The sequence below is a fragment of the Calliphora vicina genome, chromosome 3 (assembly GCF_958450345.1).
Source record: "Calliphora vicina chromosome 3, idCalVici1.1, whole genome shotgun sequence".
NCBI lineage: Eukaryota > Metazoa > Arthropoda > Insecta > Diptera > Calliphoridae > Calliphora > Calliphora vicina.
In genome coordinates, this window is record NC_088782.1 from 9,249,080 (window position 1) to 9,393,145 (window position 144,066).

General features: G+C 31.1%; 5 protein-coding genes across 11 annotated transcripts; 2 read left to right on the plus strand and 3 right to left on the minus strand.

Moving 5' to 3' along the window:
- Positions 1-2,058: 2,058 nt before the first annotated feature.
- Positions 2,059-12,179, plus strand: LOC135954024 (uncharacterized). The gene is made up of 4 exons (XM_065504071.1): positions 2,059-2,276; positions 2,370-2,482; positions 5,987-6,940; positions 9,706-12,179. Exons 1-4 carry the CDS (start codon positions 2,059-2,061, stop codon positions 12,117-12,119), a joined length of 3,699 nt encoding a protein of 1,232 aa, XP_065360143.1. The 3' UTR covers positions 12,120-12,179.
- A 6,752-nt stretch (positions 12,180-18,931) lies between these two features.
- drpr (draper) lies at positions 18,932-74,761 on the minus strand. 3 transcript variants are annotated; one of them, XM_065506568.1, is made up of 12 exons: positions 74,659-74,761; positions 32,267-32,750; positions 31,993-32,194; positions 29,725-29,888; positions 29,521-29,652; positions 26,736-26,982; positions 25,618-26,657; positions 23,091-23,630; positions 22,376-22,543; positions 21,017-21,319; positions 20,793-20,948; positions 18,932-19,244 (listed from the first exon to the last, which is right to left on the minus strand). In XM_065506568.1, exons 3-12 carry the CDS (start codon positions 32,118-32,120, stop codon positions 18,988-18,990), a joined length of 3,135 nt encoding a protein of 1,044 aa, XP_065362640.1. In that variant the 5' UTR covers positions 32,121-32,194; positions 32,267-32,750; positions 74,659-74,761; the 3' UTR covers positions 18,932-18,987. The 3 variants fall into 3 exon arrangements, with proteins under 3 accessions (XP_065362640.1, XP_065362639.1, XP_065362641.1); XM_065506567.1 differs by having other exon boundaries at positions 21,017-21,322; XM_065506569.1 differs by lacking the exons at positions 25,618-26,657; positions 26,736-26,982 and having other exon boundaries at positions 21,017-21,322.
- On the minus strand, positions 36,865-41,972 carry Gcna (Germ cell nuclear acidic peptidase). Its single transcript, XM_065505523.1, has 6 exons — positions 41,857-41,972; positions 39,341-41,770; positions 38,062-39,135; positions 37,786-37,978; positions 37,446-37,703; positions 36,865-37,379 (listed from the first exon to the last, which is right to left on the minus strand). Exons 1-6 carry the CDS (start codon positions 41,927-41,929, stop codon positions 37,127-37,129), a joined length of 4,281 nt encoding a protein of 1,426 aa, XP_065361595.1. The 5' UTR covers positions 41,930-41,972; the 3' UTR covers positions 36,865-37,126.
- A 5,717-nt stretch (positions 74,762-80,478) lies between the features above and the next one.
- On the plus strand, positions 80,479-101,119 carry Gk2 (Glycerol kinase 2). Of its 3 annotated transcripts, none has more exons than XM_065504793.1 (3): positions 80,479-80,815; positions 98,235-98,933; positions 99,125-101,119. In XM_065504793.1, exons 2-3 carry the CDS (start codon positions 98,291-98,293, stop codon positions 100,228-100,230), a joined length of 1,749 nt encoding a protein of 582 aa, XP_065360865.1. In that variant the 5' UTR covers positions 80,479-80,815; positions 98,235-98,290; the 3' UTR covers positions 100,231-101,119. The 3 variants fall into 3 exon arrangements, with proteins under 3 accessions (XP_065360865.1, XP_065360863.1, XP_065360864.1); XM_065504791.1 differs by lacking the exon at positions 80,479-80,815 and adding an exon at positions 84,570-84,759; XM_065504792.1 differs by lacking the exon at positions 80,479-80,815 and adding an exon at positions 93,715-93,824.
- A 4,921-nt stretch (positions 101,120-106,040) lies between these two features.
- melt (melted) lies at positions 106,041-115,865 on the minus strand. Of its 3 annotated transcripts, XM_065503951.1 has the most exons (11): positions 115,664-115,865; positions 115,350-115,601; positions 112,584-113,296; positions 112,165-112,511; positions 110,735-110,953; positions 110,256-110,680; positions 109,929-110,175; positions 109,511-109,680; positions 109,317-109,445; positions 106,404-106,685; positions 106,041-106,329 (listed from the first exon to the last, which is right to left on the minus strand). In XM_065503951.1, the coding sequence occupies exons 1-11, from the start codon at positions 115,766-115,768 to the stop codon at positions 106,072-106,074; spliced, it is 3,147 nt and encodes a 1,048-aa protein (XP_065360023.1). In that variant the 5' UTR covers positions 115,769-115,865; the 3' UTR covers positions 106,041-106,071. The 3 variants fall into 3 exon arrangements, with proteins under 3 accessions (XP_065360023.1, XP_065360021.1, XP_065360020.1); XM_065503949.1 differs by having other exon boundaries at positions 109,511-109,662; positions 110,256-110,953; XM_065503948.1 differs by having other exon boundaries at positions 110,256-110,953.
- Positions 115,866-144,066: the final 28,201 nt, after the last annotated feature.

Genomic DNA, 144,066 nt, shown 5'->3' on the forward strand with positions numbered 1-144,066 from the left:
GCGATTTAAATTTTGCGATTTTCAAGAAAAAATAATTTTTTGTCCATATTTAGGCGAATGAGCCCAATTTCCTTAATGTTATAAATTTTAAGTAAAACCTATTCATAATATTGTAATTTTAAATATGGTCTGAAAGTTTTACTAAAATCGGTAAACGATAACCTTAAATCGTGAAGGTCAAAGGTCACATTTTTCAATATTTGGAATTTCTAAGAAAAGATAGCGAAATTTTATATATTTTTGGGCCGATTTTAATGAAACTTGATCAAAATATACATTGGGGTATATTATTTACAACAACAGTGCAAAAATGGATTTAATACTTTAAAAGTGCTCTTAAAGTCAAAATGGCTGTGTTTTTCGTGATTATAAAAGTTGAGGGTAATTTGGACCCCAAGTGCTGCTAAGGGTTAATTTCCATTTTTGTGCTGTTATTTTAAATTCTGGACTTTATATTATACTTTCCTCAAGTTTCATTAAAATCGGCCCAAAAATATATAACATTTCGCTATCTTCTCATTAGAAATTCCACATATTGAAAAATTTGACCTTTGACCTTCACGATTTTAAAGTTATCGTTTTCCGATTTTAGTAAAACTTTCAGACCATAATTAAAATTACCAGGATTATAATATTATGAATAAGTTTTACTTATTATTATTATATATTTTTTCCTTTATTCAAATTTTTCAAGTTTACAATTTACAAATTATGAGATTTTACATAAGTATTTCAACAATTAATAACAAATTAGCTTAACCTTATATAATCTATAAAATATATCACAGTTTAAGGATGAAAAATTAGGTATGAAAAACCTTTGATAAAAATAAGTTTTACTTAAAATTTATAACAGTAAGGAAATTGGGCTCATTCGCCTAAATATGGGCAAAAAATTACTTTCCTCATATCTCAGCCATTTGTGGACCGATTTTGCTGATTTTAAATAGGAAACTTCTCGAAAGCATGTCTGACAGAATTATTGAAGATTTGGATCCCGAAGATATCTGGGGTCTTCAGAAAATTGATTTCAACAGATAGACGGACATGGCTTAATCGACTCCGCTATAAGGATCCAGAATATATATACTTTATAGGGTCGGAAAACTATATTTTGGAAATTACAAACGGAATGACAAACTTATATATACCCTTCTCACGAAGGTGAAGGGTATAAAAATGAAAGTTTGTATGTATGTATGTTCCGAATGGACTCAAAAACGGCTGGACCGATTTTGATGAAGGTAATCTTCAGAATTGCCTAGCGTGAAACACTGTAAAGTCAGATTTTTCGATCTGTGGGCGGATCGGCGTGGCAAAATCAATTTTACACTATACCGCCAATGACAAGATTATATGTATAATTGTTGATCGTCTTCAATTCTTATAGATAGTTTCTATAGTTTCCTTTCAAGGTCAATAATTGCTGCCAATAAAATTAATTTTGTCCACAAATATTTTTTCTCAACAAAATATTTTTATTGCGGAAACAGAAAGAAAATGCGAATCACGTCTTTAGGAAAATCGCGTCTAAAGCCGCAGAAACGGAAATCGAAAGAAAAGGAAATGGAAGCCAATCGCTCCCAAATGGCTCGATCAAGAGAAAGAATCGATTTAAAGTTGGCGTCAATTCATTATAATAAGGATGATAAGTACAGGAAGCACATGGAAGTACTGATTGGCGCAATGAACAAACTTTGCGTATATTGCAGCGTTTTGAAGTCCCCATATATTTGTTTACTGTAACAATATATATGGTTGATACAATCATGTTAATCGTAAATTAACCATATTATGGTTACCACAATCATGTAAATAGTTACTGTGACTATAATATCGTTAAAAAAAAACTTGTAACAATATTGAAATGGTTACAGTAACCATGCCCAACTATATTTTTTCTCTGCGTGCAAGCGCTTCCTTTCATGATTAATGTTCAAGGCCAAATATACCACAGAATTGGATTATTTTGCTCTCGCTTCCCAATGATGACGAGAAGTTCCGTCAAATTTATTTTACTGGAAATGAAGCTACAGTAGCCGTATGCCATCGACGAACATGTGTGTGCATTTGCTGCAAGAACCTTCTGCTGAAACATTCTCAAAACCAATTAATTCCGCCACAAATGAGATTTCGTTCCCGAACTTCTGCCAAATCCTAATGAATATTCAAGCCGTTGTCGACAAGGTATTTCCAAATCTTACAACCAACTACAAAAATTCGGATTGGCTGTGGGAACGTGCAATTCTGGCACCCAAAATTTATGATGTTAACAAGTTCAATGAGCAAATACAAATCGTTTGACACACTAATGACCGAAGAACAAGCCGTTAATTATCCTACTGAATTTTTGAATTTATTTAAACCAGCCGGATCACCGATAATGTTTCTCCGGAATTTAAACGCGCCAAAATTATGCAACGGATCAAGATTGATTCACCAAATTTAATTGAGGCAAAAATAATCGGTGGCAGATTCAAAGGTAAAGACGTATACCGATAATTTCCAACGACTTACCATTTGAATTCAAGCGGCTCCAGTTCCCGTTTCGCCTTGCCTTTGCTATAACCATTAACAAATCATAAGGCCAATAGTTAACCAAATAATTTATATATTTTTACTCCAAATAAAAAAACAAGAATCATTTTAAAGGTTAAAAAAATATTTTTTTAACCTTTAAAAAGGGGGACTCGCGATCTCTTTTGAAGATAGTGCTGAGGAAGCTACCTTTAAGATATAGAGCAATTTTTAGCCAATTAATCTGCCGTTGATCGAATTCATTTTAATTTATTAAGAAGCTATAGAAACTTTAAAAGCTTTTAATGCTAAATCGTTTGTTTTCATTACTGACAATCTTGAAGTAAATGATCAAAATAATTTGAAATAACATCTCTTTTCTAATAATCCTATATACACACATATAGCACATATTTTGTAAAAAAAAAAAAACAAAAAAAACTAACTATTAATCCCTGTTGTTGATCTCATCGTCATCATGGTGCAAATGATCGTTTTGTGGCACTATGTTGCATGCCTCCTCACAACAGCGGCAATAACCACTACAACACTAACAACAGCCATTAATGTTCAACAATATTCAACAAAACTATTCGTATAATACCAACCATTTTGTTGTTGTTTTTTTTTTCTCTCTCTCTTTGAAATATCGTCACGTTTTAGCCATTTTATTTGGCAAGAAAAAAGAAAGATGAAAATTATTGTATAAAAAAACGAGCTAAAATACTAAAACAGAGAACTAATAGATACGCAGGGCTTTGTTATCTTGAGGAATTTTATTGGACACGCTCAAGTTTAGAACGAGCATCACAACAATAACGCTGCACAATAACGAATCACATTTTGTTTTGTTGTTCTTTTCCAGCTGTAGACTTTTCTGTGGAGCTGATGGTGACTTAGTAGAGATGTTTTAGAGTTAAAAATCAATTTGACGGGATTAGTTAGACAATGGTTGGAAGAATGTTTATTATTATAGAAAACAACATTTTTTTTCGTTTGTTGGTTTGTTGATGAAACACAAGTATAAGTATCAACTAATATATAACTGCTAGTTTTTTTAGTTGTTTATTAAAAATAATTAGTTTATTCCATGTAACCGGTATCACAAGTATCAACAATTATTTTCCGGAGTTGCCAAGGATTATGATATGAATGAATGATTTGAAATTTATTGATCTTTTGTATCCTTGTATTAATTATAGGTTGCAACAGAAGAAACTTATACAGATAAAAAATAACTTTTAGTAAATAATAACTCCGTTATAATAGAATTTATCTCATATCAGGCGCTTAAACTGGGTTCATTGTCGAATAATCCGATTAATAAGTTGATCCCATTTTAGTTAGTCTTCGATATGATCATTGGGATCATGAAACAGGCTCTACTTAGAGATTACAACAGCATATCCTCAAGTTCCAATCAATAGATTAAATGATGTGGTTTTGTCGTCTGTATTCTAGCAACTTCTAGTATTAACGTCGATCATGCGGTATTCAATCATCAATATTACTTAACTGTTTTTCGTCGAGTGTATTTGCTCCATGTATTTTCGAGCTCCTTTTCTCAATTAAAAGCCTATTTAGAAAGTTACTGAGGATTTTAGATATTTTGAGTTTTTCATAGAAAATATTGATTTTTGGTTGGAAATGTGAGTGATCACAGATCGAGCTGCTTTTCTCAATTAAACGCTTATTTACAAAGTTATTGCAGATTTTAGATTTTTGAGTTTTTTCATATGAAAAATCGATTTTTGGTCAAAAATATGAATGATCACAGATGGAGCTCCTTTTCTCGATTAAAGGCTTATTTACAAAGTTATTAAGGATTTTAGATTTACGAAAAATCTAAATTTTTGATCAGAAATATGGATGATCACAGATCGAGCTCATTTTCTAAATTAAACGATTTTTGAGGATTTTAAATTTTTGAGTTTTTTCATATGAAAAATCGATTTTTGGTCAAAGATATGAGTGATCGAGTTCGTTTTCCAAATTAGTCTCTTATTTACAAAGATATTGAGGATTTTAGATATTTTGAGTTTTGCTGAGAAAATATCGATTTTGATCAGGAATATGTATGATCACAGATAGAGCTCCTTTTCTCAATTAAACGATTATTTGAAAAGTTATTAAGTATTTTAGATTTTTGAGTTTTTCATATGAGAAATCGAATGGTCGGAAAAAGGCTAAATTGGAATCCTTGTTCTGCATGCGTCTCATCACTATATTGAAAATGAAAGCAATGATATTCACTCGACTGTCTGTAGAAATAAGGATATATCCTATTCCGATGTCCTAAAGCATTTGAGCCAGATCTCTGCTCTTTTAAATTTGTATATTTCAAGTTTTCCCCTTGCATCTCGTAACCATCCAGAAAAAGAAATCAATTATTCTTGCAAAGAAGAGAATACCCAAAATAAGAGTGTATGTCATAATTGAATTCACCTTGCTTATTTATTATCTCCTTTGCAAGAGTTATGAACTTGTTAGCGCTTAAGTTTCTGATGTTCGTATGCCGTATACTTTAAAGATGGAAGTGATCTTATTTTCACTTCTCCATGAAGATTTGTTCGACAAGTCTGTTTCTCCTTTTTAAATCTCAAAATAGGAGAGAAAGTCATAATTGGATTGGAAAATGATTGAACATGATGAATCCATGTTAATCCATGTTTTTGGCATCCACCAAAGCAGCGGATAATGTGTGAACGCAAATATGGTTTCTTAGGTTCTTTGTTGATTTTTTTTATTTTATTTTTTTCGAAGCGTCCAAAGATCTTGTGGAGACAATATATCAGATAGTCTCGAAGAATTTTGTTATCGAGAATCAGTAAAATTTGACATACTTATGACTGATTCAGCTTTTTACACTATTTTTTACAAACAGCAACTAAGATAAATTGTGAATCTGGATGATTACCGATTTGTCAGAAACATATTCAAGTGGAGTTCGTTCGTATTTTCATTAATAAATGAAAAATCAATTATTGATTAGAAAACCGATTTATGATCGAAAATCAACTTTTCACTAACAAACAAAATGTTTTTAAATGAAGAAATTTTACAAAAGTAGTTTAAACTAACCACCCCCAAAGTATTTCATTAAATTTGCTACGAAATTCAACGTGCTACACAAAAAGATCTCATTAAAATGCAAAACAAAAAAAAAATATCAATTGCAACACGTTTCATTTTTAATCTAGTTATCCTTAACCCAAATCAATACACATAAAAAACCCTCAAGGCTTATGAAATTAATTGTCGTACTTTACTTTGTTACCCTTCAACATGCCACAAATGGATGCCTCACAGATTCCATTTAAATTTGCAAATATTAAATACAACCTTTATCACAATTTAACATAAAATATTTTTGCATATTCTGTCAATAGGCATTGTAGTACTTTTACATCCTTAATTTATTGCAATCTTTTTTTTAATTTCTTTCTTATTCTTCTTTTAATGATTTCAGAAAACAGTCGGATTAATACAACGTCCCTTAATAATACTGCACTTGAAGTAGCACCAAGTGGTTGTGGTGGTCGTAGTAATATTACTTTGGAAAATTCCACATCAGTGTCAGCCCCAGTTGTCATACAGCATAGACATCGTTTTGCAACATTGAGTTGCATTAGTGGCGGCAATGTCAATAATAATGGGGAAGATGGCGACATTAGCGTCGAGCAAAATAACCAATTTATTGTAAATCGACAGCAGCAGGAGCAAAATCAAAGACGACGACCCTTTTTGTGTCGCACACCACCACCAAATTATCACTCATTGCCTGCAACACCCCCACCATCGTATACGCCGCATCCGCAACAACTCCATCTGCAGCGAGCGTATCAAGAGCAACAACAAACTGTGCGATTACCGGAAAACTCAAGAGACGACAATGTGAACAATGACGAACAACAGGAACAACCGGCTCAGCAGCAACAGCAGAGTACTCATCATCATCATCAACAGCAGCAGCAATTGCAACCTTTAAGGGATTTTCAAGTACCGGAAGCACTTGCGCTACCCCATGAAGGGCATGGAGTATTAAATAGGCTAAATGTTGGAAGAAATGGCATAAATGAGCCAACGGTTGTAAATAGACAAGTAGGATTAGCTAATGGAAGATGTGCCACAAGAAATGTGGCAACAGTGTCACCAAATCATCATCAGCAGCAGCATCAACAACAGATACAACAAAGAAGACGGAAGCAACGCAGACGTAATCTTTATTTATTACAACAACAACAACAGCAGCAGCACCAACAACAACTGCAACAAATTAATCCAACCCTTGGCAATCATACCACAGATTCTGAAAGCTCTACAAGTTTAACGGACGCCAGTGAAAGTGACAATGACATCATTTGTATAGGCAGCACAAGAGATCAAAGAAGACGTCGCCGGCAACGTTTACTTAAATTAAGAGGTAAGTCTTTATGATAATATCACTTTTTAAAGATCAAAATATAAGTTGTCCTTAATTTTATTTGAAAATAAATGGAAGTTAAAGAATATGAGACCAACGATAGCACTGTGTGTAATTTTTTAAGTCATGGAAATATAAACATATACGGACACCAGTACATGAAAAAAGTCCCGTGTCTCCCAGTTTTGCCCAAAGTCATGCACTTTTTTTATGGGTGTCATTTTTGCAAAAAAGTGATCATTGTGAATATATAAAATCAAAACAACTTCATCTTCAAAATCAAAATCGCAAAAAACTTAAAACATTCGTTTTTTTTTATTTTTTCCCCTGTTCAGGTACATAGATACATAGGTAGCAAACCGTTCAAAATTCAAGGAAACAATCAACTACAAAAATGTACCTATGATCTCAATAAACAACTTTCTAGAACATATGAACTTCCTAGGAATGATTCTTAACAACGTTTAGGTAGGTCAATAGAAGTTAGTAAGAAAAAACTAAAGGAATTAATTGTTTTGGGCCATAAACTATTAAATTATTATAAAATAAAGCATACTTTTAGGCAGCTTTAAAAAAAATGTATTTCTACGTTTATTTCGAATTTTTTAAAGTTTTGTGCGATTTTGATCTTGAAGATTAAAAGGTCTTTTGATTTGATATGTTTGCAAGATATGAGCCTGAGAAAATTATCACTTTTTTGCAAAAATTACACCGAGGTCCCAAATCTTTGGGGGCCAATAAAAAAGTGCATTACTTTGGGCAAAACTGGGAGACATGGGTCTTTTTTTTTGGTCTTTTATCACGTAGTGGTGTCCGTATATGGTTATTTGTTTTCGTGTTGCACTGTGTAATTGGACATAATTTCGAAATATTTATTTTTCATAAAGAACTTTAATTCTGTATGGGAATATCTGGAAAAAGACTTGATTACGATTGAGAATAATAAAAGCGATAATTCGTAAATATAGCTATCGTGGAACTTACTCTCTGTTCTTTTTAAAGATTGCAGTTATTTCATTTGGTATTCCTAGATGAAAGGGAACTGACACATAGCAGGTTTTGTGAAGGCACTGGTTCTAGTTTTAAAAGTTTATGCCATATAAAGTCTTAATTTAATGTTAAACAAGTAAGAGTGCTATTTATATAAATTATACTTCAAAATTTTAAATATTTTTAGGTAAACAAAATTTAATTTTTTTTCCAGTTGTTTTTTCATTTTTTGGAAAAAAAATTTTTTCGATTGTTATTTTAAATTTTTTTTTTAAATTTTAAAATTTTTTTTGTTGTTTTTTAAATTTTTTTTTATGAAAAAAAAATTGGGTTTAAAATTTTTTTTTCCGATTTTGACCCATTGTAGGCCCAACTTACTATGGTCTTATATACGTCGTTGCAAATGTCTTTGAAATATATATCATTAGATATCCATATTGTCTATATTAATGTCTTAGTAATCCAGATATAGGTAAAAAATAGGTCAAAAATCGAGGTTGTCTTGGTTTTTTCCTCAGAAAATTGATTTCAACAGACAGACGGACAGACAGACAGACGAACATGGCTTAATCGACTCCGCTATCTATAAGGATCCAGATTATATATACTTTATAGGGTCGGAAATGAAAAATGTAGAAATTACAAACGGAATGACAAACTTATATATACCCTTCTCACGAAGGTGAAGGTTTTATACCCTTTGAAATCACCAGAATATGTGGACAAACAGATACAATTACCGACCGCGACTTAGTTGTGATGACAAGATGACAAAATTAGCCTTAATATGAGATCAGAAATTATAAACTCTGACTAACAGTTCTAAAGTTATTAACAGATTTACTTAAAAATTAACTTTGAAGCTATACATGATACAACAATATATGGTACACCCAGTAGAAAATAAATTCTCAATTATACAATTCTTGTAACGTCAAACAAAAGAAAATATAAAACAATATGAAAAAAATCAAAATCAAAGTTTGACATTATAGGGCTAAATATTGAAAACTCTCCCTAGTGATTCTACCTTCTACAATTATTGTATCATGAACCTATATAAAAACCAAAATAAAGAGAATTTGAAATTGTGAATGACTTAGGAAAACATGTAAACAAATATTATCGAATTCAGAAGTTTTTCGTTTCGTCCCAATTATCGTCAAACTTAAATTAAACAATTAAGAGAGCTATATTCGGATGTGCCAAATCTAATAACTACATACAAAATTTTAAATTTTTATTTTCAAAACCTTTTTGAATTTTTTTGAAATTTTTTTTTTGAAAAATTGTTTTTTGTTAAATTTTTATTTTTTTTTTAATTTATTAGTGAAAAAATTTATGTTTTTTTTTTTAAAAATGTCGACTTGAAAAATATTTTTCCCGATTTTGACCTATACTTACTATATATAGATCAAAAATAGGCCAAAAATCGATGTTGCCATTTGTGGCCCGATTTTCTCGATTTTAAATAACAACCGAACCGTGTCTATAGCGAATATATTGATGTATGAATCATGTATGTAAGTTATTTGGGAGCTACGGAAAGTTGAATTCGATTGAAGCGATCAATAACGATCCAGATATATATACCCTTGCCACTCATGGTGAAGGATATAATAAGTTTAACACTTTATTCATTTGACAGAGTTTGCATACATCCCTCAAAGCATTTTACATTTAAAACTATAACACCTACTTCTCATCCACACTTGCACATCTTTTTTTCCTCCCATTCTACTAAAACTCATCACAAATATCTCTCTTTATTACAGATGCATATTGTCCTGACTTGTTAAATGCCTGCTCATTAATTTTACTTCAACAACAGACAAGTGATTCAACAGTCGGTAGTTTTACTGATACACCACCACCGCCACCCGAAGAACATTTTAATGAGTCAACCGATTACGTGGAAATCGATGAATTTCAACAGTCAAACAGTCGACAAAATGGTGGACAAATTAAAACACAAAGTTTATCACAAATCTATGAACAAATCCATCAATGTGAAACAGATACGTATGCATCGCACAACAATAGACTGAATGGAGTGGGATTGGCGGGAGAAAGAGACGAGAGAGAAGACGAAGAAAACCAAAGATTATACTATAATAACAAACAGGAAATGGGTCAAAGTTTAAGTATACGAAGACCAAGAATATCACTAACCTGGGTATTGAGAGAACAATCACAAAACCAACAACAGCAGCAGCAACAAAACGAACAGCAACAACAACAAAATACCAAAAAGGAAGAGGAGAAACCGACTAAGGAAGAGAAAAAGGAGAATATTACCGATTTAAATAATGTTCTCAATAACAATCAAATTATAAACAATCGCGTTAATAAACTGGATCATCATTCATCAGGGGTAGAGAAGAAAAAATATCGTTTGAAGCATATACCCGGCAACAGTGAACCCCTAAACGGCTATGCTACCACACCCACAGGCTACACCAATACTCCCAATGCCCTGGGTTCTCAGAAATTCTTTAGCAATCAAAATTTATTGGAATATCACAAAGATGAAGGCCACTGTAAGCCCGCCTCAAAGGATTTACTATTTGTCTGTACGCCTCAAAGAGTTCCGGATAGTTTTGGTGGTTCCACCATGGATGTCTTGGCATTGGCTAAGAAACGTAATGAAATACGCAAGAAATTGGCCACGAAAATGGCCCACTTCCGTTCTGAATCACAAACACCCCGATTAGTCAATAATATTAGTAATGGTGTGCAATTGAAAAGGGACACAAAGTCCTCCTTAAAATCAGGATCCTATTCAGAACCTAGTCTTATAGCTGCCTCTGAGGGCAACTCCCGCAGACATCGTCATCGCAAGCGGCGAGAAAGAAATCGCAGCCAAAAATTCGGCTATGAAATCAAAAATGTCGATGAATTCTTAAACAAATGTTCGCTGGCCTCACCGGGCAATATACCCATGGTTTTATCTACCTCATGCATACTGTATCAAACAAGACCGGGCGGCTATCAAACGGAGATATCACTCCCTTTGGGAATGGTGGTGAATGCAGTATTTAAAAATCAAAATTGGCTGTATGTGCAAACACCGCATGCGGAAGAAGGTTATGTTAACTACACCACCTGTTTACCGCTGGGCATTCTGCCACCCGAAGCACGCAAGGAGTCTTCCAGTCATAGCAAACCTACACCATGTTGGGAATCTAATGGTGATATATTTCCCAAACCCTGTGGCAATATGACAGACTCCGAAAAGGAAATACATTTAAGAGTAGGCTCCCGTAGTGAAGGCGCCCGCACTCCACATCTGAAAAATCCTGCCACAGATAATGATACGGCCACTGTAATATCAGTGAAGACAGAAAACACCGACTGTCTTAACGGCAATGCCACCTCCTCCTCTATGTATGGCGAACAACAGGTAGATAAATTGTATTTGAGGGCAGCCTCCCAACCCAAACTTAATGAGAAGACATCATATGCTCAATTAAAAATTATACGTAATCATTCATCGGCCAAGTCGCAATCATCAGCACACACCAATGATGAATATGTTACATTGCAAAAGCATCATCAGCACCAGCAGCAGCACCAGCCACAGCCACAGCCACACCAAATCAAACAAAAGCATGTACATACAAATCAACCCGTACAAAAGACTTACATTACACGCACTTTCATTACCAATGGCCATAATGGCCAACATTTGCATCCGAAAGATATGAAAACAAATCTGCAACAGCAGCAGCAACTACTACAGCCAACAACTAATTGTAACCTTAAAACTTCGAACTCAACAACAATGCTACAACAACACCAGCAACAACAACAAACAAATAGCCCAACAACCATAACAGTTACTTCATTTCCAGCCAACAAACATCAACTACAAACTTCACAACAGCATCAATCTCAATCATCATTACAACATAATCAGCAACAGCAGCATAATCAACACACACTGGTTGCCCCACGTTCCGTATTGAATGCCATACGCCGTTCCACAGCCCACTGTGGTCAACGTCAGACACTGGTGGCCATAACCACAGATTATACAACGGATGCTTTGACGCTGCACAAAGGCGATATTGTAACGTTATGCGAGTGCCGTGAGACCAAAGATCACCGTCAATGGTTTTACGTGAGAACACGTGATGGTCGTCAGGGTTATATACCAGCCGAAGTGGCGGGGCATGGCTATTTGTAATTAAATTAAACTTTCAACATCAATCAATAAAAGGAAAATTCATAAATACATAATACATACATAGATACAAGTACTATTTATTTCAATATGCATTTGTATTTAAGGAAATATCTATGAAAACCAAAAATAAAAAAACATAACTTTCTTATAATTACATAGAACGGAAGGATGAAACAGTTACCTATGGAGAAATGTTTTTAAGAAGTTTGGCTCTCAACTAATTAAAAAAAAATTATTTTAAAAACTAAAATAAAACCTTCCCGAACATTATAGCTAAATTAATATTTTTATTGAAGAGTTTGTTAAGTTTGTTTTCTAATTTATATTCTTTCAATATAGCTGGCATCATCGACAGTGGTTAACAATGCAATGGAAACTTTTTCCAACCAATCTACACCATTTCCAAATGTATTTCAGAAATGTCCAATTATATTTCAGAATTTCCCATTTGTATTTCAGAATTTCCCATTTGTAATTCAGAAAAATCTAATTGTATTTCAGAATTTTCCATTTTTATTTAAGAAATTTTCATTTGTATTTCAGAAAATTCTAATTTAATTTCAGAATATTCCAATTATATTTCAGAATTTTCCATTTATATTTTAGAAAATTCTAATTGTATTTCAGACTTTTTAATTTATACTTAAAAAATGGCCAATTGTATTTCAGAAATTTCCCTTTGTATCTATTTCAGAAAACTCTAATAGCAATACAAATGACAATTTCTGAAATACAATTAGAGTTTTCTGAAATACAAATGGAAAATTCTGAAATGCAATTAGAAACTTTTTAAGTATAAATTAAAACTTCTGAAATACAAATGGAAATTTCTGAAATACAATTGGAAAATTTTTAAATGCAATTAAAAAGTTCTGAAATATAAATGGAGACTTCAGAAATACAAATGGAAATTTCTGAAATTCAATTGGAATTTCTAATTTTACAATTAGAAACTTGTGAAATACAATTGGAAATGGTGTAGTTTTTTTTTTCAAATGTTTAGCTTTTAATTTGAAGCATTTGTACAATATAAATTTATTCAAAGTAGTGGCCAAGCCAAACGAACTGCTCATCTTTTAAGTCCCAGAACGAATCAAGCCAATTTAGAATACTCTGTTCCAAAGTGAAGCGTATCCCAGAGAGAGCGTTCTGCATCGTTCGAAACAAATAGTATTCGGACGGGGCAAGGTCTGGACTATAAGACGGATGAGGCAAAACTTTCCAACCACTTCATTCTAAATACATTTTAATAGGTATTGCAACATGTGGCCGAGCGTTGTCATGCTATAAATTACGGTTTCATGTCTGACCTCATATTCTGGGCGTTTTTCGGCCAATTATCTCTTCAAACGAATCAGTTGTATTCGGTACAGGTTGCCTGTGATAGGTCTGAGCATTAATAATAATAGCGTCATGGATATTTGGTGTCGATTCGGCTTAACGTACGATCTCTTACGCTTATAATGATCCATTTTTCATCGCAAGTAATGATGTTATAGCCTTCAAGCAGAATTTCACACATACAAAATCGAGTTTCAAGGTTTCTCGGCTTCTATTCGTATAGTAACCAATTTCCCTGCTTTTGGATGAATCCTGCTGTTTGCAAACGTTTTGAAATTGCTGATGGAGTAGCTCCCAATGATTTTGCAAGCTCTTGTTGAGTTTGAAAACAATCTTCATGGAGTAATGCAACCAACTCTTGATGTTCAAATTTTTTTTAGCTGGCCTTGACGATATTTGTCTTCCGTGTCAAAATTACCACTATTGAACCGAACAAACATTCTCTCGAACGTTGAAACTGATGGAACACATTCACCATAAGCTTTGGTTAGCAGTCTGTGTGCTTCAGCGATACCTTTTTTCAAATTAAAGAGGCAAAGCTAAACTTCCCGCATATGACGTTTTGTTGACACAAAATTCGACATTTTCAAAGCAAAAACTTAGGTTTAAGTATCACAAAAATAAACTTTGTTGGATATCCCTTATTTTTTTATTACTGCTTTATAGCGCCAATCCAGAGAACCAATTAAATATTTAATCGCCTCCTTTGAAATATTTTGCATTACCTGATTACAACCGCATCTCATAAAGCTTCCTTTGTTTTCCCATAGGTTTTCTATGGGATTGAGATCTGGCGAGTGGACAGAACAGTTCAAACCACGTACATAATTGTATTATAACCACTCGGGTTAAACCCTATAGGTGTGTTTGGGATCATTGTCTCCAAACTCCAAAATAGGCTCATATTTTCTCAGCTTATTCGTAATTCTTAATGAATCCTTTAATGAGGAATTGTTAAGAGAGTAAAAATTAAATTGGTTTTGAAAATTGAATTAGGAATTAATTAATTGGAAACTTTGTTTTCATACAAATTTGTTCCGAAATAGAAGAACTGACAGTAAGTTTTTCAAATGAATTTAAATGGTCTAAGCAAAGTGGTAAATTCAAAAAGCTTTTCAAAAAACATAATCTTTCATTTACCAATTCTCTGATAGCTTACAAATTTAAAAGTCAAAACTTTAAAGTCGAGTATAATTAACATGACCAGATGGTTTTTTCACAAAGCAAAAAATATTCATATTCAATTTATCTAAAGATGTATCGATAATTTAAATGTAATAAGGTCTGGTTTAAAGTTTTATTTATATTACAAACGCTTTAAAAAAAACATTTCATACAGACTAATAAAATAGAAGAGTTTTCAAAAAGTTTTAATACATTAGTTGCCTAAAACTAATCGAATTTCAAAACTTTTCAACACCCAACTGACTTACGACCAATTTGTTTTATTATATTAATGGTTTAAATTCGTATTTTGAAATATGTCTTGAACATATATTTCAAACATAATTTAAACCAAACAAATTATAAAATTGAAAAAAAAAATAGAATAAAAAAAATTTCGAATAATTTGTAATTAAACCTTGTTCAAAAATTAGTTTGTAGTGTTTTATGTTATTTTGCAAAGCAAACGAGTCGCTTAGTATTTAGTACATTTTTTTTATAGTAATAAGACATAATTATTACAATAATAAACCACAAAAAAACATATTTTACATATTTTAATTATAATTTTTTTTAAATATTTATGTTGAACATAATTAAATTTATTGAATTTGTTACCTCACAAAAAGGGTACTTAATAAAGAAGTAAAATATAAACAAATTAAGTCATTATTAAATTTAAATAAAACTAAATAAAAAAAATTCTAAAAACATTTATAATATACATACATATATTTTGTTTTAATTTTTAGAAGAAAAAACAACAGCAACAATTAAGGTAACTATACTCATCAATGAAATAAAATGTTTAACTTTGAAAATTGACGGTTCAAATGTAAAGACTTCTAAAATCATTATCTCAATTATGACCAGGGCAAGTTTATTTTTGTTTTGCAAATCGGCTCCATGTTTGGTTTCAACATACATAAATTCCAAAATATTTCAGAATTTTTCAATATTAATAAAAACACCAATTTCCTTTATAAATTTGTAGTATTTTATTGCTATTTATTTAATTATGTTGTAATTGTTTAACAATTAATTTTTTTGTTTAGTTTCTGACTTAAATTTATGTAAATATCTATATTTATGTATGTGTTCAAATTGCTTTTGATTTCAAAACATCAATATATTTATATTAAATGTAAATATTTTTGTTTTTTTTAAGGTATTTTATTGCTTTAAACAATAATTTTTTTAAGTGTAAACATTATTAACAGGATTTTTATTAACTACTATCAAAAATTTGGCAACATATTAAATTAAAAACAAAAAGTTTTTCAAACTTTTATTTCCATACAAATTTAAATAAAAAAAAGAAATACATACATACATATGTATACAAATCGAATTTGATAAAACCTTGGTTTTTTAATTTTAAAACTTGAATTTATTAGATTTTATCTAATTGTTAGGCTTTTAATTTAAAATTTCAATTCCTAAATGCTAACTTATTATTTAGTGCTCATTACAAAATACAAAAGGAACTTTTGCTAAAAAAATAAATAAGTAGAATTTTATCGTTTGTAATATTGAGAAAAAAAAAAAGGAAAACAGAATTAAAAAAGATTAATAAATGAGGCCATCAGTGAAAAAGTGGTGTAACCCAAAATTTATCAATATCAATACAAAAGTAGTGTAAGCTACAATTTGGTATTCAAAAGCAGACGGAACTGAAAAAATCGTTTTTGCACAGAGCATAATATAACAATGAAATGTAGCAAAAGTGGTGTAAATTAAATATACCACTAAATAAATAGTTTGCAGTTACACCACTTTTGCACTGATAGCCTCAAATGTGTTAAGTATTTTCTATTCTTGAATTAATTGCTTTTAAATCTTCTAAATTATAACCAGAGCAAGTTTTAATAACCAAATTTAAACCCTGGAGATGTTAAGGTTCGAAAAAATTACATCTTAATTCAGTTTTGTAATTGAAATTAATCTTTATCTCTTAATCATTTCATTCAATCATTCAGAATTAATAATGTTGGCTTAATACTTCAAACGAATTTAATTCATTCATATGAGAATTCATAATTTATAGAATTAATTCCATATTGAATCATTAAATTCATTACAAAATCACAAAAATTATTCTTTAATTCAAATCAATTACAGAACAATTGTTTCAATGCATTTTGCATACGATTTAAAACTAATTTAATGAACAAATTCAATTTGTTTTAAATTGAATTAATAAAAATTTAATTCAGTCTATTATGAATTATTTTTACAATAAAAGCCTTTGAATGAAGCTTAATAATTAGTTTTGTATGATTGTATGGAATTGATTGCTGATATTTTTTTAATTCTGAATTAAGATTTAAGTGAATTAAGCTTAAACTGAATTAATTCGAAGCTCTGCTAAAGAACTTATTTAAAGAACTATGTATTCATTTTAAAAATGACATCAGACATAATTTTAGCACAAAATTAGCACAAGTTTGTTTAATTTGAAATGTTCAAACATCCACATTATGGGGCCAAATTATTGCATCATTCGAACACGAATGCTTTACTTTTTAATGTTTCTCGATCTCGAAAATAATTAGAATCCAATATCGGGAGACTCAAAGGCTATACCCGTTATATTGATATATCATGATTGATCATGTTTGTAAGTTATTTGGGAGCTACGGAAAGTTGATTTCAACATACGGATATTGCTATATCGACTCCGCTATCTATAACGATCCAGAATATATATACTTTATGGGGTCGCAAACGAAAAATGTGGAAATTACAAACGGAATGACAAAAATATAATAATACACTAACCATTCATGGAGAAGGGTATAAAAATATCCAAAAACTCAGTAGTAGAGGTTTTATCTTGAGAAATACTTAATACGTCACTTGTCTAAATGGTATTACAGATGGCAACTGGCAGTTATCATTTTTGCTGCCAAACTGACAACGCAACTCAAGTTCGGTTGCCATCCATAATCGCCCCATTAGGTTTCTTATTCATTTACAGGTTAGCATTTCAGATGTTTTGAAGTGATTTATACGGGTATGTGGCAAAAAAAAAGGTGGCAAATACGATTAAACAATTTTATGCTTCATAACCTCTATTTTGGATTAAGTAAAATTTCTTTGAGATCTGAAGATTTGAGATTTAAGATTTGAAACTGACTTTGAAAATACAAAATCAATTTTTAAAGCTAGTTCAATTAATCTTCAACTAATGTGATAAACAATGCAGAACCGATAAACTTCACAGGGTTACACATGGCAAATATTTACTGTAAAAAGCGTAACCACTTTTTTTTAGCACAAATTTGTTTGACGTTGTTTACTCTTACAAGTGTTTTGTAAAATCAAACAGCATCAAATAGAATAAAACTAAATATTTGTCATGAATCACCCCAAGTAAGATACGTTTTTCAAATAAATAAATAAAAGAACTCAACTATATTTTATTCACTGATCACGTCTTTTTCGTCAAATATTTGTCATGTGTAGTCATATTTTCTTCCAATTTAAAACGATGCTTTATTATTCCTCTAATATTTTTGTAAATAAATTCCTTTTATATTTTACTTCTAATAATATGTATCTATATGTAATAATTTTAATTTATTTTTAAAAAAAAATGTATAATTGATATATATTTTTCTCACTCAAACTTACAGCTAACAAAAATTTTAATATTCGAAGATCTTAAGATCGACATAAATAAACACAATTGTATTTATGTAAAAGGTAAAGGTGTTTTAGGAAGAGGAAGGTAATAGGTAGGTATCTTACTTAATTTAATAAATATTATTTAATTTTATTTATTTTAAAAATAATAAAATCTAAAAAAATAAATTGATAAAATTTTTAGAAAATATATACACACCAATTACAAAATATTTATGTATGTAAAAAATAAACATTGAGCAAATAAAATATTGTATGTATAAAAGTGTAAAGACAAACATTATATTTATCTATAAGCAAAAAAAAAAACAGACATAAAATATTTTATATAAATTAAAATAGCCTAATTAAAATTAATAAAAATACTTAATAACCTGATATTTATACAATAAAAAATAAAAATATGATGATTTAATTTTTTGTTTAAATATTTCTTAAAAAAATAAATGACATTTATGTATAAATATAAATAAATTGAAAAGAATGAATTACAATTTATAAACTAAACTCTATACATACAAAAAGATCTATAAAATCTATATATTTATATGCTAAAAGATCTTTTTTTTTTGTATATAAAGGTAAGGTATATTTGTATGTATGTTAATGGATGTATAATATTGTCATTAATTGTTTTTCTTTGCTTCTTCTATGACACTATTTTAAAACTCTTGAGCAAATTTTTTGTATTTCCTACAGACTTTTCATTTACACTTTACTTGATATGTTCTGAGCTGGTTGAGGGTGTAGCTGTTGAGGCATTATCATCACATACGCTGGTATTACAATTTGCATTATCTTCATTTTCGGTTTCGTTGACATTTTCAAGATCACATTTCTTCAATAGAACTTTCAAATTACTGGGCTTTTCTTCATCATGGTTGATATTGAGTACGGTTGAGTCATTCATGCGATGATAGTGTGGCTTTTGTGATGTACTCGGTCTGGAGTAGTCCAAGTGATCGTATTCATCTAAAGAAAGAGGGCAAAAAGAGATACAAATAATGAGTCATATATTTAGTTGGAGTTCAAATGTGTATAGAAAATGAAGATGTTAGGAAAAGAAAGAATTTATAATTGAAATGTAAAAAATCGTGTTAAACGTCGTTTTTTGCTTTTATCTCGTATATCTATCTCTTTTTAGAAAGAAAATTTTAAATTTTTGGGTGAAAAAAAATTAAGTTAAACAATTTTTTTTGAACCATTTTCGGTCCAAATTTCTGTGCAGATATATACGTAGTTGGAAAGGTCTTTAATATGCCTATCATTGAGCTATCAAAAACAGTTGAAAACAAGTAAAGGTAGGGTCACACATTCCAAAAACTTATTTTACTTTGGATAATTCAAAACAAAAAATTTACTTTTATTTTATTTGATGCTGTTTGATCTTCCAAAACAATTGTAAGAGTAAACACGTCAAACAAATTTGTGCTAATAAAAGTGGTTACGCTTTTTTTTAGCAAATATTTGCCATGTGTGACCCTACCTTAAGAGAGCTATATTCTGTGCTGTGCCAAATCTTATATACTCTTCACCAAATTATATGTACTTCAAAATAAAAATTTGAAATATTTTTAATAAACAAAATTAATTTTTTTTCCAAAGTTGTTTTTTTAATTTTTTGGAGAAAAAATTTTAGAATGGTTTTTTTAAATTTTAAATATTTTTTTTTAAAAATTTAAAAATTAAAAAATTTTTTTTTTTTGTTTTATAATTTTTTTTTTTCAAAAAAAACTTTGTTGAAAAAAAATCGGGTTAAAAAATATTTTTTCCGATTTTGAACCATTGTAGGTCCAACTTACTATATATGTCGTTGCAAAAGTCTTTGAAATATCTATCATTAGATATCCATATTGTCTATATTAATGACTTAGTAATCCAGATATAGGTCAAAAATCGAGGTTGTCCTGGTTTTTTCCCTATACCTCGGCCATTTGTGGACCGATTTTCTCGAAGTTAAATAGCAACCGAGCCCGAAGAATTCCGGAGAAATAGAGGTATGAATCGTGTATATAAGTTATTTGGGGGCTTCGGAAAGTCGATTTCAACAGACAGACATACATGGCTTAATCGACTCCGCTATCTATAAGGATCCAGAATATATATACTTTATAGGGTCGGAAAATTATATTATGGAAATTACAAACGGAATTTCCATAATATAATTTATATATACCCGATATACTGATGTATCAATAATGTTTGTAGGATAATTGGTCATTCGGAAAGTATATTTCAATAGACAGGCGGATATGGGGAATTTAGCACATAAAAACTAAACCAAACTAAAAACAGATTTTTTTTCATTTAATAACAAAAACTACAAAACTAAATGATAAGTCAACCCAAAATCCTTAAAAATAATAGAAACAATTGGGTTATTTTCTTACCCTCAGGAAATAGAAGTTTGTTATAGATTTTAACTTATTTATATAGATTTATAGAAAGAAGCATGTTAGAAACAGTAAAGAAAGTAATTTAAAAGTCATTAAAATTATTTAAAAATTTAAAACAACTTACCAGGATCTTTATTATAGCCCTCCTTTTGTTTAATTTCATCATAAACATGTTCTTCCTTTAATCCCTCTATTGAATTATAAACATTGGGATTGGTTAAATCAGCATTTAAATTCTTAGCCATCATATCGTGATTATAATTAATGGAATAGGTGCCAGCTGAGTATTAAATTATAGAAATGATTAGTAAATAATAAGCTTACCATAATATAAAATAAATAATTTACCCCTACTGCTGGCATTAGAATCATCCGCATACATTTCACTGCCCACCAAATTGAGATTGTTAATTTTGGGTCTTAAATTATTTAATAATCTAGTCTCTGGATTATTGGTTTGTTGCATGCCATACACAGGATTATCGAAATTGTGACGATCTGGCCAACCTTGAGTGGGATCACTTATATATTGGACATGAGCAATTTCCGTTTTCAAATTAGAAACACGACGACGATAATAAAATATAACAGCTATAATAACCGACACAAATAGAATGGCCAGAGTTAAACCCCAAGCTAAGCCAGCACGACCTGCTAAAAAGAATATCAGAGTGAATAACAGTCTTATGCAAAAAAAAACTTACAACATGCTTACAAATCGCTGTTAAAATAAATTCGATAAAAGTATATCCAAAAAAAGAAAATTAGCTTAAAACACCTGTAGTAAACCATTGTTAAAAATATGAAATTTAATAATGGTTCAACCCTACTTTAAACCTATTTTAAGGAATTCTTTTTACTTTTTATCTTAAAAAAGAGGATTTTAAAGATAAATTTGGAATAACAGACGATACTATTGCAATTGCTAAACACAATTTCCACTACGCTGGTGAATAAGTTCCATTTTAATAGTATATGATTTTGTTTGATATTCCTCCGGCAGTGAACTACATGAGGTTCACAAGTGAGTTTGATTGGCATTTTAGTCATTTACTTTTAACCTGTAACGCTATGTAGTAATAAAATGTGTAAACATTGTGGAAGAAGATCCACACAATCTTATATACCCACTCCGGAGTTATTACTGTGTGTTTCCACATAGAAATTCATTAAATTTTGTTAAAATTTAACAAAATGTCAATAAAAATAAATTAATAAAATAAATTACATATATAATAGTGATGTTTATTTTATCACAGAATATTCGTCATTCGAATACTTTTAATAATAATTGAAATTAACTATATAAAAAAGTTTGTGCATTAATAAATTCTAGATTAATATAAATTTACTAGAATCAGATATAAATTGTTTCTCTAAAAATTAGTTGTTATCTTCAAAAATTTATTATTACTAAAAACAATCAATGAAAAAAAGAAAATTAAAGAATATTTTATCCTAATTGAAAGCAACACTAACAACGAAAAAGGGTAAATAAATGAGAAGCATTGCCAGCTTAGACAAAAATCATTACATTAGTTATTAGCCTTTAACAAACGTTTTTGCATACAATACTTTTATAAATGGGTTTTAAAGCTAAAGTGTTCGTTAACAAAATTGTGTTTTAAATCTACAATAAGGTTTTTTTTGCATAAGACTGTAAAAGTGTTTAAATAAAATTGATTTGTATTATTAAAAAAAACATACTCTCTACTTCTGCTTCTTGTATGCGCTGTTCCGCTTTGGGTATATCACAATTTTCTCCGGTAAAACCTTTACGGCATACACAACCCTCGGTGGCCTGGCAAACAAAATTGGGTGACGGACACTGGCAAGAACGCATACAGTGTTCGCCATAGAAACCCTCGGGACAAACTGAAATAAAATATTAATACACATACTATTTAATTGAAAATCAAGAGCATTGTTCCCGTTCTTCCCAGATTTCTAGGTTTTATAAAATATTGCTGCCGTACTCAAAATTTTAATATATTTTCTACACCATTTCCAATTGAATTTCAGAAATTTTCAATTATATTTCAGAATTTTCTAATTCTATTTCAGAATTTTCCATTTATATTTCCGAAATTTCTAATTGTATTTCAAATGGAAGTTGTATTTAGGAAATTTTCAATTATATTTCAGAATTTTCCAAATTTATTTAAGAATTTTCTAATTGTATTTTAGAAATTTTCAATTGTATTTCAGAAAATTCTAATAGCAATACCAATGAAAATTTCTGAAATACAAATGGAATTTTGTGAAATACAATTGGAAATTTATGAAATACAATTAGAAACTTCTGAAACACAATTGAAAATGGTGTAGTTTTTCTGATTAATATTGACAAAAACCTGTAAATCCGCCTAGTACTGGAACAGTTCAAATATTATTCCACATTTTTTAATTAATTAAAACTCACCTTCATCACATCTGGTACCCATCCAGCCAGGTTTACAAATACACAAACCATCATTCTTACGACAACCATTATCATTTTGACAATGACATTGTTGCGAACAATTCTGCCCATAGAAACCTTCCTCACACGTTACATTACAACTCAAGCCCGTCCAGCCCGGCATGCAGTGACACGTTCCCGTTATATGATTACACTCGCCACCATGTTGACAATTGCATTTGCGGGTACAACCCGTACCAAAATAACCCGGCGGACAGGGATGTTCACATGTTAAGCCAATGTAACCATCACGACATCTTATTTCCCCGGTTATATGATCACAACTCTTGTTGCCATGCACGATGATGGGACATTTCTCCTTGCAGCCATTACCATAGAAGCCATATTCACAGGGTTTCGAGCAATCTTCACCAGTCCAGCCGGCCGAACAAATACAACGTCCCGTATCGGGATCACAGGAGGAATTATTTTTACATCTGCAAACTTGATCACAAGATTCACCATAATAACCCGTTGGACAGTTAGTTTCACAATGAACGCCTTCAATATTTTTTTTTAATTTTTTTTGTTTAAATAAAACCAAACAAAATACATAGCAAAAAACAGAAAATAATAATAAAAATTAACAAAATGTAACGAAATAAACAAATTTAATTGAATATAATAATTAAAATCTAATCAATTAAAACATGCAACAAGATTTGAAAGAGATATTGGAATTATTAGTATTAAAAAATATTCCAAATACTGGAAAAGATTTGTTTTCAAATAGCGATATTTTAGAACTTTCTTTAGGATGACTCCAAATAAAAAATGGTTTTAGGCGGGACCATCCAAAATTAGTTTGGAAAAGTATAAATTTAATTTAGTTGTGATCAAACTCTACCAAATCTTGATTTCAAAAATGGTATCTAATAAATAAATATTTAAGTATGTAAATAGTAGTGTAATCACTTCACCACTTTTTATGGTGGCGTGATTACTCTACTAATGTATGATATATGTATATTACTATAACACAGGGCAACAAAATCGAAAAAAAAAATTAGAAGCTTTTTAAACCACTACACAATTTTGATGTATTGTGGTTTCAGTAGTACAAATATGGTCCAAATTTTAAATTCTATGGAAGGTTTTTTTTTTAAATTTTTAAGTAAAATAGCAAATTTTTTTGTTTTAAAAAACTCATGAAAAATCGAAAACGGGAAAACGGAAATTTTATTAGGTTTTTTACTTTATCGCAAAGCCACATATAATAGCAACAAAATGCGATATCGATCATAAAAATCGATTGATTCTTTTCGAATTTATTCACAATTAAGTTAATTCGCTCATTTTCACAAAATTTTAGTTTTTTGTTTGATATACATTAAATTGAGTAGTTAATGTTCATCTTTTGAATGATTGAATTTTAAAAATATTTTCCCCGTGATATCCACAAATTTTCACGTATATATTGCGTTTTAATCGGCTCAGTAGTTTCGCAGTTATAATAACAAATTGAAGCAAAAAATATATTTTTTATGAAAAAATATCAAATTTTTATGTTTTAAAAAAATCATGAAAAATCGAAAACGGTAGAAATTTTTCAGATTTATTGCTTTATCACACAGCCACATGTAATGGGAACAAAATGAGATATCGATCATAAAAATCGAAGGATTCTTTTTGAATTTATTCACAATTGAGTGAAAATTGTAATGTGAACTTTGAGTGTAAATTTTACGTGGGTTTTGTTATTGTAACAAAAATTTTAATTGTTTAATAACATCCGACTAACCCTTTTTGAGTTATCATTAATTAAATTTCTAACAAAATTTATAATTTTAGTTAAAAACTAAAAGTGTTACCATTTTTAAACTTATGTAGGTAGCCATGATTTGATGCTATCTGTGTAATGTTTAGTCAAGCCTTTTTGCCATTGACCTGTGTAATGTATAAATTGTAGTAATGTATAAATTCATGCTCATGCTAAAATGTAATCTAATGGTGTTTTCTTTTCTGGCATAAATGGTGCATTTTTTCTGCTTTTTACCCTTCTTTGTGTTCTTTGCTGAAAAAAATATAGTTTGGTCGTGTTCTTTTCTAATAATGTTACCCTAAAACCCTGAATATATGCTACATGTTTCACCCTCAATTTTATCAAAGGGTTAGAAATGCACCACTTTTTATGTAAACAAAAAGTATCGTTTTATAATATTTCGAAGCTACATAAAAAAAAATTGCATAAATGGTAATGATTTTTGTTCTATTGTGATCGTTAAAAATGCAACACATTATGAGGGAATGGGTAACATTTAATAAGTGGTACAAAATATATAGGCAACATTTTGTGTCAGAAAAGAAAACACCATAAGTATGTATTTTCAATGAAAAATAGTGTAAATGCATGAAAGTGTAAATGAAGGAATGTAATGTAATGGAAAGTTGTGAAAATAAGTATGTAAGTCTATGAAACAACCCATAACCAAGATGAATAGAAAGTTTTCTTATTTAGAAGAATATGAATTTATTTTGCACTATATACCTCCCCATCCCTGTTTGCAAATACATTTGCCATTGGTCGACTCACAAGCGATCGTATTATTAAAATCACATTCACACTGTTGGCCACAGTCCATACCAAATGTACCATAGTCACATTTTTGATCACATTTCTCTCCCTTAAAGCCCGCAGCACAGGTACAAGCACCATTGGTGGGATTACAGGCGGCATTGTTCCTACAATCACACACGCTATTACAATCCTGGCCATAATGATTCAAATCACACGGACGATCACATTTAATATTCTTCCAGCCGGGCGTACAGAAACATTGTCCCGTTTCCGGAGCACATTTGCCACCATTTTTACAATCACATTTATGAGCACAATTTTGACCATAGAAACCATCATCACATTGTTCATCACAGGAATCGCCCTTGTAGCCAGCAGCACATATACAGGAGCCATTGATGGGATTACATTTGGCATTGTTTTTGCAGTTGCAATGCAATTCACAATTTGCGCCATATTTCAGGAACGGACAAGGTCTATTGCACAATGTACCACTCCAGCCAACTTGACACAGACATTTACCATTCTCTGGATGACACAATTCAGTGAATTGCATTTCACATTCACAGGATTTTGTGCAGTTTTCGCCATATTCATTGGCGGGACAAATGCGTTCGCCACAATCTTCACCCGACCAGCCAGGACGACAATTACAAACGCCTGTGGCCTTGTCACAGGTGGCATCATTTAAACATTTACATTCCTGGGTGCAGTTTAGGCCATACAAATTACTGGGACACTCATCGAAACAACGATCACCCATATAGCCCGCAGGACACTCACATTTGCCGGTTATATGATGACAGGGCGCACCTTTAAAACATTCACAGGGTTTCTCACAGTTTGCTCCATAAGTGCCGATAGGACATTTGTTGGCACACACTTCGCCAGTCCAACCATCCGGACACAAACATTCACCATTTTGAGGATCACATTTGCCATCGTTTTGACAGCGACAATCCTGAGTACACTGAGCACCATGTTTGCCATCTGGGCACTGATCTTCACATCTTTTCGTAGCAAATTAAATAAAAACAGTTGTTAAATAATAAATATCGCACATAACACTGCTCACAAACAAAACTTACAATGGTCCCGTATAACCGGGCGTGCAAATACATTCACCGGATTCATGATGACAACTGCCATCATTCTCACAGCGACACTCCTCCATACAGCCAGCACCGTAATAGCCCTTGGGGCATTTGTCTTGGCATTTATCTCCCGTATATCCTTTGTCGCATTGACAGGCACCCGTGTAGGGTTCACATGTGGCATTATTATAACAATCACATTGTTTTTTACAATCAACATCCCAATAGCCAGTTGGACAATCTATTTTTGAATACATTTATATTTTAAAATAAATTTTACATACAATTATTTTTCTGAATTTGTTATATCCTTCTTTGCAGCTACTTAAAATGTTAGATAGAGCTTATTTGAATTTCGTCCTGTTTAGACATACAAATTTTATACACTGTTTGAATTTTTCAAATTTTTGTGTAGATATTCACAGCTCCACATTGGGGTTAAAGGCCATTTTGGTTTTATTAGTTACAATTACATTTGTGCTTCGGTTTTCATATAATCTAGTTAGGTGTGGGCGTGTATTGTGTTTTATATTATAAATTTGGGAGGTTGGTGTGAAATGCATAAAAAGTGTTTTAAAAAAAATAAAATTTTCAAAAGCAAAAAGCCAATTGTTGGACTTTTGATAAGCAAATAGCTACAAGGTATAATCTACTACTACTAATAGTAAAAGCTAAGAAAACTGTATTATTTAGCTTAAATATAAAAGCTTGTTGTTAAAATTTAAACTCAAAATAATTGCAAATTTAATATTAAAACTAAACTGACTTTGTAATATCGATGGTCATAAGTTGATGATGATTTAATTTCCATTTATTTTAAGAACGCCACTATACAATTTCCAAATTTATGTATGAAAATCACTCAGTTTTCAAATAATATTTGATTGTCTCCTGTCAAAGACCTAACTCAGTTGCTAAAAACCTAAGTGGTGAGAATATATTAGTAAAAAAAACTATGTAAAAACAAATACAACATTGGTAGGTTGCATTTTCTGGAGTAATTTTATTGTTCGAGTTTTTTGCCAGTTTCCGCTCTAGGTATTGACGGAATTTTTTCAATTTTTTAGCTTTTATTTTGAAACATTTGTGCAATTTAAACTTATTCAAAATATTGGCTATTGTTAGCTATGACTTTTTCCCATCGTGTTGCCAGAAACATATGTATACCAAGCCTAAAGAACTGCTCATCTTTTGAGACCAAGAACAAAGCAAGCTAAAATCGGATACTCTGTTTCAAAGTGAAGCGTATCGCAGAGAGAGCGTTTTGTATCGATCGAAACAAAAGATAGTCGGACGGGGCAAGCTAAAGGCTATAAAGCGGTTAAAGCAAAACTTCCCAAACTCTTCTATCTAAATAGTTTTTAACAGGTATTGCAACATTTGGCCGAAAATTGTGATGATGAAATATTACGGTTTCATGTGTGTCCGTATATTCTAGGCGATTATCGGCCAATGATCGCTGCAAACGAATCAGTTCCATTCGGTACCGGTTCCCTGTGATGGTCTGTCAAGATTTCAGTAGCTCATAATTGATAGGATCCTTTTGCTCCCACCAAATACAGAGCACTACCTTAGCGCTATGGATATTTAGCTTTGGTGTCGATTCGGCTGGTTGGCTGGGCTTCACGCACATTCTCTTACGCCTCGGGTTGTCGTAATGTATCCATTTTTCATCGCAAGTAATGATTCGTTGCAAAAATTATTTTCTTTTATAGCATACAAACATCATTTCGGACATGCAAAATCGTATTTCAAGGTCTCTCGGCTTCAATTCGTATCGGGTGCCTAATTTCCCTGCTCGAAAACGTTTTGAAATTGCTGCTTGAGTAGCACCCAATTATTTTGCAAGCTCTTGTTGAGTTTGACAACAATCTTCATGGAGTAATGTCACCAATTCTTGGTCTTCAAACTTTTCTCTGAACCGAACAAATCATCGTTGAAACCGAAAATGTTGTTTACGATTTGATGTTCAATAACTAAGAGAGAATAAATAACAGATATGTACCCTTCGAAATTACATATAAGTTATTCAAAACAAAAACCGCATTTAAAAAAGACGCCATCTATTTTCGGAATTAGTTTTCACACAGTTTTTTTTTAATAATACATTCTCACCACTTAGGTTTATGACAACTGAGTTAGGTCTTTGACAGGAGAGTTTCTGATCCATCTATAGTTTTTCATACAAAAATTTTAAAATTGTCATCTTCAACTTATAACCATCAATTGATTAAGGCTTGTTTTTATAACATGAACGTATTTTTTCTAAATTTTGGAAGAGTTTTTATGAAACAAAGGTGCAAATTTATCACATCTTAGTCATATCTGATTGAGTACAGTTACATTTTTAAATACAATTGTGCTAAATTTTAAATCAATTTGGATCTCATTTTCATTAGTATTTCGAATAAAAATTTAAAAAAAGCAAATTTTAGTATATCGCTAATTTTAAATTTCACAAAAAACACAAATTCGCAAAGTTTACAGTTAGGTTAAAATTTTTTAAATTTTTGTTGTTTACGTTTGACGACTGATTTTCATTAAAAAAGTATTATTATTATTATATAATGTTATAAAAACAAAGCCTTTAAATAAAATTATTAACAAAAAAAAAACTTCATTTCAAAATAAACTTTAAAAACATTACTAATAAAAAGCAAGAACAAACATAAATTAAAATTATTAACTGCAAAAATACAAAATTGAAGGCCTTCAAGTGTTTGTTTCAATAAAACGATTAAGAAATTAAGAAAAGTTAATACAAAATATTTATACGAACTTATATCACAAGTGGGTCCTCCATAGCCATGTTCACATTTACATTTATTCGGTGCTACACATGCACCATGTACACATTTATCTTTACAATCTGCTACGCAGCCACTACCAGTGGGACTCAATTTATAACCATCTACAAATAGAAATTTTAATAAATTTGAAAATCGATTTAAATGAAATACATATGTCTTATTTTAAATCTCACCACAACAATCGTAAACAATGCGCTCTTTGGTTAGGGTTGTTGTTTTATTGACCACCTTTTGCTTTAGGGTGTAAGTTGAACATCTGGGTGGCACATTGAAACACCAAATGTTGCCACGCACTTGATAATTTTGTAATTCAGTTGTAACTATTTCAACGGGGTATCTGAAAATTCAAAAATTTATTATTACCAACAAAAAAATAATACTCAAAGGTTCGAAAGAATTAATTCTTGTGTTTTAAACAACCCGCTAGTTAAAACATTATCAGTCTTATGCAAAAAAAACCTTATTGTGGATTTAAAACACAATTTTGTTAACGAACACTTTAGCTTTAAAACCCATTTATAAAAGTATTGTATGCAAAAACGTTTGTTAAAGGCTAATAACCAGGGAAACCAAAATATGCAAATGCATGTTTTTTCTGGTGAGTCTAATGAGCACATGGATAAGATATTTACACGTTTCAGAACTATTTAAGAATTTTGGCATCGATTTGTTAGTGCATATTTTTGCATATTTTACCCTTAAATACATATTTTTGCATATATTTGTTTTAAGAGCATATTTATGTCATATTTTGCGTTTTTAGAGCATATTTTACTGTTTAATAGCATATTTTGAGTTTATCAAAAACAAATTTTGTCTTACTTATTTTTCGCTGCTGTGTTACAGGTTTTTACTTCCTTTGTTTAAAATTGAAAAATAGATGGCTTTTCACAAAAAAAATTTAAAAAACAAAAAATTTTTTTTTTTAATTTAAAATAAGAATTCGAAAAAAATTTTTATCCAAAAAATGAAAAAACTGAAAAAAAATTTTTGTTCACCTCAAAATATTTAAATTTTTTATTTTGAAGAATAATTTGGTGAAGGGTATATAAGATTGGCACAGCCGAATATAGTTCTCTTACTTGTTTTAATATAAAACAAGCACAATTTTAATAATAGCGCCATCTAAATATCAAATTTTAGTTCTAATTCAAACTTAACCGTTCTAAGTGTTAAAGAAATATTGTTTTTTAAATTTGCTCCTATAACATCAGTTGATGTCGAAAGAACATTTTCTATGTATACAAATGTTTTCAGATCCAATAGACATCGATTTATGTTACTTTATTGTGCTCTTTTACTACATTGCCAGGCCAAGTACTCTACATTGTGAATACCGCTATTGATTTTTTTTAAATAAAAGTATATTTTTTGGGTAAAAATTATATAAAAGTTTGTATTGTTAAGAGCATATTTTTTAAATTTTAAGAGCATATTTTAGAGTTTTTACTGCATATTTAAAGCGCTTAAAACCCTTTTTTTAGAGCATATTTCTGGTTTCCCTGCTAATAACTAATGTAATGATTTTTGTGTAAGCTGGCAATGCTTCTCATTTATTTACCCTTTTTCGTTAGTGTTGCTTTCAATTAGGATAAAATATTCTTTAATTTTCTTTTTTCATTGATTGTTTTTAGTAATAATAAATTTTTGAAGATAACAACTAATTTTTAGAGAAACAATTTATATCTGATTCTAGTAAATTTATATTAAGCTAAAATTTATTAATGCACAAACTTTTTTATACAGTTAATTTCAATTATTATTAAAAGTATTCAAATGACGAATATTCTGTGATAAAATAAACATCACTATTATATATGTAATTTATTTTATTAATTTATTTTTATTGACATTTTGTTAAATTTTAACAAAATTTAATGAATTTCTATGTGGAAACACACAGTTATAATTCCGGAGTGGGTATATTAGATTGTGTGGACCTTCTTCCACAATGTTTACACATTTTATTACTACATAGCGTTGCAGGTTAAAATTAAATGACAAAAATGACAATAAAACTCACTTGTGAACCTCATGTACATAGTTCACTGCCGGAGGAATATCAAACAAAATCATATACTATTAAAATGGAACTTATTCGCCAGCGGAGTGGAAAATGTGTTTAGCAATTGCAATAGTATCGTCTGTTATTCCAAATTTATCTTTAAAATCCTCTTTTTTAAGATAAAAAGTAAAAAGAATTCCTTAAAATAGGTTTAAAGTAGGGTTGAATCATTATTAAATTTCATATATTTAACAATGGTTTACTACAGGTGTTTTAAGCTAATCTTCGTTTTTGGATATACTTTTATCGAATTTATTTTAACAACGATTTGTAAGCATGTTGTAAGTTTTTTTTTTGCATAAGACTGTATAAGTTTAAACTTCGTTTAAGCTCTTGAATTTTGAAATTATGTATTTTAAATATTTTGTTTACTTACACTTCCTTCTTTTTGCAAACATTGGGACCCTTAATATCCTGATCATAGAGTTCGGCCACAGTATTCGATACCAAGGCTACAGTCAAAAGACTGCAACTTAAAAGTAGACACAAATTCATGCTCAGCATTTTTTTATTTAACAATAATTATTTGATTATGATAAGTTGGCGTTTCGCTCAAAAAAGCCCTTAAAAAGGCAGTGCTAAAACAAAAAAAAGAAAAAAGATTTAATTAACAAAAATTTAAATGTATGTAAATAAATTAAAAAACTTACTTTAACATATGTATGTAAATTACAATATTTAAAATAAATATTTCGTATGTATTAAATACATAATTTAATTTTTAACAGCATCTGTATATTTGCCATTTATTCATATGCCAAAAAATAATAACAAACAGTTACATATACATAGACAGACTAATTCCTTTGTGTAAAATATGTTAACTGCTGTTTTCTTGATGATTCAATTGAAATTTTAGTCGTTTTTTATATGAGAATTCAAAAACTGCCGCTTGTTTATTTCGTTGTATAGTTCATGGAATGATTATTATTATTATTTTTTGTAGGTTCAATTTTCTTTATCACACTCATATACAAACAAGCCTGCCTGGTACTTAGGAGCGTTTTGTAGAAGTAGTTTATAAATTTGCTGCAGAATTTTTGTTCAGTTTTTTATTGTAGTTATAAGAAATTTCGTCTCATACTTATAGTACGCACATACTACATATACTGCGATATCAAAACGATAAACAAACTGCAAAGAAAAGCAAAAAAGTATTATTATTATGTATTATTAAATTATGTTTATATTAAAGTAATGTAAAACAAGCTAAATACTGTAAGAAATAATAAACCTTAATAATAAATCTAAATTATAAAGTTTCTGATTCGCTAAATAAAAGTGAAATTTAGATATACAGTGGTTGACAAAACAATGGAAACTTTTCCAAATATTCCATATGTAGCCCAAAATTTAAAATATTTTTTTAAAATAAAATTTTTTTTAGTATTTTACTTGTATAGTTTTATTTATATAAATTAACTGAAAAACAAACAACATAATTAATTATATTATATTATTTCGCTACTGACAAAACAATGGAAACTTTTAAACTTCTGCAAGAAAGAAGTGTAAAACGAAAATAATATTTAAAAGAAGGATGTAAATAGCATCCTTTTTACAGTTATTTTAATTTAAAATTCTGGTAATTTTTCACAATTTCTTTTTCTAAGTTTTTCGCATAATTGTTAACGAAACTGGCTAAAGTTAAGATTTGTGAAGACTTAAAAAATAAAATAATTAACGATTTTAAAGCTGGTTTAAAACAAAAAAGTATCTGTGACAAATATTCAATAAATAAATCAGCAGTTTCAAAAATTATAAAGAAATTTCGTGAGACCGGTTCTGTAAAATCTCAACATTTAGGTGGAAGACTTCGTAAGACTACTCCTAGACAAGTTAATTTAATAGCGAGAGAGTTCAAGAAATTCCCAAAAATAACTCCTCGATAGGTTGTTAATAGCCTAAAATTAGAAATAAGTACCCGAACAATTAGTCGCAGGGCAAATGAGGCTGGTCTTGGTTGCTATCGTCCTGTGAAAAAACCACTCATTTCTAAAAAGAACCGTTCTGCTCGTCTACAATTTGTCAGGGATCATTTAAACTGGTCGATACAGAAATGGAATACTGTACTCTTTTCCGACGAATCCAAATACAATTTAAGAGGCAGTGATGGGAGAACATTTGTAAGACGACCAAATGGAAAAAGATTAGATCCAAAGTACACAAATAAGACAATATTATGGTATGGGGATGTTTTTCTGGGCAAGGTATGGGCCCAATTCATATTATAAAAGATACCATGACAGGTATAGGATACAGAACCATATTAAACGATGTTATGTATCCATACGCTGAGGAAAATATGCCCCTAGTTTGGAGATTCCAACACGACAACGACCCGAAACACACCTCTAGGGTTGTAACCGAGTGGTTACAATCCAACGAGGTACGTGTTTTGAAGTGGCCTGCCCAATCGCCAGATCTGAAATTGTAGATCGTAAAATAAGGACCCAAAATTACACCAGGAAGGAAGATTTATCGGAGGCGGTTATAAGGGAATGGCAAAATATTTCAAAGGAGACCATTGACTCTTTAATTGGTTCAATGCATCGTCGATGTGTAGCAGTCATAAAAAATAAGGGATACCCAACAAAATATTGAGTTATTGCAAAGTTTAGACCATATTTATTAAAATAATACCTAAGTTTCCATTATTTTGTCAATGGCGTAATAAAGAAATCTTTTAATTTTGTTTTCTCATTTTTAGAATTTAATTAATTATGTCCTTTGTTTTTGGTTAAATTAAGTTAATAAAAGTATACAAATAAAATACTACAGAAATGTTAAAATTTTTTAAAAAAATATTTCAAATTTTAGGCCACTAATGAAATATTTGAAAATGTTTCCATTGTTTTGTCAACCACTGTATGGACATATTTATACAAATAGATATTTTTATAAATAAAAAATATTTAATATTTCGGATGGAATAAGAAAAATATAGTTTCATTCAGCATGCCTATTCAAATTTTATAATACTCAATTCGTATCCGGTAGTAAATTAAATATTGCATTTGAGTAGAATTTCTTCAGTTAATGTTACTTCCACGAATTCTTAAGCTATAGTGCATTACAATTTATTTTTAATGCGAATAAATTTGTTAACAATTCAGAGCTTGAAAAATATCGAAATTGCTTTAAAATTGGATCTGGGAATATTAATATTTTACTTAAATCTAAAGTTTAATCGCACTTTTACAGGTTCAATGATCTCATAACCACATTAATGTAAAACTTCTACATGATTAACCCAAATCGAATCAATTCATTATCAGTAAACCCCTGTGATGGTTTTTATGAGAATACCAATGTAATCGGGTTTATGATTTATTATTTATGTCTATACTAAAGTTAACTATGTTGAATTTTGTGTGTATACCAAGATTTTTAAGCGATTTATGCAAGTTAAAGTGATATTCGGAAGCGGGTCTATATGGGAGCTATGACTAATTATGGACCGATCGTAACAAAATTTGGTGACATGAATTTTGTATATATAAAACTTATTTGAAGCGAAATTTGTGTAGATACATAGATAAATTAAACATTTATGACCGATAAAGTCCAATTTCGAGGGGACATTTGTATGGGGGCTAGGTGAAATAATGGACCGATTTCAGCCAGTTTCAATAGGCTTGGTCCTTGGGCCGAAAAAGTAATATGTACCAAATTTGATCGAAATATTTTCAAAATTGCGACCTGTACTCTTAATCGACTCAGAAAGTGATTCTAAGTCGATCGGTATACTTTAAGGTGGGTGTTAGACTAATACTTTTGGGCGTTACAAACATCTGCACAAACGCAATATACCCTCCCCACTATGGTGGTGTAGTGTATAATTATGTTTAATCTTTCACTAAAAGAAGGCTTTTTTATTCAAAAATGGAAATTTAATTTCGAATTATAGACCAATTTCTAAGTTGACGAATATAGCTAAAGTTTTTGAGCATATAGTTTATGATAAAATATTTTTGTCATTTAAAAAGATATTTCTCTACTTCACAGCATGGCTTTATGCCGGGTAGATTCACTACCACAAATTTAGCGGTTTTCACTAAATTTTGTATATCGCATTTTGAAAAAGGTGCTCAAGTTGATGCAGTTTACACAGATTTTTCTAAAGCCTTTGATAGTGTTCCTCATGATTTGTTATTATTAAAGATGTCAAAAATTGGTTTCCATTCTCAAATGTTAAGCTGGTTTCGTCATTATTTATCCAATAGATATTGTATAGTTTCTATTGATGGAATGTGTTCCGAATATTTTATTCCTTCATCAGGAATTCCTCAAGGTAGCATTTTAGGTCCATTACTTTTTAATATTTTCATTAATGACATATGTCATTGTTTTCTCAATTCTGAATTTCTCCTATATGCGGATGATCTAAAAATGTTTAAGCCTATTTATACTATTCAAGATTTTAGGGATTTACAGAATGATATAAATAGAATTATTGTCTGGTCTGAAAGTAATGGGCTTCCTTTTAATCTTAAAAAATGTCGTCATATGACTTACCACAGATGTCGTCATATTTTAATTACACATTATTTTATGAAGAATCAAATGTTGAAATCAGTTGATGAAATCCTAGATTTAGGTGTTGTCTTTGACAATAAATTAACTTTTGTAAGTCACTTAAACTATATAATTCCGAGATCATATTCTCTTTTAAGTTTTATCAAGCGAAATGCTGTTAACTTTGATTTTGTTTTCATCTTTTGTCCGATCTATATTGGAATATGCTTCGTTTATTTGGAGTCCAAATGCTAGCACACATATTAATCGTCTTGAAAAGATGCAAATTAAATTTTTAAAATTTTTATTTTCTTCTTTATATTTTTCAACTCCTATATCTTCTTATGAAAACAAATGTATCTGGATTTCAATGAAGTCCTTAGAAGTTAGAAGAAACATTTCTTCTTTATTATTCCTTCATGGAATTGTTTGTGGTACCATAGATTGCCCTGATCTATTGAATAATATTAATATTTCTGTTCCTCAGAGATCTCTAAGGAAATTTCAATTTTTTCATACTTATTTGCATAGAACTGATTATGCCAGAAATGAACCTCTTAATAAATCAATTAGGTTATTTAATACCTTTTGCCAATATTTAGATATAAGTCAATCCAATAATATTTTTAAATCCCAATTAAATAATTTATTATAAATGTTAATTTAGTTTTAAGTTTCTAGTCTGTAAGGATTTTTGTATCCATAGACTAAATGACCATAGACTAGTTAATTGTAGTTTTTATATATAGGTAGTAGCTTTTATTAACCATATAAGGCCCTTAAGGGCTCAGTTATGTAAATAAAGAATTAATAAAAAAAAATGAATTAAATAAAAAATAGAACATTAAATACTACAGATTTGAAAATAAAAGTATCCAGCTTCTAGCTTTAAAAATACGTCAAAAGAAAGTCTCATTACTCACATTAACAGAAAAAAAATTAAAACTAAAACTAAAATACATTAAATCTATAAAATAAAAGTCCATTCATTATTAATTGTTGGCAACTTTAAGGGAAGCAAATTCACTGCTCAACAATTTCATAACATCAGCATGTTTACGATCATCACGTTTGAATTTCTTGTAATTGTCCTTGACAAATTTGGCAAAGCCAGTGGCTTCTTTAACGGGTGTGGGAATAATATTGCCAGCCTTATCCTTTTTATTGAGGAAAACCTCAATAGCACCATGACAATAGGAGCAACGTATGTTTTCCACTTTTTTTGATTTGGAATGGGCATGGGATCTAAATTAAGATATGAAATATTATAAATTTTGCAATATAAATTACAGGACTCAAAGTAAAACCTACTTGGCGGCACATAAAGTACATTTGTACGTGTATTTATACTCTATATCATATTGATGGCAAACACCAATTTTGGGTATTTCTGGAAAAGTAGCATTTGCTCGGCGAGCCCACTCTTTCCAGGTACTGCCATGACCACCTTCACCATTAAATATCCAGGTGGCCGCATGACACAACTCATGTATCAGAGTACAACGCAAACGATCGCCACTTGTCAACACTTTGTCGCTTAGTTCTATAACACTGGATCTTAAGCCCAACCTAAAACGTTTTGATTTTGAGAAAATAGGTTTGTAATAAATTGTATTTTAGTTTTAGAATGAGTGTCGTCTGTCTGCCTTACTTCTTTTTATTCAAACATCTGCCTGCAGTATTCGAAAGTTTCTTATTCCATGTTATAGGCACATTTAGTTGGTTCTTAAATAATTTTTCATTGTACATGTCATAAAGTATTTTGGATAGATCTTCTTTCTTGGTGCGATAATTATCACGATAGTACAAGGCATCGGGATGGCATAAGGTTTTACTAACGGTGACTAATAATACAAAACAAAATAAGAAATAGTATGTTTAAGAATCTTTGCTTAAAATCAAAAGAGCCTTCAAATCAAATATTTACCATCTAAAGATTTTAAAAAGTTGTATTTATAATCCGGGGTTTGACAGAGATCATGTAAGGACTTCGGCCCTTTAGATTTCACTGTTAATGGAGTTTTAAATTTAGCCTCATTATCTGTTTTTGTTTTGGGTGTAACGCCACCTTGCGTGTTGGCGTTCTTATCAGTTTTCTTAGTTGATCCTTTCTTTTTAGGCGAGGGGGTCAATTGAAAAATGGGTTTACCCGTTTTAACCGATTCCAATTGTTTGTTAACCAAATCTAAAGCCTTTGGCCGACCTCGACTATCAAACGGACAAAAGCCCTTATCATCTAAGATCTCACCCTCCTCTATATTTCTATTAATTGTTTTAGGGGTATTTTCTTTATACTTTGTTGCAGCATCTTCTACAGGCAAATCAATTTCATCATCATCTCCAAAATTGGGCGTAAATAGTTTTCTTTTGGTTTTCTTGTTAGACGAGGGCAATTTGGCCTTGTCTTCATGTCGGCAAGTCTTTAAAATATCCTGTAAACGTGAGGCAAAGGTAACATCATGATTTGCTGGTGGACTTTCGGGCACATCATCCTGTACTTCAACTTCTTCCTTAGACAAATCCAAATAAACTATTTCACCCTCTTTGGATTTATTTAGTTTTTTCGTTAATATATCAGATTTATCGCTGCGTCCTTGCCGTTTGGTGGTATTAGTCTTTCTATTTCTAGCTTTGGGTTTTGGCGAATTTTCAAAATCTGAATCCGAATTGTCCAGCTCTATTTCTGAAGCATTTTTACTCCATGATTCATCGGCATCATCGTCGTCCGAAGCATTATTACTTTCAGAATTCGAATCATTATCAATTAACTGACGCCATCTACCGTCAGTGACACGACCCTTATTGACGACAACTTTAGCCACGGGTGTACGAATTGCTTTTCTTTCGGTTTGTGGCATGAATTTTGTATCCGCCTTTTCATTTTTTTTAAAGGGTTTTTTAAAATTCCTCGGTTCTGTAGAGACTTCTTTGTTTTGTTTGGCTGTTTTCGGTGTGGCAAGCCGTGTGGAATCCAAATTTGTTTTGACAATATTTCGGCGAACTTTTTTCATATAGATGATTGTTATAAATTTAAATTAGTTTCAGGAATTTTTTAAAAAAAATGTAGGGTAAGATTTTAATGATAGTAAAAAGATGTATACAAAAAGTTTTTCTTTCAAATCGGAAAAATTAAATTAAAATAAAAATTTTCTTTTTTTTAAATTTAAAAAAAAATTTACATGGATTTGCTTCGACGGGAAACTTACATAATGAAAAATCATCCAAAATACTTTCTTCCACCATTACTTTATGGTTAGACTTCTTTTCCTTGGATTTCCTAATCTCATTCTTCCTTAGCGAAGACGTTTTGGAATTACTACAATTTTTATCGCTGCTTGGGTTACAGCGCATAACATCGGGTGTCTGCCACGACTCGCCATATACTTGAGTAAGAATTTTATGAGCTTGCTTTAGAAAGTTTTCATCTTCGACAATTTCCACAGAATCAGAGGATTTGTTTGGAGAATTTTCTATTCCATCCACAAGAGGAGGAGCTTGAGCTTTTAATTGCATTTGTTTACATGGCTTCTCAGCGATACAGGAATCTCTACTTTGATTATTAGAATCACTACTCTGATCATCATCGAACGCTTGTTGTTCAGCAGCTAGAGGTTTTAATTGCATTTGTTTACATGTCTTCTCAGCGATACTGGAATCCCTACTTTGATCATTAGATTCACTACTGTGATCATCATCATGATCTTTCCATTCTACATTTTGTTGTTGACTTTTTCTTTTCTTCTCATAACTTTGTTCATCATCTTCACTAGTTTCTGTGGAAGTGGTGTTGGGTATATGTATTTTAATATTGATTTTAGCCGATATATTAATCTTTGCCATAGACATTTGTATTTGAGAAATTTGTTCATCATACTCAGAATCATCATCGCTGGACTCTTCCCGGTGAAAACTATTGGAAAGCTTCTTGTTATCGGAATTATCACCTTTAGCAGGAGATTTTTCTTTAAAACTTTCATCATCAGTTTCTGAAATGGTTATGGAATGTTCTGGCGCACTAGCATTAGCATCATTACTTTCGGATGAAGAGTTTATAATAAGTGAATCTTGTTTATGGCCAGAATCGTTCAAACTTTGTGGCGTCGAGTGTAAAGATATAGAGGAAATATTTTTGTAATCTCCTCTTTTTTCAGGTGTTTTATAATCTCGAGTGTTATTATAGACTATGGATTGTTGCATATCGTTAAAATTACTGATTAAAGAATTTGCCATAGTATCATCATTAACTAGCCTATGAGGATCTGTATCTTTATTTTCTGTAGTAGGCAGCTGTGTATTTTCTTCTGTTTCCAAATTGGCCAATCTACGAGAATTTTCTTTATTTAGAGGAGTTTTATTTTTAAGGTTAGAATTAATTTTGGGGGTTCTTTCATTTACATCCTCGGTCAGAGAAAATTCAGTATTACATTGCGTTTCATCATTGGCAATTCTGTACACATTATTTTCATTATCGTGGTTAATTTTAGGACTCCTGTGAAGGTTAGAAAGAACTTTGGGAGTTTTTTCCACATCAGGGACCGACATTACGGTATTGTCTTGAGTTTCGTCATTTGCCAGTCTGTGCACATTTTTTATTTTGTCATTGCTATTGGGAGATATTTGTTCTTCAGATTCGGTTAAAATTTCAGAATTATTGTCAATATATTGCTCATTTTCCAATGATTTTTCTAAAGCTTTAAGACGTTTTTCTCTTTCTAGCTGAGATTTAGGTGTAACTTCTTCATCTACATCAGGCGTCATTGATTCTGTGTCCGCAGATGCAATTTGATGAGATTTTGCTAGTGTTTCTTGTATTTTGTCAATTTGTTTATTGCTTATCATCTGATCTATAGTATCGTTAAAGTCTATGTGACCCTGTTCCAGCATAACACGTCTCTCTACAGAAACATCTCTTAGAAAGGCCGCCACACGTTCAGCTTTATTATCAGTAAGGCTGGGAAGTCTAAGATTTTCAGATGTTAAAGTAGTTGAGGGTAAGCTGGAAGTGGCCATTACATCTGGTTCCTGCTCATGGTGGCTTTCAGAAGTATCTGATATGGTAATTGCTTCATCTTCCTCTTCCTCCTCCTCATCATCAGTCATTTCATAGCCTTTTTCCAATTCATTATTATTTGAGGAGTTTAAATTAATTGCTACGGTTTCTTGATCAACAGCTTCTTTAACATTTATGGGAATATTGTGTACAATGTGTATATTATTTTCCAAACTAATGCTAGAACGTTGACTTTCAGTGGACACCAACTGAGAGTGTTCACTTAAATTGCACGTGGAACCGGATGACAAAGAAATCGGTCTAGATTGCACAGCCATTGAAGCAATTTGTTGTGATAACAATTCTACATCTTCCTGCAGTTGTGTGGGATTATCATAATCTAGAGACACTTGCAAAGCATCCATGGTTAACTCCTCCTCATCTGCACTAACTGAATCATGGCCACCAGTTTCCTTAGAAGATTCACTACGTAATAAAGGATTTTGTCCTGATTGTTGTTCCTCTTCAAATTGTTTTGATATATCTCTGCTGACACTATCGCGTTTTTCCTGTTGCCTCTGCTGTTCAGTTTCAGCTAGCTGCTGTTGTTTCTTTTTATTGGAAGACAATGTTAATTTAGCAAAGCCTTAAAGAATACATACACAAAAGAAAGGAAATAAATTCAGTTGGTAAAACACTGTTCTTTGAAATTCACTTTGTTTTTAAACTTACGATCACTAATGGGCAGTTTAATTTTTGTCGGATCTATAGCTTGTAATAAATTATAACTTGGTATGGGATCCATTTTATCGGTAAACAAATTTCATCAAAACGATTTTAAATTTAAGGCTTCCTTTTAATTTATTTAAATGAAACTCAAAGTCGATCACTATGTAAGGCACGCTTCACTTTAATTAGGAAATCAAAGGCGATGATATTTAATACGAACGCCGTTGAATGTTTCTTTCAAAATGTAAAGCATATTTTAGGGAGCGCAATAGAAAAATACTCACTAAACACAGCCCAGAAGGGTTGTATTTTAGAACAACCGTTTAATTCAAATGTATGTTCTCTGAATTTAAAAAGGTGATTTATATTTGTATAGGAAATTATGTAAATCTTAGCTTTGATGACTTTTGAAACTTTAATAACTTATCTTCTAATTAATTTGCCACGTAAAAAACATAAAAATTGAATATAACTTTAGACAATTAAAAAATGCATGGAATACTTTTTTGAGAAATATGACAAAAAATTCTTTTTAAGATTTTTATTTATGAATATTTGTTAATGAAATATAGATTTTTCTATTGAAAATGCAAAAATAAAAACAAATTTTAAAATTTGTTATTAGGAATCACGCAATTCCCAATAAAGTTTTGAAAAAGTCCAAAAAGCGGATTTTTAGTTTTTCCATCCATACCAGGGGCGGCGTAATCAGAACCCTTTACAAAATAATTAAGAACATATTGGGCCATATATGTATGTATGTAATGGATTACTATATGTTGATATAGACTATGCGATTTGAGAATTTTTGCCCTAAAGTGGAATTTTACATAAAAATAGGCGTATTTTGGATGGACCAAGTAACATGAGTATCAACAATTTTTTAAATTTGTTTCCATTTAAAATATTTAATGTAAAGTTAGATTTTCAAAAAGTATAAATCTTAGAAATTTTTTAGATAAATTAAAAAGAAAAAATGTACTGTAAAACTGACAACACTTCCTCTTTGCGCATGTAAAATTACATATTAGTTTTGACAGGAGTCAACTGACAGATGCCTGTTGACAGGAGCAGGAGCCCTTTATGACAAAAAAATCTATTTCAGAAGTACATTTGTATGGAGGCTAGGTAAAATAATGGACCGATTTTAATAGGCTTCATCCTTTGGTCCGAAACAAATGCGATCTGTACTTCGCTCACAATTTTACATGGACAACCAGCCAGACGGACGGACAGACTTCGTTAAATCGACTCGTTCAGTGTTAGCCTAATATATCCAAAAAAAATAAACTGTCTTTTCCCCCAATGTGGATTGAAACACTTTTTCATAAAACTCAAAATACTGTCACATTCAAATCTACATATTTTTACAAAAATATTTGTTTAACTTTTAAAAAATCACAAAACTAAAAGTAAAAATATAACAAAATGGAACAAAATCTCGAGGGTCTAAATTTCGTGCCTTCGCTAACGCAAAACACAACACCACCCAGCAGCGGCAGATCTCGCATAACTCTCAACCGAAAACGGTACAAATTTGAACAAAGAAACCATGCAATTTATTTTAATATCTTTTAATTTCAGATGCCAGCACTCAATAATCTGCTATAATGGCAACTATGAAGGTGATAGGAGCATGTTTAAAGACAAACAATACGAATTGGAACGTTTCCGTTTGGCAGACACGGAAAGTGATACAGAATTTCCAAAAGACTCAACAAGACGTTCCACATTCTCAGTAAAGGCTCAGAATAAGACGACATCTTTAGCTTGGCGTCTAATACAATATCTAATGCAACAATTTCTAAAACCCGAATTAAGAGCAACATTATCCCATAAAATAGAAAATTTCATGGAAAGTACTTGGTATAACAGATTTACAAAATGGTGGAAATTTATAACAGTTTTGTTAACATATATTTTTTATATTACTTCCCTATTTTGTAAACGTTTGGCCTTGTTGGGCAATATTTTGTGGAAGAGACGTGTTATATTTCGTAATTTAACCAGACGTTTATTGTGGTGGCTGATATTGGCCAAATGTAATGATTTCTCGCTATTCGCTCTAATTTTGTTTAGCTGTCCGGTGCTGTTAGTTTTGTCCCTATTTGGTTTTTTAATATGCATTTGCAGCGGCCTTAAAGAGCTTGTACATTATTGGGCAAATTTTATAAACAAAATTTAATTGTTTATAAAATAATTTTATGTGAAGTGGTGTTTTTAATTTAATTTAATAAAAAATCTCGGAAATGCAACAAAATAAATCTGTATGTAGAGAAAAACCACAAAAGAATTTTGAGAAAATCAAATGAACAACAGCAACAACAATGCACAAACATTTCCGCTTTAAATGATTATAATGATCAGTCTCATGAACCTCATTATGATCATAGAGAAGAGATGGAGATGCTCGTGATTGTTATTGTGATGCCGTGTTACTGTTACTAATCTTTATTAGCATTTTACTTGACCGAGCGACCATCCATCCGTCCAGTGGTTTGGCTCCACACAATGAAATGCGTTCAATTATAAATAAACTCAAGTACCATTCCCCCATTTTCCACAAAAAAAAATAAACAACAAAATTACTAAATAAAGTATTATTCCATGAAATTGTTTGTGCGTTTTTTGTTGAGTCCCGTCTCGTTTTGTCTTGCACTTTAGCAGAATTTATTAATCATATAATACATATCATACAAAATATTATAAAAATACTTTTTTTTATATATAAAATTATACATTTTATATCTCCAATTTGATAACAATTGTTTAAATATAAATACTATGTTTATTAATGTCCGCCGCACCTCTTTTTTATTTTCCCCTATTCTGCTTACAAGTGTCACAACAAAGAATTCTCTTTTATTTTACGTCTTTTTTTCAATTAATGGTTCAATAAACTAAAACAGAAATTAATTTGTTTGCAGTAATTTTTGCAATATTTACTTCGCCAAATGTGGAAATAATTTGGAATATAGAAATGACTAGCTAACAATTCGTCAAAATAGGGTTTAAACTGGCAGAGTTTTGAATATCAGGAGTGTACAATATACATAAATAGCTGACGATCAATCTTTTTGTTTTCAAAAACTGTAAAACAACAGGTGAATTGTTTTAAATCCATATCATGTATGTATGTATATAAAACACAAAAAATGTTTCCACATACCTATGTATGTCCCCCATAGACTTGAAATCATCCAACCGATTAGCTCCAATCCGGTTTCATTGGAAAGAAAATTTTGTGAAGATGTTTTTAGACACCTAAAAGAACACATTAGGCCCATTCAATCCATTCGTGAAGCCGATTTTCAAATTTTCCCATACAAATATTTTTCCTAATTTAGAACTTTTGAAAATGTGTGTGTCTTAAAATTTTATATGTAGGTACTTCTCCCGTAGTATAGATCCACTAAGAAGGGATTTTTGGAAATTTGAATTTTAATGGGGTAAAAACTGGGATAAAAGGGGCGAACACCGAGTTTTGCTACATTTTACTTTTTTTTGTATCCCATATCCCAGAAATTAAATTTAAATGGAATGTAGTGCTTCTAAAAAAATTTCAAATGGATTTTGGAACTTTTTAGAAATTTGAACGTATAAGGGGATGTATTGATCCCTCTTTTTGGTACTTTTTTTACAAAAATATTTAAAAACAAGTAAGAGAGCTATATTCAGCTGTGCCGAATTTTATATACCCTTCATCAAAATATACTTTAAAATAAAAATTTTAAATATTTTTAGGTAAACAAAATTTAATTTTTTTTCCAGTTGTTTTTTCGAAATTGTTTTTTAAAATTTTTTTTTTTAAATTTAATTTTTTTTTTTTAAATTTTAGATTTTAAATTTTTTAGTTTTTAAATTTTTTTTTTAATATTTAGTGAAAAAAAATTTTGGTGAAAAAAAATTCGAGTTAAAAAATATTTTTTCCGATTTCGACACATTGTAGCTCCAACTTACTATGGTCTTATATACGTCGTTGCACAGGTCAAATATCTATCATTAGATATCCATATTGTCTATATTAATGATTTAGTAATCCAGATATGGGTCAAAAATAGGTCAAAAATCGAGGTTGTCCTGGTTTTTTCCTTATATCTCCATTTGTGGACCGATTTTCTCGATTTTAAATAGCAACCGAGTCGGAAGAATTTCGGAGATATTAATGTATCATTCGTGTAAGTTATTTGGGGGATGCAGAAAGTTGATTTCAACACACAGACGGACATGGCTATATAGACTCTGCTATCTATAACGATTCAGAATATATATACTTTGTGGGGTCGGAAATGAAAAATGTAGAAATTACAAACGGAATGACAAACTTATTATATACCCTTGCCACTCATGGATTTACGATTTTAGCGGCAATAACATGTGAAATTTTGTTCCCATGAAATAAATATCCATTTCCCTCGAAGGGAAAATTGCTATCTTGATGCTTCCATGAACTTCTAATTCACAATAGTTAATTTTGTTCGTAACAACTGTTTATTGTTTACAAAATTCCATCTAAAAAATTACAACATGGGGAATTTTTTCACATGAACACAGTTGATGAACGAAAAAAGTAAAAGGGAACATATTTCATGTGAAGTATTTATTTGCGATAGGAGTGAATAAATATGTTTTTTTTCTTCCGAGGGACAATAAATGCGGTACTTTTTGAAACGCAATGGTTCATGCACAAATTTTTCTTGCTAATTCATAAATAGATTTTGTTTTAAACTGTCGAACTCGAAATCTGATATATTAGTTTCAGTTTTCGGTTTCATATCAGTCAAGTATATTTCTACTTTAGTAAAAACTGAGTGGTTAATAATGACTTTCGTCATAATTATGGATATCCTATTTACACATTTCCAATTTTTGCGGCAAAAATTCAAATGTTCAACTTGCGCTTTTTGAAAAAAAAATTACGGTTCAATTCCTAATACTTCGACGACATAAAGAGCTTAATGTAGCAAATTTTATAACGATAGCGAAATAGAATTGCTTACCCAAAATTTACTTATTTCGGAGCCCCAAGAAAACGCCAAACAACCGAAGAAATGCTTTTTGTAGATAGTGCTATGAGATTATAAATTGAATTTTTTTTGAAAATTCTTTTTGTGTTAAAGGGGAATTTATAAAAATAGTAGGGGAGGGGTTTGGGTTTTGATAGCAACTTTTTTGAAATGGTATTTGTGGAAAGTGATATGAGAATGTAGATTGAGATCTTTTTTGAAAATCTTTGGTGAGTTGGTAGGGGGGAGGTTTATTAGAAAAGATAAGGTTTTATGATGTAGATCCCTTGGAAAACATTTTTGCCGCAATTTTGGCTTTTTGACACATTGTGCAATGTATTATTATTGTATCACCCCAAAGGTTCGTATTCTCAGGATCCTTCTGGGATGTCATGGAAGGAGAGGTCATCTATATTCAGATAAAAGTTACAAACTTTCACGAGACGTGTCACACAGGTCCTACGAGGATACAAAGGTATGTGATCGAAGATTCTACTTGAAATATGCAAAACTGTCTAAAAGGGGCCTTAATGAGTCACATGATGTTTTCAAATAAACTCCCGATCAATAGCTACTTCCAGGGTATCTCAGAGGCAGGACCTGCATATATGTATACATGCAGAATCCATATGATCACAGTTTGTTCTAAACAAGATAACTATAGAGCCATAAATTTTGTAATCACAGGATACCATATTTGGATGGATGTCGTACTTGAAAGCCGCCAACTGTCTGTAGCAGATACCGAAATGATACAGTCGAGGAAAACAAGAATCATTCTGGCAGAATTGAGGTAAGGATGTTGAAACAGGTTTAGTAGTGGCCGTCACGTCCCCAAATTACTGTTAGCATGAGATCATGGTCCACCCTACCCCTACATTTTCAACAGTTTAGTCCAATCTTCTTCTTCACTTTGATCGTATCTCCAATTGATATATTAAATTGAGTATCAACAAGTAAGAGAGCTATTAAATTATACTTTAAAATAAATATTTTTAAATATTTTTAGGTAAACAAAATTTAATTTTTTTTTAAATTGTTTTGCAACATTTTTTTTTCGAAATTGTTTTTTAATTTTTTTTAAAAAAGCTTTTTTCAAATTTTTTTAAAATTTTTTTTTTTTGGAAAAAAAATGTATGACAAAAAAAAATTTTTGATGAAAAAAAAATTCGGGTCAAAAAATATTTTTCCCGATTTTGACCCATTGTAGGTCCAACTTACTATAGCCTTATCTACATCGTTACAATGGACTTTGAAATATCTATCATTAGATATCCATATTGTCTATATTAATGACTTAGTAATCCATATATAGATCAAAAATCGAGGTTGCCCCGGTTTTTTGCTCATATCTCCGTTTTTTATGGACGGATTTTGCTGATTTTAAATAGCAAACTTCTCGAAAGTATTTCTGAAAGAATTATTTAAGATTTGGATCACGAAGATATCTGGGGTCTTCAGAAAATTGATTTCAACTAACAGACGGACAGACAGACAGACGGACATGGCTTAATCGACTCCGCTATCTATAAGGATCCAGAATATATACAGAAATGAAAAATGTAGAAATTACAAACGGAATGACAAACTTATATATACCCTTCTCACGAAGGTGAAGGGTATAAAAATACGTTCTTATAAAGAATTTGTTATTAAAACTTAGATTAGATGAGCTATTGCTTTCACCGAAATAAATAAAAAGTTTTTCTCCAGCAATTGTATGTCCTTAAAAATTAAATTTTAAAAATTGAAGGGCATTTGTTGCTTCATCAAAATAGTTTATTAATAATTGATAACTATTATGACATACCTATTAACCTTGACATTAACATTGACATTGTATTATTAGGAAAAATTTAAAACTCTCCACATACAATGTATTAGTTAATTAAACTACCATGCAGTTTAAAAAAAATGTCAATTTGACACTTATTACTTATACTTGTTAACTTTTGTATCTAAATGAGTATTAGCATTTACATTTCGCCAACGAATTCACTAGTATACGAGTACATTCTAGTTATCACAAGTTTTTGAAAATAAATTCACTGAAAATTATCGGAATTTGTTACCAATCGAATTTTTCGATTCCAGCAACAGAAATTAGTTGAACCCATTTAGTATATTGTTGGCACATCTGAGAAATTATATCATTAATCTAAATCTTTCGATTCATAAAAAATTCGGTGGCAACAGCGAATGGATTTTTACAGTTTAGAAATTCAACGTTGTGGAACTAGTTCAATAAATTGCTGGTTAGTCTTTAAAAATCTAGCAAATTCCTTTTTGTGAAACTAGAGTAACGAACTACAGGGTATGTTTTTCATTTGATTATGAAATATATGCATAAGTTCACTATTTAATTGGTGGCTAAATTGACATGTCTGTTTTTATTTATTGCATCTACTCTATTCTATATTAAACACCTTTATTAAATGATAATTTCGAATACATGTCTCCATATCATTAAAATATCAAACATTTAATTAAAATGGTTACTCATGCAATAGTTCTTGCTTTCAACAATTACTAATGTAACTTACTACCATATAATTTTCCAAAAAAATTAAACTTTTTATTGTTAATTTTTTTTTAAAAAAAGTAGCGTGTTCAAATTAATTTCAATTGTATATTTGCTAAATTTAGTAGGAATAGATTTAATGCGACAAATTGCAAAGTGAATATTTAATTGTAAATAAAAGTTAAATAAAAATACAGTTTCAGATTTAAAATTTCCATAATATATTATAAAATATAAAACAAGTAAGAGAGCTATATTCGACTGTGCCGAATCTTATATACCCTTCACCAAATTATACTTTAAAATACAAATTTTAAATGTTTTTAGGTAAAAAATTTTTTTTTTTTTCAAAATTTAAGAAAAAAGAATTTTTAAATTTTTTTTTTTAAATTTATTAGTGAAACAAAATTTTGAAAAAAAAAAATTTCAAAATTTTTTTTAAATTTTGTAAATAAATTTTGTTTTAAAAAATTTATTAGTGAAAAAAATGTTGATAAAAAAAATCGGGTTAAAAAATATGTTTCCCGATTTTGACCCATTGTAGGTCCAAACTACTATAACCTTATATAGTACATCGTTGCAATGGACTTTGAAATATCTATCATTAGATATCCATATTGCCTATATTAATGACTTATTAATCCAGATATATGTAGATCAAAAATAGGCCAAACATCGAGGTTGTCTCGGTTTTTTCCTTTTATCTTAGCCATTTGTAAATCGATTTTTTCGATTTCAAATAGCAACCGAGCCGGGAGAATTCCCGATATATTGATGTATTAATCATGTTTCTAAATTATTTGGAGGCTATGGAAAGTTGATTTTAACATACAGACGGGCATGGCTATGTCGACTTCTATAACGATCCAGAATATATATATTTTGTGTAGAATGTATAAATTACAAATTATATACATATATCCTTGCCCCTCATGTCGGAGGGTATAAAAATAGTATATCGAAATGTGTACGTAATTATCGTTGTAATGAGATATAAATTACAAAATTTGAACAAGAAATTTAGAAAAAACAAGTAAGAGTGCTATATTCGAATCTATATGTGCTATATTCGAATCTATATGCCGAATCTTATATACCCTTCACCAAATTATACCTTAAAATTTTAAATATTTTTAGGTAAACAAAATTTAATTTTTTGGAAAAAAAAATTTTTCCATTGTTATTTTAAATTTTTAAAATTTTTTTTTTTTAAATTTTAAAACAATTTTTTTTTGTCTTTTAATTTTTTTTTTTTTTGAAAAAAAAAAATTCGGGTTAAATTTTTTTTTCCGATTTTGACCCATTGTGGTCCAACTTACTATGGTCTTATATACGTTGCAAATGTCTTTGAAATATCTATCATTAGATATCCATATTGTCTATATTAATGCCTTAGTAATCCAGATATAGGTCAAAAATCGAGGTTGTCTTGATTTTTTCCTCATATATCAACCATTTGTGGACCGATTTTGCTGATTTTAAATAGCAAAATTCTCGAAAGCATGTCTGACAGAATTATTGAAGATTTGGATCCCAAAGATATCTGGGGTCTTCAGAAAATTCATTTCAACAGACAGACGGTCAGACAGACAGACGGACATGGCTTAATCGACTCCGCTATCTATAAGGATCCAGAATATATATACTTTATAGGGTCGGAAATGAAAAATGTAGAAATTACAAACGGAATGACAAACTTGAAAAAAAATAAAAATTAACATATTTCGAAAAAAATTAAAATAAAACAAATTTTTATTTAAAATATATCCGTATTTACTTGTGTATGAGTTTTTGTCTACGTAGGATACCATTAACCTATTCGCAGGTATGGCCAAAAAAAAATATTTTTTTTAACGGCTGTTTCGAATCTCCATTTTAAAATTTTTAAAAATTTTGTTAAACAAATTTCAGAATTTTTTGATCATCACATTGGGATTTATTGGGATCATAATAGGGAATAAAAATATGAAAAAATTATGTCAATACCTTTTACAGGTTTTCCGTACCTGCACGCAGAGAAAAAATATAGTTGGGCATAGTTACTGTAACCATTTCAATATTGTTAAATTTTTTTTAACTATATTATAGTCACAGTAACCATTTACATGATTGTGGTAACCATAATATGGTTAGATTACGATTCACATGATTGTATCAACCATACATATGGTTACAGTAAACAAATATATGTTTGTGACAACCATTCATATGATGAAGGACTTATCATATTATGTTGCTCTCGGCTTAAGGCTTATCATAATCTGAGAACAACATACATATTATGATAAAATTATTCATCATAAATATGGTTTCCACAAACATATATTTGTTAACTGTAACCATATATATGGTTGATACAATCATATGAATCATAAATTAACCATATTATGGTTACCACAATCATGTAAATAGTTACTGTGACTATAATATTGTTAAAAATCTTTTAACACTTTTTAAATGGTTACAGCAACCATGCCCAATTATATTTTTTCTCAGCATGTGCGATTTTCAAGAAAAACTAATTTTTTGTCCATATTTTGGCGAATGAGCCCAATTTTCTTACTGTTATTAATTTTAAGTAAAACCTGTTCAGAATATTATAGTACGGGTAATTTGAAATATAGTCTGAAACTTTTACTAAAATCGGAAGACGTTAACCCTTAAATCGTGAAGGTCAAAGGTCAAATTTTTCAATATTTGGAATTTCTAATGAAAAGATAGCGAAATGTTATATATTTTGGGCCGATTTTAATGAAACTTGAACTTTGACCTCGATGCGCGTTTAGAAATCGTTGTCCGATTTAGCTCAAATTTTCAGCACTTCAGTTTTAGGCCTAGTGTCACAATATTCCACCCGGCACTTTTTGAAATCTAAAAAATCTAAATAACTGTAATGTAGTATATTTGAAACCATTTAGAATCGTTGTTAGTTTTAGTTACATCGTTTGATTTACAAAAATGTGGCCTGTAGTTTTCATTGTAATATACGTAATATTGTATATGGATCATATACATTTTCTATAGATTTTATTAATTTATTATTATTTTGATTTTGCTGTCGTCGTTTTTGTTGTTGTTGCAAAGAAAACCCCATTGTAAATTAATATCTAATTAGAACAGTGCCAAGGTTGTCATTTAAGACACACTTTAAATATTTAAAAAACAATCATCCACTTATTTGTAAAATTCAAAACATCTAAATTTCTAAATACACATTTGAGTTTGAGTGTATGTATACCACACCGTCTAATGTTAAATAAGTTATTCATTACAAAAAAAAAGATGTAAGTATCTAGATATTATTAGTATATGTATGTATGTACATGAATTATAAGTTCATACCAGGCGTAAGAAAGTGTTTACAAGGCGATTTTACTCTTTAAATTGGCTGTGAGAAACATCAGTTAACGAACACTTACTGTACTTGAGCATGATTTGATTTTTTATATTTTGTAGCTTGGAAAGAATTTTAAATTGTGCTAGAAATTGGAGGAATACAAATCATGAAAGAAAAATTTAATTTAAATCACATAGGATTAAACGCAGATTCATAGAGAATTACACTTTAGAGAAATAGACATAGAGCGGAAACTAGAATAGAAAAAAAACTCAAACAAAAAAATTATTGAAAATCATCAAAATTCTCACCACATAGTTTTTTTTTGACAACTGAGTTAGGTGTGTTTTTATCTATGAATTATACACAGAGACATAGATTAACATAAAGACGAGACGTAATTGTCAAAAATCTAATTATCGCAACAACAAAATATATGTCAGTCAATGTATTTTGTTGTTGTATCAAACAAAAATAATACAAATCATATGTCTGATACAACAAAAAAGTAGATTGTAAGAGCAATGTAAAGAGTGAGTCAAAAAAAACTTCTACACTTCCAGCCAAAACTTATCCTTGGTCCAACAAATTATAATGACTTAGTAATCCAGATATAGATCAAAAATAAAGCAACAATCGAGGTTGTCCCGGTTTTTTCCTTATATCTCAGCCATTTGTGGGCCGATTTTGTCGATTTTAAATAGCAACCGAACCGGAAGAATTCCAGATATATTGATATATGAATCATGTATGTATGTAAGTTATTTGGGGGCTACGGAAAGTTGATTTCAACATACATACGGACAGACGGACATGGCTATATCGACTTCGCTATCTATAACGATCCGGAATATATATACTTTCTGGGGTCGCAAATGAATAATGTAGAAATTATAAACGGAATGACAAATTCAGAACCATTTTAAACGATGCACAGAGGGGCCAAACATACTAATTTTGCGGATTAATTGAAAAAACAAATTTCAAGTATCGTGAAAACTGAAAGTGCCAGCTTAAAGAGCACAAAATTCTACATCAGCAGGCAAAAAATTAATGTGAAATATTAAAAGGTATTTTTATAGTCACGTGTTGAAATTACATATTGTGAGAAAAAAATTTATAAAAAAAAAATAAAAAATTGCGCAAATAAATACTATTTGTGATAGGTAATTTAAAAAAATTAACAAATCTAATTATGCAACCATCAAGTTCAGGTATTTATTGATATGTTTTGGTCGAATTTAAATTTGAATTATTTGTGGAAGTGGCTTTGATATTAGTTTTTATATTGGAAGTGCAAAAAAAAAAATGGATTTTGTCAGTTCAAATGGACATAAAGTTATTAGCTGGGCTCAGCTGGGCAGAGAATTTAATATAATTTAAAAGCCTGGACAGTTAGGCGTTGTTTCAGAAAAAATTAGGTTGCGCATTGCTGCGCCTTATAAGTTATATGTAAATTAGTAAAAGCTTCACCCTTTAAGTCTACCATCAAAAAGCACTTTGCGATTCTGATAAACGTTTTATTGCTGTCGTTGTCGTTGTTATTGTCATTGTTTTTTTTTTTTTGTTTTATAAGAGATGTGCAAGTGTTGTGATTAATAATACGAGAGTCCCGTGTTAGTCAGGCCTGGACGTGGCTATATTCTTGTATTATAATGCGATAAACAATAATAAACTTTTACCAATTACTTTTCTTTATTTCAGTTTTGTTTTCCATAAATTGATTTTCTAATCGTGAATGAATAGCACGCGGAATTTTAACAATTTAACTCTCATGCACTCACGCTTGTATATGCTTGTTTAAATTTTTTTTTTTGTGATTAATTCGAAGTTTTTTCTTGTGGTTAATACAAAGTCATCCTATAGCAAGCAATTTAGCTTAATAAAAAAAATCATGTTAGTGAGCGCGATCGCGAGAATTTTAAAGTTTTATATCGGGAGCCAGTTATCACTCACGTTCAGTTCTGTAGTTTTTATATTGTCTCATCTCAAATATTGTGTTGTATAAATTTCAAAGCAGTGCATTTAAACTTTGCAAGTCTTTTAGTGGCAGGAGTTGGGAAAGATCTCTATTATTCAACCTCCCATTACTACTTAATATAATGATATCATCTTAAAACAATATGGTAGTTTTTTTTATCAATAATATGCATACATTTAGTGTATCTCACTGATGTAGTTCTATAGATATAGGAGAATTAATAATTCATTTGTATGGGGGGAACCCGATTCCACCCACGTATACCCTTCCGATTTTGGTGGAACGTGTAGTTTGTTTTTAGAGTTACCCGCAGCAAATTTAGTGTGCATAACTATTGTAGTTCTATAGATATAGCACAGTTAATAATTATTTTATATGGTGGGTAATTGAGTTCCCCCTCCTATATCCCTAAAATTTTTTTACAATATGCGGATTGGTCTAAGGGCTACCCACGTAATTTTGCGAGCGTCGCTATTATTGTTGTTGAGATATTAATAAATCCGTAAAAAAGGGGCATTTGACCCCACTGTGCGATGTTATGTATTCATATGAGCCCAGTTTGATCCCAAACATTTATGTAACCGACAGGTTAGAATCCCATGAGGTACGAGTTTTGAAGAGGCCTGTCCAATGTAGATCGCAGAATACCGACTCAAAATTATACCACAAAGAAAGCTTTATCACAGATGTGGCTATAAGAAAATGGGAAAATATTTAAAAGGAGACGATTGATTATTTAAATGTTTCAATGCATCGTCATTCTATTTTCAGAATTTAATTCATTATGTTATCATTTTATGTTGTTTATTCAAGTAAAAGCTGATTTCTTATTTTAGATTGTGACCTATTAATTGAATATTTGGAAATGTTTCCATTTTATTGTCAATTTTCAATAAAGAAAAAGTCTAAATTTGTTGTCAGAAAAGAAATCATAATAATCCTTGAGCGAAGTTAACTGACACAGAACTAGTTATGTGACTGGTTCTACGGGAATAGATATCGGTTCTAATCTATATATGTAAAAATGAAATGGTACATGTATGTAATGGCATCACGTGTGAATGGCTGGAGCGATTTGGCTGATTTTTTTTTTGGATTCGATTCGAAATTTTCAGGAGATGGTTTGTAAAGAAAAAAATTTAAAAATTCGGAAATTTTAATTTTTAATATATTGCCTCTTCTCACCTCTCATTTTTATACCCTACACCACCATAGTGGGGAGGGTATTATGCGTTTGTGCAGATGTTTGTAACGCCCAAAAATATTGGTCTAACACCCACCTTAAAGTATACCGATCGACTTAAAATCACTTTCTGAGTCGATTAAACGATGTCCGTCCGTCTGGCTGGCTGGTCGGCTGGCTGTCCATGTAAACCTTGTGCGCAGAGTACAGGTCGCAATTTTGAAGATATTTCGATCAAATTTGGTACATATTATTTTTTCGGCCCAAGGACGAAGCCTATTGAAACTGGCTGAAATCGGTCCGTTATTTCACCTAGCCCCCATACAAATGTCCTCTCGAAATTGGACTTTATCGGTCATAAATGTTTAATTTATCTATGTATCTACACAAATTTCGCTCCAAATAAGTTTTATATATACAAAATTCATGTCACCAAATTTTGTTACGATCGGTGCATAATTAGTCATAGCTCCCATATAGACCCGCTTCCGAAAATCACTTTAACGTGCTTAAATCACTTAAAAATGTTGGTATATACACAAAATTCAACATAAATAACTTTTATATAGACATAAATCACACGACCTAAGTTTGTGCTGATCGGTCCATAATTGGTCATAGCTCCCATATAAGGCCCACTTCCGAAAATCCATCAAAAATATAAATTATTGATATTTTAAAAGAAAAATATTTTTACTCATTTACTTGGTGTAGGGTATTATATGGTCGGGCTTGACCGACCATACTTTCTTACTTGTTCTTAATAAAAGATATTTTTAGGAAAAACTTGAAGAACTAACATTAGTAAATAGCTACAGGACGAAGCCGGGGGGTCAGCTAGTACTCTATATATGTAAAAGGAGTTGGTATCTTTTGGAAACTCTGTCATGCGTCAAGAAACCAACCTAAAACGAATTGGTAGTTTTCGATATTATATTAATGGTCACAAAACTGGATTAAAATGAATTGATAATTGGTCAATTCACAAGGTCTCTTATCAGTCATATTGTCCTAATATATCATGACTCGGCAGTTCGGCTTAACCGACTTAGGCATTGGTTGGTTACGATAACAAAATAAATAGTAAATAAACAGAATAGTATTATCATTGTGAAATATTAGGACATTATGACAATATGACCATATATGTTTACAAATTTGTTTAAAATTCATTGATAAATTGTCAGCTTTTTTACGTAGAGCGTTCTAAACAATTAAATCCCCTAAGAAAGTTAATTCCCAAATCAAACACGTTTAAAAAACTATTAACAGCAAATTAGGGCGCTTATCTGGAATTAAGTATACTCGTATTATTTAAAACATTTCTTAATTCTATAATTACTAAAAAAGGAAAACAACATTTCCAATTAATCACAACAATAAAATGCTTCAGTTCATCTTGTTATAATTAATTTAATTCTGAGTAAAAAATATGGATTAAAAAGCAACAGTCATAAGCTTTAAGAGATTAAATATTAAAAAAAAAGAAATAACAACATAGTAGACACAAGAAAATAATTTTACAATTTAAAATTCCATATTTGTAGATTCATTTACAAACATATTCTTATCTTTAAGAAAACTCTACTTAAACGATAAGAAAATGTATGTATGTATGTAGTACAATATTAAACATAATTTAACTAAAACAAAAAAAAACACCCCAAAAATATTAAATACTGAAAACAAAAAATCTTGATAAAAACAAATTATTTTTGTATTTATGTAAGTAGAAAATTAAACATTGAGGAAATAAATATATTTTTCAAGTGGATGGATAATAAAAATAGACATGTTTTGTCTTTCATTTGTTTGCTTAAATCACCTTTAAGTAGAATTAATAGATTTTATGGGACATAGACGAAGTTTGTAAGCATTAAATGTAAGAAAATGAGAAATTAATTAAAATTCACAATTTTTGTTCTTTAAAAAAGTTTGAGATTTCGGTAAAATATCCCCCATTTTTGGGGAGTATTAGACCGGACTCAAACAATTTCCTGTTGATGAAAACAATGCTGTAAATATACACTGGCAAAATACGGTTTTCACACTACACATTTTAAAAATTAAATAAAACAGCAACATTTTCAGAACAAAAGTAATTAAATAAATTAAAAGCAAATTTTAATTACACTCAATGCACTTAAAGCAAAAACATATGAAACTAATTAGTGATATTAGTCACATGTTATCTGATAAAAATTGTTACAAAATTCCCAACTAACTAACGATACCTGCTGGAGATTAACAAAAACCACATTAAAATTGTAGATAGACAGACAGACAATATCTAACAGAGCAAATGTACATACATAAAATCCAAATAATCTTTCACGTACTATTTAGATACAAAAATAAACAAGCGTGCGAGTGGGTACTGACTGCAACAAATACGGAAAACATTTTCCATTTCATTAGAATTTTATTTGAGTTTATTTAATTTTGTTGTCGTCGTCGCTGCTGCTGCCTGTTAATATTAGTTTATAATAAACTAATGAATGAATGGATTTATTATATTCTATTTATCTCATTTAGTTTTACATTTTCCTAGCAAATGACTCACTCTATAATAGAATAAAAAACTTTGTAAATGTATATTAAAAATGTTGTAAATTATTAAATTTAAATAACAATTTTTTAAATTAAAGAAAAATAATTAAGAAATTATTTTCAAAATTACTTGGAATTAGAAAAGTGTTTTCATGTATTTGGCTAAACTAAAGCAATATTTATTGATACAGTTGTTTATTAAATTATTTAAAAATAAATAAACAATTGGAAAAGCTAGACAAACTGTTTACAATGGCAAATGGCGATAAGCAGGAATTGTGAAACTGACAAAATTAGTCACACAAATTAATTATAGAAATTAAAAAGCATTTAAAATGTTATAAATATTGGAAAGCTAAGAATTAAAGGTCAAAGTCAATAAAAAAAAAGTTATCAATGTTTAATAGATTATTTTAAAATAAAATTAAACAAAAGCAATGAAGGGGGAACATTTAAATGTACCAGAGGTGGGTCAATAATTTCCCGGCTCTTAACTGTTCCTTGCAACAGGCATCTGTCAGTTGACTCCTGTCAAACTTTGAACAAGCTGCATCATTTAGTTTGACAACCATTGATAGCAAACTACCTCGTGACTTAAGGAGAAATTGAAAAAAGTAAATTTCGACTGCTCATTAAGCATTATTTATTGCGGGAAAAACCATCACTCAAACCAAGATTAAGCTTAATAAATACTATGGAAAATCTGCACCATTAGCCTATGATATGCTCTCTCTTCCGCCCTATTCTCCGGATTTAGGCCCGAGTGACTATTTCTTGTTTCCAAACCTGAAGAAATGTCTCGGCGAAAAGAGATTTGACTCCAATGATGAAATCATCTCACACAAATAAGTATTTTGATGATCTCGAGAAATCTTATTTTTTGAAAGGGACAAAAAACATAGAAGAAACGTTGGACAAATTTTGTTTCCAAAAACCTGTGTTTCAATTAAAAAGACAAGTACTTTTTGAATGCAGCCTGAATTACATAAAAGTATTGGGTGTACGACTTAGAAATGCGTGATTTTTTCATGATTTTTTATGACCTTTCCCCATCTTTTTTTGCAACAAGTGGATTCCGAGCCAAAAGAACTGCTCATCTTTTGTGGCCAAGAATGAATCAATCAAATAAAAGATAAGCTTGATAAATACTATGAGAATTTTGCACCATCAATTTCAATGGTAAACAAGGAGTTTACTGAATTTCGTTGTGGCCGTACAAACACGGAAGATGCAGAACTTTCTAGACGCCCATTTGAGGTCTCTACACGCGAAACAATTGAACAAAATCACGATATGGTGTTGGCCGATCGGAAAGTGCGAGAGATTGTGGAAGCCATATGCATCTCACATGGCTCAGTGGTTTCAATTTTGAATGATCACTTGAGCATAAGAAAGCCTTCCGCGTCTGCTCACAGTCGGGTGCACAAATTGTTATACACATATGCAGTTTCCATGGCAAAAATCTTTGAATTAGGCTATGAAATGGTCTTTATTCCGCCCTTTTCTCCGGATTTAGCCCCGACTGACTATTTCTGAAGAAATGTCTCGGCGGATAGAGATTTGACTCCAATGAAGAAATCATTTCAAAAAAATAGCTATTTTGATGACCACGACAGATCTTAGTTTTTGGAAGCGATAACAAATTTGGAGAAACGTTGGACAAAGTGCATAGAGCTCAAAGGAGATAATGTTGAAAAAAAAACATTATTTTGTTTCCAAAAACCTGTGTTTCAATGGCAATGTCTTTTTGACCCACCCTGGTATAAATAAGGGTCGGAAGACAATTTATTCAAAGTATGTATTGGTCATTGTTAGCTGTGACCTTTTTCCATCTTTCTGGCAACATATGGATTCCAAGCCAAAAGAACTGCTCATATTTTGAGGCCATGAACAAATCAAGCCAATTTCGGATACTCTGTTCCAATGTGAAGCGTATCCCGTTCGGTACAGATTCCCTATGATGGTCTGGCCATATTTCAGCAGCTCATAATTTTGCTCCCACTAAATACAGAGAATTACCTTAGAACCATGGATATTTGACGTAGGTGTCGATTCGTATAGGTGGCAGGGCTTTACATACGATCTCTTACGTTATTGTAATGGATCCATGTTTCATCGCTAGTACTGATTCGGTGCAAAAATGATTTCCTTTTATAGTGTTCACGCATCATTTCGGACATGCAAAATCGTCTTTCAAGGTCTCTCAACTTCAATTCGTATAATACCCAATTTCCCTGCATTTGGATGAATCCTGGTGATTTTACAAACTCTTTTTGAGATTGACAACAATCTTCGTGGAGTAATTCCTCCAATTCTTGGTCTTCAAACTTTATTGTATGGTCTGGGCGACCTTTGTCTTCCATGTCAAAACTTCCACTTCTGAACCGCACAAACCATCTCTCGCACGTCGAAACCGATGGAACACTTTAACCATAAATAAGCTTTGGTAAGCAATCGGTGTGCTTAAGCGGCATTTTTTTCAAATTAAAAACATTTTCTTTTGTTAGTTTTCTATTGCCATATTACTGCAACCAGATGATTCATATCTGTATAAAGTGTGGTATATAATTTTATTAAAATTAAGCATTTTAGAAAAAAATCACTTTAATGTCTAAACAATTTATAATTTCCATCTCTGTAGCATTTATTTGATGGGTTTGCTCTTGTCATTCATATTTACCCACACATGTTTTAACAAATCATTTACATTTACTTTTCTGTTCTGTTCCTTTTTCTTTTCTTCTCCATCTGGATTCTATTGTCTAACAGAAATTTGTTCTGTTCTGCACATTTCATATTTTTGCCCAAACTACCCGCATAATCGTCAATCACACATCTACACACTGGACTTTGTTTAATTTTTGTGAAAACAGAGATGCCAAATTTTAATGTAATTTCGGATTATGGTGGTAATTTATTCTTATTATTACAGTCAGGATTTAATAAATCTATTTGTTTTGTTGCTTAGTAAAGGATTTCACCCGCCATACTTGACTGTCTTATTTGTCATTCCCACGACAGCCGGTTCTACGCACCGGAATGACCCGAATTCACTCGGCAAGGGCTGTCAACTCAGCAAACACTGCTGCTACAACAACAACTGTCTTATTTGTGTATTTGGGTCCAGTATTTTTCCCTTCGGCCGTCTTACAAATGTTGTTTGTGTCTCGACCAGTGTTTTTTTACTTAATTCAATTTTTTTTTACTTTGCACTAGTTACATTTGTATGCACTGGTAATGTAAGTGAAGGCCAATTGTCATGTTTTCACACTATTTTATGCAGAGAAAACTATAAAGTTAAAAGAAAATAGACAAATTCAAAATGATTAAAGAATTTTTAATAAATATAGCAGCAATTGGCTTCATTTTCATGGAAAAACCATTGATCATAAATTATAGAGTCATTAATGTTTACCAGTTAATGACTAACGAATTGCCAAGTGCAGAATATGTTCATGTCCACATTAAATATGTGGGTATGCGTATTTCTATGATTATGCCTCAAATGCATCTACATAAACATGTTTGACCAGATGCAGGTTTTCGCTTTAAAGAAATTCATTGACTAATTTGGCTTAAGCCATAATAGTAAAAACAATAACAATAACAAAGCAAAATGTAAATGAAAAATTAAAATGATCATATGAATTATTTAACACAGATCACGAGCGTTAATATACTCACATCTGTTAACTATTTCCGATCCTAAAATGACATTACAAGAGTATGTGAATAGATGCATGTATATCTGTACGTATGAATGACACCTCACTCTATCGATACCTATTGATGACGTTTGAGAATGCAAGTAATTAAAAAAAAATAAAATCATAGCATGTAGCTGATTAATTCATCTTAAACTTAAGTACACATGCACTGTCCATTACACTATATCCAGCAGTAAAGAAAAACCTTCTCTAAAGAAACTCATCATTTTGAGGCCAAGAACGAATCAAGCCAATTTAGAATACTCTGTTCTAAGGTGAAGCGTATTCCAGAGGGAGCGTTATATATCGATCGAAACAATTAGTAGTCGGACGGGGCAAGGTCTGGACTATAAAGCGGGTGAAGCAAAACTTCCCAACCACTTCATTCTAAATAGTTTTAACAGGTATTGCAACATGTGGCCTCGCGTCATAAAGGAATATTACGTTTTCATGTCTGGTTTTCCATGCTCGCTCTAAACGAATATGTTGCGTTAGACAAAGGTTACCTGTGATGGTCTGGCCTGATTTCAGCAGATCATAATAGATAGGACCCTTTTGCTTCCACCAAATACAGAGCATCACCTTAGAGTCTTGGATATATGGCGTTGGTGTCGATTCGAATCTCTTACGATTCGAATTATCGTAATGGATCCATTTTTCATCCCAAATAAGGATTCGGTGCAAAAATTATTTTCTTTTATAGCGTTCAAGCATCATTTCGGACATGCAAAATCGTCTTGCAAGGTCTCTCGTATTCAATTCATATGGTACCCAATTTAAATGCTTTTGGACGAATCCTGCTGCTAGCAAACATTTTGAAATTGCTGCTTGAGAAGCTCCCAATGATTTTTCAAGCTCTTTTTGAGTTTGACAACAATCTTCATGGAGTAATGCCTTCAATTCTTGGTATTCAAACTATTTTGGATGGATAGGAACCTTTTGCTCCCACCAAATACAGAGCATTACCTTAGCGTCATGGATATTTGGGTTTGGTGGTTTACGATCGGCTTTACGGCTGGTTTAAGATCGGCTTTACGTACGATCTCTTACGCTTTGGATTATTGTAATGGATCCATTTTTCATCGCAAGTAATGATTAAGTTAAAAATTTACTTTCTTTTATATCATTCAAACATCATTTTGGATATGCAGAATCGTCTTTCAAGGTCTCTCGGCTTCAATTCGTATGTTACCCAATTTACTTGCTTTTAGATTGCTGCTCGAAACGTTTTGAAATTTCTACTAGAGTAGCTCCAAATGATTTTGCAAGCTCTTGTTGAGTTTTACAACAATCTTCATGAAGTAATGACTCCAATTCTTGGTCTTCAAACTTGTTTGGCTCGCCTGGGCGATCTTTGTCTTCCGAGTCAAACTCACCACTTCTGAGCCGCACAAACCAACTCTCTTACGTTGAAACCGATGAAACACATTCACCATAAGCTGGTGAGCAATCGGTTGTCTTCAGCGGCACTTTTTTCAATATAAGAAGTAAAGCAAAACTTCCTGCATATGACGCTATATTGGCACAAAATTCGACATTTTCGAAGGGCAAAAAAACTTTGTTGTTTACACTATAATGTTCAATAACTAAGAAGAAGATACGCCATCTATTGTAAATCCTGCATTTTTAAGTCAGGGTGTATGACTTAATTCAATTAAATACTTTTCATGTTTTGGTAGACGGCTTCTGAAGAACCAAAAACGAAATCGATCGGAATAAAAACTACGGAATTGAAAACCATTCCAAACAAAATGTGACAGGCCTGATAAGATTATTATTATTCTGTTTGACATTGGTTGCTGTTGCAACTGTTATGTAAGATCAACTAAACAGTTGCTAAAACAGTACTATTTCGTCAAAGATTAGAACAATGTGATCAATACCTTTGGGAATTCTATTTGAAACTATATTTAAATACATTTCCCTTTGCAACAGTGTCATTTTCCACTAAAACATCTGTTGCCAGACATTACATACATATAAAGAATGTAACAGAAGTAAATACATTAGATGAGTAATAAATAATACAAGGTACGTACACATGCAGTAGTTGCCAAGTACGAGTACATTTTGTATGTGTGTTTATTAAGTACGCCTAATACTTATTTTTCATGTCTGATTCTAATAAATATTTCTTTCTGTTTTGCATTAAACTGTAAAAAAATTTAACTGATGACAATGACTTTTTACTATTTACAAAATAACAAAACAAAAAAGAAGAAAACTGCATTCATTGTTCATGTTATAATTAAAATCAAAACTCAGTCGGAGTTGAAAATCCCTTTTGTTGAACGTACCTAGAGTATAGAGTTTGTTTTAGTTGTAATAAAAAAAGTAGATATTGATTTTTTTTTACATAAAACATAAAAGAGAAATAAAGAATCAGTTTTAATCTTTTTAGAGAAGAAAAATGTTAGAAACAGTTTTAAATTACAGTTCATATTAAGGTTTCAATTAAACACAGCAGAACATGTTTTAAGTATAAAATGCATATAATTAAAATTGTATGTATCTATAAAATTTAAAAAAGTATGAGAACTAACTCGCTCAATAATAGTGTCCCAAAATTCAAAAATAAATTTTTCGATTGAAAACCGGTATACAAGTTCTAAATGGTCTTTCATTAAGCGCTTCATATCTTTAAATTTAAATAAAACAAAGTGTGTGTAAAATAATGGGTGTGTGACATTATTGAACACTATAGTGTCAACAACAAAGTTTTTTTGCTTCGGGAAATTTTTCTTTACTTCTTTAAATTGAAAAGAGTGCAGCTGAATGTGTTCCATCGGTTTCAATATGCGAAAGAATGTTTGTTCAGTTCAGAAGTGGTGATTTTTACACTGAAGACAAAGATCGCCATGGCCAGCCAAAAAAAGTTTGAAGACCAAGAATTGGAGCCATTACTCCAGGAAGATTATTGTCAAACTCAACAAGAGCTTGCAAAATCATTGGCAGCTACTCAATCAGCAATTTCGAAATGTTTGCAGGGAAATTCGGTACAACACGAATTGAAGCCGAGATACAATGAAAGTCGATTTTGTATATCTGAAATGCTGCTTGAAAACTATAAAAGAAAATAATTTTTGCACCGAATCATTACTTGCGATGAATAATGGAGCCATTACAATAACCCGAAGCATAAGAGATCGTACACGCAGAGAAAAAATATAATAGGGCATGGTACTGTAACCATTTCAATATTGTTACAAGTTTTTTAACTATATTATAGTCACAGTAACCATTTACATGATTGTGGTAACCATAATATGGTTAATTTACGATTCACATGATTGTATCAACCATATATATGGTTACAGTAAACAAATATATGTTTGTGGCAAACATATTTATGATGAATAATTTTATCATAATATATTGTTCTCAAATTATGATAAGCCTTAAGCCGAGAGCAACATAATATGATAAGTCCTTCATCATATGAATGATTGTCACAAACATATATTTGTTTACTGTAACCATATATATGGTTGATACAATGATGTGAATCGTAAATTAACCATATTATGGTTACCACAATCATGTAAATGGTTACTGTGACTATAATATAGTTAAAAAACTTGTAACAATATTGAAATGGTTACAGTAACCATGCCCAACTATATTTTTTCTCTGCGTGTACGTGAAGGCCAACCAGCCGAATCGACACCAAAGCCAAATATCCATGACGCTAAGGTAATGCTCTGTATTTGTTGGGTGGCAAAAGGGTCTTATCTGTTATGAGCTGCTGAAATCTGGCCAGTTCATCACAGGAAACCTGTACCGAACACAACTGATTCGTTTGAAGCGAGCATTGCCCGAATATGCGGCCAGACATGAAACTGTAATCTATCATGACAACAATCGGCCATATGTTGCAATACCTGTTCAAAAGTATTTCGAATGAAGTGTTCGGGAAGTTTTGCCTCATCCGTTTTATAGTCCAGACCATAGAGAATTATACATAGAGACGAGACACTCCGATTTGTCAAACAAAAATACAACAAATCATATGTCTGATACAACAACAAAATACATTGACTAGCATGTATTTTGTTGTTGCCAGAGATAGGTTTTTGACAACAGACTTAGGTTTTTGACAATTACGTCTCGTCTCTATGTTACCCTATGGTCCAGACCGTTCCATGTGCGACTACTATTTGTTTCGATCGATGCAGAACGCTGTCTCTGGAGTACGCTTCACATTGGAACAGAGTATCCGATGTTGGCTTAATTCGAAAAATGGCCAATACTTTGAATAAATTTATATTGTGCAAATGTTTCAAAATAAAACATTATATAAAATCCGGCATTTTTAAGTCATACACCCAATATCATCGATATTTTTTAATCGTTTGAAAAGCTTAACCATTATGTAGTGAATATAAAATCGTGCAAATGTCCGAAATGTTAAATTTTCCATTACTCTGGCTCATAAATCAGTCTAAATTTGACAAATGTTATGGGTTATGTTGGCTTTGAGGGCCGTTGTGGTTTTGTGTCTTATTCGTATAGGCCTGCGACTTATGAAAACACTGCAAGAAAAAGTCAAACGGGACCAAATCGCACGATTTCGGTGGCCAGTTCACACCAACTCCACCTAGGATGACCATGCTCTCAAATCGATTGTGCAGAATATGACATGAGCTGTGTGGCACTTAGCAACGTCCTGTTGAAATTACAAGTCGTCCATATCATCGAGTTCAGGCCAAAAGAAGTTGGTAATCAGCGACCCATAGCGCTGCCCGTTGACGGTGATAGTCAGGGATTTTTTCGGGATGCTCTTGGATCTCATGTGGATTGGTATCGTCCCAAATTCCAGAATTTTGTTTGTTGAAGATTATGCGCTGAAGATTATTTTTTAGGGTCAGTTTCCAACTGAATAGAACAGCTATTTTGATAAAACTATTTTATCATTTGCACGAGTTATTGAACGCTATATCCGTCCATGGATAAATGGCAGCCAATTCGGCAGATGTAGCTCCAACAAAATGGCCGCTATCAACTGTCAAAGTTCGGAAGTCCCTATTGGAAGACCCCTTATTTTATTACAAAATTACGTACTACTAAAGCATTTTGTTAAATGTATAAATTTTAACTTTTAAATCCGATCTAAGTGTAGATCTGTAAAACATATTGTACGTCATTTTGGCGTTTAAACAACTAGATTTATTTCTGCCACCTTCGAGTAGTGGAACCACGACTTTTTATCAGTTTGCGGTTTGCATTTTTTTTTGCCCTTTCCGACAACATCTTGCAGGCGTTACTTTGTTGTGGTTTCTTATAGTACAAAAAAATATTCATTCAGAATAATATATAAATAAAACAATTAACTGCATACGTACGAGTATTTATATATTTAAATGTTTATAAATATGTGTAAATTTTTAATTATTATTTAGTGGTTGTACTTAACAAACATGTACAAGTACAAATAAGTTACTTTTAAACAAGTTATAAAGTCCAGCCATAAAATATTGACTCATTTAAAAACAAAACAACGAAGCAGCGACTAAAATGAAATGCCTAAATTGTTATTTTATAATTAAGCCATTTTTATCACGTTCCTTTAAAGTGCAGTTTTGAAGCAGTTGTTTTTCACCTTAAAAAAATATATAACCAGCTAGCAAACGTGGAGAAATGCCAGAATATTTTCTATGATTTTTTTTTTTTTAAAAGTTTATTAACAAAATGTCTAGCAAATGTGTGTGAATTCCCTTATTGTATAAATGAGAAAAATACAAATAATAACACAATAATAATAACAATAATGGAATAATCATGGTTTCAAGTAGTGACTCTGTGAAATTCAAATCTTTCTTTCCTTTTTCCAAATGTGCGATTATTATTTTTTTTTATAAAAATAAATAAAATTGAATTGCTGTGTGCCACCAGTTGTTAAGTTAAATGAATTTAATATAACGTCATCATTTTTAGAATTTCTTGATTTATGAATTTTATTGTTGTTGTTTATTATTCTATACACATTTGTTTTTGTGTTTTAAATTTTTATACCAAACAACTCTTTTTTTTCCAAAATCATCAACAAAATATGTGTTTTGTAGCGCGATAATTGGGAATGTTTTTAGCAACAATTTAATTGTTTTAAATTATCTTGGTTTGCTTTTCATTATTCGAGATTACAGCCACCTAAACCTTGATTTGTTTTGAAGGACTTACTGATTTGGGTTTTCAATTTTCTTTATCGGTTAAAAGAATTGCCACCTTTTTTCCAAGAATTAAATAAATTGCGTTTTAATTTTTATATTTTTAAAAAAGCTTCATAAATGACGAATACATACATACATATGTATGTATGTATGTATGTATGTATATTGAAAGTGGTATTTAATTCTTTGTTCATTGTTGTAAAATAAATATTGTTAAGTAGTGCGAATAATGGAATTTATATCATAAAAATAACAACAACTTAAAATGTTCTTAAAGCCAGAGTTGGAAATTATTTTTTTTAATACAACGAGTATTTCTACAAACAGCTCTATTAAGAAAATCATATGAAAACACTTCTAAATCTCTAAAATAAGTTTCTAAAAATAAAATTAATTATAAATAATTGACAAATTCCAATAAAATATGTTTGAATGTGGCTTCAAACATATTTTATCGGAATTTGTCAAGTTCGTTGTAAAATTCCTCATTTCGAAGTATAAGAATATGGTGAAAGTAAAAACGGGAATAACCAGTAAGCAAAGCTTCGAAAGAATTAATTCTTAATTGAATTTTCATTATGAATTAATTCATAGGCTTAATTCATTTGTACTTTAAATCTATAGAATTCATTCCTTTGAGAATTCATTCTTTATAAATCTAATTCACTATTGAAAAAATTAAATTTCCATTATGAATGAATTATCTTATGAATTAATTCCTATATGAATTAATTTAACGACGAATAAATTCTATTTAAATTAGATGTTGGCAATGGATTTATGGAATGAATGGCTGAATATTTTTTGAATTCCGAATTAAGATTTTAGTGAATTAAGCTCGAATTGAATTAACTAATTCAAAAGCTGCTTAATTTTATAACATTTTTTTCTTTTATTTTAAAACATTTGTACAATATAAATTTATTCAAGGTATTGGTAATTGGTAGCTATGACCTTTTCCCATATTTCTGGCAATTTATGGATTTCGAAAACTGCTCAACTTTTGAGGTCGGGTGAGGCAAAACTTCCCACAACATGTGGCCGAGTGTTGTCATGATGGACTATTACGATTTCATATTCTGGGCGTTTTTCGACCAAAGTTCGCTTCAAACGAATCAGTTGCGTTCGGTACAGGTTGCATGTGATGGTCCGGTCAGATTTTAGAAGCTCATAATAGATAGCACCCACTAAAAACAGAGCATTACTTTAGCGCGACGGATATCATACGATCTCTTACACTTCAGGTTATCGTAATGGATCCATTTTCCATCGCAAATATTGATTGGCTGTAAAAATGATTTTCTTTTATAGCGTCGAGCATCATTTCGGACATGCTAAATCGTATTTCCAGGTCTCTAGGTTTCAATTTGTATGGTACCCAATATCCTTGCTCTTGGAAATGCAGCTCGCAAACGTTTTGAAATTGCTGCTTGAGTTTTACAACAATCTCCATGGAGTAATGGCTCCAATTCTTGGTCTTCAAACTTTTTTGGCTGGCCTGGGCGATCTTTGTCTTCCGTGTCAAAATAACCTCTTCTGAACCGCACAAACCATCTCTCGCACGTTGAAACCGATGGTGAGAAATCGCTGTGGTTCAGCGACTCTTTTGTTCAAATTAAAGAAAAACTTCCCGCATTTGACGCTTTGTTGGCACTATAATGTTCAATAACTAAATGAGAATAAATGACAGATATGTACCCTTCAAAATGACGTAGAAGTTATTAAAAACAAAAACCATGTTCAAAAAATACGCCATCTATTGTAAATCATGCATTTTTAAGTCATACACCCAATATATTGTTACTGTGATTGGATTTCGCAAGGGTAAAATATGGTTACGTGTATTACTCTAATTACAGAATGTGGTAATATTTCATCGAATTGGCAAAGCAATGGAAACTTTTAAACTTCTGCAAGAAAGAAGACTTCAACAAAATGAATATGTAAGAAAACTATGTTAAACAAATATCATGTTTTACTGTTATTGCAATAATTATTCTATTTTGATCATTTCTTTTTGTAATTTTATTCGCACAATAAGTTTTTTAAAATAGTTAGTAATAGTGTCTGGACTCTAGAGTCTAGAGTCGAGATTTGAGAAAATTTAAAAACCAAAGTAATAAACGAAAATAATGGCGGATTGAAGCAAAAAAATGTATGTGACAAATATCAGCAGTTTCAAAAATAGACTGTAAAAACTCGTAAATCTATTCCCAGTTAAGATAATTTCATAGCAAGAGATTTTAAGAAATTTTAAAAAATTACTACCCAGGTTATCAAAAACAGAAAATTTGTTCTCGAACTATTAGGCGCAGTGCAAATGCTGGCTGGTCTTGGTTGCAATTGCAATGCGAAAAACCCTCTTATTTCTAAAAATAACAAAAAACTAACTTGTCGAGGCAAAAATGGAATAAACTTCTTTTTTTGAGGCAAATATGTATATAAGACGGCCGAAGGGAAAGAGACTGTTCCCCAAGTACACAAATAAGACAGTCAAGTTTGGTGTAAGCGATATTATAGTGCGCGGCTGTTTTTCAGAATGTTTCTAAATAAGAATATTCCTAAATAAGGTTATTCTAATAAAAAAGTATTTAAAAAGTTATAAATTTCTTAAGCATCCTGCTACAATGACAACATTTTTAGCTTTTTGTATTAATGCATATTTTAAAAAAGAAATTTTATTCTTAATGGATTGTTTCTTTCTATAAAGAATCTTCAGCATTTTCAACAAAGAAATATTAAAAAAAAAAACACAAAAAATAAATTTCTATCCATTAAATGTATCGAGAAAGCGAAAGACGACAACAATACAAATAAAATGACAAAATCATAGAAGTGTTAAAAAGCAACAGCAACAAAAACAATAACAGCAATAACATACATACATACATACATGGCTAAAAAGTAAACAAAACAAAGTAAAAGAATGTATAATAAAACAAAACAAAAATAATAATAATAAAAAACCTGTTAAGATATGTCAGTGTATTTGTTGTTACTCTTGTTATTGTTGTTGCTGTTTATTTTTGTGTTTGCTTTTTTAATGGCTGTTTGCCAGAGAAGTTTAATAAAAACTGACTGATTTGTACCAACGAAAGAGATAAATTGTACTTTTTGGTTTAATATTTATTTTTTAATTTCATTTTATTCTTAAAATTTAAAGAATTTAATTCGTGGGAATGAAAATTGAGTTTTGGCTATAAGAATATAATTATTCAATATTTATCCATATTATTATATATACATACATATAATTACATTTGGGTTCCTAATTTCCCGGACTTTTTACTTTCCCGGGAGGATATTAAAAAATCGTTTCGTTCCCGGGAATTCCCGGGAATTTTTTTAACACTAAACCAAAAACCAGAAAATCTTTTTTCGAATTTAAATACAAAAATTATACAATAGATAATTTTCGTAATTGAAAACACATTTTTGTTATTTTTTGAGTTTTCAATTACGAAAATTATCAATTCAATAATTTTTGTATTTAAAGTTTTATATTCAATTGTCAAAATTATCAAATTCAAAACTCAAAATTCAATAGAAAATATCAGAAAATTTTGTTTTTGAGCACATGAATACCAGTTCAATATGTGATAAATTTTTGAATTGAAATATAATTTTTTCTGTGTAGAACCGAAAAAATCTATGGATATAATAGAATGATTTGGCCATCGAAACGAATCTGAAAATTGTAACTTTTAGAAGAAAACTTATGAAGAAATTCCCGACAAACATTTCCCGAAAATTATCAAAAAAATATTCCCGGGAATTCCCGGGAAATTTTTCCCGTGTAGGAACCCTAATTTACATCCATAACTATTCATAATCAATTTTTAAATATTATCTTAAATATATTTATGAAACAAAATTTCTATGGAAAACTATTGTATAATTAATATAATAATTATTAATATGGTACCTAAATTATTGTAAATTCATTGATGTACAATAATTATATTCAATTCAATTGAAATAAAATTATATTATATTTAATACAAAAAGTAAACACAATTTTTAAAACTCATATTCACAAATATGTACAAAATGTTGAAATTTGATAAATATTTATTTGAAAATTATTTCTGCAATTATTTGTGGTATTTTTAGTCATGTTTTTGTTCCATAATTATCAAAGAAATACCTATAATAAGGTTATTCATTTCAAAGAAATGGAAAATTACACTCTGATTTTTGTACACTTTTATATAACAAAAACTTGAACAATCTTTTTTTTGAATTTTTTCTTGTTTTTGTTTTTTAAAAGTGTAAAAGAATCAGAGTGTAATTTTCCATTTCTTTGGAATGAATTCCCTCAATATTTATTTTATTTTGATTTCGTTAATGTTCCAATGTCGCGTTCCGGTAACTAAATCATGGAAGGCTGGAAATTTTAAAGCAAATCAAAATTTATCGGCTTTAACTATTGTAAAAAACAAGTTACTGCCTTTTAGAATTAGCATAAACATGTTATTTTGATTTTTAAAGTGTGTCACGTTCGGAAACGTTAGTGTATCCGGCATAAATCAAAACAGCTGGTAGGTATTTTAGTAATTTGTTGGTGTTAATAGCTGCCTTAATTATAAGCATGAAATCGTTAACATTTTAGTCTGCTCTCTTTTATTTAAGCAGTTATAGGAAGTTAAAGTCATTAACAGGGTAACTGGTCCTAAAGAACCGTGCATAAGGTTTCATAACCGTTTCAGAACATTTTAAGAATTTTGACATCAATTTCAGGTGCATATTTCTGACATATTTTGGCATATTTTGTTCTTAAGAGCATATTTTAGCATTTATTACTTTTTACAGCATATTTATGCCATATTTTGTGTTTTTAAATATTTGGAGCCTATTTTAACATTTTGCATAAATTTTTTAGCATTTTTCTAATTTAATAATACCATGTTGTCATTATATACGATGACATGGAATTGCCCATATGAAAATATGTCTTAAATAGTACTTAAATAATCCACATTATCAGAAAATTTTCCACCAAAAATTTTTTTCACAATAATTTTTTTTTTCAGCGAAAAAATATTTTTTTTTAAACTTTATCTTAAAATATGCTTAAATCTGCCTTAATACTATTTTAAATATTATCTTAATATATAAAAAATATCTATGGAAACTTCTAGGAAAATACTAATGGGTGATGGTCAGTAACGATTGTCAATAATGTGATAAATGTTATTGTTTGAATTTGAAATCCAGCTACATATCTTGAAAAAAACACTAATCTTCTGAAATTTAATTTAAACAATAACTTTGTATTGCTTTGGGTAACGCAGCAGTTAAACTATTTCAGTACTTCAGCAAAAGAGCAACAAATATTTAAAATCTACATTAAATTACAAATTAAAAAAAAAATCTTCGTTGTTTCTTGAAAAATTGCAATGTTTATCTTATTTTGTTTTGAGTTTTTAATAAAAAGTAATTTTTGGCTTTAAAAATTTAAAAAAAGAGCATATTTTTCTACTTTTACAGCATATTTTATGCGCCCTGTGGTCATTATAAATAATAACTCTTTTAATTAATAAATTATATTGTATATAAAAGAATTTAATAAATAGGTACCAAGTTTGTTGTTGTTTAGGAAATTTTGAAATACTAATCGATATTACAAACGTGACAATTCATAATTAAGGTTAGAAAACAAAAACAAAAGGATATACATATTTCAACAAAACAACTCAACAATTGATAGTTCCACTGTAATAAAAAAAAATCTTTAATAAATTAGGTATATTCCAATTTGAGGATTTTCTATATTTTGTGTCGTTGATGTTTATTGGCAAAAATGAATTGACAAACTTATATTTTGCCCTAATCATAGTTTTACAAATATACTATTGAAAAATGTAAATATGAGAATAAAAATTGTTCAGATTTAATTTTTTCCATTTCAAAGACTTACAAATGTCACATACGATGACATGGAATTGCCCATATGAAAATATGTCTTAAATAGTACCTAAATAATCCACATTAGTACTAACTGTTTCATCACTGGTCAGTATTTTTGATGTTACTCTTCTTATTTATGAGTTGCCTTTTTTAATGGCCATGTTAAAGCAAAATTAAAAAAAAAAAAAAAAACTGAAACAAATTTAAGACTTTAAAAAGACAATAAGGAAAGTAGTTTAATTTGTGGTTTAACGAATAAAATTTCCAACCGACCGAGTTTAAATAATATAAAAAATGTGGGTTAAATTTGAAAACAAAACACAAATTAAACTACATTTTAAACTTAATACTAAGAAAATGCAAAACAAAAACAAAGAAAACCACTTTGTTGTTGGTAGATAGGTACCTATTACATATTGCAAAATATTTGTTTTGAAACTCACCTTGAATGAATTCGTATTTTCTTGATTGGTTTTGTTGAAAAATTTATATTGTTTTTATTATATTTTGTATTTCTTTAAATGCACAATAGAAACAAAAGCTACACTGTAGAAAGCAACAAATATAAAAACACAAATAAATTACAGGTTTTATTCCAAAAAAAAAAAATTTGCTATTGCAAAAACAAAATAAACAATAATTTACATGAATGCATAAAAATATAAATTGTTATAAACTGGGCACATAAACAACACACAACTAAACATTTATAATTTTATTCTTTATTCTCGTTTTATCTTAAAAATTATTCTTTCTAATGATGATGATTACAGCATCATTACAAACGTCATTATCATCATCTTCTTCTTATTAGACGTTTTGACAGAAAAACTGCTACAAATTTACATTTTCACTCACTACACACACGCTCACACTCGTTTACACATTCAAAATTATTTAATTTTTGATGCATTCATTTTTATTTTTACATCAATGAAAACAGAAATAAATTTCCAAACACTAAACACCACACAAAAAAGAAATGCCAGCAAAAAATATTTGGCCAAAATATCTATAAAATATTTTTTTGCTAATGGTGAAATTTCTCTCTCTTATTCTTTCATTTTATTAATTCATTAACCATAAAAAGTATTAGCACATAAATTTAGTAACAATTAACTATTTTCCAACAAAATCATAGACAACAGCAACACACACCCGCACTCATTAACAATTGAGTTAATTAAACGCTTATTATTATTTTGTTTTTATTTATTTTCTATTACTTTTTGTACGTTAACCACGTTTACATTTATTTATTTTTGTAATTTTATTTGAAAATCTTTTAGTTTTTCTTTAAATTCAGTTTGTTGCGTAGTAGTTATTAAGTGTAATGATTTAAATTAAATAAATTTATTCAATATAAAATATATATTCTTCTGCTTTAATTAACACTCTACTAACCAATCCGTATCCCACTGACTGACTTTCTCTCTCGTCAACAATTCTCGATGAACTGAAACTGAAACGAACAACAGCGGAAAAGGAATACAAAATATATGAGGGTTGCCAATACTTGGAAAATGTAGGAAAGTTGCTAGATTTAAATTAGATTGTGGCTATTTTGTAAAAAGGAATTTTGTTATAAAAAATCATATTTATATGTAGAGTGTCCAAAAATCCTGTTTCCGGTTTAACCGAAAACGTGTGATTTTGAAAAAAACGGATTCGGTTGTTGTCATTATAAAAAACCCAGTTAGCCGGTTTTGTATCAAATTTTTATTCAATATCAAAAAAAAATAATGTTATTGCAAAAACAAAATAATTAGTAATTCCCATGATAATTCTCAAAATTAATTACATGCGTAAATACATTTTTCATAAGAAAAATGTTTTTTGGTACTCTGAATAACATTCAATTATATTTTATATGGCTGGCTACACATTCTAAAATGTTAAAAGGTAATTGTAACGTTAATTTGTATTAATTAGGTAACGGTATTTTGTCTTATTTCGCTAACGGTATTTTAACGATAACTGTAATTTTGTAATGACTTTTATTAAATTAAGCTACACTAGAAATAAAGTCAATAAACTTCACTTTCTTTAGATCTTTCTGTACTAGAAAATGTTGTGAAATAACGATATTCCTAAAGTTATAACGTACAAAATCATAAGTATGTTGTTTTGAAATTGATTTTAAAATAGTTTCTTTTATTTTACTGCAGGCTCAACCAGAATAATGTTATTTTATATTCTTTGTTTTCATTTATTGAAAAGAAAATAAACGAAAATCAGCTCTTATATCGCGTCATATTCGTCATTCCAAACTCAATATTTTTTTTAAAACAAGAGAGTTATATTTCAAAATAAAAATGTTAAATATTTTTAAGTAAACAAAATCTAAAAAATTTTTTTTTAATTTTCATTTAAATTTTTTTTAGTGAAAAAATGTTTTAATTTTAAAAAAAATGTCTTTATTTAACAATAAAAACTATTTTGCCGATTTTGAACCCACTGTATGTCCAATTTACTATAGCGTTATACGTCGTTGCAAAGGTATTTAATATCTATTATTAGATATCCATATTGCCTATATTAATGACTTATTAATAATCCAGATATACATAAAAAATTGGTCAAAATTCGAGGTTGTCCTGATTGTTGTCTTATATCTCAGCCATTTATGGAACGATTTTCTCGATGTTAAATGGCAACCGAACCATAGCGTATATGTACATATGTATATTGATGTACAAATCATGTATGTAAGTTTTCTGCGAGCTATGGAAAGTTGATTTCAACATACAGACGGACCTACGCTATTGGCTATATCGATTCCGCTATCTATAGCTATCCAGATGTATACAATAATACATGTATAATAATTCTTATGGTTTATTTTGGTAAGACTGATCGTGCTTTCAATGTTATTTTTAACAGTTTTGAAATAATGTTTAAAAAGTGCTACTTATTTAAAAATAGAACTTTTGTTTTTCCTTACCATTAGGCATTTTAAAAAACTGTTTTAAATATAATTTAAACAAAGTGTTAAGTATTTTTTTAAACTGTAATTTTACAAAAATACATTTATACAATGCACAAAAGTTTAATTTAAACAAACTTTTAAAATTTCTTTGATATTTGCTTTCTGAAATTATTAATATAAATTTTAATATGAATTACAATAGAACCTATATTTTATTATTTAAAATCATAAATTCTTTGAAGTAATTTGGTTCCATATTTTCGAAAGAGTTTTGATAAAAAAATGGATTTCTTTCGATTTTTCATTAAAAAAACATGTTTTTATATTTAAAAAATTTGAAATCGGCGAATTTTTTTAATTAAAAAATGTTTTACAGAAACTTGTGCAAAACCTCAAGAAAAACATTTTTTTTAAAAAACTGTTATCGCCATCGGTTTTAGCGTACAATTTCACCTTGGAAAGTTAATATTTAAAAAAAAATTAATCAGCCTAAAATAAAAAACCATTTAAAATAAAAATTGAGAAAAAAAAAATTAAAAAATATTAAATTTGGGCGCCTCGAAAATGATTTTTTGATATGTCATAGTGGAATTTTTTTCCTCATGCCAAAAGCTATTGAAAAATCGATGGCACATCGACAAAATTTTGTCTTTACAAATCGGCCGACCCTACTCTATAATCATATGTCTAGTCAAATTTAACAAACAGGCGATTTTTCGCTCATTCATCTGTTAACATCAAAATGTGTTTACACTGGCAACCCCACCTCATCACACACAGGGTGCTTCATATAAATAAATTTATAACTAAATGATTTTTCACAGTGTAAAAAAGCTTTCACAAACAGCCAGTGATGTTAATTAGCTACAAAATAGTAGAACTAAGTGGAAATTTTAGCGATATTTCTTGAAAAGGTTTAGACATACACTACTTAAATCAACTTCTTAAATCTTTATAAATTAACTATATTGATTACCGTAAGTCCCCTTTTTTACAATGCAGACATTGAAAGGCAGACAGACGAAGTTTGTGGGCAAGGGGTTGAAGAGGTAGAGTGTGTTTTACACAGGTTTAGGTTAGTTCAAAAGAGAATGAGAAAAATGTCTGCCTTTCAATTTCTGCATTGTAAAAGGGGACTAAGCCCATGAACTATTAAATAATCTGGCATGAATATCATAAATCACAATGTAGGCATAATTTTCATTATTAAATTAGTAGTAAGATTTTCCAATAACTTTATTATAATATTTGGACTATACCGGAATTATAACCAAAAATTTTTATTTTTAGCACTCAAGTTAATTTCACTCACAGCTGATACTCTTCAGGAAAATTTTTTTATATAAATAATTCCAATAGAATGTTTTAATCATATATGTATGTAAGTTTTTAAAGTGCTAAAACTCCCAACCTTTATTTCTTTTTCAAATAAATTACTATAAAATTGAAAATTTATTTTTTATTTTGTTTTTAATCTTTCAAAAATTATTGTTCCGAGAATGGTTATAAAAACATTGACCCCCGTATTCATAAAAAATTTTAAATTTAAAAAATGTTTTAAAGCAAAATTTCCATACAAAATTTGATTTTAAAACGTTGTTTAAATTTAAAATTTATTTATGAATACGGCCTTGAGTATTTACACAAAGACAGAGATATTTTCTGTTTTTCGAATTAATATTGATCAACATAACTTAGTTCAGAAGATACCAAAAATTATGGGAAGATATAAAAAATTATTACTTAATTTCGACCGAAATTATCAAATTACTTAATTTGCAATAAATATAAATGAGAAATATGCAAATTTATTAATCTTATATCTTTATTAAATCTATAAAAAAATTTAATTTATACAAATATACATAATTAGTATTGTTACGTTTTAACCTTTTCAAAACGCCAGTTTATTTCCTTTAAATAAACCGGATACTTTTGATTGCAAATAAAAGCCGTTTAGTAGTTTGAAAATTGTAACAACTCTTTATTTCTTTAAAATGTACAACAACATAATTAAATAGCCACTCAATGTTTTTTATACACGGTTATAAATTCTCAGAAATACACAATTTATAATGTACACGAATTTACTTGAAAAACACAACACACTATAAGGCACTCAGTTGATGTTTATTCGAAAAGCGCCTCTGATAATCTCACTCACGACTGCAACCTCTGCCACTATTTATAACACTGCCATCAGCACTCTAGATTGCTCTTTAACTGTCAAAGTTCGAATATTCTAGATCATACGCCATCTGTGGTGTACTTTCTACAATGTTCTTTAACTGAATATTCGAATTCAAACAGCGTTGCCAACTTAAGATCAATGGTCAACAGAAAGCTTTTATTTAATAATGCCCACAAATATGTTACAGTTTGCTATTACAGCACTGTTATTTGAAAGCATTATGCTACTTTTAAATCAGTCCTTAAAATCGTTATATTTGAATTCAAGTACAATTTCGTAACAATATTTTAAAACTCTCAGATAACGTATAGACGAAAAACATTTTGAAACGGAATTTAAAAAATGTTAACATGGCTTTTAAAATAAAATCTCAAAAGTCTTGAAAAAGAACATACATAACACAAATTAGGATCACTACGTGTACAATTACAGAAATATTAGCCGATTTTTAAAAAAAAATCCGAAAAATCCCTCTTTCAAGCACCAAAAAATCGCTAGAATTCGTACTAAAGCTATTATACCCAAGGCATATTTAACTAGGTGGCAGCGTAACGCCAGCTGACTATTTTTTGCTCTACTCATTATTTGCCTTGTGAAATGTCAAAAACTTGTTTACAAACATTTTTAAATTTGATATAAGATTCAAACGATTATTTTATATTTAAAAAAGTGAGCATTTGTCATCGCTTTAAGTGCATAAAATATTTAAAAGTGTTAAAAAAAACTTATAAAAGCGTGTTTTTGTGAATTTTTTTTTGACAGTTTACACGGTTTTACACAAACAAAAATGACTATTGTTCTTGTATTGTTGTAATTGTTGTAGTTACGCTGCCACCTTGGTAATACATCTTGATTATACCTTTTTTCTCGGCTAAATTGGATGCAAAATCGCTACACTTGACGAAAAGTAGCTAAATTATCAACACTTTAAACAGCTGTTGTATTAAATCATGTGCGATTAAAAAAATAAGTCAAGTGGAACGTGCTGCATTAAATTTATGTAAAAATAAATTAATTCATAATAAATTATTAAGAAGCTCTATTAAAAAGTGTTACAAATCGAAGTGTATAAATATAAAAAGTTAAATTTATTGGAAAAATTTTAAATTGTGAAATTTATTTTGCTGAGAAAAACGTGACCTCAAATGGCGTGCTAACGGTACAAAAAAATAAAAAAAAACACTAACAACAATTTAATACATATAGACAGAAAAAGTGGGCTCGTCTTTCAATGAAACACGTCTGGTATGAAATCAAATGATAAACAAAAACAAATAAATAGTTGAAATAAACATAGAAGAAGAGCGAGGAGAGTGATTGTGTATGAGTTTGTAGTTTGTATTCTATAGATACACAGTGAAATAAATAAAAAAAAGATACCTATTATTTGTTTACGTTTTAAATATCTACAAAGTGAATTATATAGATACAATTTGCAACGTCAACAAACAGCATTTGAAATCATTATTTATTTAATAAGGTAAGAATTTTCATTTAATTATTATTGTTGTTATTTTGATTTTAGGAAATTATTTTTGCACGCTTTCTTAATTTTGCGCATCTTTTTTGATTTTATTTCTATATGTAAATTAAAAGCTAAAAATACTAATACATTTTGCTTATGAGACTGCATCTTCTTTTATTGTTTAAATACCTATAGTCTTTGTTATTATCAGTGTCAAGGTTAATAAACTTATAGGTATGCATTTACATATGCAAAAACATTATTGATTTTTGTGTTTAATTTACTTTTGCCTTATAATATTCGATTATATTTAAATTATTTTATATTTAAAATAAATGTTTTGTTTTATAATATTAAATTATTTTGTAAACAAAATCTTATTAGAATTGCAATTTCCAATAATACATTTTATTTTGCTTGGCAAACTAGTTGCCAGATTAAACATTTTTTAATATTGTGGGTTTTAAAATGTTAGGGGAAATTTTTGGAAAATCACCTAAAATAGTAAATGTCACTAAAAATACGACCGCATAGTTTTTGTAATTATTTTAAATTACTTGTCTACAAACACAAAGTAAAGTTAAAGTTAAATTTTATTGAGCCTTTTTTTTAAAATGCAAAGTAAAAAATATCGGTTTAAATTGATAACCCTAAATTATATATTAATAGAGATATACCGATATACCCTTCACTAAGTTATACTTTAAGATAAAGATTGAAAAATATTGTAAAAAACAAATTGTTAGTGAAAAAATTAAGAAATCATGTATTTTTACACTAAGATTCGAAAAGTCGAAAATAGACCAAAAAGTCGATTTAAATAAAATGTCGAAACGTCGACCTTTTGTTTTACTATGGAATTCTAATATATTGTTACGTTTTAACCTTTTCAAAACGTTGGTTTATTTCCTTTAAATAAACCGGATACTTTTGATTGCAAATAAAAGCAGTAGTTTGAAAATTGTAACAACTCTTTATTTATTTAAAATGTACAACAAGAGAATTAAACAGTCACTCAGTGTTTTTTATACACGTTTATAAATTCGCAGAAATACTTACACACTTTATAATGTACACGAATTCACTTGAAAAATACAGCACACTTTAAGGCACTCAGTTGATGTTTATTCGAATAGCGTCTCTGATAAACTCAACTCACGACTGCAACTATTCACTATTTATAATACTGCCATCTGTACTCTAGATTGTTCTTTAACTGTCAAAGCTCATATATTCGAAGTCTTGAGCTTTCGAATACAAACGCCATCTCTGGTGAACTTTCTACAATGTTCTTTAACTGTCAAAACTCGAATATTCGAATATACTAGTCGCAGCAAATATTCAGCGTTGCCATACTTACGATCAATGATCAACTCAAAGCTTTTATTTAATGTTAATAATGCCCACAGATATGTTACAGTTTGAGAGGCACTGCTTTCAAATAGCATTATGCAACTTTAAATCAGCCGTTAAAATCGTTATATTTGAATTCAAGTACAATTTCGTAACAATATTTATATCGTAATTTACCTTTTTAAATGAAATCAAAACATTTAAGATGGAATACGAGGATGGTCCGCGACTTTTTGAATTTCTCAGCTCTTAACTGCTCCTGTCAACAGGCATCTGTCAGTTGACTGCTGTCAAAATTTGCTTCAAATCAATAAGTTGCGTTCGGTACAGGTTTCCTTTGATGATCTGGCCAGATTTCAACGGATCATTATAGATATGACCCTTTTAATCCCATCAAATACAGGATCATTTCAGGGTCTATCGGCTTCTATTCGTATGGTACCAAATTTATCTGCTTTTGGGTGACTCCTGCTGCTCGCAAACGTTTTGAAATTGCTGCTTGAGAAGCTCTCAATGATTTTTAAAGCTCTTGTTGAGTTTTACAACAATGTTCATGAAGTAATGTCTCCAATTCTGGGTCTTCATAATTTTTTGGCTGGCGATCTTCTGTGTCAAAATCACCACTTTTGAACCGAACAAACCATCTTTCGCCGATGGAACTCATTCACCATTAATTTTGATTGGCAATCAATGAGCTTCAGCGGCTTTTTTTTTTTTAAATTAAAGAAGCAAAACTTCCCGCATATAACGCTTTGTTGTCACAAAATTAAAAAAAAAACTTTGTTATTTACGCTATAATGTTCAATAACTAAGTCAGAATAAATGACAGATATATATCCTTCAAAATGACATTTAGGTTATTAAAAACAAAAACCGAGTTCAAAAAATATGGCATGGTAAATCCCAATATAATTTTAAGTCCGTTTTTTGCCATCTAAAATTTCCCATAGGTGTTCTATGGGATTTAGTTCTGGCGATTGGGCATTATTAAGCTTTATTATTTGATGAAAGAAGCATTCAAATAAAGGCTAAGCTTGAAAAATACTATGGGAAGCCCTACACCATTAATTGCAATGGTAAAATTTGAATTTCATTGTGGCCGTACAAGCACAGAAGAAGCCGAACATTCTGGACGCCCAGTTGAGATCTCTACACCCGAAACAATTGAAAAAAATCACGAGGTGTTGTTCAATTGGAGATTAAAAGTGCGAGAGATTGTGGAAGCCATAGCCTTCTCACATGGCTCAGAGGTTTTAATTTTGAATGATCAGTTGAGTATGAGAAATATTGCTGCAGCGTTTGGGTACACATGTCCCCACATGTTCCAAACCTGAAGAAATATTTCGGCAAAAAGAGATTTAACTCCAACTATGAAATCATATCGCAAACAAATATCTATTTTGATAACCTCGACAAATTTTTTGCTTTGAAGGGATAAAAAAATTGAAGAAACGTTGGACAAAGTTGGACATTGTGCTCAAAAGAGACTATGTCGAAAAATAATATTTTTTTATCCAAAAACCTGTGTTTGATTCAAAAAGGCACCGAGTTTTTTAGATTTTTCCCTGCCTGTTTTTTAAACAATCTGATAAACCTGTACACTGACAAGTTCTAAACAGTTGATTGTGTTTTTTCTATTTTTGCACAAACGTAGTAACACAACCAATCAGCAACAACTAAAAGGAAGGCTCGTCCGCAAAAACAACACAATAATATTGCTTACAAAACACATTACGAATACATACTAAATATTACTAGCATTTGACGAGTAGAAAACAGTATTGGAATACAGAATTTGGTTGATAAAGTCCAGCTAAAAATAGATATACCATACACAAGGTAAAGGGGGGTTGTATGATGAGCTCAAAAAGAGGGTACATGAGGTGGTGGGTTCAACTTGTGTTGGTAAAAGAAAGGTTAGGAATCTCTAAACACTTTTTACATGTATTTATGTACATTATTATGTAATAATAACAAAAATAGGAACAAAATAAAACCTACAATAGTTTTTGTTGATATTTTAGTTAGATAAAAGCTCTCTTTTTAAAGAATTTTGTTATTATGCTCTTTTGATTTTGATTGTTAATAGAATAGAATAGTCGCAAAATAATAATGTAATTGTTAACATGTAATAAAACATCTGTTTTATAAATCAAAATGCTCACGCGATTATTTTTTTCTCTAAAGATTTCTTTTTAAATTTACATTTACAGTGTGTATTTATTTGCTTTGAAATAAGAAAAAAAATAAATAGATTAATAACAAAAAATTATAGCAGAATTTACGTAATTAATTGTTGATAAACAAGTTAATAATTATTTTCCCCCTTCGAACTTTTGTCGTTTTATTGTCATTATAGAGAAGGTTTGTAATCTTTAATCATATTCTAAGAATGTGCAAAAAAAAAGTAACGAAAAAACTAAGCGCAATAAATATTTGTTTGCTTGTTTGATTGTTATTTTCTATTTCATAGTCATCCGTTTAGTTGCCGTTAACACTCTGTAGAGTCAACAACAAATCCGCTTCCGCTTTTTAATTTCTCTTAAATAAAAATATAAAATAAAAAAAAAATTCGAAACGAAATCGTAACAAATTTACAAAAATGGGTAAGTTGTATATAAAGTATTTGGCGCCCTTTGTAATTCTCATAAATAGAAAGATGATAGATGAATTTTAATCTTTAATGGGCAGTGTTTTACACCATTTCAAGTTGAAATTGAGAAAATCCCAACTTATATTGTGAAAAAAACAAATTTTAAAACAGAAATCTAATTTAATTTTTTGAAAATCAATTTAAGTTTGTTTTGTCTCAATATTAATTTGTCAACACTAAAATGATTTTTTGATTTCAACTTGTATTTTCTCAATTTCACCTAGAAATGGTGTGAAACAGAGTAATTTCTTAAAAAATCAATTGATTTCTTATCGCTGCCCTATAATTTGAAGTGTTTGTTCGTAAGTCTTTACTGGCCTTTGCTGGAATTATCTCGTATGTTTGCCTTACTTTTTATTGGTTTTATTTAATACTTTGTTTGCGATGACCACTATCTCTTTTTTCCCGTTTTATTTTTTTTTTATCAATAATGATAATATTACATATTGTAAATTGACTAATTAAAACAATAAAATGAACAGTACCTCTAAGTGTTTAAATTATTTAGATTGTTCGGTAGTGAAAAATGTAATTTCCCTTCGATTCAATAAAAAGTTGTGTGGGTTAATTCCAATTAAAGTGAAACAACATGTAATTTACCATAAAATTATTCTGTTGTAAACAATGAAATCTCTCCCAATGAGAAAATTATTATATAGAAGTGTTTAAAACCGGTCATATACAGTGGCTATTGGGTGAAAAAATTAGGTAAAAACATTTTTCCCGATTTTGACCCCTTTTTGGTACAAATTTCTTTGTCTTTATATACATCGTTGGAAAGGTCTTTGAAATGTCTATCATTAGATGTCCATATTGTTTATATTAATGACTTAGAAATCCAGATACATTGGGTGTATAAGCGGCTTTTGTTTTTAATAACTTTTATGTCATTTTTAAAGGGTAAATATCTGTCATTCTCACTTAGTTATTAATATTCAATAACTAAGTGAGTAAACAATCATGGCAATTCCTGTTCTCACTTTCACCATTCACCCTATTTTTGAAAGCATAAAATTTCGAAAATTATATAATTAAGGTTAAACAAATTACGTGTAAACATTTCTAATAAGAAATTCTGAAAAAATTAGATACTTTTGTTGTAATTGTGCTTTCAAAAATAAGGTGAATGGTGAAAGTGAGAACAGGAATAACCCTGAATATTTCTTTTTGCTTCGAACATGTCGAATTTTGTGTCAACTTCATATGCGGGAAGCTTTACTTCTTTAATTTGAAAAAAGAGCTGTTGAAGCACACCGATTGCTCACCAAAGCTTATGCTGAATACGTTCCATTGGTTTCAATGTGTAAGAGATGTTTTGTTCGATTCAGAAGTGGTGATTTTGATAAGGGAAGACAAAGATTGTCAAGACCAGCCAAAAAAGTTTGAAGACCATGAACTGAAGGCATTACTCCAAGAGCTTGCAAAATCATTGGGAGCTACTCAATCAAGCAGGGAAATTTGGTACCATACGAATTGAAGCTGAAAAACCTTGAAAGACGATTCTGTATTTTCAGACATACAGAATCGTCTTGCTTGAACGTTATAAAAGAAAATAATTTTTGCACCAAATCATTACTTGCGATTAAAAATGGATCCATTACGATAACCTGAAGCGTAAGAGATCGCATGTGAAGCATGGTGGGACCAAAAGGGTCATATCTACTATGAGCTGCTGAAATTTGGCGAGACCATCACAGGGAACCTGTACCCAACGCAAATTATTCGAAGATGTGGTTTTGCACCATCCGCCTTATACTCTAGTCCTTTCCCTGTCCGACTACTATTTGTTTCTATCGATGCAGAACGCTCTCTCTGGGATATCGATTCACTTCGGTACAGAATATCCGATGTAAGCTTCATTCGTTCTAGGCTTTAAAAGATGAGCAGATCTTTTGGCTCGGAATCCATATTTTGCCAGAAAACTTTCTAAACTTTCAAAAAAAAAAAGCTAAAAATTTGAAAAAATCTCGCATTTTTCATACGATTCCCATATCGAGGGCCTATATTCAAAACCCTCTATCTTTGATTTTGACGAAAATGACTTTATGATGGTAAAATATTCAATAAAACAGCCCTCATCTATGGTGTGAATTTCATAACAAACATATTTGTTTTACTGTTTTATTTGCATTTGTTTGCTTTAAAAAGTGTCTACTTTTAAAGTGTCATCTATTATTTTAGGATAATTTACACCAATCTTAAAATAGCAAAAAAAAAAATAATTTTTTCTATAACTTTTTGTTTAATATTGTTTATTGTTAATTTTTTATCTTACGTTGTATTATTAGCCTTTATCTTAAATAAATCACGTTAAAAACTGACAGATGGCATAAATGAAATCAAAATAATTAAATTTTATTAAAAAGCAAAACCCTCTATCTGATCATCATACAAACACATTGAATATTTTGCAACCAATTATTTGTGAGATCCTGTAGTTGCTTTAAAAAAAAATATTGTAATACCGAATTTTAATAACTCAAGTACTACACGAAAAAAACCGTTCTTTGGCTCTCCTGAAAAGTTGTGTTTTTTAAGATAGAGGGTTTTGAATATAGGCCCTCGATATCTTTTCTATGGTATTGAGTTCTGGCCAGTTCAAAATACGTACCTCATTGGATTGTAACTACTCGGTTACAATCCTAGAGGTGTGTTTGGGGTCATTGTGGTGCTGGAATCTCCAAACTAGGGTCATATTTTCCTAAGTGAATGGATATATAACATCGTTTCCAGTTATATTAGTAGCTTTCAATTCGGTCGTCTTACAAATGTAATCCCATCACTGCTTCTTAAATTGTATTTGGATTCTTCTAAAAGGAGAAGATTATTCGACCAAGATAACCAGCATTAAAAAAAGATGAGGGAGAAATTAATTTTGTCACTCCGTTTGTAACACAAAAGTATATATATTCTGGGTTCTCATAACACGATAGGGTCCAAACGAAAAGATCTAGCTGGCTGAAAATTTATACTAATGGAATGGATCTCTCCAAAGAAATTATAACTTATATTGCAACTAATATATTGAAAACTGATTAAATACTACTCATTTAACTGCTATAATTTTTGGTTTTTGAATAAATTTTACTTCTTTGTTATTGATTAAAGGTCACACGCGAAAATTAGCTAAAAATGCTGCTTCTTTAATGCATTTATTTAAAAATAAATTCAACCAATTAGTATTTCCCTTTAGTAAACTATAAATATAAAACAATGTAGTTGTATTTGTTTGTCTCTCGTTTTTTGATTTGTTTTTATTTTATTTTGGTTTACATTTTTTATAATTTTGTTTTGAAAAAACCACTTAATTTACCTAAATTTATTTCTACTTAATTAACCGGTTCGTTTCAGTGTTTATTTTCATATAGTATTTGTTTGTAAATAAATAAAAAAAAATATTTTGGCTGGAATTTCGCAAGCTGCTGTTAAAACACAAGAAACGTGTCTAGTCTAGTCTTGTGACTAATAAATTAACAACAATAATTGTTTTGCTGAACTCTTCATTAGAACAATAGAAGGGCATATTAATTAATTGGTTTTGTATTATTTGCGGCAGTTTAAAAAACAATTCTTGAAAGAAGAATAAAGAAAAAGTACCAATAATTAACCCCATAGTATTCTTATTAAAAAAATTCAAAAAGTACCATTATAAGAACGAAAAAGTACACTTAGTTCTATCTTCACTCTGATGATTTAATAATTTATAATATTGAAAAAATACAATTACCTGTTCTTAAATACTCTTGAATTTTCAAAATACTCCATTTTGCGGACATTTTCTCAAACGCTTCAAATCTGTATTCACATTTTAAAAAAGTACCAAAAGTACTCGGATTTGTCTACAAGAAATTTGAAAATTGATTTTTGGTATAAAATATTGTTACGAAATTGTACTTGAATTCAAATATAACGATTTTAAGGGCTGATTTAAAAGTAGCATAATGCTTTCAAATAACAGTGCTGTAATAGCAAACTGTAACATAGCTGTGGGCATTATTAAATAAAAGCTTTCACTTGATTTGATCGTAAGTTGGCAACGCTGTATTCGAATATTCAGTTAAAGAACATTGTAGAAAGTACACCACAGATGGCGTATGTATTAGTAAGATCTAGAATATTCGAATTTTGACAGTAAAAGAACAATCTGGAGTGCAGATGGCAGTGTTATAAATAGTGGCAGAGGTTGCAGTCGTGAGTGAGTTTATCAGAGACGCTTTTCGAATAAACATCAACTGAGTGCCTTAAAGTGTGTTATATTTTTCAAGTAAATTCGTGTACATTATAAAGTGTGTCTGTATTTCTGAGAATTTATAAACGTGTATAAAAACAAAACATTGAGTGACTATTTAATTCATTGTACATTTTAAATAAATAAAGAGTTGTTACAATTTTCAAACTATTAACGGCTTTTATTTGCAATCAAAAGTATCCGGTTTATTTAAAGGAAATAAACCAACGTTTTGAAAAGGTTAAAACGTAACAATATGAATGATAACAGATTGAATTGGATTGGATTTATCTACATTCCTACTCGAGTTCCAAATAGCATCCTATTAGTTAATTTTTGTATGATAATTTCGATTAAAATGTGTTCTCTCGTTTTTATTCCTCTTTTGTACTTTTTTGTCTCCATTGTCTTTGTCGAAAAAGTACCAAAAGTAAATCAAATTTTTACCCCTTTAATTGTTGGAATTTTCAAAAAGTACCAAACATATATTTGTTATCATTTAAATAAGAAAAGGATACTATTTGAAATTTATTTCTATGTTTATTGGTTTAAAAAATACTTGGGTTGCAAAAAAGTACCCGTTCTCTCCCTTAAAATGTTCCAATTGCAAAAATAGACCAAATAAATTTTCAAGTAGAAAAAGTTAGTTAGTTTAGAAGATATAAGTGTACAGAATTTACCAGTTTTTACCCCCTAAATCTTCGAACTTTGAAAAATCCCTTCTTAGTAGATCTATGTACATAGGGAGAGGGGAACGTATAGTCCAATTTGATGTCTCTACCTTTTGGCATTTGGGCTGGGCGATGTCAGTCAATCATTCATTAATGTTACTCTTTTATATACAAATTTTCAAATTATAAGAATAAAGGCAGATTAAAACAAATTTCAAATCAAGTATTTTTTCTAAATCAAGTGAAACATTTGGCTAGATTCTTTTTTTAAACGATTCACTTATTTTGTTTTGTTTTTTAATTTATTCTAAAGAAATGTTTAGAGCCTAAAATATATTGTCTAAGGTCGGTTGTCAACCTTAAGTTTTTGATTAAAAATTCCATGGCAACCATATTGTAAGAATATTAAAGAGCTTAACTCTTAGTAATTAAAAATAATTTAAAATCACAGGCTTATCAATTAGAATTTGATTAACAAGCTATTTGTGGAAAACAAATTGACGCAAAATTTTAAATATAAATTAAAAATTATATAACGTCACCTAAAATGCAAAATAACGTAACAACAAAAATACCAAAAATCTAAAGGTACTTTTTTTGAAAATTTAAAAATTTTGGGAAATTGGTTTTTTCTAGAAGATTTCAACCCAAATATTATAAAAATACCAAAAAATCAATTTGTAAAAAAATCGAAAAAGTACTTTTTGTTCTGAGGCTCCTCAAATGTATTTTTCATTCTGTTTAATTATCAAATGGGATAATTTAAGTTCATATCATAGATACTTTTAATTTTGCAATGGTTTTTTGTCCATCACTTTAAACATTTTTGAAGTGATGTTACGTTATTTTGCATTTTAGGTGACGATATGTAAAATACAAAATGTTTATATTTAAAAGTACTTATCATAATATTTTCATATTACATATTAACAGAACTAATCTACAACTGTTTAATTGTCAGCCAAACTAAACTTAAATTTAGTATGATTTTTTTGAATAGTGTTTCACATAAATTACTACCTATGTTTATGAAATGTTTGTCAAATAATAGACAATGTTCCCCAAAATACATACATAAATACTTTATTTGCGTTTTACTTTCATTGATTAAATTTTATATTTGATTGTCAGTTATGACATAAATACTTTGCCAATCGTTTATAAAAAATATGACATAAAAAAGCCTCCGTATCTAGTGGGTTGGTCTCTACAACAACCTGCACTATTTCCATTTCTAAATCTTATCAGTTTTGATTGTGTTACTTTTATTTTATTGCGATTTTTAGCTACAATTAAAAATATTACTTTTTATATTTTTTTTTACACACATGTGTCATTTAGTTTTAGTACAAAACAATATATTTGTATAGAAGAACATTTGTCAGTTTGAGTTTGTAAATGGTTTTGACTTTGAATTATTATTATTATTGTATTGTACTGGGTACGTGTGGCGCTGTATCTTCTTATCAGTGATCGAAATTTATACATACCGATGTACATACATATATAAAAAAAGTTTGACTATAAATCGATGTTGATTTCAATTGTTTTTGTCAAAAAATATTAGAAATTTTTTTGTTACGTTTATCAATTTATGTTCATAAGCAAGTAAACTGTTGTAGATTTGTCATGTTAAATTTGTATGTGATTGTGATGTGATCACTAGAACTACAATGGAGAAAGTGTTGTTTCCAAACAGATTTAGAGGCATATAATCGGGGTTTTAAGCAATAAATTTTCTTCTGAAAAACCTAATTGCTTGTGTAGACAATACTTTAAAGAAGCCACTATCAATTTTTTATTAAATCATATTTAAATAGCTATTGCGTTAGTGCTCATTGGGAAACATATGAGCCTTATCATGTTTTTAGCTTTATTAATTTAGAAACATTTTAAAAAGTACCATTTGAACTAAGAAAAGTTACCATTAAATCCTTCTCTACTTAATTCTTAAGTTTAATTTTACAATACTGAAAAATATCATTGTCCCCTGGGTTATTGTGGGTTATTACTCCGCTCTAGGTTCATTAATATTGAAAAAACAAGTACAAGTACATTTTAACGCAAAAAGTACCTATAGCGAGCTCTTACTTATATACCAAATGTCATATTTATAGTTTCATTAATTTAAATGATAAAAAAATAGCCTAAAAAAGGTACCATTAAATTCCTTCGGCTCCTTTTGTGCTCTTCAATTGGGATTATGTTTTCATATTCAAAGTACCATCAGAAGAAAAGAAGAAAGTACCTTTTGCGTACCACAATCAGAAACATATTATTACACATGATCATATTATGACTACTAATAATCATTAGGATCAACTTATGATTGAGAAGCTACGTTCTACATGATATCTTCCGAGGTTTGTAACCCAGTCTTGTAGAAGCGTACTGAAAGTATCTAAGACCACAATGTGCAGTATGCAATCCCCCAAATATCATAAGTTTCCCCTTATCTAAGGATATTACTTCTGGGAATTTACAGTTTATAGTAGAGTCCGACTTTCGGATTAGGAAAGAAATCGGCCTAATACCAATATTCGGTTAAAATTTGACTGAATAGTATGACAAAATGTGGGATTTTTTAAAATTTGTAGCTTTTACTTTGAAACATTTGTACAATATAAATTTAGCTATGACATTTTCCCATCTTTCTGGTAACATATGGATTGCGAGCCAAAAAAAACTGCTCATCTTTTGAGGCCAAAAACTAATCAAGCCAATTTCGGATACTCTGTTCCAAAGTGAAGCGTATCCCAGAGAGAGCGTTCTGCATTGATCGAAACAAATATTAGTGGGACGGGGCTTTGTCTGGACTTTAAAGAGGGTGAGGCAAAACTTTTCAACCACTTCATTCTAAATAGGTTTTAACACCAGGTTCGATCCCTGGCAGAGGACAAAAAAATGTTAATCATGATTTTCGAGTTTTTAAAAATTAACTTCCCTCTAAACTATCCATCCAAGAAGCTTTCAGTGCCCCAGAAGCGTTAATTTTGCTTATTTACGTACCCGCTAAGATGGAAATGGGCCTCATCACTCATCTGCTACGAAATTCACGTTGTGCCAAAGTCACCGACCGATTATTGGTCAAATAAATAGTCAGCAATATTCCGCGTTCTGGAGCAGTGTAGCGTAACAACGTGTATTTCGCATGTGTTTACTACACAAATGTCAAAACAGAACTGACATTAGGGGCCAATCGCAAAATTTATATCATTTTCTGATAGGAGGATTACTTTTGCGCCACCTTGTATTTTATCGAAGTCCGTCTGTCTGTTGAAATCTAATTTCCGATGTCGCCAAATAACTTACAAACTTAAATGATACACAATATATCGGTCATGGTACTGATTTCATTGCTATTTAAAATCGGGAAAATCGACACACATCTCAATTACAAAGTCATATACATATCTTAGATATCAAATGAAAAACATTTCAAAGATCTCTGGAAAAAATACAGGGTAACTGTATTGAAATTACAGTTACCCTAAACCAATATTTAGAGTACTATTTACTTTGTTTTCTGAAATTATTTAAAGACTCTTTATTATAATTCTTTATTTTTTTGTTTGTTTGTTGGCTTCTTAATAAAATAAAACTTCTGTGAGAGCCAGCAATATTGGGTCTACTACCTTTGAGTATGTTTGCTTTCAATTTCAATTTCGTTGGCTGATAACACACAGACCAGCCGGTTTTCTTGTTACTCAATATATTGTTTATTGAAAATAAAGTCTTGTTTTTTTTGGAATAATTTTTTGTCTGGTTGTTTCACTCCAGATACTCAACGACTTTTAAACAACGCGGACGTGGTGTGTGGTGACTTCAAAACATACTGAATTTTTAGTTGAAAAAAAAAGAAAAGCGAATAAACAAAATATATTTATTGCATTAAACAAGTGAATAATTTAGCTGTTATAATTTTATGTATTGTTTTTTTTTGTGAGAAACAGTGAAATTTACACAATATATATAAAAAAACAAAACAAATTGCATTTATAATTAAAACAAAAAGCGACAACAACGAATATTCATTTGGAATATATAAAAAAAAGTCCCCGAAACCACGTTAAACAAACCTGCAGTTCATAAAATTGGTTTAAAGTTTTATAGAAAAAAGTAGGTGTTATTTGAATTTTAAGTCAGATTTATTAGAATTTAAGCCCAAATTGTAAAGATACTTACTTTAGTATTGTAAAGCTACTTTTGCTATGACTAGACCCTTAATACAGTAATTTATAAAATTTTGTTATTTATTTTCTTTTATTTGTTTATTTCATTATTACTTTGTCATGTTTGTGCTAAAAACAAACGCAATAATTTTACAATTTATATGCACTTTTCATTTGTATTGTATATCCCCTTATGCATGTATTTTTGTCTATATAGTCATAATTTTTCTTTGGTTTTTTTTGTTTTAAATTGTAAAAAAAGTTAATTTTTATTTTGAACTTTGTCCAAAAAGTTTCATTTTATTTATTTCGCCCATTATTTATATGCTAGTATGTTTTGTTTTATATACCCCCGAGTATATATAGTAAAATATTTATGTATAGAACAATTTATATGCCTGTATTTGTATAATTTTTTTATTGACATTTTTTTATTTTTGTTTGCCGCCTGATAAGCCTTTTTTCGAAATTAAGATTGTACTCCATTTATGTTTTCTGTTTGTATTTTGGGTAAAATAACATGTGTAGTTTTTATATAGGGAACAATTGAAAGAGGTACGGTTCAAAAGTTTTCAGATTAAAATTTATGTTCCAAAGTCGAATCTGATATAGATTGTAGAGTGGCTCTTTAAAGACCGCTTAATGTGAAGATATAGACGATATTAACAAAATTTGTTTTATTGGTGTGATAATACAGTGATATTTTGTTTGGATAGTGCAAATATTTTAGGGTTTGATTAGAATAAAATGCACTTAGTGTACCTTGCAAAATATGTAGATTTTATATATTGTGGGTGTGTGTACTTTGATAGAATAGATATTGGTAATTTAGTTTAGTAATGATAGAGACATTTTTAGTACATAAGTATGTATTTTATTTGTAGAACAAATATTTTCCCGTGAAAGACGGATTCGGCTATGCCTAATCTTGTATTTCCACCATAAATATGTGACAATAAATTACATTTTTATTATAGGCGTTATATGGGGGTGAGATCAATTATGGTCCGATCCTCACAAAAGTTGTTAGAAAGATTTAGGTTCATATAAAATTGTTTATGTCCAATTTCATTACGATATTAATTATTATAAGACAATTATGAAAGTTCAAGTCATTTTCTGAGGGGGAACTAGTATGGGGACTAGTGACAAATGTTTGCCGATTTTAGCCATACTTTACAGCATAATTTCAGAGTACTTAGAACTAATTTGTGCACAATTTTGTGAGCGTTGCCGCATACTCAACATATTTATAACTGCTTAAACCGTATGCCGGGGGTACATTTGTATGGGGGCTAGATGAAATCTTGGACCGATATTGCCCATTTTCAACACCAAACAAACCTTATTTGAGGAAAATTTCATCCAGATAGCTTCTTTCATTTGGACCCTATCGTGTTTTCAACAGATATACAGAAGGGCGAACATATCTGCATCGTCTTAGAATCTTATCTTAACCAAGCCCAAAACAAGTACATATATCACGAATGTCACTACAATAATACATTTCCTGAGTACACCGCCAATTGCTATCTGCTAATTTCAGTGGCCTTGTTGATTCGGCAAACAACACCTAGTAACATACATTTAGTGTCCCGAAGTCTGACACTATCACAAACATCAGTACTTAAACCAACGATCTTGTTCCCGTATTTGGGCCACTGACTCCCGTAGTCTTCGATAAGACTCAAATCTTCCCAGGAATGAGGTCCGTGCACCTCTGAGTACCGGTTTCGCCCCGTGAAGCCTTGTCTTTTAGCCGCACCAGTTATGGAATGATCAACCTAAATAACTGCAAATGCTGTTACCAAAATATTGCAATTTAGTGTTACCGTTTTGAATCGCCAACGTTGTTGAATATACATTGACGAAGGAAGACATTAAGCGAAGACACCATTAAGCGAAGACACAATTAAGCGATGACACAATACAGTGTTGTATTCAAAATGTTCGACATAATTTGCAGCATATCAAGTGACATTATTATTGTTATTTTGACATGTTCTTTATTTATAATTTTGTATTTAAAAATATATATAATAGAGAACTTAGTCTAATCACAAATTATAGTTTTGATATAGTTCTTCCATTATGTTCTGTCTCTAGCTATGTATCGTAATTGGGTAAATGATTTATTTGTTTCCCTGCAAACAGTTCTTCTCCATGTATCCTTAGGTCTTCCCAAAGGAACCCGCGTTTGTATTGTAATACTGCGTGTGGGATTTCATCAGTATTTTTTCTCAATGTATGTCCTAACCAGCTATAATTTCTCCTTTTTATTTCCATGCACATAGGGATTTGTCCAGTTCTTTCTAGTAAATTGACGATGCAGATAGTTTGAGGCCACCATACTCTTAGAATGTATCGTAGACATCTATTGATGAAGGTTTTAATTTTTTCGTTAATTCTTTTGTTACAAACCATGTATCGCAGCCGTACAAGAGAGTTGATTTAACACACGAATCAAAAATGCGTATTTTAGTTAGGATGTTAATTGAGTTGGACAGCCTGATCGTCCGTAGCATTGCAAAACTGACCTTAATCTTTTCCAAGCGGTTTTCCACATCGCTTTTGATAACACTTCCAAGGTATTCAAAAGTGGTTACATAATCTATTTCCTCTTCATCTATTGTAATTATCAGTGCCAGTCGTAATTCAGCTCTGGGTCATTGTCATTATCGCTTAAGGGCAATCAGACCGTCCTCTTTTCGCTGCCTTCGGGGGATTCCATGTCACTCGCATTGCTTAATAGTTGGCGTCGTCTAACTGTACCGCGTTACGGTTTCTCGATGTTTTTGCATTGACGTCATGCATTAGTTTTGGTTATAATTTTTCGTTTTGGAGTACCAAACAAAACTCAAGTTGGATTTTGGTAGAGACCATAAAGCTCAGTAGTTGAGTTTCTAGAATTCCAACTTCCTATACTAAGGTATAGGACGATGTGGCAGTTCTTGGTCGAGACTCTTTCTTAGGTGTAAGTTGTAATTGGTGATGGCGTTATTTTAGGCCAAGAAACAAATCAAAACGAAACAAGTAAGTCCCCGTCCGTACTGTGAAACATTTGCTGCAAAACATTTGAATTTATTGATGAAAGTGGAAAGAGGAATATAAAAGACAACTTTGTTTCATGTACATGCAGTTTTTGTTGAGTATGTCATCTACATTATTCTTTTTGTGCAGAAATGTCAAAAACTGAAAAGCAAAAACTTCACTGTGTGGATACGAATGCAGTATCAAAAGAGAATTTAAAAATGTTTTGCAGCAAATGTTTCACAGTGTGGACCGGGACTAACAATTCTTTGCTTAGTTCTAGTTCTGATTGTCATTGTTTTCGATTAATCTAATAAATAACCTAAATTGGTTATAAAGTACTCGTACATACATAAATTAGCTTTTGTGTGATTAAGATAACAGCGTGACTCATAATAGTTATAAGATTAGATGGGAATCTTATGAATTTGTATGTAAGTAGGCTAAATATTTACCCTTAGACCAAATATTAAACAATTAAAGATAATGATAGTGATTCAAAATTAAGTATTTTTAGAACATTCCAAAAATTTCTTAACATTAACTCGTCTGTGTAAAAAGCTTTTTACTGCTAAAAATTATCATTTTCTATATTCACCGTTGTGAAGAGGTCTTTAAATCTGGCTAAATTAATTTCTATTTCAACAATCTGTAGACATTTTAGAGTGTTATCATTTAAAATGTATTAAAACAACAATATGTTTATACTTTAGTCAATTGTTTGGTTAGTAACTTGTGTAAATATTGCCCATTTGGTTAAATAACAGCATAACTCAAAAATAATGTTTTTATTTTATTTTTTTTATAGAAGTTTTTTCGAAAAATATTTGATTGGTTTTGATGTGCTCTTGCAGCAAATGAGCTATAGACTGCAGTAAATATTAATGGCTGTATTTGTGTTTTAAATTTAAAAACAAATAAAATTTTATTTTTGGGTAAACAACCAAACTGGTTTTAACACGATACTATCAGGGGGCCTGTTTACTTTATTCTTTATTTAGAAATATATAACTAATTCATTAAAACGATGCTTAATCTCATAATACATAAGTCTAGTTTAAAAAACGAAAACATGATTAAAATTGTTGTTGGTTTATTTGAGATTTTGGGGTCATCTTTCTAAAATAAACTTTAAAAATAGTACTCAAAATTAATATTTTTATATTTTATTCACTTTATTAGAGCGTGATTTTGCCTGTATTAATTTTCATTTCTTGCTTGTTTTAACATAATCTTAAGGTTAATCTATAAAATTAAGAAAAAACCACAAAATATAAACAAATTTTAATTGACCAACACAACAAAACAATTCTAAATAAAATTTTAGAAACTTCTGGAGACTCTGAGGCTCATACTAGTGATTTAGAGGATACCGGCGACGAAATGACTGAAGGCAAAAATGTACCAACCACCCCCAAGCCCAGTTCTAGTGCTGAGGTGCCCTTTCGAAGAGGAGGAGATTTTCGCAAATCATCTTTAAGCTTAAATCGTCTGGTGGGTGTTATCGATGAGGGTACAAACACGGTAAGCTTTTCAATTTACACCACGCCGGAGTTTAAGGAAATTGCCAGCCATCGTATTGAAAAACAAATGCTGACTGTGAAAGACGGCTGGTTCGAACAGGACCCCATTGCCATCATCAACAATATCTATCGCTGCTGTGAGGTGGCCGTTAGTAAGCTGCCTTTGTTGGGCTACCGCAAGGAAGACATTTTCACGATAGGCATAACAAATCAGCGAGAAACTACCGTAGTCTGGGATAGCATCACAGGAAAACCTTTATATAATGCCATTATTTGGAATGACATACGCACCACTACCACCGTAGATCAAATCTTGGCCAAAATACCGGAACAGAATAAAAATCATTTTAAAAATATTGTGGGTCTGCCGGTGTCACCATACTTTTCGGCTCTAAAGATCAGATGGCTTAAGGATAATGTGGCGGCGGTGCGTAAGGCATGTCGGGAGAAACGTTGTAAGGCGGGCACCATAGACAGCTGGATAGTTTGGAATTTAACCAAGGGTGAGTGGTGCAAAGAGTTTAAGAAACTCAAGAAGAATTTCAAAATCATTAATCCAAGGCACAAAGCTTTAAAAAAAGACAGAAATATTTCAATATTTTATAAACAGCTTCAAATGTGTCCTTTCATCAACTTCATCATCATTTTGTTTTATTAAAACTAATTTAACTTTCAAAAATTCCCTTTAAAACAGGTGCTCTACACATAACCGATGTCACCAATGCTTCACGTACCATGCTCATGAATATTGAGACCCTAGAATGGGATCCAGTTCTACTGAAAACCTTTTCCATACACACTGACATGCTGCCCGATATTAGAAGTTGCTCAGAAATCTATGGCAAAGTTTTGGATGATCGTTCCGTACTCAAAGGCATGCCCATTAGTGGTATATTGGGAAATCAACAAGCTTCTCTGCTGGGACAAATGTGCATTAAACCAGGTCAAACTAAAAATACCTACAGATCCGGTTGCTTTTTACTCTGCAATACGGGCACAACACCAGTGATATCCTCTAGGGGTCTATTGACCACAGTGGCCTATAAATTGGGACCAAATATGCCGCCAGTATACGCCTTAGAAGGTTCGGTGGCGGTGGCCGGACATGCCCTGGAATGGCTACAAAATAAAGTACGCATAGTGCCAAATGCCTCAGATGCTGAAAAGTATGCCGAAGCCGTACAAACAACAGGAGATGTTTACTTTGTGCCCGCCTTTACTGGTCTCTATGCCCCCTACTGGCGTAAAGATGCCCGTGGCATGATTATAGGTCTAACACAATTCACCACGAAACATCATGTGGTGAGGGCCGCCCTCGAAGCCATTTGCTTTCAATCCAGAGATATTTTGGAGTGTATGTACAAAGAGGGTGGCTTTAAATTCAATAAACTACATGCCGATGGTGCCTTATCCTCTAATAATGTTCTAATGCAATTGCAAGCTGATACTGCCGGTGTACCAGTATTTCGGTCACAACTCTTAGATTCGACAGCCTTTGGTGCGGCCATGTGTGCTGCTCAGGCCGAGGGCATAGAATTGTGTAAATTTGATCCTGATAAAAGACATTATGATAATATTTATTATGATACCTTTTTGCCAACGAGCACAGATGAAGAGCGCGCCCAACGATATGGCAAATGGAAGAAGGCTGTAGAGCGTAGTTTCGATTGGGCCGATCGTGGCAAATCGAAACATATGACTGAAGAAAGATACCGCATGTTGTCATCAGTACCTGGTAGTTTATTCCTTATAGCTACGTTTGCCATGTTGGCACACTCTTTAAGAAATCTAAAGCCATAGACAATCAATTAAAAAGGAAGAAAAAGGGGTGCGTTTCGATATGTTTAATAAGAAAGATCAGTAGAATTTAATTTTTTGAAATTAAGAACAAAGTTTACATATAGCAAAACAACATTGAATTATTCCGAAATTCCATTGACCCAAAAAGAGAGTTGAATTTCTTGTCTTCTACTCTTAGTTGCGCTTTTTATGACGTTCATATATTCCAAGCCTAGTTTATATTTTACAGCCCTCTAAACTTGGACATCTTGGATATTTTTGTGAAAAATTAACCATATTTCGGAATGCTAAAAGTAAAATGTATACTCGGAATTTCTATGCAATCGGAGGGGCAGAAATCCAAACACTTTACTACTAAATGAATTGCTTAATTATTTTAGGAGGCGATCACTGTTATTAATCAACTCAATTTTAAACTTATCCTTTTTATAACATTTCGAAATTGCTCAGTTTTCTTTTATTACACATAAGTCTACTTAATAGTTACATATTTGAATAAAATTCGTGTACTTAGAAAGTATTTAATTGTACATAATTGAATTTTTTAAACTGTTAATGACATTTTTTATAATTTTTATCTTGTTATATACTTCTATTATTTTATTTTGTTTAGTTTTTAATTATAGCCAACTATTTGTGATAAAAAATGTATACAACATTTACGTATGTATAATAAACAGTAAAACTTTATGACCATATGTTTTCTTTAGAATGTTAATATTTAGTATGTTTATCCTTTTATTGCTTTTTTATAACTATTATTATTGTAAATAATAAGAAATAAATGAATACTTATATTTATAACGTTATTACTAGTTTATATCTATACAAAAAGAGAAATAATGATTGATGAAATAAAGTTTAAAAAGCCTTTAATTTTATATCAAAAGTGTTCAAGTTATTTTTATTATAATTTTCTATACAAAACTCAAAATATCTAAAATCCTCAATAACTTTGTAAATAAGCGTTTAATCGAGAAATGGGACTCCATTTGTGATCACTCATATTTCTAAGAAAAAATCGATATTTTCTATGCAAAACTTAAAATATCTTAAATCCTCAATATCTTTGCAAATAAGCGTTTAATCGAAAAAAGGAACTTCATCTGTGATCACCCATATTTCTAACCAAAAATCGATATTTTCTATGAAAAACTCAAAATATCTAAAATCTTCAATATCTTTGTAAATAAGCGTTTAATCGAGAAAAGAGGCTCCATTTGTGATCACACATATTTCCGACCAAAAATCGATATTTTCTATGAAAAACTCAAAATATCTAAAATCCTCAATATCTTTGTAAATAAGCGTTTAATCGAGAAAAGGACCTCCATCTGTGATCACTCATATTTTCAACCAAAAATCGATATTTTCTATGAAAAACTTAAAATATCTTAAATCCTCAATATCTTTGCAAATAAGCGTTTAATCGAGAAAAGAAGCTCCATCTGTGATCACCCATATTTCTAACCAAAAATCTATATTTTCTACGAAAAACTCAAAATATCTAAAATCCTCAATATCTCTGTAAATAAGCGTTTAATCGAGAAAAGAAGCTCCATCTGTGATCACTCATATTTCTAACCAAAAATTTATATTTTCTATGCAAAACTCAAAATATCTAAAATCCTCAATGTCTCTGTAAATAAGCGTTTAATCGAGAAAAGAAGCTCCATCTGTGATCACTCATATTTTTAACCAAAAATCGATATTTTCTACGAAAAACTCAAAATATCTAAAATCCTCAATATCTTTGCAAATAAGCGTTTAATCGAGAAAAGGAACTCCATCTGTGATCACCCATATTTCTAACCAAAAATCTATATTTCCTACGAAAAACTCAAAATATCTAAAATCCTCAATATCTCTGTAAATAAGCGTTTAATCGAGAAAAGAAGCTCCATCTGTGATCACTCATATTTCTAACCAAAAATCTATATTTTCTACGAAAAACTCAAAATATCTAAAATCCTCAATATCTCTGTAAATAAGCGTTTAATCGAGAAAAGAAGCTCCATCTGTGATCACTCATATTTCTAACCAAAAATCTATATTTTCTACGAAAAACTCAAAATATCTAAAATCTTCAATATCTCTGTAAATAAGCGTTTAATCGAGAAAAGAAGCTCCATCTGTGATCACTCATATTTCTAACCAAAAATTTATATTTTCTATGCAAAACTTAAAATATCTAAAATCCTCAATGTCTCTGTAAATAAGCGTTTAATCGAGAAAAGAAGCTCCATCTGTGATCACTCATATTTCTAACCAAAAATCTATATTTTCTACGAAAAACTCAAAATATCTAAAATCCTCAATATCTTTGTAAATAAGCGTTTAATCGAGAAAAGAAGCTCCATCTGTGATCACTCATATTTCTAACCAAAAATCTATATTTTCTACGAAAAACTCAAAATATCTAAAATCTTCAATATCTCTGTAAATAAGCGTTTAATCGAGAAAAGAAGCTCCATCTGTGATCACTCATATTTCTAACCAAAAATTTATATTTTCTATGCAAAACTCAAAATATCTAAAATCCTCAATGTCTCTGTAAATAAGCGTTTAATCGAGAAAAGAAGCTCCATCTGTGATCACTCATATTTCTAACCAAAAATCTATATTTTCTACGAAAAACTCAAAATATCTAAAATCCTCAATATCTTTGTAAATAAGCGTTTAATCGAGAAAAGGACCTCCATCTGTGATCACTCATATTTTCAACCAAAAATCGATATTTTCTATGAAAAACTCAAAATATCTAAAATCTTCAATATCTCTGTAAATAAGCGTTTAATCGAGAAAAGAAGCTCCATTTGTGATCACCCATATTTCTAACCAAAAATCTATATTTTCTACGAAAAACTCAAAATATCTAAAATCCTCAATATCTCTGTAAATAAGCGTTTAATCGAGAAAAGAAGCTCCATCTGTGATCACTCATATTTCTAACCAAAAATTTATATTTTCTATGCAAAACTCAAAATATCTAAAATCCTCAATGTCTCTGTAAATAAGCGTTTAATCGAGAAAAGAAGCTCCATCTGTGATCACTCATATTTTTAACCAAAAATCGATATTTTCTACGAAAAACTCAAAATATCTAAAATCCTCAATATCTTTGCAAATAAGCGTTTAATCGAGAAAAGGAACTCCATCTGTGATCACTCATATTTTCAACCAAAAATCGATATTTTCTATGAAAAACTCAAAATATCTAAAATCTTCAATATCTCTGTAAATAAGCGTTTAATCGAGAAAAGAAGCTCCATCTGTGATCACTCATATTTCTAACCAAAAATCGATATTTTCTATGAAAAACTCAAAATATCTAAAATCCTCAATATCTCTGTAAATAAGCGTTTAATCGAGAAAAGAAGCTCCATCTGTGATCACTCATATTTCTAACCAAAAATCGATATTTTCTATGAAAAACTCAAAATATATAAAATCCTCAATATCTCTGTAAATATGCGTTTAAACGAGAAAAGGAGCTCCATCTGTGATCACTCAAATTTCAAAATAAGAATTTTCAAAATAAAAAATAGCTTTGTCTCTCCAATAATTGTTGATTTCAAGGTCATGAATATTTCTTATTGAAAGTTTACTGCTGAATTCTACGGAATATTGAGTTTTAATCCAAGTCATTACAATTTTTATTTTAATTAGTTTTGCATGTGAGTTAAATACATAATAACAATCGTTTTGCAATTATTATTATACAGCATAAGTAAAAATGCTAAAGTAAAGTATTATCTTTATTACTAGCAACTAAATGATATTTGTATTCTACACGATCATTATTAAAAAATAATCTTAATAAATCATGATTATTTGCAAACATATACATTTATATGAATTGTCAATGATACTAATTAAAGATTTTATTTTATAATGCAATACAATTATTATCGCTATGATTATCTAAAAAACTCTTTAAAGCTTCAGGTATTAAGGAATTATTTAACCACACCTTTTTATTGCTACAATTTTCTTTTACGAAGTAGACAATATTTTTTTTTTGAAATTCTTCTGATAATTGTTATTTGAAATTTATTGCTAAAGTATGTCTTTAATTAGCACTTTGTTATGATGTCTTCATAAAAATTTGTTTGTTTTTCTGTTATCAGCAAATATGTGATTTATTGCAATGTAATTAAAATATGCTTGCAAATTTATTTTTCACAAAATTAATTTCTTTAAAAAAAAAAACTTATTACGTTTTTAGTTTTGTGCCCTTTGTACATTGTCATTTGTTTATAATTAGTTTGTTGAGACGAGAGCAAATAAAATAAACTTTTAAATATTTTATAAAAATAAACAAATTATTTGCTAATATATTTACACTCTTGTCTTTGTACTTAAAATCGAGGGGTTTCAAGTGTTGAAATATACATTAAAATTTCATCTTAAAAAGAAAATCAATTACATTTTCATTACGTATGTAACTAAACAGCTCACTTGTGTCCATTCAGAACTGATTCCATTGTGATACCCTATAAGTAAACAGCAGGATATTTATTCGACATCAAACCAGATTCTCTGATGAAGGAATGGATGCATCTCAGATTTATCCTTGATAACTCATCGAAACACGAGAGAAATGGGTTCCAAGAATACGTTCCCTCAAGTTTGTCTCCTCCTCTTTGTCGTTTCGACAGCTTCTACAGTAGTCGTTAAACCGTAGATCCATTATTCTAGCAATATTGCAATTATGGAGTAACCTGTAATATAAGAAACAATTAGCCTTATTTGCTCACGACGGAATTTTATAAGTAGATTCGTCACCGGCATCGTATATGGACCAGGTGGACCTCGCGATAATAATTGGATTAATTTTGCAAGAGAAATACCAGCAAAGGGATCAATCGCCTCCCCAGCCATCATCGTTCCCCTACTGGCCAATTCGTCTGCTATACAATTACCATGATTTCAGTTGAAACTGTATAAAAATTGCTCCAATAATTTTGAACAAAATTAACTTTCCCGATATGTTATTTTTGAAACTTTTTTCACTCCAGGATGAAAGTAAAATTATATTCAAATAAATTTCAATATCGTAGTGTGGGCTCATTTATAGGTCTTAGCCATTTAGAAAGAGATAAATACTTTATGAAAAAAGCACCAAAATATAGATAAAATATTTACCCTTAAAGTCCGAATTTCTAAAAAGTACCAAACACGAATTATGTTTTTTTTCTGATCAGCGAACTATGAATTACATTTTATTTCTTTGTTTATAAGATACAGATAGAAGGTTTCCAAATTTACCTGTTTCTACCCCCTAACCTTTCGAATTTCAATATGGAGGGAGACAAACCTACATTCTAAATTTCATATTTATTCATAGTTTCAATTGTATGGGCAAAGCGATGATGAATCAATAATTATCAAATCGTACTTACTATATAGGTACTAGTAGAAGTATTTTCATTTAAAATCTATTTTTTATTATATTTTAAAATATTGTATAAAAATGTCTTTATTTAAAAGTGTATTTTAATCAATAATAATATCATTATATAATAAATATAGAATTTACAAAAAATAAAAGTTCTAAATGTAATAGAAAAATAAAAACTTATATTGACTTACATTTAAAAAAAAAATAAAACAAAATTAAATATTTCTCTGCTCTCAAATATTACAGAAAAATTCAAATTACTTTTCTAAATTGTAAACCAAAAAGTTATATAAAAAATATAAAAAAATCATAATTAAATTAACATTATTGTAGATGATAAATTAAATACAAAAACTTTTATAAAGTACTCGTATTTAAACTTAAGTACAAGCAAAGTAACCAAAAAAAAATTTTAATTTCTCTAAATGTCTAAAATCTCAAAATGAAGGTTTACTGCTGCTCATGCCACGAGCTGGTAAACTATTGGTTTTTGTTTGTGGATTATCGCGAGCCTGTGAGTGAGCCACCACTATGCTCAGACATTGTACCCATTCTTCGGCATTTTTACCATCTTTTGGTTTGAGTATTAAAGTCTGATCGGCAGTAAAAATTTCAAAAGCTTTGGGTATATTGCGGGCACCACGCGACACCTTAACGGAACGTATTTGATTGACATCGATGCTTTCACCACCGCTCTGTAAATACGTTAATTAAGATTTAATAATATTAACATATTTAAATTATTGTACATTACTGTTTGTTAACTTACCGATCCTTTACATGACAAATGTGCTCCCGATAAAGTAAAATAACGCGTACGCCATCTCCGAAACAAACGCCACTTGCCCTTTTTCTCCTTGAGTTGTCCCTCGATCATGGGCTGATTACTTCCATTGAGAAAACCTACAGCCTTATCGGGATGATTGCATAGGAAACAACCCCATTGGTATTCTAATTCATTACAATTTGGATTAGATTTATCAGTCTTGGAGACTTCAAACACGTCTAGGAAGCCCGAATGTCTTAATTCATTGACGAGAATTTCACGATCCTGAAATACAGAAAAATAAAATAAATTGTAATTATGTGAAAACTGAATTTATTATTATGTTTTTTATATAATATACACAGAAAAAAACTATTTCTTAAACCGTTTCAATTCAAATATTTGTCACATATTGAACTGGTTTCAATTATTTCATAATTAAATCAAGTATTCATTTGCTCAAAAACAAAAATTTTTGATATTTTCTATTGAATTTAGAGTTTTGAATTTGATTATTTTGACAATTGAATTTCCGTTATTGGGTGAATTTCAAATACAAAAATTATTGAATAGATAATTTTCGTAATTGAAAACACATTTTTGTTATTTTTTATGTTTCAATTACGAAAATTATCTATTCAATAATTTTTGTATTTGAAATTCAACCAATAACGAAGAAGAAAAAATATATTCAATCGTAGGATTTCAATACTGTTCTCAAAAAGTCACTTCTTTGAGTTGAACTGTGGAAGCTGAAACTGTAGTGTTATACGATTACATTAGGTAACTCCCTTGGATGTAACTCCCCTCAACTCTGCTGTGAATGCTGGCTATTCGTGGTCTGACAAGGACCCAGGTCACTCTAAGATACAGAAGGTACATTCACAGCAATGTCGATTACAGCATTGCAAAACTATTTTTTGACATGCATTTCCATATTAAAATTCCGAATAGGGATAGAAGGCTGCGCGGACTCTTCCCCCTGACAATGTCATAAGCAATGTCAAAGAGGCATTTAATTTGTGTGCTCTTTTGGGTAAAAAATAAAATATCCACAACAACATCAAGAAACTGAATTGTGTGTATTTTTACGCTCTATTACGCTCTTTTGGTCACATTCGGGTTGTTTGACGAAAATCATCGTAACCTGAACAATATGAACGCCTACCATGGGTCATAAGTGTATATACTGACTGCTCTAAAAGGCGTTGGTTTCTTTATTGAGAACTATGGGACAAAATCCTACTTCAGGCTACCTAACTTCTGGACTGCTGTTCAGGCGGAAATTACTGTCATAAAACGTGCATCGAATATTTGGACATACATGTATATTTACTGATAGCAAGACTGCCGTTAACGGAATAGCAGGTGTCCTCACGACATCTAGATTAACGGAAGAATGCCGGGTATTCCTAAATGATATATCGAGACATTCCATGATAATGCTTATATTGGTTCCTGGACACGATGGAAATCAGGGTAATTGTATAGCAAACGAATTGGCCAAAAGGGGTGCGATGATGGCTAAGGAGGCGATTGATCCCTTTTCTGGTATTTCACTTGCAAAATGTAAGATGGTTGTACAGCAGAGACTATATGAGACTGCATAGAAAAGGTGGACTAATAAATCCACCTGTAATATCGCGAGGTCGAACTGGCCGGTATACGTTTCCAACAGGACGAATATACTTATGGAATTCCGTCGTGTGCAAATAACTGCACTATTGGAACACATGCTACGGTTTAACGATTACTGTAGAATCTGTCGAAATGAAGAAGAGGAGAAGACTGTGTCCCATCTATTCTGTCAATGCCCGACTCTAACAAACTTGAGAGAACGTATCCTTGGAACTCCCTTCCTCTTGTGTTTCGATGAGTTATCAAGGACGCATCTAAGATGCATCCACTCCTTCAACAGAGAATCTGGTTGGTTCAGCTTGGAAACAACGGATGTAGTGTGAATATCCTGCTGTTAACATGGAAACTAACCTAACTCTTTGGTCCTGGATTCCATTTTATTACTCTGTTGCTATTACTGCTGCATAATTTCAGCTTTAAACCATCCTGACTGATGGAGGAATATACAGACTATTTCAATCCAAGATAAGTCTCACAAGTTTGTAATTCATTCCAACCAGTTGCGGGTAATATTTCTGCTATCCACATAGAAAACTGTATCGTTGAGACAACGGAATATGCAATATTTTAGGTGTGGTGACAAATATTTAGTTGTACTGTAGAATAACCAACTAAAAATGGGCTCGGTTTGTAATAATCGAGATCAACATGGATTCCTCAATAATGATCCAAAACTGCGGAGTGAGTCTAGAGTCAGTTGACTCATCAAGACTTCTTTTAAAGAAACGGTTGTATTCATATAGCAATAGATCATATGTAAGTTTTAGTTGACTACTAAATATTGTTGATCTTCTAAATGCGATCGAATTTCATTGGATCATTCATTTTTTAAACGATTGTTTGATGGTAAATTTTTCAGAACAAACTGAACTGCACCACTAAAAGATGATGCAAATTAATCAGTGTATGAAATTTTTTTTGCAGATACTCATTTTTAAATCTTTAAAAAAGCTCCTCTCAATTACATATAGCAGACATCTAGCTCAAGAAGTAGAAGTTTTAGGAAAAAGTTGGAACATACTCCATGTTTTTCCTAAACCTTCCACATCTTCAATGAATTCCAATAAGTCACAGGCTCCTTATAGGAGCAGAAGCTAAAATCGGTCCAAATTTGTAATTTATGTGAACTAAACAGAAACATTAGATAGAGGATCTTTAAACAATTATTTCACGACTTTTTGTATAAACTATCAATTACCTTTGAGTTCAGGTATATATTGACTTAGTATAAATCTACAGTAGAGTCTGACAAAACGAATTTAAAATAGCAATACCAACCTTTATACTAGGAAATTGACTGGTGACTAATTCAGTAAAACTGCGATTTTCACACTTGAGTATTTGCCAAATATTTTTCAGATTACTGATGCCAGGTTCTCGAGTGCTAAGAACACTCTTTTCCTTAACCTAAAAAAAAACCAAACAAAAGTCAATAATTATTTGAATTTAATGAATTTTGTATTAAAACTAACATAATGTCGCACTTGGAAATCCAAAAACATTAAATGGATCCATGTTTTAGGATTACGAGTTCTCATGGTAAAACAGGTTTTCGAGTACAGGCAATGGGGTCCTCTGATTTGACAAGCAAAATGTAGCTTTGCTACTTTCTTGGAACGCCTTTCTGCAAATTCATTGGAAACTTGATTGGATAAAATAAAATAAAGCAAAAGCAACAGAAAGAGGCAATTTAAAAAATTAAGCAGAAAAATATTGGTGCAGCAGATATAATAACGTTTATATTATGTGTACGGTTCAGGCAGTAAGAATGTTGAGGAACATAAAAGTGAAAGAAATAAGAAGAAAAAAATTTAATTAAAAACATGCAATAATAATTTATTATAGTCTTAAATTATGAATTTTAAATCGATAATATTATAGTCCTCCTACCTTCTATACTGCAACGTGTGGGAGGCGGTAGCATTTGAGAAACCTCATCCATATAACTGCTTATGGAAGTGAAATGTTTTTCACAGAATTGTTGCACCGGATCACGCATTATCTGATAGGGCTCAAATGTGCTCATGCGTTGATCCATTATGCTGTTGTTGGCATTCAATAATGTACGACTGGTGTTGTCATTGCGGCGCGGGGTAACATTGGTGGTGGGTCCGGAAACTATAACTTCATGATCACTCTGTTTGTAAATAAAATTCAAAGAATTATTTACAAGGAAATTTAAATATTTCATAGCTTAATACTACTACTACTACTTACACTTCCATTGACTGGTAACTTCATCACAGATTTTTGATTGCCATTATTCTGTTGCGGCAATGCTGGAGAGGCGTGATGCACTGAAACCGGATTGGAAGGTGATGTTATCGAACCTATCGATTGATTCAAAGCATCGGTACTATATTTCAATAATGCCGTACTGCTGTTCAACAATGTTGTGGGTCCTTGCGATTGGGGTCTCAATTTGGTGGGCGATGTGGTCACCGTCACTCCTCCCGACGTCACCTGTGTCGATGGTATACCCCATTTGTTGTGGCCCGTTATGATGACATTGTTACTGAGCGGCGGTACCGGCGTCACATAACCAGGACTATTGGGTGTGGTTGGAGTTTTTAGCATGGCACCGGTTTGCACCACCACATTACTGCTGGATGTTGAGTTGTTAGCTGTGTTGGAACCTGAACCTGAAGCAGAACCATTTTGATTGATATGTTGTGAAGAACTAAGACGTGTCATACTTTTGTGTAAACCTCCTACAGAACCTCCAGCTACATTTAGGCGTGTCATGCTACGATGTGTATTGCCAGATGGATGCAGGCGACCAGTACTTCGGGAGTCTCCCAATTTAACACGTCTTGTGTATCCGGTATGGGGTGGTGTTGGTGGTACAATTGTTGTGTTGGCGGGAGGCTGAGTACTATGCGGATGGGTGGTAGTAGCGTTAACGGATGCTGATGCTGAAATTAAGAGAAGAGTAAAGAATTCTGTAAATGCAATTATATTCCGGGTTTTTGTGTGAATGTGTGTGAATGACTTTCCTCATAACATTGTTAATTCTATTACGGATAATAAATATTTGGAACCTCAAGGTAGTAGATATCGCTCGCAATTACCGAGTAAACCTTTATCTCAATATTTTATATGGACAACTGCATCAGGATCAGTGACACATCCGTGCCACAGTCCAGATCATGAATGTGATCTGTACTAACATAACTTAGTCTGATCTCGTATAGAGAGGGACAAACTTAAAGATAGTGTTGTACTGGCCAACCTAAACGTTCTGACATATATCGTTCCTACCAAGAGCCAGGAGAGTCCTGGTTCTTTCCTGTGCCAGATAAGGCCAGAACATTTTGAATATTCTACAAGCGGTAACCCACTCTTTTAACGCATATTCAATAATCAAATTCAATACTGCAACTAAGAGGATATGATTGTCCCTTTACGCCACAGAAGGAAGTCTAATCGAGTTCCTACCAAGAGCCAGGAGAGTCCTGGTCCTTTTCCGTGGCAGGTAAGGTCAGAACAGTTTGGCTATTCTACAAACGGTTCCCACTCTTTTAACACACATTCATCAATCAAATTCAATACCGCAACCAAGAAGATATGACTTTCCCTTTACGACACTATTCCGTTCAAATACAACCAGTTTGTTGAGCATTCGTCAGTAATTTCATTTCCCCAGATGCCCTTATGTTCTAGAACCCAAACTAACTATACAAACTGTTCTTCCTGATGGGTCAGGGAATGGAGTTGAGTGTCTTGATTGATCCAAGGCTGCCGCCATAGATATGGATGGTCGACGTCTTGAGATTTAATAATCGGGATTATTGACAAATACGGTCATGGTATTTGAGCCAACCTAGCCAACTCGATGTCGATATCAAGGGAAATGGAACTCATGGGGCCAGTCAAAGCAAGACAGCCTACTCACTGTACCTTGTAAAGTATGGAGAACTTTCCACCACTCTCCATCAGACAAGAATATAACTTAAGACCGCTTCTTTTGAAAAATCTCCAACATCTGGTATTTGTTTTGGGTATCTTAAAAGAAATACTTTCTTTGTCTCATTTGGACCACTACAGTAAATTCTGACTTTCTTTTGAGAAAGAAATAAACCATAATGTAGCGAGATCTAAATATGTTTTATATAACACTACTTACGTATTTTAATATTTCCCGTGGTTATAGTTCTCCTATAGGGATCCTTGGGACTGCTAGGACTACTACGACTCTGTTTGCTTTTATGGCTACGTGTGGTAGTGTGCGCATTTGAAGCAGCCACCGAAACTGTAGTGGTACTAGTAGCCGGATCAGCACTGATAATTGTAGAGAGTGGAGCTGTTGAATTGGCGGCCAAAGTATTGACCACTACACCCGAGGCTTTGGCGGCTATGGGTTGGTTGACAGCAGTCGGATCGTTGGAACTATTCAGATTGACTATGGTCACACCACCACACGTTTTGGGTCCAACATCTACGCTAGTCTCTGAAGAAGATAATTTCTGCTGGCTATAAACAATAAAAAAAATAAAGAAATAAATTATTTCGTTAAAAAAAAACAACAAATTGTGTTAATATTACCTTAAAGCATTCTTTTGTCTAACACAAGCCAACACTTTGTCCGTAAACAGTATGGGAAACGATGAACACAATTTTGTAGCCTCTTGCAACAGCACAGCCTGCGACGTTCTATCGGCATGCGGCAATTGTTCTAAAACAAAATCCAATGCATATTGAGCATTTTCCTTATTCGTACGTCCCGCCGTTGCCAAAACTTGTGCGCCCAATGTCACTGTATTTGGATTGGTTTTGGTGGCCAAACGTATTTTATCAAAATGCTCTGCCACCAATAATGGCCGCTGCTCAGCCAATTTCAATAAAATTTGCATGGTCGTACTCGCTGTCTCGCTGTCATAGAGAAACTCACACAACGGCGAAATGCACGATTCTAAAACTAAGGGTGTACGTTGTGCTATTAATAGATACAGTTGAAAGACGGCTAGTCTTTCTTGAGAATCACATTCTGGCAGCAGAGCTACTAACTGGGGTGCATGCGGTGACACCGTATCGGGTGACACTTCATAGATTTGCGAGAGTACACGCAGCAGACCATAATTACCAGCCAATATGGAATTGATAATGGAATCGATGTGTGGACTCAGCAGGTAGGCATAGTCAATGGCGGCCAACGAGAGATAGCTTGCTAAATTACGTGATTGTTCACGATTTCCCTTGGGCAGAAATTGTACGGCCACGGGTAGGGCCAATTTCATGACATCCTTTTTGTCGTAATTCTGAAATGGGAAAAAAGAAACGAAGCTTTTTTAATTAAAAACAAGTAAGAAAGTATGGTCGGTCAAGCCCAAGAGTCAAGAGTAAAAATATTTTTCTTTTAAAATATCAATAATTTATATTCGTGAGTGATTTTCGGAAGTGGGCCTTATATGGGAGCTATGACCAATTATGGACCGATCACCATAAAATTAGGTCGTGTGATTTATGTCTGAAAGTTATTTATGTTGAATTTTGTGTGATTACCAAATTTTTAAGTGATTTAAGCACGTTAAAGTGATTTTCGGAAGCGGGTCTATATGGGAGCTATGACTAATTGTGGATCGATCGTAACAAAATTTGGTGACATGAATTTTGTTTATATAAAACTTATTTGGAGCGAATTTTGTGTAGATACATGTATAAATTAAACATTTATGACCGATAAAGTCCCATTTCGGAAGGACATTTGTATGGGGGCTAGGTGAAATAATGGACCGATTTCAGCCAGTTTCAATAGGCTTCGTCCTTGGGCCGAAAAAATTATATGTACCAAATTTGATCGAAATATCTTAAAAATTGCGACCTGTACTCTGCACACAAGGTTTACATGGACAGCCAACCAGCCAGACGGACGGACATTGTTTAATTTTCCCTCCCTTTAGGTAAGGGAAACGATACACAATTGGTCCTGTGATTATTTAAGAGGGGATAAATTGAAACCTTTCAGACACTCTGTGGCATATTACGAAACTAACTATTTTGAATGATCACGAAAGTGGATTAAAATTTATTGAGCGATGTGCATTTTTAGCGAGGATACACTCTAAATTGCAATGTATAGAAAGACACCAAGGTTCACCAAGTGACAATCCTCAGAAGGGTACGGATTTTGGGCCGGCGTTGGACCAATTTATTTGGTTCCAATTGAACGATATGGTGACTTGTGGTTCCAGAAGGAATGCGCTATGCTCCATACAGCGAACGTCACAACAAAACATTATACATCAATGATTTGAGGTTATGGTTATATCACGCGGAATTGTCGAAAATTATTTATCAAGAGTGGTCGATTTTACATCGCTAGACTTTTTCTTATGGATTTTCTTATGTCGCAGATCCATTGCAATAAGCCGAATTTTACTGATGCCCCCAAAATCAAAATAAACCAGGCCATCGCTCAAATTCAGATCGCTCTTATCAGTGCCGCCGTTAGAAGCGCTCCTCTGCTTTGATCCCCCAAAATCAAAAAAAAACCAGTCCATCGTTCAAATTCAGACCGCTCTTATCAGTGTCCCCGTGAGAAGCAGAGGAGCATTAAAATTTGATGATTTTAGTATTCAAAGAAAATAAGCTTATTTTATCTTTTTTCGTCGACCGACTCTGTTACAGCTGGAAGTCAAGTTGTCAACACGCTGAATTCGTATTCTCACAGTCGGTATGTGAATTGTTTTTGTAGACAATTATCCCTGTTTAGCTCTGGATCCAACATTATGATCTTTGGATTAATCGGCATTTATTAAGAAATTCTAAAATTATATTCTTGACAGTCAAAAGTTAATGAGTTACTAAACGTATTGTTCTTTTATTTGACCACATTTCAAATGACATGATTAAGCAGTAATAGTTCTCGTTTGCTATGGTAACCCAAATAGGTCAATGTCCCTCACGGGGCTATCACGGGCTCGGCTACGAATTTTGATATCCGTGCTTACTGGGCATTGCTTAATTGCTGCGCATGCTAGGATACTGAACACTCCATACAATGACTTCTGTAAAAGTTGACATGATGAGGACGAATAGGAAATGGTTGAACATCTCCTCTGTCTTTGCCCTGCTCTATCAGGAGCACAGACTACGACAATGGGTAGATCTTTTTTGCACGGCCTAGCTGATCTATCTAGTGTGGATGTTAGGAAGATGGATTCGCGCGTCAGGTTGGTTCGACATTGAACCCCATTCCGACATGAGCCATAGGGACCCAAGTGAGCTGATAATACTGGTTGCCTTCATAACCTATCCCTAACCTGGGATAACCCAAGAAGCACTGCTTTAGTTTAGAGTTCACATACTTACCAAAAATATGCTCGATATAATATCGGCTGCAATTTTAGCATGTGGAGGATCATCTTTGCTACTACCGCACGGCTGGAGATTCCATAATAAACAGGTCTTAAGTAAATCGATCAGGGCGCTGCAATAACGTTCCGCTGTTTTCGTTTCACGTATGCAGGATAAAACTCGTGTAACACAAATCTCCACCACCGACTGATCATTATTATTTTTCAAGTAGTCTGCCAAGGAAATAATGGCATTTATGTCGGAGAGCTGTAAAACAAACAAAATATAATGAAAAACAATCCTTTTGCTTGATAAAAACAAATACCTACCACATCTGTGATATCATTGACAATATCATTGTCTGGCACTGAAAATAAATCACCAGCTCTGGATAGATCACGTTTCGAGAGTACTTTTGTAAACAGTTCATGCATTTTTATCAAACACTCTCTTTACACTCAGTTTCATACAAAACAAGTGCTCTTAGCAGGCGTTTATGTAGAAGTTAAGAGATTTTAATTTACTCTTATTAATACTTCTCTGTATCTTTTTTTAATATCAAGAAATTCTTTTTAAAATTTGCTAAAAAAAAAAATAGAAAGAAAATAAATGAGTAAGTAAGTAAGTAAGTAAAACATGTATTTGCAAGATATAAAACATTCTTTAAATTATGTCTTTCTAAATATAAATGACGGCATTTTTTTCATTTCACTTTTGGTGTAGTTGTTGTGCGTTTGTAAGAAAAGTACCAAAAATAAACATTGACAAAATGAAATTAAAAAAAAAATTCTCACGGTTCTATTTTATAATTTCAGTTTAAAAAACCAAACAAACCATTTGATCGAAAAAAATTTTTGTGTGGTTCGAGCACAATATTATTACATATTTGTTCTTGATCAGTGTGTTGATGATGTTGTTCATTGTCATATCATCATCTTGTTGTACATAGTTTTAGTTATAATTATTGGCTTTTGTTATTGTTTTCATTGGAGTTTTGCCAATTTTGTATCTTGTCAATACCAACAACAGTCGAGAGTATCTGTCCGTCTGTCTGTTAGCTGTGAAAACATTTTCATTAGACGAATGTTTGGTGTCAATTTGTGTGTTTAGTTTTTATCTTATCTTAAAAAATGTCAGCTACAGCTACAGATTTTCCTAGAAATTGACAAAAACAATCAATGTTTTTGTTGGTAGTATGAAGTAAAAAAAATCTTAGAAATTACTGATGCCATATCTTTACTTTACCTCTCTCTTCTTTTGTATTCCTTTCTTAAATTATCATCAGCACTTTAATGATCAAATTGACTTTTGTTGTGCGTGGAAAAGTCTGTCTGTCTGCCTGCTACTTAGACTCTGTTCTGTATTGGTTTCTTCTGTGTTATCTTTAAGATTTCTTATCTAATTGTGTTTTGTCTATAGACATTAACTTGCACTACATATACATCTTCTTCTTTGGCGACGACTACTTTTCGAATTGTGTTGCAACAAAACAAGTAAAATGAAATTGCACTTAATTCTTTTGTCTGTTTTAGTTTTAATTTGCATTCTTTACTTGTTTTTTTTTTTTGCTGAGGTAATGAAATTCTTTTGTAAACAATGTCAATATTGTTTGAATTCCGTTATATATGTTTTGTATTTCTGTGTTATTTTTTTAAATTTTTGCGTGGGGATTCCCTAGTACACTCATACACAAACAAAAACATTTAATCCAGATAAAGCTAAAGTCTAATAAAGTTGAAGAATTCTAACATTCATATATTTCTTTAATTACTAATGGCTTATACAATTAAATAATAATATAATTTGGTTAATGGTATTATAACCCAGCAAAAACATGATTATGACTCTTTCAATGACTACTACATACCATCTGCATTACTTAGAAGTATTAGAATAATTTATTATCTGTTATATAGCTGACAATTTTCTAGTCATTTGCATAAGCATGGGTGCCTCGTTTGCCCACAATCGACCATAAACACAATCGAGTGACAATTTCGAAAGAGTGTTTGGTGTTATTCATCGGCTATATGGACGAGTGTATGCGCCGTTTCGTAATCGAGGACGAAACATGAATCCACCACAATACACCAGAGACCAAACAGGTTTCTCGGGTTGAATCTGTTATCAATGTTTGACTTCGACAATCTGTTTTCTAGAAAAACCGAAATTAAAAAAAATATCTTTGACCTTAACGATTTAAGGGTTAATAATGTTCAATTTTAGTAAAACATTCAAAATATATTTCGATTATCTTGGATATATTATTTTCAAAAGGTTTTAATCCTTAACAGTAGTTTTTATTTATTCCTGAAATCCTCTCAATTCAAAACACAGTTACAGCTAAACTGTGAGAGGTGTTGACCTAATCTATATATATAAAAGAGTAACGTTACTGACTCACTGACTGACTGACTGATTCATCATCGCACAGCCCAAGCGGCTGAAGCTAGAATCATGAAATTTTAACTGTGGGTTCCTCCCTCCCCAAAACGATCCGATAAGAAGGAATTTTTGGAAATTCGAACGTTTAGGGGGTAAAAACGGGTAAATTCGTTAACCTTATATCTTAAAAACTAATAAAGATAGAAAAAAACTTAAAATTGCATGTTACTCTATTCAAAAAATAAGCTGACAGGTGTTTCGTACTTTTTCGAAATTCAAAACTTTTAGGGGAGAAAACGGGTAAAAACAGTATTTTGGTACTTTTTTTGGCACCCTATTTATCTTTTAAACCAATAAACATAGAATCAAATTTTAAATCGTATTCTTTACTTATCAAAAAATAAAAAATATAAGTTTGGTACTTTTTGGAAATTCGAAACCTTAAGGGATAAAAATTGTGTTTATTTTTTGTACTTTTTCATAAAATATGTTTTTCTATAATTTGACATAGACATACGAATATTTTATTATGAGCTCCGACCACGTTACAGCAATTTATTTGAATAAAATTGTACCACCACAATGGGGATAAAAAAGGTACCAAAAAGGGGATAAAATCGGGAAAATACATTTTATTGAAATTATTAAGCCAATTTTGATAATTTTTTAACATTGGTTCCTGGATTCATACAAAAATTAACTAACAGGGTGTTATTTGGAACTCGAGTACCAAGGAGTATTGGGCCAAATCCTGGTAAACAGTTTGGTACTTTTTTTAAACATATTTATTCTTGGGCACATTAACACAGATTTTAATATTTTCAGACATGCCTGTAGCATAAACAATTTTGGCAAAATGGAATATTTTTAAATTTCAAACTTGAGGGGTGTTCAAGGAAAAAAAGGGAAATTGGTACTTTTCTTCTAATGGTACTTTTTTAACATTCTAAATTAATTCAGTTATCGACATTAAAGTTAGCTGATATGTATCTGAGTGATGTTAGTGTTAGGAATAGGGGATAATATTTAGGTACCAAAATGTGTGAACTGAACTATAGGTACTTTTTTGTTCTTCTAATGGTACTTTTTTGAAATTTCTATAACAATGGACTTAAAAACATGAAATTAAACATATATGGTCATAAGTGAGTGAGAATTCTAGGGGGAGACTTTTTGGTACTTTTTCTTTATTCGAATGGTACTTTTTGTAATTTCTTCACCAATGAACCTAAAGCCATGAAATTAAGCTTATATGTACCCGAGTGAGTGGGAAACCACAAGTGGGGGATTTTTGGTACTTTTTATATATTCTAATGGTACTTTTTTGAATTTCCTATAATAATGGACTTAGAGTTTACAAAAAATCGAAGAATTTCAAAACCGCGGTTTCGGTTTTAAAAAATTAAAAACCGATCGGTTTCGGTTTTGTGATAATTTATTAAATATTATGTATTATAGAAAAAAAAAAAGTTGATAATATAGGAAATGATATACAAATCTAAAATTCAAACTTGCCTTGGTTTAGTGAATGCGAATTTAAAAGGGATAATCAATGGTACTATTTCCTTATTGCAATGGTACTTTTTGAATATTTTATAATAATAAACCTAAAAATTTAAAATTAGGAACACATTTTGCATTTTCTATAATAATGGACCCAGAAATATGAAATTAGACATTTACAATTAGAATTAGATTCACAAAGTGAGACTTGATAAGGAGTGAGATCGAAAAATTCTTAACACACGTTTTTCATTACATTTTTTAACCCAAGTATTATTTGAATTTTTTTTTGATCAAGTTACCTTTGAAAAACATGTCAGTTATTATGTGTAATGTCAATTATATTAATTTTTTTGTTAATCTGATTAAAATGAGTGACCAGAAAAAAGTGCGTACTGAAATTATTAAATATTTTCAACAAAACCCAACTTGGTCTTACAAAAAGTTGGCCAAGCATACAAAGGTCTGCCGTCAAACTGTTTCCAATGTTATTAAACAGTACCGGGAGAACTTGTCAGTTGATAGAAAACCTGGTTCAGGTAGAAGGAATGGTCCACATGATGTTTCTAAAGCCAAAAAAATAGAACGCATTTTCAAAAGAGCTCCCAACACATCCGGTAGGAAAGCAGCCCGGTTAGCTCAGTGCTAGGACTATTTGGTACGAAAAGTTAAAGCTAATGCAGGTTTAAAAACATACAAGGCTCAAAAAGTTCCTGACAGGAACGCTACTAAAAATTTAGAGGCCAAAAACAGAGCACGGAAATTGAAGTCAAGTTTTATAAAAAAATATTCTTGCTGCATAATGGATGACGAAACGTATGTTCTGGCAGATTTTTCGCAACTTCCAGGTCAAAAATTTTATGTTGCTGATGCTCGAGGGAATGTTGAAGAAAAGTTTAGGACCCAAAAGCAGACAAAATTTCCCAGAAAGTTCTTGGTATGGCAAGCAATATGCAGTTGCGGCAAAAGAAGCCACTCATTTGTTACAACGGGCTCTATAAATACCGAAATTTACATCAAGGAATGTTTACAAAAAAGGCTGCTTCCATTCATAAGACTTCATAATGTGTCCACTTATTTTTGGCCTGACTTGGCATCCTGTCACTATGGCAAACAAGCCCTTGAGTGGTACAAGAACAATAATGTGGTATTTGTACCAAGAGAGGCAAATCCTCCAAACTGCCCGGAGCTAAGGCCAGTGGAGAGATATTGGGCTCTTGTTAAAAGAGAATTGAAGAGTACAAAAAAGGTGTCCAAAAGTGTGGTAGATTTTAAACGGAGATGGACTACATGTTCGAGCAAAGTGACAGAAAGCACTATAAAAACGTTAATGGAAGGGTTTCCGAAAAAGGTTCAAAATTTCATCACTAGTGATTAAAACTATAAAAATAATTTTTTTTGTAAATTGTAATAATAATTTCAATCAAATAAAAAAAAAATTAAAGCTGTAAGTTTAGTGGTTTCTTTTTTATAAACATATATGTATGTTAAGAATTTTTCGATCTCACTCCTTAGTACAATTTCTTTCTTCTAATTGGGGTGGCGAAGCGCACCGGGTCAGCTAGTTTTTTATATTTTTATTCTCCCAAGTATCCATAATAAATCCTAAAAGAGCTGTCCCTAAAATTTAATAGTTTCTTTAATAAAATTTGAAATTGGAGTTCTGAAACGGCATTTTAAAAACTCAGCCTTTTTTGATCATAATTGGGAATTGGTTAACGTTACCCCACGAACACAAAATCTCATATTCGACAACTTACAAATCGTTACCTTAATATTAGAAAGGCCCTAACTCGTGTTTTTTTAGGTCGAAATTTTTTGTCTAAATATGATATATGAGCGGACCAGTTATCGAAATAAATGAAAATCAGGGCTTACAAAAAAAAAAACAAATATTAACCCATTCTCAGCCATTGTACCTGCTTGAGTACAGAAAAAAGGCAATATTCAAATACTCATACATTTTTTAACAAGATAAATTTGATAACTTTTTTTGTGATTTTGCATTCAACACAATGTGCTTTTAAACATCACACATAAAAATTTTAAAAAAATAATACCCTTAAGGTATATTTTGTCCTGTTTTTATAACGCTATATAATTTTTTGGAATATTACCGAGGTTAGTAGCAATTGAGCTGCGGAGAGCAAACACAGTTTTACGAAAGGAAGAGTTTTTTATAATTTTGTGAAGTAGAGTGATTATGTGTACATTTTATAAAAATGTATAAGAAAAATAATTTTTTGGGGCAAAGTTGTGAGATTAGGAAAATCGGTGTACCCAATTGGGTACAGTGGCTTGATATGTATTATTTTTTTTTAAGAATTTTCTTACTCTAAAATAGAATTTCAGACCATCAAAACGTGAAGTTTTTAATGCAAATGTTTTAAAAACTAGATTTTTTGGAAAAATATGAGCACCACAATTTTGATAGCTATTATTTTATCAGATCCGGATTGTAATATGGATGAAGATGTTGCTGACGACTTTGTTAGAGATCGCATGTACCAGGTGAAATATAAGTATTTTGTGACAGTGATAGCGACGATGATGTTCCACTTGAGATGTTCTGACAGAAAATAATGCCCTCAAGATCAAGCAAAACAAATTCTATTTGGATAATAAGACCATGCGATGTTCAAATGTCTCAAACTATTTTTTTGGACAATGACTTCAGTATTATTTCATACTTGAATGGGAAAAGGTTATTAGTTTAACCATTTAGCAAACTTGCATTTATGCATCGCAAGCTAATAAACACAATTTATCCTTTAACACAGAAGATTTGAATATATTCTTGAGTATTTTGCTTTAGAGTGGATTTCCCTCTATGCCAAAAGAAGATACGTATTGGGTGCTCTGCGAGGATACTCGCACTCCAAAATTTCCGAAATTATATCACGGAACAGATTCAATGAAATAAAACGTTTTGTTAATTTGGCTGATAACACTAATTTAGATGCGACTTACAAGGTGAGACCCATATACAAATTACACTGGCTTCGCAACTACACTGGTGTCGCAACTACTCCTGGAAACCAATTTCCTTAAAGGATAAAAAATCCCCTACGATGGGGTGAATGTCATAACAGAATAAGATGGTTGTCTGAACAATGCGATATTGCGTTGTGTTGAAAAAGTAATGTTTTAAAAATTTTCACACATTATAAAAATAGCATACACTTCACGCCATTGTACCCATTCAGGTACAGCCCCAAAAACACGTTTCCTAAAATTTTTTAAATTTTTTTTTTATTTTCTATGTTCTTTGACCGTATTTTAGTTTAAATAAATAAATGAATTTAAAAATTTTTCATTTTAAAGGGTCTTGGTTTTTAAAGGGTTAAGGTTAGAAAAATATCTTAAAATAAATTTATTTTCATTCCTACAGTTCTAATTTAAGTAGTCTGAAACACGTTAATGGTTTTACATTACAATGTTAAATTCTACCCTGTTTTTCTCGGCTATAAAATCTTGGAGCAATCTAGTGATCACTGATCGAGATTTATCATAAATATTCGTGATCACAGATCGAGTTTCTTTTTTTCGCTGAAATACTTATATTCAAAGTTATTGTATATTTAAAATATGTAAATACAAAATCTGCTTTTAGTCATATCGCGTGCCTTTTCTCAATTAAGCCCATGTTTACAATATTATTGATGATTTATCAATAAAAATGGGGGAACCTCAGATTCTGCTTAATTTTCTATTTAGTTATTAACAATAAGTGATCACGGATCAAGTTCCTTTTCACAATTATACGTTTAATTTCATACTTATTGACGATTTAAGTTTTTTCAATAAAAAAAAATCGATCTTAAGTCGGATCTTTGGTGTCATCATCATTTGATGTCAATCATATTCATTGAATATCCCTAAAAGTTGTAATGTTTGGCATCTTAATAATTCCTTTATGAGCATAAACTTTAAATTAGATTCATTCTTAACAACCAAATTTTTCTGCTGTGGCTTGAGTTGAGTGAAAAAAATTCGGTTATTTCAACCGTAATACTTCTTTGCCAACTGGCTATCTGTTGCTAGAACCGAAAAAATCTATGGATATAATAGAATGATTCAATTAGCAACAAAATTTGGCCATCGAAACGAATCTGAAAATTGTAACTTTTAGAAGAAAACTTATGAAGAAATTCCCGAAAATTCCCGATAAACATTTCCCGAAAATTAACAAAAAAATTTTCCCGGGAAATTTTTCCCGCGTAGCAACTCTAGTCATCATAGATCCAAATATTTTTCAGCATTAAACACTTTTTGTTGCAAAGTTATTGACAATTGAAGTTTTTCTGAGTGATCATGGATCGAGCTCAATTTCTCCATGACAAGCTTTGTTATATAGTAATTGACAATTTAAAATAATTCTAGCAAATTTTTCCCACAAATGTAAGTGATCACAGAACGAGTTCCTTAATTATCATTTAAATCATTTGGTCAATATTATGAGTGATCACGGATGGAGCTTATTTGATCAATTACACCCTTATTTATAAAGTTATTGATGATTACTCCACTAACTTCAATTATCTCATTTAAATAAGTATATTTAAGATATTGATTTAAAATATTCTATACATCAGTAGTGATGGTGCTAATTTTTTTGGTAGTCTTGCTTGAAAACTTTATTATTTCGTTTAACTTTGATCGTGCTATTATTACGTAATTATAAATAAACAATTTTTACCTTTAAGGGGTGACTCAATGAATTCAAGTGAACTGTTACTTTTAACTATTATTATTTCTGTTTAATTTTTTGAGTATTAGTTTTTCATTTAAACATTTATGCACCATTTACTAGGTATTAGTCTAGTTGAAAATGTTTTAAATAAATTTGATAGTGGGGAAAAATAGATCAATTGAAATTTGAAGAAACCTTGATCATCTTCACTTTCCAGTAAAATCGTTACTTACCAAGGAATAGTTTAAAATGTTAATATAATGATTTTTCACTACTTTTACAGTAGCATTATTAACCTTTTTCATTTTCAAACTGAAATTACTCCTTGATGGTCCATGGGAAGTATACCCGCCCCCCACATGTATTCCAAGGAAATTTTATCTAGAATCGTTTAAAAAAAATCAAAGCGATCCGACCAATAGTTTAGTTTCTATTGAGGCTTACACAGAAGCCCTTACCAGTAAAACCAAAATGTATGACACGGTAGGGGATCCGGTGGTGGCTGCCTTTGTACTTCGGGTAAAAACGATAGGAGAAACGTAAACTGCTTCAAGGCAAGTTTTAATTCGCGTGTGCATTTAAGCACCTACTTATATATAAGATTATAATCCAGTCATTACTAAACTATTCTTAAGTAATGCAAGAGGTATGTGTATTCATTGAAAAGTAAATTGATGAGTAATTTCAAGTCAATATCATGTTTTGGCTTTGACATTATGCATTTTAATTTATTTGTGATGATGTTCCTACTGAAAACCTTCATAACATCAGAATTTAACATTATTTTGAGAACATTCTTAAATACAATTGGTAATGGTGTAATAGTGTTAAACAATAAATTAATAATTTTGCGCTACAATAATTTTTTTGTTTCTAACATTTAAAAAATTATTGTTGTTTGCAATATATATACAAATGTAGTACCTAAAGCAATATATAAATATTGAAAATAACTTAAAATTTTCGATTACAAAAAACCGTGTTTTTTTGCTTAGTGATTGTCGTCATATGGGATTATTCACAAATATCTGCTCGTATTATTTAAATAGTCTGTGACATTTACAATTAATTCATAAGCCAGCAAGCAGGTGAACTAAGTGTTTTTGTAATAAATAAAACACTACAAAATTTCAAATTTCATGATATTCACAGGAACAGTGAAATTGTAATGTGCAAAAATCCCTACATTAGCTGTACAAATATATTTATTTTGTAGATCCTTTTTTATCTTAGCTTTCACTACCATATGTCATTAATGTAGATAATTAGTTTTGTTAGACATTTTTATCTAATAAAACATTTTAAATAATTGCCCGTCTTTGCCAAACAAGTCCAGCCTGCTGCCAGTATGTCTGTCTTTTCGATTAGCATATGGTTGGATGAGGAGTTAGTTGATTGCTGGGTTTTTATAAGTCGTCTTCTATGATCACATGTCAGCTATGCATGTCTGCGTACCTGTGATTGTATTGTTTGTGTGTTATGTTACTCAAACCGGTAAGATTGGTTAATACTTTTCATACTACGAGTATTATTATACTCTTACCATAGATTTTCACGCATTGATGATAATATATTGTTGCACTCGTACATACAGATATTTATACAATTGTATATATGTTCATCATATGCACATGCATACTCATGAAATAACAATAAATTAAAAATAACAAAAACAATTTAAAAATTTGCAAAAAACCACAAAGCACCTCTAATACAATTACTATATGCATATATATTTACTAGAGTCGTAACAGTATCCGAGTTGCCACATACATATTTTATACCTATAGCTTCTATTATTACTAGACCTACTGCTTCCAAGATGTTTATTTTTAAAACTTATTAAAATATTCATTTAAAATAGCTTTAAAATAGATTGTAAGCTAGTTCATGTCACCGTTTTCTATTCATGCGAAATTGCGAATTTTCACACAATCTCTCATAGACAATCGCTAAGCATCCAGAGAGATTTGGGCTTCCTTTAAACAATTTTGGCAGCTGCCGGCGCCGTAGAAAAAATTGCTAATCTTCTCTGTCAATTTCCAATTCTTCATATAAGAATCCGCGATACTTTAAAGTAACAGGTTGAATGCAAAGGGTCTTCTAATATAGACATCCGTACTTTGATAGTTGATAGCGGCCATTTTGTTGAAGCTATATCTGTCTAATTGGCTGTCATTTATTCAGCTTGTTTTGCCAAATTACCATACACAGAAGAAACTATTTCTTAAACCGTTTCAATTCAAATATTTGTCACATATTGAACTGGTTTCAATTATTTCATAATTGAATCAAGTATTCATTTGCTCAAAAACAAAATTTCTTGATATTTTCTATTGAATTTTGAGTTTTGAATTTGATTATTTTGACAATTGAATATACAATTTTCGTTATTGGTTGAATTTCTAATACAAAAATTATTGAATAGATAATTTTAGTAATTGAAAACACATTATTGTTATTTTTTGTGTTTCAATTATGAAAATTATCTATTCAATAATTTTTGTATTTGAAATTCAACCAATAACGAAAATTGCATATTCAATTGTCAAAATAATCAAATTCAAAACTCAAAATTCAATAGAAAATATCAGGAAATTGAGTTTTTGAGCAAATGAATACTTGATTTAATTATGAAATAATTGAAACCATTTCAATATGGGATTAATGTTTGAATTGAAATATAATTTTTTCTGTGTAGACTGTGCAAATGATAAAATTGTTTTATCAAAATGAGAGTTTTGTTTGGGCAACGATTCGCGCGCTTCGCCAATTTTACGGTGAGGCCCAATTCTGTTTGAATGTGTACGTCAGCAAACAAAATTTTCGAATTCGGGACGATATCAATCCACTTAAGATTCATGAGCGTCCAATGTTTGTTGTGGATCCGTCTTATTTCTTTGAGAACTACGTAGGTCGATGATTACCAGTTGGCCTGAATTGGATGATAGGACACCAACGACATGAGGTTTAAGCAGGACAGCGCTACGTGCCACAGAGTTGGCCACCGATATCGTGCGATTTTACCCCGTCTTAGTCTTTCTTGTGGGGTTTTATTAAGTCGCAGGTTTATGTGAATAAGCCACCAACTACAGCATCCCTCAAGGCCAACATAACCCGGTCAAATTCAGTCTGTTTTATGCGCCAGCGTCATGGAAAATTGGACATTTCAGATGCATGCCCCCAGCGAAGCGGCGGCTAACATATGCACGATGTTCTATTCCGTACTTAATGACATCCATAAGCCTTTCAAACGAATAAAAAATTTTGATTATAGCTCACACACACTTTGTTTTATTTAAATATAAAGATAGGAAGCTTTTAATGAAATGTCCTTTAGTAATATCTTATTTAAATTTAGTCTTGATCTAAACCTTAATCTCAATGAGTGATATGATCTTATCAAAATGGAGTCTAATGGATTGCAATCATTATTTATCTAAGCCTCATTCTCGATTATAATTGATTTCGAGCGAGGAGGAAGAGTGTACGATCTATTTGAGTTGTCGGGAACTCTACCTTATTATACGGGTTGAATCTAGTAATCATATATTTGTTAATCTTATATTGATCTCAATGAGTAAATGATCTTGTCAAAATGGAGTCAAATTGATTGCAATCAGTATTTATATCAGCGTCATTCTTCAATGCATCCTAGCATATCGAAAATTTGTCCAGCGATTGTTTCTATCAGAACTTGTAAATTACTACATAGTTCTTGCCAAATGACAGAAGGCCTAAGTTAAGGCTTGCCGAGTTTTGATATTCTTTAAGTGGTGATCGTCAACTACTTGTGAAGCGTTTTCCTGTGTGCTTAGTATCTGATCATCTGTTAAACTAAATTCACACACACAGAAAAGAGTTCGATTGGAAATCAGTTCCCATTTTAAATATTTAATAAGATGAACTGAAATTAAGGTATCACAATTAAAAAACTATAATTTCAATAGATTTTCTATGATAAGAATTGTAAAAACACAATTTCAATCGAATTATGGTTCTGACAATACTAAAGTTGGTCACATAAACCAAGTTAACGTTTTCTAAAATTTAAGTTCTTCATTCGTCTGCTATGACTAAATTAAATTCAGCAATATTCGTTTAATCCCCAAATATTAGTAGTTGTAATCGTAAAATTTGATTGCGATATGAAAAATTCAAATTCGGTGTTCTCAACCGAAAGAAAAATTTCTATCTGTAGAAATTTTTGACAAATCATGTAGTTTGTATAAAATAAATTAAAATTCACAAAATAATTTATTCTATTTAAAATATTTTTCAATTAAAAAATTTTAACAAATAAGATCAAATAACTTTTAAAACAAACAAATTAGGAGATGGACATGAAAGGGTGAGTTTATTGGATTTATCTTAAATTATTCACTAAAGATGTGTTCACATATTTTTTTAGGTTTCATAACAATCACATCTGTATGATAAGGAATCGTTTAGCACTATATCTCATCTTGGAAGTTAGTTGCGAGGAGTCTGCCTATGAACGTCGATATTTATTTAGTTCAATAAAGTAAAATGGATAAATTTGTCTACGTATTAAAATGTATGTTAATCTTTCGTTCTTATGTTGTCTTTCTGAATGTAGTTTTCCTCAATTTTATTTAAGGACGCAGAAAGGTCAAGATTATTCAAGTTGTATACCAGCCTCATATACATACATGTTTACATATCACCACCTACCATGCGAAAGATGCAACTACCTATTGAAAAAATTCAAAAAAGTGAAATTACTGTAATGTTAATTACGCAATTTTTCACATAAGATGAATTGTTCTTTATATATTAAGATTCTGTACATATTTTAAGAATAAACACATTCTATTTTTATCAATAAATGGGTGAAAAGTTAAAAGTCCTTAATTTATTTCATGTGCTAGAAAAAATAGTAATTATCCCTACTACCAGATTCTGTCCTTACTACCGAATTATTTTATTTCAAACAGTTGAGTCTACTATTAATTCAGCAACAGAATAACACAGCTACCATATATTCAGTCATCCCAATCGAATTTTGTGATAGTACGTGCAACCGACCAAATTCGATTGGCGACAAATTCGGTTGTGAACACGAATCTATTTTCTCTGTGCATAAATTTGGATATTTCTTAGTGAATTGAAAATGCGCAAGAGATTTAGTGCATGTAAGTAATTATTTCCATAACATATACGAATTAAAGACCTTGAGATCTTATCTTATAAGCATATAACAGGATACCAATGAAAGGCTAATATCTTCAGCGCCCAGTGTAATCCTGAGGGTGGAACCAAAATACGTTGCGTACGATATGAAGTCTTTCCGTTGCAACAAAATACACAGTCCCAAACATCTATAGTTCTACTTTAAAGCCAAGAAGAAAATAGATTTTGATTTTGAGGTCGGTACTCATAGCCAACGAGGGCCGAACACGGTCGGCTATTCAGATGTGAGAGAAACTCGTTAAAAATATAAAAAGGGAACCAAATTGGAGATTGTTCATTTAAAACACAAAACATTTACTAAAGAGGCACTGTTTGTGCGGATCACTGATTTAAATGGAAGATATAAGATCAGTTGCCGAATATTAGCGAAACTGCAGATATAATTAAGCTGTTATCAGAGCCTGATAGCTACAACAGACAAATAATCTACTTATCTGCATCAACAACCGATTAACGAAACTGACACAAGGCAATAATTACAATCGATTGAATCCCTATGGCAACATCATACATGTATCCGAAGACCCGCTACAGCAGACCAATAATCTACTTAGCCGGAACAACAACCGTTTAAACTGATACAAACAATAACAATCTATTTAATGGCAACACTGTACATGGAGACGCACGATACTCCAATAATTAGGAAGGACAGTGGAATCTACATGGGAAATATGCGAAAAAAAACAACTACTTCAACAATTCGTATAAGATGGAGATGCTTTGTGGAAGCCAAATGCCCCCCCAGTGGGGTAATGGAAAAAAAATAAATCAGAGCCCGATATCTTTAAATGATGAACATTCCTTTAATAAGAAGAAAATATATTAAAACTCAGACGATTAAGGCATTATAGAAGTTTCACTACCTTCATGCCGACAATCTGAATAACACAAAACTGCAAGAGTCAGATATTGACAGAAGAATATCGTCATCCGGAGATCTCGTCACAAAAAGGACAATATTCTGAAGTTAAATAAACCGGTTTAGAGAAGGCTTCCAAGCAGACTTGGACTTCACAGGTTTTGAATTAAGGACACATTTCGGTTGAATCGAACAATCTAGCTGGATGATATGCCCAGGCAAGGGGAGATAGTCGTCTTAGATTACTTAAAGCACCGTCATTTGATGTCTCTGAACGCTTATAAAAACTAGATTAAGAACTCTTAAACGTTCAAATTTTGGTTACGGGTCAATATTTTTTTGAATGTACAATAGGACGACTAGTAGCCCAAATCGAGAGAAAAATTTAGATGATCCAGACGCTGAAAAAGGGAAGATCATAAATAAAACATCTTTAAATACATGTTGGAATAACTAGGGCAAATGCATTATCCATCCTAAACTACATCAGGGAGCCGATTGTATGTCCCTTAAACATTCTAACTATGTTTATAGTTAATTATTACAGCGCTCAATAAATAAACTGAATAAATGTTAGCCAATATGTTAGCCAATATGGCCTCTATCAACTGTCAAAGTTCGGAAGTCCCTATTGGAAGAGCCATTACGAAATGATTTGAGATTGATACTCAAACTTGACTAAACAGACATTTATTTAGCTGGCAACACTTTATTTGAAAAACCAGTAATAAAATGGTTAAATATCAGGATTTTATACTCATGGATAGATGATGTGTAAAAGAAATGTATTTAAAAAAAAAAAATCATATACAGTGGTTGACAACACAATGGAACTTTTCCAAATATTTCATTAGTGGCCTAAAATCTGGCCTAAAATCTGAAATAAAACATACTTTTATTAACTTAATTTAACAAAAAACAAAGGATTAAATTGTAATTAATTAAATTCTAAAAATGAGAAAACAAAATTAAAACATTTCTTTATTACGGCATTGACAAAACAATGGAAACTTAGGTATTATTTTAACAAATATGGTCTAAACTTTGCAATAACTCAATATTTTGTTGGGTATCTCTTATTTTTTATAACTGCTACACATCGACGATGCATTGAACCAATTAAAGAGTCAATGGTCTCCTTTGAAATATTTTGGCATTCCCTTATAACCGCCTCCGATAAATTTTCCTTCCTGGTGTAATTTTGGATCCTTATTTTACGATCTACAATTTCAGATCTGGCGATTGGGCAGGCCACTTCAAAACACGTACCTCGTTGGATTGTAACCACTCGGTTACAACCCTAGAGGTGTGTTTCGGGTCGTTGTCGTGTTGGAATCTCCAAACTGGGGGCATATTTTCCTCAGCGCATGGATACATAACATCGTTTAATATGGTTCTGTCATGGTATCTTTTATAATATGAATTGGGCACATACCTTGCCCTGAAAAACATCCCCATACCATAATATTGCCACCGCCAAACTTTACAGTTTTATTTGTGTACTTTGGATCTAATCTTTTTCCATTTGGTCGTCTTACAAATGTTCTCCCATCACTGCCTCTTAAATTGTATTTGGATTCGTCGGAAAAGAGGACAGTATTCCATTTCTGTATCGACCAGTTAGACGAGCAGAACGGTTCTTTTTAGAAATGAGTGGTTTTTTCACAGGACGATAGCAACCAAGACCAGCCTCATTTTTTTTTTTTTAAAGAGAAGTAACACTTAGGCAATTAATATGCCTATATTAAATGTGTTACTTTCTTTGGAAAGGGGATAGAGTGTAGAGGAAAAGGTGGTGAAAGAAGGAGAAAAGCTTTTATTTGACAACTCTGCAATTGCGCGTTATGTTTGTTATTAGTGCAGGTTGCAGCGCCCCTGGTGGTGAGATGGCGCCTTAGTCAAGCCAACAACCTTTATTTAATTATTTTACTTCGATGGCCTTTTTTAGTGTTATACCACCGAAGGAGGGCGCTGTGATAAATATTAGTTATTAGTAAACTAATAATTATTATAAACTGATGTTGTTGATTGGCAGCGGCTGGGAATCGAACCCAGGCCACAAATACCATATCATGCTTAGTGATCAAACGCGCTAACCAATTAAGCCACAGCACCCTCATACTAACTTTTCACCCTGCGACTAACTGTTCGGATACTTATTTCTAATTTTAGGCTATTAACAACCTCTCGAGGAGTTATTTTTGGGAATTTCTTGAACTCTCTCGCTATTAAATTATCTTGTCTAGGAGTAGTCTTACCAGGTCTTCCACCTAAATGTTGAGTTTTTACAGAACCGGTCCCACGAAATTTCTTTATAATTTTTGAAACTGCTGATTTATTTATGGAATATCTGTCACAGATACTTTTTTGTTTTAAACCAGCTTTAAAATCGTTAATTATTTTATTTTTTAAGTCTTCACAAATCTTAACTTTAATCATTTTCGTTAACTTTGAAAAAAAGCAATTATGCAAAAAAACTTAGAAAAAGAAATTGGGAAAAATTAGCAGAATTTAAAATTAAAATAACTATAAAAAGGATGCTTTTTACATCGTTCTTTTAAATATTCACACCTATCGCGAATCAACATTTCATATGAAATATGTTCCCTTTTCCCATTTCTCGTTCATCAACTTTGTTCACGTGAAAAAATTCCCCATGTTGTGAAATTTTTAGATGAAATTTTGTAAACAATAAACAGCTGTTACGAACAAAATCAACTATTGTGAATGAAAAGTTTAGGGGAATATCATGATAGCAATTTTCCCTTCGAGGGAAATGGATATTTCATGGGAACATAAATTGCACATGTTTTTTACGATAGGGGTGAATATTTTCGTTTTACACTTCTATCTTGCAGAAGTTTAAAAGTTTCCATTGTTTTGTCAGTTGCGAAATAATGAATATTTTTAATTTTGTTCCTTTTTTTCAGAATATAATTAATTATGTTGTTTGTCTTTCAGTTAATTTATATAAATAAAACTATACAAGTAAAATACTAAAAAAAAAATTATTTTAAAAAAATATTTTAAATTTTGGTCTACATATGGAATATTTGGAAAAGTTTCCATTGTTTTGTCAACCACTGTATATTGCATATATAATGAAAAAGACATTAGTGTCGCTGCATGCAATATAACAAAAAATTCCATATTACTTCTGCATTTCCATAAAATATTGAAAAAGTTTAAAGAAACGCAACAAAAAAATGACAAGACAAAATCACATAAAACAAGAAATAAATATACTTTTTTTCAAAATTAACATAAACTTCCGGTTGTTTTTGCATTAGAAAAAGAAAGAAAAAAAAATATTGAATATAAGGAAATAGAAAATGGCAAATAGCAAATAAAATCAAAGACAAACTCTCATATTACTAGCTGCAAGTATTTAATTTATTGTTTTAAACAACAACAACGAATACAAACAAACAAGATTAACAACAATATAAAATCAATAAAATAATAAACAACAATAAAACAACTTAGATAAAACTAAAATCAAAAGTCTTGGAAATATGAACAAGAAAACTTAACGATTTTGTCACCAACATCAAATCGATCTGATGATCATGATGATCAACGAACAAAACCAGGTTGTCGTCATCGTCATCGTCACTTTATTAAGATTAAACTTTCACACTGTTTTTCTAAAATAGTCAGTTTAGTTCAGTCATCAATGGTTGGTCGCCATTCAGTCATAATAAATACAATAAATTGTATTGTTTTGTTTTACTTTTGTTTGTATTTTAGTTGGATCTACATCTAATTTAGGTCAATTACCCTATAGTTGGGTTTTTATGACTCTTTTTTGTATAGTTTCTTTCTTTTTGTTAAACTTTGTTTCACTAGTTTAATTTAGTTAGATTACCTATGCATATCAAAATAATCTAAAAACACGTTTCCATTATTTTACACAGATTTCAAATCGTCTCTTTATTTTCCAATAAACATATAGAATTTTAAATTGATTAATAGTTTAGTTTTAGTTTTTATTACTTGAGTTTTGTTATCATTAATTTAAAATTTTCTATTAACACTCATCAGAAGTAAATAGCAGTAGTAAATAAAACAAATCTTAACAATTACAATCATTTAATTTGTAATATTTGTTTTTTTTTTCTATTTTCGTTTTAGGTAAAATCGAATTTCAAACAACTTTAATATTTTCGCGTTGGTTTAAGACTGAATTTTAATTAAAGCCCCTCAGAGTGTTTAGTTGTGTTGTGTGTACCGTTTGTTTTTGACTCGATATTTGTGGTCTGTGTGGTGCCTCTGCCTCTTTATTTTTTTGGTTTGGTTTGTTTGTTGGTAGGTTTCGTTGATTTGTTGGCTAATAGAACTGGTTTAAATCGACAGCAACAATATAACAAATCCAAGTAAGAAAAATAAAATAATACATGTTTTACCTAAGGCTAGTTATTGTTTGGTGTATACCCTACAGTCTATATGTTAAAAATAATGAATAAATTTCGTTCTTTTCCACTTTTCCTATTCCTCCTCTTGTACTGTGAAGGTATGTAGTTGGTAGTGACGAACCTGAATGGTTAGTGAACTGTTGGTTGGATGATTCATCTATTTACGTAACTACTCTGCAACAAAAAATCAATATAAATTTCATTTAGTTGAAAATTAATTATGAGGGATCTAGAGGACAAGGTGTGTATCTGGATTGTTGGTGGAAATTGACCCTATTTGTAAGACTGATTAGGTGAAGAGATCAAATTGGAATTCCCTCTTGCTCTTCTAATCTGAATAGAGCACAAGAAGTGAGTGTGCTCTAGAAACGAATTTAAATCCATTTCATCCATGGTGAAATTCAGAACTACAATATAGCCACTAATGCTAGCCCTTCTTATTAACCCTCTAACCGGCAAGGCTGCCTTTAGGCGGGTATATTAAATGTATGTAATGCTGCTTCATTTGGTTATTTTTCCCGCTATAACGTAAAGAGACAAACAATTTACTTATTGTGATAAACAAGAACGTGCACTTGTATTTTGTTTGTTTTTATTCTAACGTATTTATTTTTTTTTTCTAACAATAACCTGGTATATTATTTTACCTCGAAATAAAATTGGCCGGTTAGAGGGTTAAACCACTCAATTATACTATGTCCGTCAATTGTGTTTGTACAACTATTGTGCCCATAATTTATCAATAGGATAGGTTGTGTTATACGTATCCAGATCATCAATCGTAAATGGAGTTGAAATGTCCATGTTCTGATGGCAATTGAATGTAACCCCCAAGGCAGTAGAAAAAGTGACTGATTCTCTAACACTGGAAAGTCGTGGGCTGAAGTGAAGCTGATAGCACAGGATAGACCACAATGGAAGCACTTTGTTGTGATACTTTGTTCTACCTTGGAACCATAGGAATCAATAATAATAATAGATTAATTAAGATCCATTCAATTTCTGTTTTTTGGGGTTTATGGTCGTAGGAATCAGACCTGATAAATATATGGAAGCTTCTGAGGAAGATTCAACCTTCATACCTGATAATCTACGTCAAGTGAAACCCCAAAAGGAAATTGACATTATGAAATCCATTATTTTCCAGTTAAACCTAGTAGAATTTATGAAATTCTATGCCCACATCAAACTGTTAGTCGAAGCTGATTGAAAATAAAGTTATACAAAACAGTTATGCAGCTGTGAAACATTTCCTCTGACTCTGGCAGACGAAGAAAAGCTAAGAATCTTTGAAAGAAAAATTATAAGAAGAATATATGGCCCAAAACGTGATGACGACGGAGGCTTCCTTTGAAGAAACAACAGAGAAGTCGACAGTATAATTGAAGCTAAATACATGCACAGAGAATACAGATTCGTGATAGCAACCGAATTTGTTGCCAATCGAATGATTCGGTTGTACATATAGAATTTGTCGGTTATATCAACAGAAAGACAGTTGACAAAGCAGAATTTCGATTAAAGCAACCAAACTTTTGTTACCCCTTTTAAAATTCTATAGCCACAACTGTAAAATTCGGTCTCTAAGGTAGAATCATTCGATTGGCAACAAATTCGGTTGCTATCACGAATCGGTTTTTCTGTGTGGTGAAATTTATACAAGCCCAAAGATTAAGCTGGGCAGGATACGTAGCTAGAATGCCACAGAACAGAGCTCAACAAAGAATAATGAATGCTACTCCATACAGAACCAGAGCAAGGGAAAAACCCAGGTGAAGATGGCTTGATGGAGTCGAGGAAGATGGCAGGAAAGCCAATATAACAGATTGAAAGAATGCAGCACAAGACAGATCCGATTGGAAGAAGAAAGTGAACGAGGTTAAGGCCCATACAGGGCTGCAGCATCAAAAGATGATGATCCAGGAACATCAAAATTCCATCCTGAACGCTACAAAGTCATGAACTATTGAGTTTGTGTGGGCTTATAAGATAATGAAGTTAGACGAGTTAGACGATCTAATAATTAATCTTCAGGATGAGGTTACAATTTAACTTCGATCGTTGTAATGCGGATATTCCAAAAACAATGCCTCAACAAGGTCTTGGACATTTTGGCAGTTACGGCGACATGAATGAAACCGTTTCCACGTATAATGGGACTGATTAAAGTTTTAATAAATAGTCATTGCATCGATTTCAGAAAGATAAAAAATTAACATCGAGGAGGCGACTACTTAAAGGCACCAGACGACATTCAACGAAGTATTGGAAAATTACAAGAACGGTTTTATAGTGCCATGATGGTGACAGATCTAATCATTTCATCTCAGGGCCTTCTTGGTACCCTGTCTTTGAGAAGACGACTACTCCAAAGCAGGAGTAGGACAATCTCTAAATGAACCAGTTAGGCATTGGTGGCTTTGGAAAATGGCATAAATCAATCTGCCTAAGTAAGTTGAAGTAAAAATCAAGTTTGAGCAAGACTCTATTTTCAATGCCTCTCCGGATCATTCCCAATTAATCGTTGTAAGCTAATGTAATGGGACGGTATTTGATTTTCCAAAGACGACTCGAAGTGCTTTATGCACGAACAACTTTTACTATATTTGGCAAATTTGACAGTAAACTGCTGCTTAGTCTTGTAACGCGTAGATTCAGAATTCAGCGATCATGACATGTGATCGTATGATTCCTTCCAATAAAGCCACATAGATGAAAAAAGGAAAAAGTACAACGAGTAGAGTACCACTTAAGGAACCTCCAGAGATCCCTTCAATGACGTGGGTCTGAAAAATTAGACAAAGGGTTCTATCCTGCTTGTTATAACATAATGGTGTCACATTTAATCTATTCTTCACACAGCACAAAGTATTATCGCTTTTAGATAGAGGGAAAATGAAGAAGTTCCTTCAGAAGACCATCAAAAAGGAGCAGTTAGGTATTGATTAGGGATGCCAATCCCGATCCCGAAAATCCCGGGATTTTTCGGGATCGGGATTTCCCGAATCCCGGGATTTGTGAAAAAGAATCCCGGGATTTTTCGGGATTAACAAATCCCGAAATATTATGAGATTTTTGATATTTTAGGAAGATTTTTGAAGCACCCAAAATACTTAGAAAGCTAAATTTCAGCATATTTTTTATAATACTAATCTCGCTTCAAATCCAAACGCAGACAGATTTTTTCATTTGAATCGGAGAGCAGCACGTCTCCCTTGCATTAACAGGCTTTTACACAATTTACACTTTTACGAAATTTATGTTCAAGTTATTTTCTAAAGGGGACTAGGGGCAAATGTAGCCCGATTTCCGCAGTACTTTACAGTATAATTTCAGAGTATTTACAACTTATTTTGTGCAAAATTTTATAAGGATTGCCGCATAATCAAGATATTTATGACTGCTCAAACAGTACTCCGGGGGACAATTGTATGGAGCTAGGGGAAATCATGGACCATTTTATTTTAATTTAACGCATTAGTTTTTGATTTGTTATGTTTTTACTTAAATATATTAATGATATAATAGTTTTTATTGTTGAATTAGATGTTTTTGACGTTTAACTAAAATCCCGAAGTCCCGAAAAATCCCGAAATCCCGAAAAATCCCGGGATCCCGAAAAATCCCGGGGTCCCGAAAAATCCCGGAATCCCGGGATTTACATTTCTAAAATCCCGAATCCCGGGATTTGTAAAACCCAGTCCCGTTTGGCATCCCTAGTATTGATGTCTATGGAAAATGGGAATTTGCCTAAGGTATCCAAAAGTACAACTTGCAATTAAGTTCTAACTTGAAGGAATATAATGGAATCATCAGGTGCCTAATATAGGCTGTACAGCGGAGAAGTTGACCTAAAATTTAAGTTTGAGCAAGACTCTATTTTCAATGTTTCTCCGGATAACTCCGAATTAATAATTGCAAGCTGCTGTAATGGTACGGTATTTAATTTCCAAAGCTCGAACAAATATTATTAAATTTGGCTCATTTAACAGTAAACTGCTGCTAAGTCTTGTATGCATAGATGCACAATTCATTGTCATGACCGCGATCTTATGGAGGTCTAATGATCGAATCGAATCGATACAATTCTCATACGACAGCAATGCTTTCGACCACAATAAGCAATTTTGAAAAACTTTCACGAAATTCGTTCTGGGCACAAGTGTAGAAAAAGTTACACATGAGACATTTTGTTAACGCAATGGCAATATGTATAATTCGATATAACCACGTTATACCTCCCTCTACTGTCGACCTAAACCACTAACATTCTTAATTAATTCTTTCACACATGAGCTAGACTTGTTGGCTAAAAACGCAACATTCAAATCTTAGCTGATTTGATGTGATTTTTTGCACTTTTATGCTCTCTTTCTCTTAAAAATATGTATCTTCAGAAATAAAAGACTCGCTTTGATATTTACATAGAAGAAAACCTAACAATTTTAAGAATATTTTATTCATGTTCAAAAGAAAACAAGTTAAAAGAGAAATTAGCAAGAGTAACAAAGATCTTGTTTGCAACTAAACAACCAAGAGAAGAGATTTTTTATTAATTTCAAATAAAGAGTAGTCGGCAGTTCGTTGTCAGGTTCGTGTTTGTATAAATTAGATTTTTACCTGTTTATCTAAACAGTTAAGTTTTTTTCTATTTTATTTTTATTTTTGTTAGAATAATAAAAACAAAACGAAAAATAATGCTTATTGTTGTTGCACGAGTAATGATTATGATTAAAAGGCCAGAAAGAGAAAACTATATAGAGTGTGTGTTTGGGTAGAATAAGTAATAAGAAGAGTTTTGTTGGTGGTATTAGCTCACAATATAAATACAACAACAACAACAACCATATCAACAAAAAAATAAAACATCATAACAAAAGATATCAACAGCAACAACGACAACAACAAAAACTGGCTTTAAACAAAATAATAATAATAAAAAAAGAAATAATGCATGATCAGAGTTTCCTCGTGATGGTATTTTTCGTGATATGTGGGGTTTTTGGAATTTCCTAAATAATTTCTGTGTGACTTCAATTCCCAGTCATGTTCTTTTGATTGTAATTGGAAAATTATATATAAATATAAGTCTGTCCATGTCAGGGAAATTCTAATGATCTCTAGTGGGAATTAAAGTTTGTTAATTTTTTGGACTGTAGCTTTATTCATTAATAACACTAGCTATAGCCCAACTAAGGAAATGTAAAAAAGAGTTTAAATTAAAAAAGTTTGAAGACCAAGAATTGGAGGCATTACTCCATGAAGATTGTTGTAAAACTCAGCAAGAGTTTGCAAAATCATTGGGAGCTGCTCTAGAAGCTATTTTAAAGCAGCAGAATTTACCCAAAAGCTGGATGAAAGCAGGACCATACGAATTGAAGCCGAGAGTCCTTGATATACGAGTTTGCATGTCCGAAATGATGCTAAAACACTATAAAAGAAAATAATTTTTGCACCGAATCATTACTTGTGATGAAAAATGAATCCATTACGTAACCCAAAGCGTTGGAGATCGTATGTGAAGCCCGGCTAACCAGTCGAATCGACACCAATGCTAAATACCCATGGCGCTAACTTAATTCTTTATATTTGGTGGTAGCAAAAGTGTCCTATCTATTACGAGCTGCTGAAATCTGACTAGACTATCACAGGGAACCTGTACTGAACGTAACTGAGTCGTTTGAACGCTCTGAATATGCGGCCAAACATGAATCAGTAATATTCTGTATTGGAATACCAGTTAAAAAGTATTTATAATGAAGTGGTTGGTAAGTGTTGCCTCACCCGATTTGTAGTCCAGACCGTGCCCCGTCCGACTACTATTTTTTGCGATCGATGCAGAACGCTCTCTTCTGGTTCAAAATACAACAGGAAAGTAGTTAATTATCACTTATTTGTGGCTCTGAAAAATGAGAATGGTAAATCTTAAATCTTCATTCAACAAAACACAAACGTGAAATCGTTCTGCAAAAAAATGCGTCAGCTGACGACATACTACAGCAACGTTCATTGAATTATTTTGTATATATGCTTATATGCTGATACATTTGCAGATTTGTTTTGATATTTATGGAGTAAATAGATACAGAATACTCATCGACACGTCATGGAGTGATATGATCCTCAAAAAGAGGAATAGGCTGTCTCCTAAAAATCAACGATGCATTGAGCGCATTGTGTACTGAAAATGCCACTGTCGGAAATGTCACCCGCCCGACATTTTCGAAAAAACCACAATCAAAGAGTTTAATTATTAAGTGATCAATTCTGATTGCAGGATATGTGGTTTCATCTGGTCAATGCAAGTTCACAATAAAAAATTCAAACATTTTTAAGAATTCGCTTCCGTTTCGCCTATACATGCGTTTTGATGATTTCCATTGGCCGGCGCATCTCCGATTTTAAAACTTCAGAAACCCTTGGGGGTTCTTGAAGTCATGAGTCTATGTCTAGAAGCTCTCAATTCTTCCACAAGAGTGCGATAACTTATTGCCCTTATATCTCGATAGTACGATTCCAAATATTGAAAAAGTTTTCATCAACAATAAAGAGAGGTCAATGACTCTGCCGCATAGATCATGTTATACCGGTGGCCTGGTATATGTTGACTTTAGGGTATCGGTTAATTCTGGATTATTATTCAGAAAACTCCACAAGACAAATTCTAGCAGGTTCAAACCGCAAGATCATAATATACAATTCACGTCACCTTACATCCAAGGTTCACTGTGAGTTAAATAGCGCAACCACAAGCCGTCCTCGTTTACTTCGAGCCAAATGAATATCTTTGATCTGTAGTGCTGTCCGTTGACGGTGAAAGACTCAGTAACATCGTTATCAAAGAATGATGCCGTCTGTCTAAAATCTGCAACAAACATTAAATTTGTATTTATGTATTGTAGGTTAGGTTATGTGGCTTGCTCGCAATTTAGCGAGTTCTCTCGGAGGCCTCGTGGAAAACTTTTATGCTGAAAATCATACATGAAAATAGAATGGTTTCCCTTCCTAATTCTGATGACTATGTGAATCCTGTGGTGCCAGTGAGAACCAACCGGTACTTCTCATAAATTTGATAATTTTTATTGGAGATACATCTCTGAGACAATCCAGATCATGAGAAAGAGCTCTATCGAGATGTAGTAGTCTACGCTTTTGTAATGCTGGTCAGTCACATAGAAGGTTTTGCACTGATTCTTCCTCCTACTCATCTAAATAACTTCGACAATAGCTATTACGTGGGTACCCATACGTTCCGACATGTGTCTAATCATAGAGTGAGCAGTAATTATACCCGTAAGAAGCCTAATCGAATTAGTATTAAGAGACAAGAGTCCTGGTCGTACAAGTAATGATATTTGACCACCTTAGTTCCGTGTCTCTCAACGTCCATTCATCTATCAAATTCGATGCGATCAGCAAGGGAATGTGACTGTATCGAAGAAGCCTAATCGAATTCCTACCAATGAAACGAATGATGTTAAAAATTAAGTCTTATTATTAGGACGCACTGCTCAGTCGTGTAACTTGCCTCTGAGATTTGGCATTAGTGGCTGAGTAATAAACAACATTTGACGCTAGAAACCGTCAACACTGGCCCGCCTTATTGTAAAACCCGCTACATATTGTATTGTTGTTGTGTTTTGCTTATATCTCAGCCATTTATGAACCGATTTTACAGATATTCTATATGAAGATACTCATTTTATATCTGATATATTGATATCACAACGATATCTAGATATCTAAACAACACAAAGACTGATGAACAGATCGACTTCTGTAAATATAGGATTGCATGATCAAGGGTGTAGCAATAATTGATTGGGAAACGATTTGAGTCAAATTCGGATTGTAACTACGAAACCGAAGCGTATTTGAGGGACCTTAATAAATTCTACCACATATTTGGAAAGATACAAATTATCTAGGACATAGGCATGGAAAATTCAACAATAATATTTAGGGTGCCCTGATAAACAGACGATAGTGAGCTGGACTAACAACGTGAGGATTTCGGATTCGAATCTCGCCAAAGACTCTGGGTGTATCTGCAGACAAGCAAAACGCTTCGCAGTTTGTGTCCGTTTTTACAATAAAAAAATAAATAAAAATATATTGACCATATCCAGTATTCTTTATAATTAATAGGAATTTCTTTTTGACCTAAACAAATTGACAACCCTGCTTGCAGCCATAAATTGTCTATACAAATAAAATGTTTGTCGATCTTTAACAACAACTGCATGCCACCATCACATTCAAGACAAATAATTATGTTTCGAAAAAGTAAGTGAGTGAGTGAGTAGCAAGTGAGTGAGTGAATGCAGCAGTATTCGTTGTAACCGTAGTTACGTTGCGAGTACAAAGTAACTAAGTGAAGATGTATTTACCGTTAGCAATTCCGGGTACTTACCATTTTTATGTTGTTGTTGTTGTTGTCGTCTGCTGTTGAGGAAACATGTTTCTTTTCATAGATTTAGTTTCAGTTTCTTATTTTAACTGGTTTAAAAGATCATCAGCAACAAACAGCAGCAAGACGAGTAGAGTACAATACAGTACAAAAGATACGAGATTTATATACTACATACATTTATTTATTTATTTATTTATTTATTTTTTTTTATATTGTATTTATTTCAATGGTTATTTATTTTTTTGTGTGTTTTAATATTCGTTAAGGTAGACCACGAGGCCTTTTTTGAAGTAGAAAGAAATAATATAACAAAAAAACTTGTTTTTGGATAATATCAAACTGGTTAAATTCTTTTTGCTTGGTTTTTTTTGCGGTAAAGGTGGGGTTTTCAATACTTTTTTCCAACCACTTTTTATTTTTTTGTTACAAAACAAAAAGAGTTTCACAAGTTATAAGCTTAATTTTTATTTAAAATTGTATGTCTACAACTTCTGTTGACGTTTGCAAATTTATATATGTAGCTAATTGTGTTTAAATATGGCTTGTTTTAAAGACAGTCTTTACTTTTGTTTTATTAAGTTAAGTTAAGTATTAATTTGTTTGTTAAATATTGTTGACCTCACTTTTTATGTTCTAGATTAATTTGTATTTTTTGGACTATTTCAGTTATTTGTTTATTTGCAAAAACACCTTCACTGTATTTTATTTATAATTTTTGTATTTATTTTTTGAATTTTTATCTTTATTTTTCATATTTCAAGTTGTTAAATTCACTTTTTTTATTGTAATTTTTATATTTTATGGTTTGTATTTGTATTTGAGCCTTTAAAAAAATTCAAAAAAAAAAATGCACAAAATTTTGTATCCGCTTATCTTGTTGTGACGACACTCACGATCACCATTATGAACACGACAACAACCACTGACGGCAACAGGCGAATAAACAATCACGTTAAAGCCAATTTCAAAAGACTGAAATGAAAATATCAGAGACCTCTTTTAGCTCTTTATTTAACTTGTCTTAAATGTATACTCTTAAAACTCTTGCCTATTTCTCTTCACTTTGGTCTTGTCAGCTCTCTTATCTGTTTGGCTGTTTCATACACCTGTTTCTATCAAGTGTTTTTTTATGTTTGTTATCTTTAGTTATGGTTATTTGTTTAATTTTCCCTTTCCTACTCCCTTCTTGATTTCATTCATAAAAATTTAATCAATTTACAAAATTTTTATTTTTTTTTTTTACAAAA

Excerpts from the sequence above, each read along its gene's own strand:
- LOC135954024 (XM_065504071.1), top strand. The coding sequence starts at position 2,059 with ATGTGTGTGCATTTGCTGCAAGAACCTTCTGCTGAAACATTCTCAAAA. Across the intron at positions 2,277-2,369 it reads AAAATTTATGATGTTAACAA|CCGGATCACCGATAATGTTT; the intron begins GTTCAATGAGCA and ends TATTTAAACCAG. Across the intron at positions 6,941-9,705 it reads ACGTTTACTTAAATTAAGAG|ATGCATATTGTCCTGACTTG; the intron begins GTAAGTCTTTAT and ends TCTTTATTACAG.
- melt (XM_065503948.1), bottom strand. The coding sequence starts at position 115,768 with ATGCATGAACTGTTTACAAAAGTACTCTCGAAACGTGATCTATCCAGA. Across the intron at positions 110,176-110,255 it reads AGTTACCAGTCAATGGAAGT|AGTGATCATGAAGTTATAGT; the intron begins GTAAGTAGTAGT and ends ATTTACAAACAG. Across the intron at positions 106,330-106,403 it reads ATTTGTCATGTAAAGGATCG|AGCGGTGGTGAAAGCATCGA; the intron begins GTAAGTTAACAA and ends ACGTATTTACAG.
- drpr (XM_065506567.1), bottom strand. The coding sequence starts at position 32,120 with ATGCTGAGCATGAATTTGTGTCTACTTTTAAGTTGCAGTCTTTTGACT. Across the intron at positions 26,658-26,735 it reads CCCGGTTATACGGGACCATT|ATGTGAAGATCAGTGCCCAG; the intron begins GTAAGTTTTGTT and ends TGCTACGAAAAG. Across the intron at positions 22,544-23,090 it reads GGGTACCAGATGTGATGAAG|TTTGTCCCGAGGGTTTCTAT; the intron begins GTGAGTTTTAAT and ends ATTTTATTTCAG.
- Gcna (XM_065505523.1), bottom strand. The coding sequence starts at position 41,929 with ATGGATCCCATACCAAGTTATAATTTATTACAAGCTATAGATCCGACA. Across the intron at positions 41,771-41,856 it reads TAAACTGCCCATTAGTGATC|GCTTTGCTAAATTAACATTG; the intron begins GTAAGTTTAAAA and ends GTATTCTTTAAG. Across the intron at positions 39,136-39,340 it reads TTTGGATGATTTTTCATTAT|TTCGCCGAAATATTGTCAAA; the intron begins GTAAGTTTCCCG and ends ATATGAAAAAAG.
- Gk2 (XM_065504791.1), top strand. Across the intron at positions 98,934-99,124 it reads AGTTTGGAATTTAACCAAGG|GTGCTCTACACATAACCGAT; the intron begins GTGAGTGGTGCA and ends CCTTTAAAACAG.